Raw genomic sequence first — 105,607 nt, 5'->3', positions numbered from 1 at the left:
TTAGCAGTATCCTCTTTTGTGAAGACAGATACAAAGTACTCATTCAGTACCTCAGCCATGCCCTCTGCCTCCACAATAAGTTTTCCTTTTTGGTCCTTATTAGGCCCCACCCTTTTTTTATCATCCTTCTACTCTTTATATGTTTATAAAAGACCTTAGTGTTCCCTTTATGTTGCCCGCTAATCTTTTCTCATGCGTTCTCTTTGCTTATTATTCTCTTTTTCAGTTCTCCTCTGCACTTTCTGTTTCTACTTGATTTTCTACTGTGTTATGAACCTGACATCTATCATAAGCCTCCTTTTCTGTTTAATTTTAAACAAATCCCAATTTGTTTAGTCATCCAGGGAGCACTCATTTTGGATGCCCTACTTTTCTCCCTCATGGGAACGTGTTTAGTCTGTACCCTTAGTGTTTTACCCTTCAATCTTTGTTTCCAATCCACATGGGCCAGATCCCTTTTCAACTCTGAAATTAGCCATCATCCAGTTGGGTATCTTCACCTTGGATTGTTCTTTGTCCCTTTCCGTAAGTACTCTAAACCTGGTGATACTGTGATCACGGTTATCCAGATGCTCTGCCATTGACACACGTTCCACTTGCTCCACTTCATTCCCCAGGACTAGATCCAGCACTGCTTGTTTCCTCGTTGGGCTGGAAACATACTGATCAAGAATGTTCTCCTGTACACATTTCAGGAATTCTTCCCCCTCCTTATCCTTTAGACTGTTTTTTCCCAGTCTACGGTAGGATAATTGAAGTCCCCCATTATCACAACTCAATTGTTTTTACATCTCTGAAATTTAAAGCTTTTTTTAATTTTCCATGGAAACGTAAGAAGGTACATATCCCACTGAGAGGATATGATGAGGGAATGTATCTCCAGACAGTGGGATTGGGGGAAAAAAATCTCAGGAAAGCAGCATCACTGCCAGAAAAACCTCCACACCTGCTCAACTGTTTCTCATGCAGGAATCCCATGTACAGTAAACTCCTCGTCCCTTCTTAGCTTGTTACTACCACTTATCATCAGGCTGTTAGTATCCCGGCCACATTTATTTATTTATACATAGGCCTAACTCGCCACTCCAGATAACTCGTCACTAAGCCCTTTCCCTTAGAGTGATGAGTTATCAGGAGCTTACTGAATATCACTGCAAATCGTAACACCATGGCTCTGACTCAAAGCCCCATGTCAAGATTTGGAATCACTGATACTCCAGTGCAGCGCTGGGGACATGCTGCATTGCTAGACATGCCATCTTTGGATGAGATGTTAAACGAAGGTCCATCTGCCTGTTCAGGTGGATGTTAAAAATCCCGAGGCACTTTTCGAAAAAAGAAGGGAGTTTCTGTTGGTGTCCTGGCTAACAATACCCCCAAGTAAAATTGATTACTCACTCCTTCGCTGTTTGTGGGCTATTGCTGTGCAAATTGGCTGCTGTGTTTGTTTACAAAATATACCCAATCACTCTTTATAGTGGAGTCCTGTAACTCAGTGGTTAGAGCACTCGCCTCATAAGCAAGAGACTTGGGTTCAATTCCTGGCAGGGCAAAACTCTGGGCAAGTTTCTTTACTCCGCATGCCTGATAATAGACCCTCAAGAAAAAAAAACAATAATAAATTGGTCACTTCAATCCACGACTGTTTGTGGGACACTGCTGTGCGCAATTGGCTGCCGTGTTTCATCTACAAATATATAGTCAATTCACTTTACAGCTTATTCTGTGAAGCACTTTGAGACATCTCAAAGACATGATATTATATTTAGATTATTTATAGCAGTGCTATATAAATGTAATTTTGTTGTTGTTGGTTGTGGAGGAACTGGAGGGGCAGGGGGGTGCAGGAGAGCGCTCCCCCACAATGAAATGCAAGGGTTGGGCAGAAGTAGCTTCAACCCCCCAAACTCTGAGTTGCTGATATTATCAGAGGCTTAGGGTTTTCATTTATCCTATGTCATTTTGATTAGGTCAATGTCTGACAAGTGTGGTTACACATCACTATGCTTAAGAATATCTAGACCAGATCCAAGAGTTCCATGTATGCCACCTGCACATGGAAATTCCTGCATCTGGATTATGCTTTCTCTCCCAAAGGGATGCACCCTGTTTATCTCATTTTAGAATGTATTAGGCACAGGTTGGCAAGAACCAAGGTTTGGGGACTTCAGCATACGTGTTGAGTTACTGCTAGAGTTCCTGCTGGCTAAAACCGTATGGTTTACCATTGAGAGGATTGTCTGGCAAGCTTCCAGCTCGGACACCCTTAGCCATAGGGCTGTGGCTTGCAGGGTTAACAGGAGCTTTGTGCCCTGAGGTACACCTGGTTCAGGAACTGGATTGCCAAGGCAGCCACAAAGGATTGACTCAATCCATTGCCAAACACGTTACCTTGGAGGCCTTGCGTATTCCCCTCCCCCAAGAATAGTCATGTTATAGTTGGTCATTTGACATCTAACAAGTGCAGGTTTGAACCCTCATTCGGTGGATGGCAGGTATCAGGAACTCCTTGTGAGGTTCCTCATGGGTAGCATAGCTCTGCATGAAGTGAACCACTATCTTCCTGCCCAAGTCTCAAACACAGAAAACAAACAGCAAAGTACTGCAGATGCTGGAAATCTGGATAAACACAGAAGTCGCTGGGAACACGCAGCAGGTCAGGCAGCATCCATGGAGAGCAAAATGAGTTAACGTTTCAGGCCAATGACCTTTCGTCTGAACTCTCAGATCCATCTCACAGTTGCAGAATTTAAGTGCCATCTACTGGCGTAAGTGGAAAAACAAAGTTGAAATGAGATGATTCTTAATCAGATAAAATAATCACCCCGTCCTTTGGCAACTAAATTCTAAAAGTACAGTGTTTTAATGATCCTCCTCTTCCAAACTCACTTTGAAGTACAATCTCCCAGCTGCAGCCGGCCCTCTAATTCTTGCCAGTTTTCTTGCTGAATAATAATCCTTGATAATTTCATATAGCTTGAGCTTGTTTTTCAGTGTTTATTAATTTCATTATGTGCTGGCGCCGTGGTAGCACATTCATCTGAGTCAGAAGGTTGTGGATTCAAGCCCCACATCAGGACTTAGGAGTCTAAGCAGACACACCATGCAGTACTGGGTGGGGGGGGGGGGTGTTGCATCGATGCTGTACTTCGAATGGGGTATTGGTTAGCGCATACGCCTCGCAAGCGAGGATCTAGGTTTTGATTCCTGAGCAGGGTGAAACCTAAGGCAAGTTACCTTACTCCAAACGACTATGTTTATCTAGCAGTAAGTAGGAATCGGGTTGTTAGTCGATTAGCAGATCGCTTTCTGGGGATAATAATCCCTTCAATAAATAAATTGGTCACTCAATCCACGACTGTTTGTGGGCACTACTGTGTGCAATTGGCTGTCGAGTTTCACCCACAAAAGGGTCAATTCAGTTTACAGTGTATTCTGTGAAGTACTTTGAGATGTCTCAACAACGTATGGCGAGATCCTGTCTGCCTCTTTAGGTGGATATGAAAAATTCAATGGCAATATTTGAAGAGAAGAGTTTGAATTTGAGTTCTATGTAGATGTCCAACAACATTTTTCAGAGTTTTGCATTTTTATATACTGCAATGATTTTTGGGGGTTTACTTCTTCAAAGGTGCCTGCGCACACAGAGGAGAAGCGCCCTCACAGACATCCAGTACTGGGAGACTGGTTTAACCTCTCATTCAAAGGACTGCACCTTTAACAATGCAGCACTCTCCCAGCACTTGGACTGAAGTGCCAGGCTCAAATGTAAATACAAAATTTGAGCTCAAAGTGCAAAATGAACCTATGATATTTTTGACTCAGAGGTGAGTGTTACCAACTGGTCACCTACCTGCCCTGCCAACACATTGGCCCTGGCTTAAATCACATGCACACCAGTCCAAGAAGCAAAATAAATTGATATGGAAAATTAATAGCGGTTTTGGCAAGACATGGCACAAATATTAAAGCTGAGCATGAAATTAAAGGCCATTCACCTTACCAAGTGCATTTCTTCCACTCCATGCAAAGTCTATCCTGTTGTGGACTCATGGTTCTGTCCATGAATGGTTCAGATCATACCTCTCACAATGTCTCCACTTAATCTCCATAAACGATTTCTCCTTTAGCCTCTGGACCGTCTTGTGCAGCATTCCTCAGAGCCCTATCGTTGGTCCCCTCCTTAACATCTGTATGTTCCCTCTTGATGACATCATCCGCAGACATGGGGTCAACTTCCACATGTACGCGGATGATACCCAACTCTATCTCTCTGCCACCACCCTCGATTCCAGGACCACTGCTGTACTGACAGACATCAAGTGCTGGATGAGAGCTAACTTTCTACAGTTGAATGTCAACAAAACCAAGGCTCTCTTGATTGGCTCTTGTCAGCACCTCCATACCTCAGGCACTAACAGCATCACCATCCAAAAATGCGCACTCCACCTTACTGAGCCAGTCTGTAACCTTGGCATCTTGTTTGACCCTCAACTGTCCTTTCTACCCCACATCCGTGCCATGACCCGCTCTGCCTTCCCCCACCTCTGCAACATTGCCCAGCTCCGCCACTTCCTCATCCCACAGGTCACCAAAATCCTCATCCATACATTCAGCACATCTAGGCTCGACTACGTCAACTCCCTGCTTATCGGCCTTTCCAACTCTTCCCTCCACAAGCTGCAGATCATCCAGAATTCTGAGTTCATGTCCTCTGCCACACCAGGCTCTGTGAAGCCATCATCCCCATCCTCGCCCGGCTCCACATCCCCCAGAGGTTAGAGTTCAAAATCCTCAACCTCACCTTCAAGGCCCTCCACGGCCTTGCCCCTCCCTACCTCTGTGATCTACTGATCTCATCTCAACCTGTTTGCTCACTCTGCTCAGCAGGCTCTGGCCTCCTCCATGTCCCACACCCAGCCCGCTCCCATCGGTGACTGAACCTGCAGCCTTCCTGCCCCCACCCTATGGAACTTCAGCCCACATTCCCTTCGTCTCACTTCCTCCCTTGCCTCCTTCAAGGCATGTCTCAAACCCTCCTCTTCGACCAAGCCTTCAGCCACCCTCCTACCCATCCTACCCTTCGCAAACCCGACCCCCAGCTCGGGTCCAAACCCCTGACTGTCCAGCACCTTGGGAGGTCCTCCTAATATGAAAGGCGCTAAACAATGGAATTTGTATGGTATTGGATCCTCTCCACCGTATTTCCTGGGAGAAAGCTCTGTAGATATGCCAATGAAGCCCAATGAAGCACTGTGAGCCGCTACCTGTGTTGAAGGATGTTATACAAATGAAATTTGTTTTTGTTGATCATGAAGGAAAAAATACAGAATATTTATTCAATAAATAAATTCAATCCTGCTCTGCTGGCCTCCGTTACGCCAATCCAGGCGTAAGAAAACAATCATTGCCTGTGGATTGTTTCTTCATTTCAAGCTGCATCTATTCTTGTAATCACCAATATCACCGAGAAATAAACACATTTTTTTCTTCAGTTGTGACCAAACTTTCAGCCAATATTATTCTTACACTCTGGAGTGATGCATTGAGAATAAAAAAGGGTAAAAGATGGCTTGACGTGAATAATTCAGTCAAAGTTGTGAAGAAAGGTTGTTTTCACATTTCTAGTGCCAACTACATGAAACAATCAAAGAATGTCAATTGATTTACAATTGTGGCCTCGCCATCAATGCTAAAAAGAAATCTTAGCTTCCACTTCAAGTCCCTATTTGGTAGGCTATGAAGGAACCGTAAGAGTGAGCTCCTAGTAACAGCTATGGCATCAAGACCATACCAACCCTGTTAAAGCTCATTTGAAAACCATGCAATATTTAAAGGGTTGTTTAATGTCTTTAAATGTAATTAAAGGAAAATATTCAAACTGGTTTCAATAGAATAGTTGCACCCAATTAAAAAACTCATCCTACAAGAATGACGGAAAAAATAACTAAGTAATCAAAGATAATCTAATTTCCATTGATAGGAAGGAAAACAAGGTAAATGGGACTGAATGGATTGCTCTTTCAGAGTCAGTACATACACCATGGTCTTTAATGCTGCAAATTTCTATGGTACTATTTCTAATTGCAATTCTCATTAGGTAGCACTGTGGAGTCCTGTAGCTCAGCGATTAGAGCACTTGCCTTGCAAGTGAAAGACCTGGGTTCGATTCCCAGCAGGGCGAAACCTTGGGCAAGTTTCCTTACTCCACACGCCTAATAATAATCCCTCCAAAAACCCAAACCAATAATAAATTGGTCATTTTCAATCCATGACTGTTTGTGGGACATTGCTGTGCGCAATTGGCTGCCGCGTTCGCCCACAAATATACAGTCAATTCACTTTACAGTAAATTCTGTGAAGTGCTTTGGGACGTCCTCCCGACGTGAAAAGCACTATATCAAATGCAAGGATTATTATTATTATCATTACTCCACACGCCTGATAATAATCCCGCAAAAAAATAATAAATTGGTCACTTCAATCCACGACTGTTTGTGGGACACTGCTGTGCGCAATTGGCTGCCGCATTTCATCCACAAATATACAGTCAATTCACTTTAGAGTCTATTATGTGAAGCGCTCTGAGACGTCGAGAGGACGTGAAAAGTGCGATATCAAATGCAAGGATTATTATTATCACTCTCACCACAGAATCAAAAGACTGGGGGAAAACCCCACAACAAATCTTTGAGCTTACTCTCTAGGCTGATACGCCAATATTCTGTCAGAGATGTATAGTTGGAGATGCCATCTATTTTAAAACCATTTATTCCCGCCTGCCCATTTAGGTGGATGTCAATGATATTATTCAAAAAGAAACAGGTGTTTCTCCTGATACCCTGAGTAACAAATTATTTGACACAAAACACAAATATGGTGAAACCTTAACAATTTCCCTTTAAATATAGACCAGCTGCCTTCAATATTAAACTATGCAATATCAATAAGAACAATATTATACCATTTAGCACATGACAGCATCTAAGTTAGCATAGCATCTAAAAGCTGGTTCCCTACAACCAAAGCTATTTTGGTCCAGTGGATAGCATAAAAGGTGCTCAATTAATAGTTTGGTCATTTTGTTGAAACCATTCCAATAGTGATCTAGTATCCATGGAATTGCATAAAATGTTGCAAATGTTGCAACATTTTAAAGAGATCAAATTATTAGCATATGACCAAACGATCATCTGTATAGCAAGCCATAGTACCAAACCAAGGATTGAATGAAATTCTGGTGATAAAGCAATCTATTTGTGACTTAGGTTATACTAAGTATGTGACAAATTGAGTTTGTTCTGAAAAATTATGCTCAGGTTAAAAATAGAACAAGGAAAGTAGCAGGTGTTTAACATTAGTAATGAATGCTTTATTAAACCCACAGATGAAACCCGTTAAGGTTTTAAAAATTAATACAATAAGTAGATCCGGAAACTGGTATTGACTGGTAAGAATGCATCAGATTTAGAAATCTGGAGTGAAGACACTTCACTCTGTGCATTACTCATTTGATTCTACAGCACACAAAAATATTTTAGTGGGGAACTGATAAGTACTCGTTTTACCTTCGGAGCAGAGCAGGTGGGGTTTTGGAATCATTTCAGAATGCAAGCAATGATTACAGCAAACAAATGTAGAAATATTGTGGAAAGCAATTAAACTTGGCCCTGGCTCAATTGAACACAAAATGAAGAAAAATAGGAATTACAAAACTGCAAACAATTCTGAATGCTGCAGACATCAGTAGTTTATTGTATGTTTAGTCCAACACATTCAAAGTAAAAACCAAAAAATGAAGACTCGCCATCTGCAACACTTAACTACTATGCTCTAACATATCAGCATTTTAAGATGGCAAACCATTAAATTACCTATAATACCCATTAAAGCCAAGATGGTAAACTTGAAAGCCCATTCCATTGAAATTTGGAATAATATTGCTCCAATACAGTAACATATGCTAGCATCTAGTGCCACCTAGCAAATATTTGCAGTGTAAACATTTACTAACTTTGCTTTACGGGTATTAGCTACTTCTATTCTAAGGAGGGAGAAACAGGACTACAGCACACAATCAAGTTCAGTGAACAACCAGCAGGAAGCTACCATATTCTGATGTTACCAGATTTATTTCAATATTTAGAGCGAGAAGCCAGCTAGATTGCCAAAAAGGATGGCCTTCAGCTTTTCTCTGGGTTAATTATCCGGTAATGCAACACTTTCTCGAAATGATCTTCAGTTCCAGAAACGATTTGAAAGAAAACTGAAGAATAATGCTGGTGAGGTGTAGCAATTAGCACAGCAGAAAATGAAATTCTGGTAAACTACTTGGCAATTAATTTGTGCAAGTGATACTGAAACCATGTTCTATGTCTAGGGCAAAGGTCTTTCAAGTAAGATGGGAGAAATAATAAACTTGTCTACCCTTCCTTGCCGATGGAAAGTACAATACTTCCAGGCCACATTAATAGATCCAAAATAGAGATCAGTCGAAAAATAGTTTAAACAAGATTGAAAAAAAAACACTAACTACCAATGCATCCCAGATTTTGAGAAATAGTGCAAGACTACCATCAAACAAGGAAGACCTCAGAAAAGTTCTAAACAAAAACAAAACCAACAGACACAATTACCTTTCAAAGTCAAAGCTAACAACTTCACTGTGCGTCTGCCAGTTTTGTTGGAACCGTCAAAAAGTAACAGCCTCGAGCCGTGCATGTAAACAAATTACTGCTTCAAAAATTGCTGCTCTACTGATAATGTGCATTGCTGCTAGAAGCTGTGACTTAATGACTTATCTAATCACAATCAGCAGCTTTAAACTGTGCCGAGCTTCTATGGATCACCTTACCAACAATTTTTTAAGCTGTGTTGCAGGTAGTGCCAATTATTGGTACATTATTAAGATGTCCACAAAAGGGAGGAAAAAAGCTGCTGATTCTGGGTTTAAAGCTGCAGTATCCTTTATGTTGGCCTTTTAAAACACCAACATTTTCCCCCCGCCCTATCCCTCGTCTCCATCAGTTTCACCCTTTGCATAATGCAGCCTTTCCCTCAGTTACACTTAATTGAAACAAAATCAATAGATTTAGAAACCTGAATTAACAGGAGTGTTTACTCAGATAAGATATATGCATAACTGTATCTTTGCATATATAAAAACGTAGCGATAACGAACTTCAAATTGACAGACCTAATTTTCCAATGTAAAACAAACCAGCATCAACCATGAGGTTGTATATATTGTACAGAAACTCAAAAACAACTATTAGTCAGTGAATTGGGATACTGTGCATTTTGAAATCTCTTCTTTAAAGCAAGGATGCTGCAGCTTTTCTTTTATCTCTGCATTACATCAACACACTAGTGATTCCGTAGTTTTATAGCTGTTTGGCTTTATACAACACAGCAGTTAGTACATCAATTTGTACAAAGCTGCCAGCAAGACTGGAATGATGTATCAATAGAAGGCACCATCATGCTCTTTACATATTGAAAGAACTAAAACAGTAACATTTAGCTATGATTTTTCGCTGCATTTATAACTGCACAGATCGAAGGGGAGGAAAAGTGTTGAGCAGCCAGCCATCCCTGTTTTGCAGTGGGCAGATAGAAAAATGAGGATAAGCCACCAAACTCTTCTGCGTTTAGGGCTCTATTACAAGTTCACGATTGTTTTCATATTTTAAATTTTTTTAGTTCAAGAAAAATTCATCACCATCTGAAACGGTTTCAGCATCGTCTATTTAGGTTTGCAGATGTGGAAATTTGTTGGTCACAGCAAGTAAGATTCAATGCCCGCATCTGGTCACCAGTCATCCTTCCCGGTCGAAGCAGACAGCAGTCGGATTTTCGCCTGCCTTCTCCTGCAGTTGTCATGGTAAATGACATTCTAAGAGTACCCATTAGTGCATTATGATGAGTGCATGAACGCAAGTTCTTGAGCCAAGTGTTCCTAAAAGAAATATCAAGGCAAGCTTCTCTAATTGCACCAATTTTTTTTTCCAATAGAATTGGGCAGAAACTTAACACTTTCAGAAAATAAAGCAGCCAAGTTGCACCAAAAGGCCCTAGATTTTATGTGAATGAATCCTTAGGCCTTTACAATTTGTTCCAATTAAATCAAGGCCTCTTTCAGTTCTTACACATTAGTTTAAATCCTGTTCCAAAATAGGGAAATGTTCACCTTGACGTAACTGGTAAAAGGCTGTTTTCACATCAAAGAAATGAAAAACAGGCTGTCACATTCCAAAGCCAAACTTAACAAGAACGCAAAAACGAAGAGTATGGTACCACCAGCAAGATATCAGAACAGTGGCACTTTAGCGACGGGGTCCAGCAAAGCGACCTTCACCTGGTCCACCACCTCTTCCAGATCCCGGTCCTGGCTTTTGTGCCAGACCGCCCCTAGGTGGAGGACCTCGGCCTTCACGATCACGCATCATTCCACCACCAATCATTCCACGGGGACCAGGGCCTCGGTCATTGCGACGGTTATCTCTGCGATCATCTCCTCTGCGCTCTCCTTCACGGACGGCTCGAGTTTTCTTTTCTTCCACATTTAAACGGACCTCACCCCGGAACATAACTGGCTGTAACAGATTTAAGTTTACTATGTTGCTTACATGTTGCTAAACAAGATCAAACATGGTTAAAACAGAAATGAGATAATGGGATTATTTAGCGGTTTTATTTAGTTACCTTGGCATTCAGGATCCTCTGGACAGGATCCGGATCATCAAACACCACAAATCCAAAGTTGGGCAATTTTCCTCCACTGCTCTTGGTGTTAATACGGAGTTCAACCACATTGCCAAAACCTATGCAGACATAAGAGAATTACTCTCAAATTTTCAAACAGTACAGGAGCTCACCAAACTGGTTAATTTAAAAGACCTAAACAACAGATGTGGCAGTCCAAATTCTTTTTAAATATTTTGTAACATTGGCCACATTAAGGATATTTTCAGAGAACATAAACAACTTGGATACAAAATAATTACTGCCACCCAAGTAGCGAGCAACTTGACCCTGCAAAAGCATGCTTTGTATTCTTTAGAAATAAGGATTCACGACTTTTGTGAGACACTGCTGTCTGCAATTGGCTGCTGCGTTTCACCCACAAAATATAGTCAATTCATTTTACAGTATATTCCGTGAAGCACTTTGAGATGCCTCAAAGACATGATAATGCACTATATCAAATGCAAGTATTATTATCTTGTAAACGTACTGATATCAATTAACTGTTTGTATTCCTGACAAGAGCACTTGGACTTACCAACAAAATGAAAAAGGTCAAGATGCTGCGCAGGAATTTATAGGTTCAATTTGTTTTATGTCTACACACATTCACAGTTCAATTGCAAAAATTTCCACAATGTACACAGCACAACAAAATCTCCAATGATTTCAAAATAAAAATTTTAATTAAATTAGTGTTTAATCTACAAGCCACATGAAGTAGAATCCTGTTTCAATGTGATAAAGGGATAAAATCCCAACCAGATTTAGAATAGCACTTCCACATTGCAACTTCAATGGTGACACCACGAAGCAATCGGCAGAAAGCTGGCCGACTCCATCGGACTTCATAACACACCATTGCATGATAACACACTTTGAAGCTCAACATTGCGATTCGAAGGGCGATGCAGGGGAAACGAAAACCATGTAAAAGAAGACTGCATACGATAACCCTACTGTGTATTAAACAGTACTTTCAGATTTCCAAACCAGAGTTGGAACAAGTCATTTAAAAATTCTTTTTTACGACTTTCAAACTAGAAACAGTCCTCTAGCTTGAAACTTAAACTACTCACTCATGAAGAAGTCTTTCAGTTCATTTTCATCAATATCATGGGGTAGATTGCCAACAAAAAGCTGGTGACTATCTGGGTAACGGATTATTCGACGATTCTCAACTTCATTTTGTTCATTTTCTCCACGACCTTAAGAAAAGAAGTCACTTGATATGACACAATGCTATAAAACTCATCTGTAACCCATAATCACACAAGCATAATTATGAATTCCTAAGATCACAAATTGGTATACAATACAAATTAATATTTATATAGCACCTTTCACATTGGGCCCTAGCTTGGGGGTGGAGATGGGTAGAAGAGCGATCAAACCAAAAGAGTGGTCAAACAGCAAACAGAAGGGCCTCGGAGAAGGCTGGGAAGGGAACTAAGAATTAGGGTTGAAGGGGCTCCGGGCCTCGAGTACCAGAGATGGAGACAAACAGGGCCAATGTTGAGGTGGGTGGAGAAGGGATGCTTAGCAGGTCGGTGTTAACTGAGTGGAGGGAGTGGCCAAGTTGGTAGGGTTTGAGGAGGACACAGGTAGGATGGGCATGATATTGGGAGAGATTTAAAGATTAGGATAAGGATCTGAACTCGATCCACTGATGGGACGGTGGGCTTGTGGAGCTGGGTGAGATCAGGGCGATTGCTTAGGGAACCTATTGAGGGAAAGGACACAAGCTGCGGAGTTCTGAATAATATGCAGCTTATGAAGGGAAGAGGCGGGTAGTATGGATAGAACAGAATTGGTGTAATCTCGCCTGGACATGACGAATGCGAAATAGGATCTCAGGGGCCCAAGGAGTCACAGAAGTTACCAAACTAGCTCCACAAAGTGGAAAGTGCATCAAAGTGCATTCAACTGGAGAAAATTAGAGATCAGCCAAGACTTGTATGTTTAACAGACAATCAGTCAGAACAGCAGTGATAAGAGCTGGATGTCATCTGCATACAACTGGAAGTTAACCTCATGCCTGTGGATGAAATGGCAAGTGGGAATGTGTGGCAGATGACATGCCACACGCGACAATGCAAGGCAGAAGGAGAAGCCATTCGAGGAGACCTTGGGATAAGTAAGAATGGCAATGATAGTGGAGCAGAGAGAGGCTGTGGAGAAGGATAGCATGATCAACAGTGTCAAAGGCCACAGAGACGGCAAGAAAAACGAGGCAGAGAGGTCACAGATCGATGTTGCTGGTGACTTTCACCAGGACAGTCCCAGTACTGTGGACAGGACAGATTGGATAGTTCTGTACAGGGAGTGCCAGGAAAGGTAAGAGCAAAGTTGGGAAGCAACGACTTGATCCAATACCCTTGACGGGAAAAACAGAAGTAGTTAGTGGAAAGTATGGGTCAAGGAAAGGTTTATGAACTAGGATTGCGACGTCAATTGATTTGAAAGGGATGGAGACTGTGCAGAGACAAAGAGAGATTTATGATGTCTGTTGATAGGGGGGTTAAGGAGGTGGAGTTGGGGGTTGTGGGAATAACCAGGTCATGGGAGCACTTGGTGGGTATCATGAGGGAGAAGAGGGATGGGTCGAAAATGTGGAGGAATGGATGGCAGGAGGCTGTGCTTTTGCCACAAACCCGAAAAGCTAGATTCAAACCAAATTTGTTTTGAGAAGTTACATTCATCCAAAAACAGGGTGTGTGTGATGAGCCCTATGTTGTTTAAGTTGGTGTAAACAGATAAGAAAAAATTGCTAGAGTTAATTACAGTTCTGTAAATTTACACTGCATGTACAAAGTTATGGCAAGTCAGTCTCCCTAATCTATACAAACCACATGAAGGAATTTAGAAAGGCCTGTAACTTAGGTGCATCTTAAGTGTCAGCCTGGCTCACTTGATAGCACTTTTGCAACCGAGTGAGAAGGTAGAGTTCAAGCCCTATGTCGGGACTTTGAACTCATGTAGTCTAGGGTAACACTCCAGAAGCGCCGCATTGTCGAAGACATGTGTGTTCATGTGGGCATTAAAGATCCCTTGGCCCTACTTGAAAAGAGAAATTAGTTTCTCCTGGCTAACAATCCACCAGATAAAATTGGTCATTCACTTCTTGTGTGTGGCATATTACTCTGTGTAAATTAGATGCTGGGTTTGCATACAAAATACTGTCACTTCACAGGTAATCCTAAGAAGCCCTTTGAAATGTTCCTGCGAAAGGTGCTATATGAAATGCAGGGATTATTATGTTACATCATTTACAAGGGAAAATAACCAGAAGATTCATACCAGCTACAAAAATTAGTGAAAACACAAAAACGGTGAAAACGTGACATCATTCATGCAATGTGTTGCTTCCCATTTTACCACTATATTATTGACAACGTTTATCAAACATAGCTCACCTGTTCTAGGCCCTCTGGGTACTAATCCTATCCTCTCTCGAGGCCGCTGGTCTCGTGGCCGTGGGGGTTGTGCCTGGGGTTCAGTTTTACATTCAGCCCTAGGCTGAAATTGTACAGAAAAAAAATCAGTGAATTGCTGCAATAATTAAATATACAAATTACCAATGTCACATATTTTAATATTTTACTTCAGTGACAAACAGTTTTTAATTTCTGCCTAGTAACAGCAGAATTCCTCTTAACGTTTTGGTAATATGGAAATTATTATCGTTATCATGGATACTATCAATAACTAATGCAGAATATCCACAGTAAGATTTTTTTTAAATTACCTATTCTGATTGAAAAATAACCCGAGCAGGAATATCTAAGCTTTTGTTTTCAAGTAAAGCAATTTGAGCATCTTAATAATTACAAAAGCAAGTCCATTCACAGATTACCTGTGAGGCTGGTGCTTTAACAACATGGGGAGGAATTCCAGAGGAGGAAACAGTACCACTAGGAGGCAGATTTTTACTGGTCACTGAGGCCCAGGAGAAAGCCTGCAGAGAATGCAACACACACCTATGCTACTATTAAGAAGAAACCAATTCCCTCAAATACAATAAAGAGTTTTTTTTATTAAAGTCAAGAATCAGGGCAAGTTTACAATTTGGTAGCTTACTGGTGTTAATTGCCCACATAGTTACATTTAACATGTATATTTCATAGATATTACAACTTACCATTGATAGCTAACTTTCAACTAACTACTCAAAATTTACCATTCCATATAATTTAACATGCACATTGTGCATTATTTCTAAGTTAAAAAAATTACATTTTGCTTGAAATGAAGGTTTTCATTTAGCATATTGTAAATAGAAAATGATTTTAAAAATATTAAGTACACCTGAAACTAACTGAAGTCTATGCAGTGGAAAAGATCAGTTACTAACCTTCGGTGGTTCCTGTGGTTGAGAAACCGGCTCAACTGGAGCTGGAGATGGAGCCTTTTCCTCCAACTCTTCAACACTCTTCTCTACCAATTCTGGTTCAGATTTTATTTCTTCAGTTTTTGGTTCAGGATCTGGTTCTAGTTCAGGAGCTGTCTCCTCCAGGGCTTCCTCCACTCCATTACTTTTTTAAAAAAAAATTCACACAGCAACATTAGCTTAAAGCCAATTAAATATGTACTTGTAACCTAACTTTCAGATTTTATAAAAACTACACACTATGAATTAAGACAGGTTAAAGACACTGACATAGGCAGGGGGTGCACAGAAGAGTACATAGTACAGTAAGGAACTCATCGAAAACATAAATGAGTGCATGATGGATGGGAGAACAGGGAATGCAAAACCAATAAACTCATTGTCCAGTCGGAAATCTGATGTAGGCAATATATTGGAGGCATTCTGAAGAGCATAAAACAACCAGAAAAATGTGGAAATATAAGAGACTCAGCATGGCTTTATAATAATAATAAAAATCCTTGCATTTGATATAGCGCTTTTCACGTCCTCTAGACGTCTCAAAGCGCTTCACAGAATAGACTAAAGTGAATTGACTGTATATTTGTGGGCGAAATGCAGCAGCCAATTGTGCACAGCAGTGTTTCACAAACAGTCATGGATCGAAATGACCAATTTATTAGTTTTTTTTTCTTGCGGGATTATTATCAGGTGTGTGGAGTAAGGAAACTTGCCCAAGGTTTCACCCTGCGGAAATCAAAATTATGAGGGATAAGACGTTTACTGGAGTTAGTTGAGGAAATAACTTGGGGACAAAAGTAAATCAGTGAATAATACATTAAGATGTCAAAGGTTGCGACACAGCGCTACACTATAGTCAACTCACTTTACAGTATATTCTGTGAAGCGCTTTTGAGCACCTTGAAAACCTGATAAGGCACTGTATCAAATGGAAGGATTACTACTATCAATAGATTAAAAACATTCAGCAATTAAGAAGCAAATCACCCAAGGACAAGTTTGACTTACCAACCCTAGTCATCTTTCTATACACAAAATATTTACCTAACAGAATGAGATTCATAGTATGCATTGCTCGCATTTTCCTGAACTGGCTCAGGAGATGGTTGACGTTCTTCTGGTTCTTCTTCTACTTCCTCTTCTGATTCTGAAAAGTACAAGTTAATGTTAAGCTGCAAGAAAATTGAATCAGGCATTTGAACGTTAATGCCATGATTGAAGAACCACCATTAAAAGATTTTAAAATTTTAATCTAAATATTACCAGAATGTTCATCTGCCTGCTCAAATAATTAAATAGTGAAGCGCAGTGATTGTGCATTTTGTATGCAAACTGCTACAAAATAGAGATGCCAAAGTGACATATAATTGCTCAAATTTCATACCTTCTTCCAATTCTGCATCAGAGTCAAACACCTCATCTTGGTAACGGAATATATCATTATGCACGTAGAACTTGTTTGGAACAGAACCCTATTTTTAAAAATAAAAAAGAATTATATGAATGTATGCAATTCTTGCCTCTAATATGACATTTGAATAAATATAAAGGAAAGCCCATAAAAACACATCATGATCAGTTACTAAATCCTTGAAGCATACATAGACGCAGCTAAAAGTAATTTGTTTACTTTTCCTAAATCAACATGGTTAAACCATATAAACTTACTTGTGTTAATGTCAATAAATAAATAACTAAATAATGTCTCATGGTATATTATATCAGTAATGCTTAAAAATGTGAAATCACAAGATTAGGAGAATTTCTCTGACAAAGTTTTCAACAAGCTAAGAGATGTACGTAGACTTACATCCAAGCTAAAACAGTTAGGGTCACACACACATAAGGTTCAAAAGTACTATTTCAAACCTTTGACCATATTTATATACTGGAATACAATTCAGAAGCCTCCTAAATTTAGCCCTCGAGCTATGGGTCAGATTCTATAGAACCAGCGACTAAGAAACCACAGTTTGCAAGTGACAACTTGTTTGCCACCCACATAATATTTTTCAGTCCCTACCCCCCAAAAATTAAGTAGCATCAATTTCTGAGCATTGTATTATTGAACATCAAATATCACAACTCTAATATTCAAACAACATGGAAACTCACTTGTTCGGTTTAGTAAACTCAGTTCTTACTCAAATCAACTTGTTTCTATTTAAATACATATACAGTTCAATTTAACTTGCAAGTGGTGCTTTACAATCTTAGCCAATTTGAAGCAAACCAAATTATTTTAAAAACAAGTCTTACCTCTGGTGCCAGGACAAATGTTTGCATGAACTTCCTCATTGGTTGACCATTATTTGACAGTTCACCCATCACTTGCACAACTACCCCATCGCTAAGTGTGGCATGTGCATCCACGTGACGAATCTTAGTATGGCAATCACTAAACTGAAGGGACATGACCTTTTTGTGGATCTCCTACATTAGAAAAAGTAATGTAAGCAGAACATAGAATCATTATTCAATTTTAAATTGATAAAATTAAAAATACTGTTAACCCTGCTCGATTAACCAGGAATCTATTGTCATATCATGTTGTGAAATAGAAGGGAAATCTATTCTTATGAGTTTTTTAAAATGTTAAACTAAATGTACACATTGTCATAGTTTTCTACTGTATTACCGTGTATGTTATATATCATGTTACCATTTTCTACACAAACCGAGTTATATTTCTGATGAATAAGCTCATTGCATATCATTCTAATGCTGTCTTTATTCTGCAAACCTGAATTTAGTGGATGATAATTGCACTGGGTCATTGGCAGTTCTTGGGACTGCTCATTCTTTTTATTGTAGTTTTATCTGGTTACAGGTGGCCTTCAGTGCAATAGGTCATATTGAAGTGGTTGCAGAGTCATTACTGATTCAGATCTGCTGGTCTTTGATAATTTGAGGGACTGGACAACAGTAATAATAAGGGTGTGTCCAAAACAGTGTTTTTGATTCAGCTTGGCAAACTGGGTTATGTCACTGAATTATAATTACCTTGGCTTCTCGATTCAGCCTGATAAACTATATTGAAATACAGTATTTCTATTTGGGATAGTGTGTTATTGGTTTAATTGGGGGGGAGGCAATTCAGGAACTTTGAATGAACTCATGGGTTAATGAGACACACTCCTCTAATGCCAGGATATCCGACTCTTATGATGGTCTCATGAACATATCTTGGTCCACCCATTGTCCAAACCTCAATACAACAATTCATAACATACAACTGTATGCTTGTTCTATCCTTCCAGATGCAAAATGCAAATATGTATGAGCAGGATAGAGAAGTAAATCTCTTAGATCAACAATGCACACAGAGAAAAGATGTTCGATTTTCTTTCTAAATATGTTGCCAAAGGCCAATCATTTAAGCATACAAACAGGAAATTCCCTTCCAGAACATACAGTAGTATACAATATTGAATAGAAGGTGCGGTCAAAGATGAGGGTACTGAGACTGCCCGATGCCTATAATTGGGTGGGCCAGACAGAGGAACGACAATGAGGATTTTTATCTCCATTATCTGGGGGATGGGGAATCAATGGAGCCAGGTGAGCTTGTGGAAGAGTTGGGAAGGCCAATAAGCAGTCGAGCCTATATGTAATGAAAGCAGGATGAGGGTCTCGGCAGCATAAGGGAAGAGGCAGGGGTGGAGCCGGGGCGATGTTATGGAGGTGGGAAAACAGTTTAGTAAAGTACTTGTAACTAGCACTATTGTACTGAATGTTTCTACAAGGACATACTTTTAAAACTAAGGCTAGTTAAAATTAAATCCAAAAAACATTTCAACACACAGAATGTGTATGAACAGCCCAACAAAGTGATTAATTAAATGTGTTCATATTGTGGTTACCTGGCAAAGGCATTAAGGAATACTGATGTAAGATAGAGAAATAAGATGAGAAAGTTAAAGAACTGCAACAAACAGATAAATTGTCAGAAGAGCCTCAATACGTTGAATGGCTGAACCCTATTCCAAATATTCCAACAAATGGTGTCAGTTCAAGAATTACGTTTCTCACTCCCAACTAGATCCTCTAAACAAAACAGAAGTCACTGGGAACACTCATCTAGTCAGGAGGTATCTATGGAGAGGAAACGAGTTAACGTTAACGACTGACGAAAGGTCATCGACCTGAAACATTAACTCACTTTCCTCTCTCCATAGATGCTGTATGACCTGTTTTTAGTTCAGATTTCCAGCATCTGCAGTATTTTGCCTTTCGCTGGATCCTACAACAAATACTGGACTCAAATGAAAGTGCATCCTCCAATAACACTTGAGAAGGAAAGTGGAGGATAGACGATACAGCTTCTGATTTCCTGGTGAGCAATACTAGGATTTTCAAGTGTGTAAATTCCCAAGTGACCAATGTTATAATATAGAAGGCACATCTCCAGTTGAGGGTCTAAAGACTTTAATTTATAATAATAATATGCAAACAACGGTGATATACAGCTGTACTTACTGCTTGGCCATAAACAGCATCTGCGGGCTTCCCATTGGCATTCAATCCACCATGAACATAAGAAGAGGTTCTACCATAAAACCTGAAAAGACAATTCATTTTGCTTACTTCAACAACAACACAACTTCAATCAGGTAAGTAACATTGCACCTTAAAGGATCATCACACTGAACATTAGTCTAAAGTACCTAATATTATTTCACAACTACAATCCATCAATTCTGCAAATAAACTATACTTGTTTTATAGAATGCTCTAATGCAGTCATCATTTATTTACTGGAACAGAAAACAATAATAATCCTTAGTAACCATTGCATTTGATATAGAGCCTTATCACGTATTCGAGAAGTCTCAAAGTGCTTTACAGAATATACTGTACAGGGTAGTGACTGTATATTTTGCAGATGAAACGCGGCAGCCAATTGCCCACAGTGGTGTCCCACAAACGGTTGTGGATTGAGTGACCAAATTATGATTAATCAATAATTATTATTTAAGATCAGAAAATTGTGGAAAATTCTTAAATTCCAAAGGCATTTTTGTATGAACTGTGGAAAAACGACTTCCAAACCAAGACTGAATCAAAGAATATTCCACCTATGTTCAACACCGTGATTTGAATCATTTGAAAAAAGATCATTTAAATCGGGTAATTTTCAAAAGATTTTGATACTGGAATATATGTGTGGTTTCTGCTTGGCAATTAAACAGGATATGTGTTGAGATGTAACCAAAACATGTCCCAAAAATGTCAAAGTATGGATTTAGAAATCTGCCCAGGGAATTAAAGGCATTAATGCTGGGTTAATAGCGAGCTTCCCTCCTTTGCTTGCAGCACTGGATCTTTTGAATACATCTAAAGTATATGCAGATATGCACTGTTACACCGCATTCTGCTGAAATGATTACCTCCTGTTACTTACAGGAATTAACCTGCTTCTTGTCCATTTTAGTCTGTAATGCATTCTTAAGACTGTAAATGACAAAGTACGACATGATCAAGAAAGGGAAGTAGATTGAATAAATAACACTTGTGAAAGATGCCAACATTTGTAAGAGTCAGATACAGTAATAAGCATGCCCAGCATCTTGATTATGTGGGTTAATGTGGATATTGGCAAAACAAACTGAAGAAATCCCTAAGAAAGATTCACCAAATGTGGAGTAGCAGGCCTACCATTTAGTTACAATGGGTTTCTTATGAGATCGAAAGGTGAACAACTGGAAGTTAAAATATTCAAAGCTAACATTATAAGACAAGCAAAGGCTGTTGAAGCCAGGATTGTGAAGGTCAGGTGCTCATCAATTTTACTATAGTTTGCACATTATTTTAGCTCTGAGAACAAGACTCGAGTAGTATCACCCATCAAAGTATATACAGGATAGTACAGAAGTTATAAATAAGCAACTGAAGAATTAACAATAGCATGCGATTTCCAAGCCCTTCTGCACTTCAATTAAAAGACAACAGTTGCAGCTTAAAGTAAGCAATTTGGGAATAGCTGTTGGTTGTAAAGTCTGCAATGTGAGACTGCAGTTAGTAAGACAAACAAGATTGTCACACAAGCTTAATACAAACCTCAGTGAGGGGCTTGTCTTCATGTAATGCATAACAAATCATGGCACAGCACCAACAACAAAATTATATTTATAGAGTGTCTTTCATGTCAGGAGGACATCCCAAGGCGCTGGACAATCAGGGGTCAGGACCCGAGCATGGGGGAGGAGTGGGGTTGGAGTGAGGGAAGGCAGAGAGGTGGGAGGGTGACTGAAGGCACAATTGAAGAGGAGGGAGACATGGTGCAGGCCGGAGCCCGCTGAACGGAGGGAGCGGGCAGGTTGGTAGGGAGTCAGCTGGTCAGAGGTAGGAGGGAGCAAGGCCACGGATGGCCTTGAAAGTGAGGACGAGGATTTTGCAGCAATATAAAAGCTGCGAAGCTTTATTTGCTGGAAATAGACTCCATGTGCAGAACACATAAACATAAAATCAAAAACAGCTTTCATATTCACGAGACTGTGTTGGTCTAACGATGGGCAAGGGGATAATGGACAACATAGAAAAATCCGCTTCCTAGCTTCAGAGTCCAGACAACCACTGCTTCTATTTTAAAGATCCTACATTCAAAAGCTTACACCCTTCCCAACCAAGGGCAGCTTCACCTTTACCTAATAATATAAAAGCATCAATTTTACTTTGAATTACTTCTGAACTAGGGGCTGACACAATATTATAAACCAAGTTTTGAAATGTTAAATTAAGAACATAAGAAATGCTAGGCGAAAAGACCAAGATTTATGGAATTCACTACCCCAGAAGGCTGTAGATGCTCAGTCCTTGAATATCTTCAAGGCTGAGGCTGATAGATTTTTAAAAAACAGAAGGGATTAGGGGATAGGGCAGGTAATTAGAGTTAGGTCTGAAGATCAGCCATGAGCTTATCGAATGGCGGGGCAGGCTCGAGGGGCCGAATGGCCTACTCCTGCTCCTAATTCTTATGTTCTAAGATCCATCTAGATCGCCTTCCACCTTTTTCCAGCATGAACATCCCCAATTTACTTAATCGCTCCTCAATAGTCCAGTCCCTCAATCATTTTGGTTGCCCTCTGTATCTGATCTTCTCAATGTCCCCAGTATCCTCTTTGTACTTTAAGTAACACCAATGATTTATACGGTGGCAGGATTACCCCACTATTTTGGCTTGCTATTGATCTTTTGATACATCCCAACATCTGGTTTGCTTTACTGACTGCCACAAATCACTGTTGAGAGAGCTTCAATTTATTGTCAATCAAAGCCCCCAGGTCCTTTTCATTTCCCATACACATTATTTTCCTTCCGTTCTAATAATAATCCCTTACAGGATTTTTTTGTCCCAGTGTGAAGTAATTTACATTTCTCCACATTGAATTTTATCTGCCACCGATCTGACCAATTCCCAAGTATTTTCAAATCTTGTTCAGCTTTGCAATCTACTACCTTCATTAATTGAAATGATTCAACCCAGAACAATTCAAATTTATTTGACCTGTTTGTAGGCACTGGCTGTCAGAAAGTGATTGTTTACATAATATTCTATGTTAAATAAAAGTTTATTATTTACTTCTTTTTTTAATATAGCATTTTTAATTTAAGTTCCATCAACCTGGTGTTTCAGATGGATAAACTCCTTGCCTCCATCACAATTTCAAAGAAGTGGATTTTTTTTCCAGTTAATCCTTTTCCCACAAAATATACAGTCAATTCAGTTTACAGTATATTCTGTGAAGTGCTTTGAAGCGTCTTGAAGATGTGACAAGGCGCTACATCAAATGCAAGGATTATTATTATTGTATATTCTCATCCTCATTCAAATGTACTCGCAAATTATTAGCAACATCTCCGTGTTGCTAATGGATTGTTGTTGTGCTATTTGCCTCTTTAATATTTAAGCAAACAGGTAAATTCATTTCACAACCTCAATTTCCATTTAATAAAATTCCACTTTTATTTAAAATATTAATTGTACGACAATCTGAAAAACTACAATTTTAGATGGTAAATTAATGGCTAAAAGCAACAAATACCTGTGCAAGAAGTCTGGTGCCTTGTTTAGTAGAGTATAATACTGTCTCACAAACTCCCGCCCTACAAGCAGGGGACTTGGCTTCTCCATCACCATTTCTTTGGTACACAATAAAACTTGCTGTAAAAAAAAGAAAAATTATTATTTCTGCAGTGATCAATAACAGTAGTCTGTAGTCTGTTTTACAAAACTGCTAGGCTTGATGAAATGTGGAGCACTTTTAAATCCATTGTTTAAAATCATTACATTTGCAGCAACGTAGTAAAATCCATTCTAATCGAGTAATAGAACCTCATAATATAATCCTTGCATTTAAAATAGCACCTTTTTACGTCTTTGAGACGTCTCAAAGCGCTTCACAGAATATACTGTAAAGTGAATTGACGTATATTTTGTGGGCAAAATGCGGCAGCCAATTGCACACAGAAGTGTCCAACAAACAGTCGTGAATTAAGTGACCAACTCATCATTATTATTAATGATTGTTTTGAAGGAGAAGCGATCCACCAAGCAACTAATAACCGGGTTCCTATTTACTGGTAGGTGATCAAAGGTGTGTGGAGTAAGGAAACTTGCCCTGTCAGGAATCAAACCCAGGTTCTCTCACTTGCGAGGCGAGTGCTCTAACCACTAAGCTACAGGACTCGTATAATATATACAAGATAAATTTAGATTGCACAGCACGGAAACAGGCCATTCAACCCATGCCAGTATTCATATTTCACAAGCCTCCACTCATTCCTTTCTCCCTCCCATATCCTTCTATTCCTTTCTCGCTCATTATTGCCTTTAATATCCCAGAAAAATATTTCACCTACATCAGCATACTTCATCCACCCCCCTTAAACATCGTATCTTCCTTGTATCTGATTCGTCTTAAAACTTTCACATTCCACTGCTGATCATTTGATCACTGAAATGTGTGAGGAAGAATGCTCTTGATGCTTGGACGAATGAAACTCAGGCTACATCTAAATCATTTACATACTATTAGTTATTCCATTCACAAAAATTGAACATTGTTCCACATAATAATAAACTACTCTAGTGTTTATAACAACAACTTGCATTTATATAGCACCCTCCAAGCCAGGAGGCATCCAATGGTGGAGCCCATTGCCGAGCCAGGAGGGGGAAGGTGACCATGGGCATGATCTTCAGGCACAGCCTGAAAATGGGGAGGGGGGACAAGGCTCTCTCTTGTGGGAGGGAGTTCCACAGCTTCGGGACATAGTGGCTAACGGAATGGAACCTAACTGAGTGTACCCTTCAATACCACCTGGTCACCACCATTTAGTTTTGTTAAACCTATAATTAAGCATGCATCATCTCTAAGCAATGAATTTAATTTCCATTGGATCAATTATTTTTAAATATTAATCTTCAATTAGTAAAGTTAGTATGATCTCTTCCTATCTCACCAATTCACTTCCCCTGTCAACTTCCCACACCCTGGAGGGTGATCAATGATTATGGTTTCCAAATATACATTATATTACATTATAATATTATTATATTACATTATGGTTGTAAACCTTGACAAGTTTTGACAATTAAACTGTATGGAGGGACCACAGAAGGGCATAATGACTCTATGTCCTCACACCTCTCCAGAAAAAGGTTATTTAAAAAGAGCCGAATAGGATCACTTGGGTGATTCCCCTTTTCTCACCGTAAGGCACTGAGGCCAAATATAATACACCTAATCCGTGATGATGAAGATCAAAACTAACAGTTTGTATTGGTGTTTGGGGGGAAGGTATATTGCACCCAAATTTATATGCGTTTAAACTTCAAATTACGCGCTACGCGGTCACCTGAGAAAGTCTCTCAGGCGAGATGCTAATGAAATCCTAACAGAAACACCAGCTATGTATTGTTTTACGCCAGTTTCCGGACTCCTAGAGGAGCAGCATTACTTTCCCGGAAAAAAAACACACCACACACAAAACAAATCAAGATCTTGGGAGCAACGTTTCCCTTTGGCTTCAAAGGTCCTCTGCCCTTGCAGAAATCTGAAGGTTGGGGTTTAGTTGCCCCGTGTGCGAGCGTGTGCGGTGGGATCTGCTGTGTGTGCGGGCCTCTCTGTACCTGCCTTAAACAACCACACCGACTGCGCCCCCCCCCCCCACCCCTCGCTCCGCACGATGCGGCGGCCTAGCCCCGCGGTGCCATCGCTCCGAGCTCATGGCGGCCGAGCCCCCGACAAGGAGAAGGGTAAGCTTTAGCCCTCCGCCTCGCCCCCTCCCTTGGCCTCCTTCAAGAACCATCTCAGGACCCTCCTCTTCGACCGTGATTTCGATCTCCCCGCTCCCCCCCCGCATCCTCCCCGAACCCCAACAGCTCGGGTCGGAAACTCTCGTCTGCCCGGCGCCTCGGGATGTCCCCCCGACATGAAAGGCCATGCAATTGTGTTGCTGCTGTAGCCGAGGATGAAGCCAAGACGCCGCCGACCTGAGCCTCGCCGCTCTCTGCGGCCTCTCCCGCGCGTCCGGCCGCCGACAGCGGCGTTCAGCAGCAGCTCAAAGCCGCCTCTAATGGTGTCGATGGGAGCGAAGAGGAGTCGCACGAGGGCTCGAGCGGTCACCTCCCGCCGCTCTCCCTCCCTCCCCCCAAGAGCCGCTACCTCGCTGGATCCTCAGCCACGGGAAAATACGAGACGACCGGCCGCACCACCCCGGAAATACAGCCCTGCGCTCACCTACACCGCCGAGCCGCCATCTGAACCCCTTCCCCTTCCCCTCCCGGGGGGGGGGGGTTAGCCGCCCGCACACCCCGCGCGCCTTTACCTGAGACGGTCCCGTTCAAACGGCGGCGGCGGTTGGTGAGGAGCTCGCGAGCTGCGCTTCTCTTTGTGTATCGCGCACACTTGTGTCTTGCGCGTGCGTCGGTCCGTCGGTCCGTCCGTCCGCGTGCCTCACTCTGCAGCTCCGGTCCGTCTGCGAGCAGCTCGGCCTCGGGTGTCACCCTGTAATGGGTCCGCGCCGAGCAGGCATTGTGTTACGTACTTTCCCGGTGCGCCGCGTGCTGACCCCCTGCGCTTCGGTCCAGGGAGTCCCCGTCTCGCCGGCACCAGCCAATCAGCGAGCGGCTCCTGACGTCACTCATGTGACGTGCGCGCGGCGCTGGCTTTCTTTCAGTCTGACTGGTCCTCGCGCAGCACCAGCATCTTGTCTGCACTTCCTGCTCCAGTTGGTAGGCAGTCAGGCTCCTCTGGCATCTCAGTACCTTTTTGTTGTATATCAGCAAGTTTATCGTTGCTAATATGCAACAAAAAGACCAAGAACGAAATCCTTTTTTTTTGCTCTGTATCCAGTTTCCGGCATGACAACTTTCTTTTAAACCGACCATGGAGATGTTCTATAATGATAATAATAATTTTTATTATTATTATTGCATTTGGTATGACGCCTTTGGATCACGTCATCGAGCTGTCTCAAATCATTTCACGGGTGTTTACCGTGTTTGTAGGGAATTTGCACATAGGTATTATCGCACGAACAAAATTTATAGAATTATACAGCACGGAAGGAGGCCATTCGGCCCATCGTGTCGGTGCCGCATCTTTGGAAAGAGCTATCCAAATCAATCCCATTCCCCCGTTCTCTCCCCATGGCCCTGCAAACTTGACCTCCCCAAACGCGTCCTCATGAAGTGAACGACCAACTTTATTTGGCGGGTCAATAGCCAGAACATCAGGGCATAGTTAATTCTGTTTTTAAATAGAATCATATTAATTATCAAATAGAATCAGTATCTTGAATGTCCATCCGAACAGTTGGAAACTTGGTTTAACGTCTCATCCAAAGGACAACAATCAGCATGCTTTGGAGTGCTAGCCTAGTCTGTTGAGTTCCAAGTCCCGAGGTGGGGCTATCACCCCACAACTTTCTGACTGGGAAGCAAGAATGCAACAAACTGAGCTAGGCTAACACTTAAGACCATGCATGGAGCAAGAAAAAAAACTGCATCCTCTACAAACCACTTTTTTGACAGTAGTCTTCACCAAATGTACCTGCTCCGGAAAAATAATAATAATAAATAATAATCCTTGCATTTGATACAGCGATTTTCATGTCTTCTAGACGTTTCAAAGCCCATCACAGAATATACTGTAAGGTGAATTGACTATATTAGTTGATAAAGCAGGGCAGCCAATTGCACACAGCAGTATCCCACAAACAGTCGTGGATTGAAGTGACCAATTTATTTTTATTTTTCTTGAGGGATTATTATCAGGCGTGTGGAATAAGGAAATTTTCCCAAAGATTCGACCTATCGGGAGTCAACAATAACAACAACAAGATTACGTTTGTATAGCGCCTTTCATGTCAGGAGAACGTCCCAAGGCACTGGACAGTGTACAGCATTTCAGACCCGAGCTGGGGTCATGGAGGGAGAAGGGAGGGCAGGGAAGGGGGGTGACTGATGGCATGGTCGAAGAGGAGGGTTTTGAGGCGGGACTTGAAGGAGGCTAAAGAGGGGGCGAGGCGGAGTGATTGGGGGATGGAATTCTAGAGGTTGGGGGCAGAGTGGCTGAAGGCTCTCCTGCCAATGGTGGGGCGGGTGGAGCGGGTGGGTCAAGGGACGTGGAGCAGGCCGGAGTTGGCTGAGTGGAGGGAGCGAGCAGGTTGGTAGGGGTTTAGGAGATCGCAGAGGTAGGGTGGGGTGAGGCCATGGAGGGCTTTGTTGGTGAGGACCAGGATCTTGAACTGGATCCTCTGAAGGATAGGGAGCCAATGGAGTCGGGCGCGAATGGGGCAGATGTGGTCGCGGAGTTTGGTGCAGGAGAGGACACGGGCTGCAGAGTTCTGGATTATCTACTGCCTGCGGAGGGAGGAGTTGGGAAGGCCGACAAGCAGGGCATTTGCATAGTCGAGCCTGGAGGTGATGAAGGCATGAACAAGAGTTTCAGCGGCCTGAGGGGTGAGGTAGTGGCGGAGCTGGGCGATGTTACGGAGGTGAGGGAAGGCAGAGCGGGTCAGTGGAGGGGAGACCGGCGAGGAGGGCATTTGAATAATCCAGCCGAGATGTGACAAAGGCATGGACCAGGGTTTCAGCGGCTTTTGGAGTGAGGTATTGGCGGAGACGGGCAATGCGACAGAGGTGGAAGAAAGCGGTGCTGGTGAGGGACCGGATGTGGGGAGGAAGGATAATTGGGGATTGAACCTGACGCCTAGGTTGTGTACGGGTTCGTAGAGTTTTAGGGGGAGGTCAGGGAGGTGGAGGAGGTGAGAGCCATGGGATTTGAGACGTTGACGAGAGCTGAAGAGTATGGCTTCCGTCTTGTCGGCGTTCAGTTGAAGGAAATTTGCGCTCATCCATCCCCTGAGATCTGAGAGGCAGGCTGACAGAACATCAGGGGACTGGGGGTTGCAAAGTTAGATGGAAAAATAGAGTTGGGAGCATCCGCGTACATGTGGAAATGTACCCCATGTCTGCGGATGACATCCCCAAGAGGAGTATATAGATCAGAAAGAGGAGGGGGCCAAGGATTGATCCTTGGGGTACCCCGCAGGTAACCGGGTGAGAGCGGGAGGAGAAACCGTTTGTGCAGATGTACTGCTGATGGTTTGTGAGGTAGTACTCGAACCAGGCGAGTGCGGTCCCACTGAGGTGGATGACAGAAGAAAGGCGGTGGTGGAGGATGGCATAGTCGACTGTGTCGAACGCGGCGGAGAGGTCCAGGAGGACAAGGAGGCGGAGGGAGCCCTGGTCACAGACAGAGAGGATGTTGTTTGTGACTTTCACAAGCGCAGTCTCTGTACTGTGGGCAGGGTGGAAACCGGACTGGAGGGGTTCGAAGAGGAAGTGTTACTGTGAAGCCCTCTGAGACGCCGTCCGGCGTGGAGGGCGCTAAATAAATCCAAGTTGTTGTTGTTGGTGTTGAGTGGGAAGAGAGGTGCGCGCGAAGTTGATTGGCAACAACGCATTCTAAGACTTTAGTGAGGATCAAGCAAGGTGGCACAATATTAACCACATCTGATTCCATTGTGTTCTCAACATCTTATATTGGGTGGATTCACATAACTCATCCTATTTATTAAATGTACATACTGCATCTACCTGTTTATATAATAATAAGAATCCTTCCATTTGGTATTAACACCAAATTAATACTGTTGTCCCAATTTTCTGAATACCAAGCAGTAAGTAGGAACCCGATTAGCGGACTGCTTTTCTGGGGGTAATAATTCCTTCAAAATAAATAAATAATAATAAATTGGTCACTCAATCCATTACTGTTTGTGTGACACTGCTGTGTGCAATTGGCTGCCAGTTTTCGCTCACAAAATATCCAGTCAATTCACTTTACAGTATATTCTGTGAAGCGCTTTGAGACGTCTTGAAGATGTGATAAGGCGCTATATTAAATGCAGGGATTATTATTATCGTATTTTCCTGCATAATAAATTCATTCCCATCATCCGAAATTAAGCTATGGGTTCTTAATTGTAGTCTTAAAACGTTTTTGTTATCCTGATTAACTTTTTTGAATACAGTACATTTACTTTACCTGAATTAACACCTCTTTAACCTATCATGCCCTATACTCTATCTCATTTTCTCCTTTTTACTTTCTTGCCCTGCCTTCCCCATCTCTGTTAGCCCTTAAAAGCCTCTCCCTCCCAACATGCCCCAGTTCTGACAAAGGGTTGTGGACCTGAAACGTTGACTTTCTCCATAGCTGCTGCCTGACCTGCTGAGTGTTCCCAGCGACTTCTGTTTTTGAAAAGAAAGATTAGCAGGTAAAACAGATCATGAGCAATGGGAAGCCTTCAAGGAGGAGATATTTTGGGGACAGAACAAATACATTCCCACAAAGGCATCCAAACCTCCCTAGATGAATAAGGAAATTGGGATTAAACTAAAGCAGAAAAAGGATGCTTATGATAAATGTCAGGTCCAAAATACAGAAGATAATCAAATAGAATATAGAAAATACAGTGAACTGAAAAAGGAAATAAAAAGGGCAAAGAAATTGTATGAGAAAAGGTTAGCAAGTAGCGTAAAAGGGAAGCCTAAAGTATTTTATAAGCATATAAAGAATAAAAGGTTAGTCAAAGTTATAGTGGGTCCAATTCGGGACCAAAGAGGAAACCTTCTTGTGGAGGCAGAGGGCATGACTGACATAGTGAATGAATACTTTGCATCTGAGGATGCAGCCAATGCCACAGTATCGGAGGAGAAGGTAGATAAATTGGATAGTTTAAGAATAGACAGAGGGGAGGTACTAAAAAGGTTGACAGTGCTCAAGGTAGATAAGTCACCTGGTCCTGACAGGTTAATAATCCTTGCATTTTGATATAGCGCTTTTCACATCTTGTAGACGTCTCAAAGCGCTTCACAGAATAGACTGTAAAGTGAATTGACTGTATATTTGTGGGTGAAATGCGGCAGCCAATTGTGCACAGTCGTGGATTGAAATGTCCAATTTATTACTGTTTTTTTCTGAGGGATTATTATCAGGCGTGTGGAGTAAGGAAACTTGCCCAAGGTTTCACCCTACCGGGAATCAAACTCAGGTCTTTCGCTTGCAAAGTGAATGCTCTAACCACTGGGCTACAGGACTCCACAGGGATGCATCCTAGGTTACTGAGGGAAGTAAGGGTGGAAGCAGCAGAGGCTCTGGCCACAGTCTTTCAATCCCCCTTGGACACCGGGGGTGGTGCCAGAGGACTGGAGGGTTGCAAATGTTATTCCCCTGTACAAAAAGCTGCAGAAGGATAAACCTGAGAACTACAGGTTAGTCAGCCTAACATCAGTAGTGGGGAAACATCTAGAGACTATAATCAGGAACAAAATACATTTTCACTTAGAAAAATATGGGTTAATAAAGGACAGCCAATACGGATTTGTGAAAGACAAATTGTGTCTAATAAACCTGAGTTTAAAAATGAGTTTTGTGCTGAAGTAAAGGAGAGGGTGGATGAAAGTAGTGCAGTTGATGTAGTTTATATGGATTTTCAAAAGGTGTTTGATAAAGTGCCACATAAGAGACTTGTAACTAAAATAGAAGCCCACGGCATTAAAGGGACAGTGGCAGCGGATACAGAACTGACTCAGAGACAGAAAGCAGAGAGTGGTGGTGAACGGTTGTTTATCTGACTGGAGGAAAGTATGCAGCGGTGTCTCCCAGGGGTTGGTTTTTGATCTATATAAATGACCTGGATTTGGGTATAGGGAGTACAATTTCCAAGTTTGCAGATGATACTAAACTAGGAAAAGTAGTAAACAGTGAGGAGTATAGTAGCAGACTGCAAGAGGACATAGACAGGCTGGTAAAATGGGCAGACACATGGCAGATGAAGTTTAATGTGGAGAAATGCAAAATGATGTATTTTGGGAGGAAGAATGAGGAGAGGCAATACAAGCTGATGGTACAATCTTAAAGGGGGTGAAGGAACAATGAGACCTGGGGGTTCATATAGGTAAACCTTTGAAGGTGGCAGGACAGGCAAATAAAGCTGTTAAAAAAGCTTACGGGATATTAGACTTTATTGGGGCATTGAATACAAAAGTCAGGAAGTTATGATGAACCTTTATAAAACACTGTTAGGCCTCAGCTAGAGTACTGTTTTCAGTTCTGGGCACTACACTTTAGGAAGGATGTCAAGGCATTGGAGAGGGTGCAAAGGAGATTTACCAGGATGGTACCAGGAATGAGGGACTTCAGTTATCAGGAGAGACTAGAGAAGCTGGGATTATTCTCCTTGGAGCAGAGAAGGTTAAGAGGAGACTTAATAGAAGTTTTCAAAATGATGAGGGGATTCGATAGGGTAAACAAGGAGAAACTATTTCCACTGATGGGTGGGTCGGTAACCCGAGGGCACCAATTTAAAATAGTTATTAAAAGAAACAGAGAGGAAGTGAGAAGACATTTTTTCACATAGCGAGTTGTTCGGATCTGGAATGCATTGCCTGAAAGGGTGGCGGAAGCCGATTCGATAAGAACTTCTATGAGAGTAAATAATTATTTGGGGAGGACAAGTTTGCAGGACTATGGGGAGAGAGCGGGGAAGTGGGATTGATTTGGATAGCTCTTTTCAAAGAGCCGGCACAGACACGATGGGCCGAATGGCCTCCTTCTGTGCTGAATAATTCTATGATTCTATGATTCAATTCTGAATGCTGCATGAATCTTACTTTCATACAAGAATGTCTCAAAGTGGTTTACAGAGAATGTGTGGGAGCCTGAGCGAGTTGGGGAAGGCAGATTTGCCCAAAGGCACAATCATTAATTAGGTTTTTAGGCCGGTTTTACTCAGCAAATATTATCAATAACTGAAAAGATACATTATAGAATAATAAATTAAAACTACTTTATTAACTAAGGCTAAGCATATAGGGTTAAAATCATTTAACCACAACCACAAATACAATATCATTGCATTTAATGGTTTCAACTTTAATTAGAATGATGAGAGATGAACAGAAGATCCATTGTTTATTTAAGTTGAAAAGTTCAGGTAAAACACGTGAAATCTATCTTTAGCTTTTGTAATGTGCATACTAGTTCTATTCATCACTAACCTTGTAAGGATGTGAGCACTACTATACAACTTTTAATTCACTGAACAGAAGCTTGTTGTCTCTGTAATATTGACTGGCATTGCATAGTCCAATTCTTTTGTTTCTTATGATCTCTTCTTTCATTACTTTTCATACATACATTGAAATAATTTAACTTTCAATACTAAAACTTGCTAGAATTTTCCTGTCTCAACTTCTGTTGCTTTAAAGACATTTCTTTAAACTCTACTGAGCTAAAAATCTATATGTGTTTTTAGCCAGAAACTACTAAAAATAACTTGCATTTATATCATGCCCTTCACACAGGGCAGGGTTTTGGAGCTGTGCACATTGATGGGCTATGTTAGCATTATGTGCTGACTCTTTGTTTAGACCAAGAATATATTCCAAGTCATTGATCTTTATGGTGTGAAGATAATCAAATGCCATTCACTGTACCATCTTTATCTCCTGAGGAAAATAGGGGTTTGCTTGACATTAACGTTATTTAATTAGCAGGCTTGTTCCTTATGTTTTCTCAGTGGCATTAAACCCAAGATCCTTTGCTCTTCTCTTGGGCCTTGACTTTAATCCTATATATTTATTTATATGAAGTATGATATTTTGTGACCTATTTTCTAGTTCTAACATTATGAACTGTTTAAGTGACAGCCGTGTGATTTATGTTATTGTGTGAGCTCAGAACCAGAGAAATTAGACTGGGAGCAAAGTTGTCTTATATTCACTCACATCTCCTGACCTCTGTAGATTTTCCAGGGCTTTCCAATGCGACAAATAAACCCCCATGATTTTCAAATTGTTAAGCAGCAAGGACTATCTGCACTAAGTGTCTTCACCACCGCTTGATCATTGTCATAGTGTGGCAGTCAGCACTGAATATGTAAAATGCTTTTGCAGGATTATCTATTGATACTCTGTTCTCATTTTATCATTCTCAAACATTGAAGGGCTGAATACCCACAACTGGATTCAAACTCAGAAGAAAGAAGAGAACTTGTGTTGTTATATTGGTGTTGTAACAGCACAGGAAGCTTTGAATTACAGTTTCATTAGGGTGATGCTAAGAGGATCTGGGACGAAGTGGGATTTAAAGAAATCTTAACACTACGATGTCTATAACCAGGTGGAATTCGATGTCCCGATAGGAAGTAAAGGAGACTGTTATAATTGCTATGTGTGTTGGGTGAAGAAGATGAGGCAGAGATTGAGGATTGTGCTTCAGGCCCTGAATAAAACGCCTGAGGGAGAAATCAAAGTCGATGATGCCAAAATCTCTCCTCCTAAGAGAAGCGAGATGAAGATGTCAATGGAAGCCTTAATCCATCATTTTAAGTTATATATGGAAGGATAGCAACAACAACTTGCACTTATATAGTGCCCTCCACACAGGGTAGCGTGTCGGAACACTTAACAATGGCGGAGCTTGACTTGGGGCCATGGTGGTGAGGTGACTGTAATAACAATCGAAAAGGAAGGTTTTCAGGCAGGACTTGAAAAAGGGGCGAGAGGGGGCAAAGCGGAGGGATTAACGGGGAGCGTTCCAGAGTTTCAGAGCGTAGTGGCTGAATGCGCAACCTCCAATGGTGAAGGAGGTGGGTAGTGGGGGGCGCGAGGTACATGCAGGAGGCCGGTGCTAGTTGAGCGGATGTGCCAGGCGCTGGATCAAGTACCGCCCGGAGCCACTTACACAATGATTGAAGTTACAAAGCGTGAATTTGGAGACTATTTTGTGTTGGACCGAACAAGTCGTCCCTATCACTATAAGATTAAAGTCCCTGGTTTCGCTCATTTGGCTGGACTAGACAAAATGTCTCCAAGACACATGTTAGCTGATGTGGTCACGATTATCTAAACACAAGATATTGCGGTTGGTGACTTGGACCGTTAAACAACACTGGAAATAATCTAAATATTACAATATAATAATAATTCGGTCACTCAATCCACAGATGTTTGTTGGACACTGCTGTATGCAATTGGCCTATGAGTTTCGCCCACAAAACACACATTTACTGCACTTTACAGTGTATCCTGTGAATCATTTTGAGATGTCTCGAAGATGTAATAAAATGTGATAAAGTAGTAATAATAATAATCCTTGCATTTTTCACGTCTTCTAGACATCTCAAAACGCTTCACAGAATATACTGTAAAGTGAATTGATTGTATATACATGGGCAAAATGTGGCAGCCAATTGCGCCCAGCAGTGTCCCACAAACAGTCATGGATTGAGTGACCAATTTATTATTGTTTTTTTTCTTGAGGCTTTATTATTTTTTATATTTTTTATTGAGGTACTATATCAAATGCAAGGATTATTATTATTATAAGTCTTATAATATCTAAATAACTCAAAATACAGTCTCTATGGTCATTTCTGCAGTAACCCCTCTTAAACACTGCGTTTTTTTTATTTTCAGGAAGGTCGCACAAACAGTGATGAAGTGAATAACCAATTAATATGGGGGTTTGTTAATAATAATAATAAATAATCCTTGCATTTGATATAGTGCCTTTATCATGTCATAGAGATGACTCAAAGCACTTCACGGGATCTACTGTGAAGTGTTTATTTTGTGGGTGAAATCTGGCAGCCAGTTTGCGTACAGCAATATTCCAAACACAGTCATGGAGTGAGTGACCAATTTTATTTGGGGGATTTGTTGACCAGGACATCAGGAGAAACTCTCCTCTGTTTTTGAGTAGTGTCGTAACATCTCTAACATCCACCTGAACAGGCAGACGTGACCTTGGTTTAACAGCACCTCCAACAATTTAACACACCCTCAGCATTGCAAGGAGGATCATCTTAGACTATGTGATTCCTAGTCCCACCATGGGGCTTGAACCCACAATTTTCTGATTCAGAGGTGATAGTGCAACCAATGAGCCACCTTGACACTTGGCCAGGACACCTGGAGAAAGTTGCATATGTTTGCCATCTACACATAGACATTTCCCTGTTTCTGTACTGGAATATACACTCTCTCACTGGAGGGACACATCTTGCTCATGTAATCCTGAAAAGTATCAGACACAGATTGGCAAAAGCCAAAGTCTGGGGACCCTGGCATGTATCTGCACACATGGGGTACACTTCCACATGTGTGCGAATGACACCCAACTCCATTTTTCCACCTCACTTTGCAACCCCTAGTCCCCTGATGTTCTGTCAGCCTGCCTGTCAAACATCAGGAGCTGGATGAGCGCGAATTTCCTTCAGCTAAATGTTGACAAGACGGAAGCCATACTCTTTGGCTCTCGTCAACGTCTAATATCACATGGTTCTCACCTGCTCCACCTACCTGACCTCCCCCTAAAACTCTCCGAACGCATACACAACCTATGCTTCAGGTTCAATCCCCAATTATCCTTCCTCCCCACATCCGGTCCCTCACCAGCACCGCTTTCTTCCACCTCCGACGCATCGCCCGTCTCCGCCAATACCTCACTCCAAAAGCCGCTGAAACAACAACAACAACAACAAGATTCCATTTATAGAGCGCCTTTCACGTCAGGAGGAGAAACCCTGGTTCATGCCTTTATCACATCTCGGCTGGATTATTCAAATGCCCTCCTCGCCGGTCTCCCCTCCACTGACCCGCTCTGCCTTCCCTCACCTCCGTAACATCGCCCAGCTCCGCCACTACCTCACCCCTCAGGCCGCTGAAACTCTTGTTCATGCCTTCATCATCTCCAGGCTCGACTATGCAAATGCCCTGCTTGTCGACCTTCCCAACTCCTCCCTCCACAGACTGCAGATAATCCAGAACTCTGCAGCCCATGTCCTCTCCCGCACCAAACTCCATGACCCCATCTCCCCCACTCTCGCCCGACTCCATTGGCTCCCTATCCTTCAGAGCCCTCAATGGTCTCGCCCCACCCTACCTCTGTGACATCCTAACCCCCTACCAACCCGCCCGCTCCCCCCACTCAGCCGGCTCCGGCCTGCTCCACGTCTCCGACCCACCCGCCCCACCATTGGCGGGAGAGCCTTCAGCCACTCTGCCCCCAACCTCTGGAATTCCATCCTCCAGTCACTCCGCCTCGCCCCCTTCTTAGCCTCTTTCAAGTCCTGCCTCAAGATCCTCCTCTTCGACCATGCCATTGGCCACCCCCCCTTTCCCTCCCCTCCCCTCTCCCCCCCTGACCCCAGCTCAAAATGCTGTACACTGTCCAGCACCTTGGGACATCCACCCGACGTGAATGGCGCTTTACAAATGTAATCTTGTTGTTGTTGTTCATAAAATCCAGGTCATCCAAAACTCTGCCGCCTGCATTCTTATCTGCACTAAACTCCGCTCCCCGATTACCCCAGTCCTTGCCAGACTGCACTGGCTGCCTGTCCCAGAGAGGATCGACTTCAAGATCCTCACTCTTGTCTTCAAATACCTCCACTTCTCTGAACCCCCCCTACCTCCTGACCTCTCTCCTCAAAACAGTGCCTGTTGCCTTCGCTCCACCGGGTCAGGCCTCCTCCTTGTCCCCGAATCCTCCGCTCCACTCTCGGCGGCCGTGCCTTCAGCCACTACGCCCCGAGGCTCTGGAACTCCCTTCCTCACTCCCTTCCTCACTCCCTTCGCCTCGCCCCCTCTCTTCCTATTTTCAGGCCTTGGCTGAAGACCTTTCTTTTCAACCGCGCCTTTGGTCACTTTCCTCCCCCTCCCCCTGGCTCGGTCCCAGGATCCGTTACTGTGAAGCGCTCTGAGACACCGTCCGGCGTGGAGGGCGCTCTATAAATCCAAGTTGTTGTTGTTGTTGCTTGTATATCCAACGCTTGGAACCCACTTGAATGGTTTGCAGAGAGGTAAGCAGCCACTGTTTAAGATCTGTGCCTTCAACTGGTGTAAGCATTGTTCAATAGAAATGGATATGTGTCTGAGCCGTGGGGAGGAATTTGGTGACAATGCTCTCACGCATTTCATGCTGAGCTGTGATGGCCACCAGGAAGCTTGCAGGTACCTACCTAGTTAGGGCTCAAACTCACGCCCGTCAGGTATCAAGTGACCAGCTAGTGATTATACTCCTTGGGGGAGGTAAGAGGGGTCTCCTTGGAGCTGAACTGGCTCCAAGGTGACAAGTTTGGCAACAAAATCAGAATTGAGCCTATGTTGCGGTATCGGTAGTCCAGTTCCTGAGCCAGGCAGGTCTGCTGGACTCCAGGGCACTGCTAATGGCAGCACAGGACTTGGCTCATCAGCAGGACTTGGAAGGGCAAACCAGTACCAAGAGCAGGGAATCCACCCACTCAGCTTGTTAAATGTGCAAGTCAAAGCCCTAATGGGTGGGGTTGTCCTAGCTGGACAAGCAGTGGGAAAGCTTGCCAGACAATGATATCAATGGCAATCTATGAGGGTTTAGCTGTTTTAGACTCCAGCAGTTACCCCAATGAACACTCTGGGATTCTCAAGCCTTGGCTCTTGCCAACCTGTGCCTAATATTTTCTGGAATTAGGTAAGCAGGTAAGCAGGATGCATCCCTCCAGTGTGCATTCCATTCTAATAAACACCTTTGGAATTTCCTTGTGTAGGCGGGAGCATGGAACTCTCAGTTTGGTTTGGATACTCTTAAGCATGATGATGGGTTTCTCCATGTGTCAGACCATGGATAAAGGCTGACCAAAAAAAAGTGTACTGCTGGATGTTAATTAGTTAGAACCACAGAGCTTTCCCACTGCTTGTCCAGCTAGGATAACCCTACACGTTCGGCCTTTGGCTTGCAGGGATAATAGGACCCGAGTCTGAAGAATCCATGCCTCCCAGTGTTCAAGGGACAATCTTGTGATTTATGTCATTATGTAAGCTGAAAACCAGAGAAATTAAACTGGGTGGAAAGCTGTTTTATATTCAGACACATTTCATAGTTTGCCCCTCCAAGTCCTTCACAAAATGAAAGTAACTTCAGTTTGGGCTAAGGAATATCAAAGCCATGAAGATCAGAAGCAGGGAGGGAGGTTGGTATGGAAGGGGTAAATACAACTACAGGTATTGAAAAGACAGTAACAGGAGAGAAAAATGCTGCAAGCTGTAGCAATTATAAAGATGATCGAAATCGGTTACGTCTTGGATTACTTATATAACCATTCTGCCTGGGTGCATAGAATCTCATTAAAGACCCCCAAACCCCTCCTCCTTCCAAATATACAGTCTTATTTATTATATAACATTTCCATTTTTGATATTCATACAAGCTTACTTGCTTTTGTCCGCCCCTGGAGTGAAATTTAGCTTCGATAAAAAGGTGAGAATAAAATCGGTGCAGATAATCTACTGTGAATACTGACTTCTCACCCACTAAGAGGAGGTGTACAATTAATTGGGAGAGAGAGTGGGTGATTTTGGAATTCCACAAAACAGTGCCTCTGAGCATTAGTAGCATAACTACACTTATTGAGCTACAAATAATTGTAAATACTTGCAAAGCACTCTTTCTTTGCCTTACGGTTGCCATCCATAAACCTCTTTGCTACTTATATATCTATATGTATCTGTCAGACATCAAGTCCTGGATGAGAGCTAATTTTCTTCAGTTCAATGTCAACAAGATCGAGGCCCTCCTGATTGGCTCCCGTCAGCGCCTCCACACCTCAGACGCTGCCAGCATAACCATCCAAGGATGCACACTTCACCTTGCTAAGCCAATCTGGAACCTTGACATATTGTTTGACCCTCAACTATCCTTTCTACCCCACATCCATGCCATGACCCTCTCTGCCTTCCCCCACCTCCACACATCGCCCAGCTCCGCCACTATCTCACACTGCAGGCCATCAAAACCCTCATACATGCATTCATAAAATCGAGGCTTGACTATGCAAGCTCACTGCTTGTCAGCCTCCCCATCTCCCTTCATAGGCAGCAGATCATCCAGAACTCTGCAGCCCATGTCCAGGCTCCGTGACCCTATCAACCTCATCCTCACCCGACTCCATTGGCTTCCCATCACACAGAGGATACAGTTCAAGACCATGGTCCTCACCTTCAAAGCCCTCCATTGTCTTACTCCCTCCTACCTCTGCAAACCTTCTAACCCCCTACCAACCTGCCCACTCCCTCCACTCAGCAGGCTCCAGCCTGCTTCATGCCCCCCCGCCTCGCCCATCCCACCGTTGGCAGGTGGGCCTTCTGCCAATCTGCCCTCACCCTCTGGAACTCCAATCCTCAGTCCCTACGCCTCGCCCCCCTCCCTTACCTCCTTCAAGATCCTCCTCTTCGACTGTGCTTTTGATCATCCCGCTTCCCCCCTCCCCAATCCCGACCCCCAGCTCAGGTTCAAAACACTGACTGTCCAGCACCTTGGGACATCCTACTGACCACTCTGACCTACTATCCTCCTATCTACCTGCCCGTACCCTCCGTTCCTCTGGCTCCGGTCTGCTCCACATCTCCCGCCCTAACCGACCTACCATCGGTGGCCGGGCTTTCAGCCTCTCAGCCCCTAGGCTCTGGAATTCCAGCCCCCAGTGCCTTTGCCTTGCTTCCTCCCTTTCCTCCTTCAAGGCCGATCTCAAGACCTTTCTCTTCAACCGTGCCTTCAGATCCCCTCTCGACTCTCTACTCCCTCCTCGCTCCCTCCCTCCCTTCCCTCCCCTCACCTTGACCATTTCCCCCCTGCTCGGGTCCCGACCCAACTGTCCAGCACCTTGAGACATCCTCCCGACGTGAAAGGCGCTCTATAAATGCAATCATGTTGTTGTTGTTGTTGTTAAAGGCGCTATACAAATGTAATTTTGCTGTTGTTGTATCGTCCGAGAGAACTACATCAAAGTATTGATCATATTTATGCAGTATCTGCAAGTGGAGAATAAGGCCCAGATCTAATTTAAATAAATATTGTATTTGCCAGAGCATCTACTATATAAAAATATTTGAAGTGCCTCACGGGTAATCATTCTCAAATGTAGTGACTGTGTATTTGTAGGCAGTCACAGCAACTGCTCATACACAGCAGGACCCCACACACAGCAAGACTGCACACAGTGAATAACTAATTTATCATTCACTAGTCCCTGACTCAGACTGGTATTCTGTACCCCTTGCACAATGCTCACTTGCATCCCTTGCACCCCAGTGCTGCCAAAATCCCTCAATCACACATTCATCATCTCCAAAATCAACTCTTTAAATGCCTTCTTTGTCAGTCTCCAGCTCATCTAAACCTCCACCAGCCACACCCTACCCACAAAAAATTTACATCACCGTCACCCCAACCTCACCAGGTTCCACTGACTCCCCCTTAGGATTGGCTTCAAGATTCCCATGCTCACTTACAAATCTCATGACTCGTTTGCAACTCCCTATCTTTGTGATTTTCTCCAAAATCACTCTTCTGCTCGCCTCCTCCATTCAGCACACTCGAGCCTGCTATGCGTTCCCCGCCGTCATCGTCCATCATCAGTGTCCAAGCTTTCAGCCACTGTGCCCTCTGGAAATCTTTGTCAACCCCTTCACCTCATTTTCTCTCTATCTGTCTTCAAACGTATGCACAAAATACATAGTGACATCACTTTACAGTATAACCTGTGAAATGCTTTGAGATGCATTGACAAAGTGATAAGGCACCATATCTGATGTAACGATTATTATCATTATAAATTTACAATTTGACTGCACCCCCTCCCTGCATTGTCTTGGCGTCCAGCAGTGTTTCTGTGAAGCACTCTGAGCCGGTATTTTATGTGAAGGAAGGTTTTCTTCACAACAACTTGCATGTATATAGCTTTCTCAAAGAGGAAGGTCTTCGGGTACAAAACCGAAAACGGGGAAAGAAGGGGCAAGGCGAAGGGATTGAGAGACGGAGTTCCGTAGCTTCGGGGTGTGGTGGCTGAAGGCTATGGTGGAGCAGAGGATTCGAGGGACAAGGACCACATTAATGGTCATTCACTTCACTGGATCCCTGAGCCAGGCTGCCAGTGCTGAAACAGTCACTGGTTGCACCTCCTCCATCTGGAGGAGGCGGTGACACATTTTTGCCAAACTCAGACACTGTACGGTCAGCGCACTTCCCCTTTAAAGGCAGCGGTGACACTGCCCCTTTAAGTGACGAACACGGTTGTTGAGTCGCCACGTGTTGCCACGTCTCGGCGCAGGCGCAGTGCCGCCTGTGGCCCGCTGTGGGGATCGGCTCGAGCCGCCGCCTCCAGTCACCATGAACTTCTTCCGAGGAGTGATGGGCGGTCCGACCGCTGGGCCGCAGCCCACCGGCGCCGAGACCGTGAGTAGCTCACAGCGCCCCCGGGGGGGAGAGGCCTGACACCGGGCGGGGGCGAGAGGCCTGACACCGGGCGGGGGCGAGAGCGAGAGCGAGGCCTGGGCTGGGCCTGGCCTGGCCGGGCCGGGCCGGAGCCGCGGGGCTCAGGTTGTCTGTGTCGCTCTCTGCCGCCGCCCGGGTCGCAGGGCCTGGAGGCGCGGAGGCAATGCTGTGCAGTGTCGCGGCTCCTGAAGGCCGGTGTCAGCTCCCCGGGGGGCGGCCACACCGCCCGCGGGGGCTCTGTCTGCCCACTGCCCCGAGGGTCCGAGACACTAACATCTCTGTCGCTGTGTTGGTTGGGGTTTCCTGGACTGATCACAGCTGTTAACGTGAACTTCGCCCTCACTTCACTTCACTGTGTCACTGGTGTAAACAGTGGTGTTAACTGCAGACCTTCCATTCCAGGTCTCTGATAATGACAACGCTTAATTACTATAACACTGAATATTGATCACGTTTCTTTACTATATCACTGTACACGATGCAAACCCATTTAGACTAATGCGGAATAAGCGAAGGTCACCACGAAGTGATTGAGATCAGCTCTGATGTGGCGTGAACTGATAGCAAAAGACAGGATCCACATTGTTTTATTGCAGTGAAACACACCAGAGTTTTCACCAAGTGTGAAATTGACTGGTTTTGTTGCTGATTAGTGGATCACATTAACTGATTGCACTCCAATCAAATTCAACAATAATCATTTGAAATATGATGTAAATACTTACATCAACATAATTCTGTATTTAGGGTTTACTCACTTTAAGAAAATCAGTAAGGCTACTTGTAGTTGTACAAGTTGCTACATGAAATGTGTTTCCACAACAATGGTGAAGATATATTTGTATTGTATGTGTTCATGTGTGTATTTGTTCATAAGTGTTTGCACAACATCTCACAGTACCTGTGATCCACACCATATGGAATGTTGTCAAGTACTTGTTACATTCAGTATACTGTGTAACAACAGTAATAACCCTCCTCCCTGCCCGTCCCCCTCCTCCCTGCCCGTCCCCCTCCTCCCTGCCCGTCCCCCTCCTCCCTGCCCGTCCCCCTCCTCCCTGCCCGTCCCCCTCCTCCCTGCCCGTCCCCCTCCTCCCTGCCCGTCCCCCTCCTCCCTGCCCGTCCCCCTCCTCCCTGCCCGTCCCCCCCCCCCCCCCCCCCCCCCTCCTCCCTGCCCGTCCCCCTCCTCCCTGCCCGTCCCCCTCCTCCCTGCCCGTCCCCCCTCCTCCCTGCCCGTCCCCCTCCTCCCTGCCCGTCCCCCTCCTCCCTGCCCGTCCCCCTCCTCCCTGCCCGTCCCCCTCCTCCCTGCCCGTCCCCCTCCTCCCTGCCCGTCCCCCTCCTCCCTGCCCGTCCCCTCCGTTCCTCTGGCTCCGGTCTGCTCCACATTCCCCGCCCCAACCGCCCTACCATTGGTGGTCGGGCCTTCAGCCTCTCCGCCCCGAGGCTCTGGAACTCTATCCCCCAGTGCCTTCGCCGCCTCCTCCCTTTCCTCCTTCAAGGCCGGTCTCAAGACCTTTCTCTTTGACCGTGGCTTCAGCTCCCCTCTCGACTCTCTACCCACTCCTCGCTCCCTCCCTTCCCTCCCCTCACCATTTCCCTCCCAATGCTCGGGTCCTGACCCAACTGCCCAGCGCCTTGGGACGTCCTCCCAACGTGAAAGGCGCTCTATAAATGGAATCTTGTTGTTGTTGTTGTAAAGTTAACTGATGGGAATGCAATGAGCTTATGTTAAAAATGTGCTGCTGATTTATGGTATGTGGGTTTTCACCCTCTGTGTTCCTCATAAGAGAAGTTCCTGATTGTTGGTGGACTGCTTGAAGTATTCGTGTCATTTTAAAAACTTCATCCTCATTGGTGGTGGTTGGGTGGAGAGGGAGTGGAACTAATATCATGGTCTTGTCCAAGGAATGTTACAGATTGGTCAAGGGAAGAAAGCAGATTATCAATCCTTAATGGGATGGGAGAGGTGACCTACTTTGAGGAGCAGATTTTTTTTAAATGCCAAACTGAAATAATAAAAGTTAATGTAAGATGGGTGGTTTGGGATTCTCTGCTGTAATTTTTCATTTCCAGTAAAATAGGTCACCGAATGCTCTGGATTTATTGAAAGAACATTGTGGATAACACAAACTCACGCTTGTGTTCAAATCCCTTCACTCTCTGGCACCTCCCTACCTCTCCGACCTCCTCACATCCCAATCCACCACGCGGCGCCTCCGTTCGACTGGCACCGGTCTCCTGCTCATCCCGTGCCTTGTCCATCGGATGTTGCGCTTTCAGCCACTATGCCCCGAAACTCTGGAAAACTCTCCCTCAATCTCTCTGCTTTGCCTCCATTTTCAAGTCCCGCATGAAAACCTTCCTCTTCGACCGTATTTACGGCCACCTAAACCCCCACCCCATGTGCGGAGTCAGGCCCATCACTGTTACAACAACAGAATTACATTTATATAGCGCCTTTCATGTCGGGAGGATGTCCCAAGGTGCTGGATAGACAGAGTTGGATCTGAGCTGGGGGGGTGGGGAGGGCAGGGGGATCGAAAACACGATCGAAGAGGAGGGTCTTTGGGTCTTGAAGGTGGCGAGGCGGAGGACTGCGGGATGGAGTTCCAGAGGGCGGGTGCAGAGTGGCGGAAGGCCCGCCGAGAGTGCGGCGAGCAAGACGGGGATGTGAAGCAGGCCAGAACCGGCTGAGCAGATGGGGCGAATAGGATGGTAGGGACTTTAGGAGGTCGCAGAGGTAGGGGGGAGCAAGACCATGGAGAGCTTTGAAGGTGAGAACCAGGATATTGAACTGTATCCTCTGTGTGATGGGAAGCCAGTGGAGTTGGGCAAGGATGGGGGTGATAGGGTCACGGACCCTGGTGTGGGAGAGGACACAGGCTGCAAAATTCTGGATGATCTGCAGCCTGTGGAGGCAGGAGTTGGGGAGGCCGACAAGCAGGGAGTTTGCATAGTCGAGCCTCAAAGTAATGAAGGCGTGTATGAAGGTTTTGGTGGCCTGCGGTGTGAGACAGTGTCGGAGCCGGGCGATGTTGTGCAGGTGGGGGAAGCAGAGTGGGTCATGGTGAAAATGTTGGGTAGAAAGGATAGTTGAGGGTCAAACAAGATCCCAAGGTTCCGGACTGGCTCAGTGAGGTGGAGGTCTGTATCCATGGATGGCGATGCTGTCAGCGCCTGAGGTGACGAGCCGCTGACGGAAGCCAATCAGGAGAGCCTCGGTCTTGTTGACGTTCAATGGAAGAAAGTTAGCTCTCATCCAGGACTTGATGTCTGACAGACATTCTGACAGCACAGCAGTGGTACCGGAATCAAGGGTGGAGCAGAGAGGTAGAGTTGGGTGTCATCGTATACATGTGGAAGTTGACGCCATGTCTGCGGATGATGTCACCAAGAGGGAGCAGATAGATATTGAAGAGGAGGGACCAAGGACAGAGCCCTGAGGAACGCAGCACAAGACGGTTCATGGGCTAGAGAAGAAACCATTGGAGGAGATGAAGTGCAGGCGGTGTGAGAGGTACGATCTGAACCAATCAAGGACAGCGCTGTTGAGGTGAGAGGAGAAGCGGTGGATGAGGATAGAGTGGTCAACAGTGTCAAAGGCAGCAGAAAGGTCAAGGAGGATGAGGAGGCAGAGGGAGCCCTGGTCACAGATGGACAGAATGTCATTTGTCACTTTGACCACAGCGGTTTCTGTGCTGTGGGTGACACGGAAACCCAATTGGAGAAGTTCGAGAAGGGAGTGGTGGGAGAGGAAGGAGCGAAGCTGGGAAGCAACAACTCGTTCTAGGACCTCGGAGAGGAAGGGAAGGTTGGAGATGGAGCGTTGGTTAGAGAGTAGAGAAGGGTCCAGGGAGGGTTTTTTCAGGATAGGAATGATGACAGTGTTTTTTAAAGGGGTGGGAACAGTACCAGAGGACAGGGAGAGGTTAACAATGTCAGTGAGTAGAGGGGCAAGGAGGTGGAGCTGGGCGGTGAGGAGGGGGGTAGGGATGGGATCCAGAAAGCAGGGGGTGGGTTTCATACGGGTTATGGTGGTGATGAGAGAGGAGGGCGAGACGGGTTCAAAGGTGTGGAGAGGGGGGTGGGCAGAGGCTGGGGTGGGAGGAGGGGATAGTAGTTGCAGTGGTAGAGGCAGCTGAGCGGATTCCCTCAATTTTGGATTCGAGGAGGTCCAACATTGTCTTGCAGTTGGCATTTGAGGTGAGGATGGGTGAGGCGTGAGAGGGTGGGCGGAGGAGTCGGTTCATGATGGAGAAAAGTGTTCTGAGACGCTACCCTGCTTTGAGGGTGCATATAAGTGCAAGTTGTTGTTGTCCAGTGTGTGGTGATTTCTAGCTGAATTGTAGAGTCCTGTAGCTCAGTGATTAGAGCACTTGCCTCTCAAGCGAGAGACCTCTCAGCAGGCAAAACCTTAGGCAAGTTTCCTTACTCTACATATCTGATAATAATCCCTCAAGAAAAAAAATAATAAAAAAATGGTCACTTCAATCCACGACTGCTTGTGGGACACTGCTGTGTGCAATTGGGCTGCTGTATTTCGCCCACAGAAATGTACAGTTGATTCACTTTACAGTATATTCTGTGAAGTGCATTGAGATGTCTAGAAGATGTGAAAAGCGCTATATGAAATTCAAGAATAATTATTATTTATTTAAAATTCCTTAATTAAGGGAGTACATTATATATGATGCATTAATAATTACCAGATTCAGTCCATACTCTGATTGCCTAAAGTAGTGTAAGTCAGGCTGACTCAGTTGGTAGCTCTCTCGTTTCTGAGTCAGAAGATTGTGGGTTCAAGTCCCAGATGGAGACCTGTAGCTCAGTGGTTAGAGCACTCGCCTTGCAAGTGAGAGACCTGTGTTTAATTCCTGGCAGGGCGAAACGTTGAACAAGTTTCTTTACTCCTAACAGTAACTGAGAACCCAGTTGTCAGTTGATTGACAGATCGCTTTTCCGGAGATAATAATTCCTTCAAAAAAATACTAATAATAAATTGGTCACTCAATCCACGACTGTTTGTAAGACACTGCTGTGTGTAATTGGCTGCCACGTTTTCTTCCACAAAATATACAGTCAATTCACTTTACAGTATGTTCTGTGAAGCTTTGAGACGTCTCGAAGTTGCACAATATCGAATGAACGAATTATTACTATTATTATTATCTGGACTTGGAACTTATGTTGTCTAAACCTGACATTCCAATGTAGTGATGGGGTGTGCTGCATTATTGGAGGTGCCATTCTGCTGCTGAAATGTTAAACTGAGGTCCCACCTGGCTATATACACTCTTAGGACAACTTGGATGATTGTTATACAATCCTGCCACTTTACAATGGAAGTTCCAGATGGGCATGTAGGGAAATGATCGCACATTTATCATCAACACTTAGAATCGTTGCATAGAGAGAGTTTACCTTCAGTACTGATTTTGCTTGATGAACACCTTCTTGCTTTCGTCAAAATTACTTGTAAAAGAATCTCTTGTCGGGTTTTTAAATGAGCCTTTGCTAACTCTGGATAGATAGGAATAGCTGCAATTAAATTTGGTGTTTTATAATATAATATTTACATTTGATATAACACCTTATCACATCATCAACAACAGATTGCATTTTTATAGCTCCTTTCATGTCAGGAGGACATCCCAAGGCTCCGGACAGAGGGGTTTGCTCCGATTGAGGGTTGAGATCAGAGAGGGGTGGGCTGGGGATGATGGAGGAGGGAAGATGACCGAATATGGTTAAAAGGAAGATCTTGAGGACTGACCCAGGAGAAGTCAAGGGAGGGGGTGAGGCGGAGGGGTTCCTAGATGGGGAATGCTGCAGTGTGTCAGGAAGTCCCTCCTGAGCTGAGGGGAAGACAAATGGTTCTCCTTATCAACTGCGTCCTCCCACCCGCCGGCCCCTGGCACTAGCAGATAGTGAGCCATCCTACACGTGTGGTGGGAGAGCAGCCGTTCTCGCTGCCAGATAGTGAGCTGATCGAGAGAAAGTGGGGCGGGGGGTGAGAGTGTGTGTGAGAGTGCATGAGTGTGTGTATGTGAGAGAGAGAGGAGAGAGAAATTGACAGAGAGGGTGATCTTGCTGCCTTGCTCCTTCCTTCCCCATCTTCAGGTCAAGCCTGAAGACCTTCCTATTCGACTGTGCCCATGATCACTTTCCCCAGCTCAGCATTGTGCTCTGCCTCCGTCAAGCACTCTGGGATGCTATCCTGCATGAGGGGCACTACATAAATCCAAGTTGTTGTGGGTGTTTCTCAAATAGGGCATCCAGCCATCGACTACCAAAAGGTTGGACCATCCTGATCTAGATTGTGAGTTCAGAGTCCCAACATGGGGCTTGAACCCTCAACCTTCTGCCTTAGAAGCAAGAATGCTATCCGGTTGAGTCAGGCTCAGCACGTTGGGTGTTTCAACCTTGCATAAATAGAGCAATAAAAAGAACAATAGAGTACACTTGGATTATAAATTGGATTTAGATCATAAACTCCGTATCCCCATCACAGGTTGGCCACCATTGCCCTAGAGGCCTAGACTCTACCTCAACTCATTTAATGGCAGTCTCAGCAATATACTCCGCAATGTGTACTGTAGACTGGAGATGCATCCCCACAACTGCCCTATTTCTATCTCGTTGTTCTGCGTAGAGTTATGTACTGACTCCTGAGTTGAAGCTCCTACAGGTCTATAGGAGTAGAGATAAAATTAAAAACAGTGTATGTTGGAAATCTGAAACATTGGAAATACAAACAACAACAAGATTACATTTGTATACAGCAAGTCAGTCACAGTTTGAAAGGGAAAGCTAAGCTGATGGAACTGATTTTCAGAAAACCCTGTCCCCATCAACCACCGGGTGTGCAGTTGTACATGTGCAGCAATGTTTTATGTTTGTCACTTTAATGACCTGTAGTGTCAGAAGATTCAGGGGCAGAAATACTCTTCACTGAAATTTAGGTTCTGTCCTCTGCAGAATTAGAGCTCAGCCTATTTGGATGTATGGCTTAAAAAAAATGTGGAATGGTTTTCAGTAAAGAGCAAAGAAGAGAGACGACTGCTGTGTCAAAAGAAAACCTTGGTTCATATCTGAAAGTAATTGTGACGCATAATCTAAATGCCTTCTGGAAAACCATTCCCTCTTTCATAACCCATTTTAGCACTATGAGTAAACCAGAATCAAAACCATCTCTCCCTTACTGGAATATACAGGAGTTTAGTGTTTTAGTGACACCAGTGCACAAAATAATGCATCAAACTACAGTAATTTCTACATAACAATGATTGGGTCTGAGAACTAGATATGATCTGAGAAGAGTTTGTTTGTTGGCGATGGCTGCCATGTTCACCTACAAAATTACACATTCCTGTTAAATATTTTGAGAAGTCTTGTCTATTATAATATGCAAGAATTATCATTTAATCATAGAAAGATAAGGAAACTTTAGCAATTAACATGCTTTTCCATAATGACCAGGTATAATATGTGTTTCTATTCCACAGAATCACAGATCGGTTATCCAGTAGACCCAATCTGGGGAGATTTCCCTATATTCTGTTATAAACATTAACCTTGTTTAAGACCTTTAACAATTCTACAATAACTGGATAATGAAATAATCCAGTCCTCTAAAACTGCCCAAGGAAGAAACAAGTTTATATAAATTGGATGATCTCTGAAGTATAGTGGATGAGCCATTTTTGCAGCATGTATGAAAAGTTAATTGGAGAGCAGTAAGGCAAATTGTCAGTTACTTTTAAAATGGGTGAATCTGGGGAAGGCTGAAGTTGAAATTGGTACGGTGAAGATTTTGTTTGCAACAGAAGTCCAGAGCAACCAGTCTTCCAAATATTAGTGAAAGATTTGTGACTTTCATCCAAGATGGGAAGGGTAAGAGGGGTATCCTTGGAGCTATGCTGGCTTCAAGGTGATGTGCTTGACATGTCCAAATTTATTCAACTCTCTGTGGCAGTCTTGGTAGTTCAGGTTCCTGAGCCAGGCAGGTCTGCAGTACTGCAGGGCACTGCTATGTCTGATCAGCTAGTCTGTCGTTGGCGAGACTTGGAGGGGTAGACCAGTCATAGTACTTCCTGCTCAGCTCCTGATAATCCTTAACGGGTAGAATGGTCCAACAACAATAACTTTTATTTATGTAGTGCTCTTTACGCCACACGGTGTCTCGGAATGCTTAACAGTGGCAGAGCCTGATGCCGAGCCAGAGGGATTGAAGAGGAAGATCTTCAAGCGCGACCTGAAAATGGAGAGAGGGGGGGGCAAGGCAAAGGGATTGAGGGAGAAAGCTCCACAGCTTCAGGGCCTAGAGGCTGAAAGCACGCCTGCCGATGGTGGGGTGGAGGGTCCGAGAGACGAGGAGGTCGGAGCCAGTCGAGTGGAGTCAGCTGGTAGTACTGTAAGGAAAGAGAGCAGGTTGGAGAGAAAAGGGGGGTGCCAGAGCATGAAGGGATTTAAAAAGAAGAGTGAGAATCTTGAAATCGACCCGCTCTGTGACAGGGAGCCAACGGAGTTTGATAAGGACCGGGGTAACGGAGGTATGGCGTTTAGTGCGGGTGAGTATGCAGGCGATGGAATTTTAAATGATTTGAATTTTGTGAATAGTGGAGCAGGGGAGACCAGCGAGGAGGAGGGCGTTTGACTAGTCGAGAGGTGATGAAGGCATGGATGAGGGTTTCAGCAGCTTTTGGAGTGAGGTACAGACGAAGGCTGGACAAGCAGTGGAGGCACTGCTTTCAATGGGAAGCTGTGCTGGTTAAACTCCAGCAGTACTACAATGCATGTTCTGCGATTTCCCCAAGCCTTGGCTCTTGCCGGCCTACAACTAATATTCTTGTGAAACGAGAAAGGAAAGATCAATGGAGTCAAATAAACCATTCATGAATTTTGTAAGTAGAGATAATAATAGTAGTAAAATCAAGAAATTGAATAATGAGTACAGCATATCCTTTTTGGGTGGCTATATTTTGGAAGCACTGGAAAATAGCTGTGTTATATTTTGCCTCTTGGTGAGAAAGCTGAAAACAAGATGTGCTAAAGTGTTACAGAAGAGTTTGTGCAGTGAAATTGCTAGTAGGATTTAGTTCTTGCAGTTTCTGTGTAGCACTAAAGCAATCACGAATGGCTTATATCCATTTTATTCTGCTAAAGCAAAACTAAATATATTCCAGCTGAGTAATGTAGAATGACCTCCCTGATTTATACTTCACTGCTAACCTACATTTTTTCACTTTATTGATAAAAACCAAACATGAAGACATAAACACATCATAAAATGTTGCAAAAAACCCAAAATATATTAATGCTTTCTTTAACAAAAAGTGGGTGGCCCACTTGGGGGGAAGAAACACCACTGAAGGACCAAATAGTTCTTTTCCACCTCACATTATATTTGAAGGCCTGGAGATCTGCCGAACACCAGCATTGCTCACCATGCTTGCCAGTGTCCTGATGGCGGGGCTCCAGGAGGTCGCAGCCTCCTGTCTCTCGGGGGCCATGACCGCACACAGATGGATACACCCAGAGGGAGAGAGACACACACTCACACACAGGGAGAATACTCTATAATCTATCAGTACCTATTGTGCTAAATATGTCTGGTGACAACATTGCTTAACTATCCTAAAATAACTTAAATTATGGAATGAGAAAATATTATTCGACTATTAAGTTCACTCCTGCTTATAACTTAAAAACTACCATGGGCTTCACTTACCTGCTGTATTCCTGGGGAACATATTTTGTAGGTTTGCTTTTGTTCAACCAGGTGTCTGATGTATGTGAAAACCTATCACCACGCTTAAGAGTATACAAACCAAACTGAAAGTTCCATGCATCCCACCTATACATGGAAACTCCCATATAGGAATGCATCCTGCTTACCTAATTCTGGAGAGTATTAGGTACAGGCTGGCAAGAGCTAGGCTTGGAGAGCCCTGAGGGGTGCATTAGAGTACTGCTGGAGTTTAACTAGTTAAAATCACAAAGTGTGACATTGAAAGCATTGTCTGACAAACTTTCCAACTGCTTGTTCATCTAAGACCACTCTACCTGTTAGGGCTTTGGCTTGCATGGTTAACAGGAGCTGAGTGGGAAGAATCCCTCTCTCCAGTGACTGGTCTACCCTTCCAGGTCCCTCCGGCTGATCTGCTATCAACGGTGCCCTAGAGTACTGCAGACCTGCCTGGCTCAGGAACCAGACTGCCAAGATCGCATAGAGGGTTGATTCAGTTCTGATATTCCATTGCCAAACATGTCTCCTTGGAGCCAGCTCAGCTTCAAGGAGATCCGGCTTGGGAGCAGGTTCATTTCTTTGGTGGTGCGTGTAGAGATAAATGTAGTCAAATGAACAGGAATTCTTATGTTCGTCTTTTTAGTTTTCAACCTATTCTTGTAAACATTTTACAATGTTTTATCAGTGTACTTTATGTGGATTGTACATGTAGCCAAAGTTTAGTAATAAAAAAAAGTTCATAACTAGCTTTACTTATGAGCACTTTTGAATATTTTCATTTGTAAGTTTAAAATTTAGCTGCAGGCTCGGCTACATTCCATGTTCAACGTTTAATTTTCATTTCCCACAACAGATTCAAAAGCTGTGTGACCGAGTTGCCTCTTCCACTTTGCTCGATGACCGTAGAGATGCTGTGCGTGCACTCAAAGCACTATCTAAGGTACACTCTTAGAGGCATTTATTTCAAAATAACTTAAGCATGGAGGACATTGTTTTGTGTGCAATAACATTTAATGGTTGACTAATGACTTGATGGCATGGTAACTCAAGTGGTTGAGTGCTTATTCTTAACAAATGAAGATAATTGTGCTTTTTATTATTTGAACTAAGGTTTTTCAGTTGTTGAGCATTATCAACTTTGAGCTCAATTTTAGTGCAGGGTAGGATTTTCATTTAGAGAACATGTTGCAAAGAGGTACTCTCCAAACTGCTGCTGTATATGTGTGTCTCTCCCAATTACTACAGTTTATAAATAAACTAGTTTCCCAATGCATTTTGTTATTTAAATTTTAATAACTGTATATGAAGCCCATTTTTACAAATCTTTGTACCAGATTCAATTTAACTAACACAGAATTATTTAACAGGAAAGTAGTTTAACTTGGAAAACATTCTGCTATTTCTATGTTATTGTTTTTGTACATATTTTTCCGATGAGTTTCACTGCAATTACTACTCCATTAATGCCTAGTAGTACTGAAATAATAAGATGTGAGAGAGATTATTTGTTCTATTCGCAAACTTAGGGAGAAGTACAGAAACTTATGCTGCCTGTCACGGGAAGAATCGTTTTGCTTTTTTTGTGTGTGCTTCTTCTGCTGCATATCACTCAACCGATCAACTTCTTGTTTCCCTCCAATGCTGCAAACTACTTGCTCTGCAATTTTTAGTCTGTTTTAGTACTTTTATCAGATTCTAATAGTTCAACAAAAGGGTTGCATTTAATGCTTTCTCCATTCAATTGTAAAAATATGTAAATAGAAAAATACCTTACAGTGGGATTCTGTTTTCTTTTAAATACTTGGTGCTTTTACCAAGTTCACTGCCAAATAGCATGCACAAATTATATAGTTCAATATGTGTCAATGTTTGGAAAAAATAGGCCCCTTTGCTTTTTATTCGGGGGTGAGGGGAGAGAGGGGGGAAGGGGTAGACAGTAAGAGGGGATAGATTTTTCAGTGTACACATTTCTAATTGTGTGTAATATATTTCCAATCTTTAAAATTAAACACCAGACTACAAATTGGCCTTTAGCTAGTTACCCTAGGAACTGTGGAACAAATGAAAATGTTTACGTTGATTCAAGCATTCTAAACCTTTTGTGCATTTAAGCACAATAAAACCTAATGTACTACTCTGAATATACCATGAACTCCAAAATCATATGCATGTTCACAGATTTCTTCATAAATGGAACCAGATAAAATACAATCAAGCCCTTTATAATAATCCTTGTATTTGATATAGCGCTTTTCACGTCTTCTAGACGTTTCAAAGCGCTTCACAGAATATGCTGTAAAGTGAATTGACTGTATATTTGTGGGCGAAACGCAGCAGCCATTTACGCCATTATAGCCTAAAGATACACATTGGACCCCATTCCAAGAAAAGTATTTACAAATAATAATAATAATAATCCTTGCATTTGATATAGCATTTTTCACGTCGGGAGGACGTCCCAAAGCGCTTCACCGAACACACTGTAAAGTGAATTGACTGTATATTTGTGGGCGAACGCGGCAGCCAATTGCGCACAGCAATGTCCCACAAACAGTCGTAGATTGAAAATGACCAATTTATTATTTTTTTTTATTTTGGAGGGATTATTATTAGGCTCTGTGTGGAGTAAGGAAACTTGCCCAAGGTTTCACTCTGCCTGGAATTGAACTCAGGTCTTTTGCTTGCAAAGCGAGTGCTCTAATCACTGAGCTGCAGTGGAATCCGCCTTAGCTGGACGGATCTGGGCAGGGAGTTTTGTCCGATTTACCCAGCACCCAGAAACCAAAGTTCTTACCTTTCTCTTCTCTTCCCGTTCTTTGCTGAGCAGCTCTTCCCTCCCATTGCTGTTCCCATTGGATGGGAAGGGGCAATTAGCGGTGGCTACAAGAGGTGCAATCACCTTGGAGCTGCCACTAATGGGTCCACTCCCCTTCCACCGGATGCAGTCACTGGTCCCCAGAGCCGCTTGTGAATGGCTGGTGACCACTCAATCAATCACAATTTGACTCCTCTCATCTCCATTTCCCTCCCTTGTTTCTTCCCCGACCCTCCACCCCCTCAATGATATTGATAGTCAGTAACTGTATTATGAATGGTTGGAGTCCATTGTCAATCACAGTGTGAATCCTCCCATCTCCATCCCGGAGTCGCTTGTGGCTGATTGGAGCCACTTGAGATGCAAAGGTGACCAACGCGACATTTTGCCTGTATTAATCGGATTTTTGTTGAATTAACAGGCATATTTAAAACGGGTAAGAATAGCAATGAATTGAGGCTGGGTATTATATCAGATTTACCTGCCATCCAGGGTTAACCAGGAGCTAAAGAGGATTCCACTGTACTCATAATTAAACTCACTTAAAGTGTGTTTGTTTGAAACAAACTGGCATGGTTAATATCTATTCATTTATATTTTGAATGTAATGCATAAATTTCAGGAACATCAATTTTGTAATACTGTCAATACATAAGGATCCAGGGATGATTCTTGGATAATTTTAGTTATAAGGTTGTGCATTTGCTGGGTCCAAAGCTGAAAATTATATTGTCTAGAGTGAGATTACTATCACCAAGAGGCCCCTACCAGTGTTGAATGGGGTAAGTGCTGCATTTACCTCACATTCCAAATGTTGATGTCCTAGTTAGTGAGTTGCACAAAGGAGCAGTAAATCTTTAGCTTAGCATTANTTTTTAAAAGTCTTTGTGAAAATGTTTTAATATTTTTAATTTTTTTTGTGTAGAAATATCGCCTTGAAGTGGGCAGTCAGGCTATGGAACACCTCATTGGTGTATTACAGACAGATCGGTAAGTGCCCAGTTCTTTAAGACACTTAAAGTGAAAACATTTTCCCTGTCATATAAAAGTGCATTTCAAATCTGTTTATACTGGAGAAATTATAATCATCAGCTATAGCTGCTGCATATGATAAATCCAAGACAATAAAACATTCTGACATGGTAACATCCATTGTATGTTCTTTGGAAAGTACGTTTTGGAAAATGGAGTCCTGTAGCTTAGAGGTTAGAGCACTTGCCTCGCAGGCGAGAGCATCTGGGTTTGATTCCAGATAGGGTGAAACATTAGGCAAGTTTCCTTATTCCACACGCCTCTGTTTACCTAGTAATAAGTCAGAACCCAGTTGTTAGTCGATTGGCGGATCGCTTTTCCTGGGGTAGTAATCCCACCAAAAAATAACAACTAATAATAATTTGGTCACTCAAACTACAACTGTTTGTATATCGAAGATGTGATAAAGCCCTATATCAAATGCAACGATTATTATTTATTATTACATTTAGTTTTGCTTGAATCAACTTTGATGCAATAAAAACACAAATAAGGTCAGAAGGTTGTAAAGATTTACTGTAGTTTGAAACAACAATACTCCCAACAACTTGCATTTTTATAGCACCCTTCACGTAGCGTAGTGTCTCGGGTGAGAACTTACACAAATAATAATTTGTATACCACTGACCTAATTCCATTAGGATTTCAAACAGGTAAGATGAGACAATTTTCTGAATATACACCATCACAAGTTATTTATACCCCTCTATCTTATTGATACTAATTGAAGTTTACTATTTGTGGTAATTAATGGTTTATCATCTAAATAGAACTTTAGGATGCTATTAAATTTAGTTTCATATCTATTTGAAGCATGAATCAGGAATACAATTTTCCTTTCCATTTGCTTTGCAGTGCAGACACTGAAATTATTGGTTATGCATTGGACACACTTTACAATGTGATATCTAATGATGTGGAAGAAGAAGAACCAGGTACAGAAAAGTATTTCAACTCTTATCAACTTTCAGATAAATGTTGGTTACGGTTTCCAGCTCTGAAAGATGAGAATTAAACGTGTCAATGAATTCTGTACAGATACTTCCTTGTGTGTTTTGTACTTTTTAGTACAAGTAGCTCAGCTTAGTGAACCCAGAAGTGAGCTTAAAACAGCTGTTTTACAGTTTAGTTGCAAAAGCTGTACATCTATGAAAATGGTTTTCAGCCAATGAATAATACTTGTTTTTAGGTGGGCGGGGGGAGGGAAACAAATCCTCCAAGTTTGACTGTTGGAGCTGGAAGATTTATCATTAGAATAGGGTAGAAACAAAATATATTTTAATAAAAATACTGAATAGAAAGCAAGGGAAGGAACAAAGAAATGACAATTAGGCAAGATCACTTATTATCTTTTAACTTTTTAAAAGATAATAAGTGATCTTGCCTAATTGTATTAGTGCATGTTATATTGTTATATTGATGCTGCCAAAAATTGAAGTTGCTTTGCCCCCTGCAGGATATTGTTGAGAAGCAAAAAGCTGCAAAACAGTGATAAAAATTAGAGCAAATTGCTGCCAACATGTAGAATATATGTAGGATTAGTAGTTTAGGGTTTATAATATAGTAATAAAGGTATTCATAATGCTTGAGTAAGGTTATAATTGTAACTTTAGTTTTCTTCAGTATTGGTGTGTGAGCTGAAAATGTGCAGAACTGATCAGCCAACTGAGCAGGAGTCTCCATAGACAAATAAGTAGGGTTTCCTTGGAGTTGAACTGGCTCCAAGGTGACATACCTGGCAACAGAATGTCGGAATCGAGCCAGGCCTCTGTGACGGTCTCTAGTCCGGTTCCTGACCAGACGGGTCCGCAGTATTCCAGGGCACTGCTGATGACAGCCCAGCCAGCCTGGCTCATCGGCAGAACTTGGAAGGGCGGAGCAGTCTCTGGGGGCAGGGAATCATCCCACTCAGCCTCTGTTAACCCTGCAACCAAGGCCCTAATAAGTAGGGTGGTTCTAGCTGGACAAGCAGCGGGAAAGCTTGCCAGACAGCAATATCAATGGCAAGATATGCAGTTAGACTCCAGCAGGCAAACCCAGCAAACATTCCTTTCAGCAAAATTACAACAACCACATTCAACCCATGGTGAATGACTGATTAACCTGAAGAATAGTTGGCCAAGATACTGGTAGAAAATAACCCAAACTAATAATTAGAGGACTTGGCACCAAAGGAGCTTAGAATACCAAAGTCCTAAAATTAACATTAAACTTGAATTGAATCTTAAACATATTGCAATCTGTATTTGTTCATTGAGGTGATCTTGCTGAGCTGGCTTTGTTTGGGATCTCTCGCAAATCTCAGCTTGACTGCTCTTAAGTGTTTTCTCAAGAGTGCAAGTCTATAGCCTGTAGTCTGAAGTCCTGGTTGGCCGTGGACCAATCTTAACAATTGCATGGCTATTGATCCTGCCATATTGGTTTTTCTCATTGTTTTAAAATGATCTGCATATTACTTTTATCAAAAATAAAACTATCCGCTATTGTGAATTAGCAGATCCTTAGATGGAGAATGTATTGCAAACAAATTCTAATAAAATACTTAATTTACTTCCATTGCTTTAAGCTGTTTCATTTATGTTTGTCTAAAGCATGTGACAATGCTTAGTCAGTCTTCTATTTTGAGTTCGAATCCTTCAGCATGTGTCTGCTGCATGCAGAATGTTGTATTTATGACAAACCATGGCTGACCTGTTTTTTCTTTTCTTTCATGTATAATTTGGCAGATGGATCTGAAGGTAACATTTGCCTTATTTTTGCATGACCCTGTTTTAAATGAGTTTCGTAATGAAAATGGCCTCTTAAAAAAAATGAAATGCATGTTTTAAGTTTTCATCAAATTCATAATAGTCATGTGTAACATTGATTCTTGTTTTAGCAGGCTCATTACTTTTTTGTAATCAGCGGAGCATTTCTACTATAAAAGATCGATTGTTAGAACATTTGTGCGTTTGTTTCATATAACTCTTCCACAATTTTTCAGAAACTAGAAAGAATTCTTCCTATTAAAGCATTAATATGTTATAAGTTGTATCCTTTTGGAAGCTGTTCAGCGTTACTTGCTTAATGTAGATTATATAAGGCTGCTTTGAGAGTTTAATCCTTGGCTTGGATTGAAACTGGAGGTACACTGAGGCTGATGACTGATAACTCCTTAGAGCATTCTACAAGTAATTAAAAATGTAACATACGACTATTTTCCTGGGCAAAGCAAAGGTGTCCAGCAATGCAAAAGCCACTTCTATGTGCTGCCACTTCACCCCTCCCCCACCTTCCACCACCAATAAGCCCAGAAAAACAGGCATGTCTTTTCATTGTAAAGTGTTTGCAATTCAAGAATGTGGGACTCGCTCTAAATATTGCAATATAATGCGAGGACTTGTTTTTTATGCCCAGAATGAAAATACAGTGAGGCTTATGACAAATTGTTTAATGTAGCAGTGATTCAATTCGCACCTATGGTAGCATTTTTAATGTAATGCCAGTCTGCCATTGTTTCTAAGTGTTTATTTCACAAACCATTGGAAAGCAATTTCATATCATCTTAATTGATTGTATTATGGATTATGAGGTTTGAGGACATCCTGGTTCCAGTCTTCATTCATACTGCTGTGAAAATGTTGACCTGTAAAAAGCATAAAGTTGGATGTAGGTTAGAAATACCCACCCAAATGCAATAACAAAGATTAGAATCCTGTAGTGCATTTGGTACTCCACCCACTGACTCATCATTGCATTTTTTTGACCTGACTTAGAATTTTTTTGCATGGTTCTAAATATTAAATATAGGGTACTCTTTTGTCATTGCATCATTACTTTTTTACATTGTAATCATCCCCTGTTTATTATGATTTTGCAAACAGAATCTTTTTGCTGCTACTTTATCTGTGGAACATGAAGCTGGCCCTCAAAAGGCACAGGTTTATTACATCTGTTTAAATTTACACTTTGAGATGCCCTCCTGATATGAAAGGTGCCAGATCAAATGCAAGTATTATTATTTGTAATCCCTTTTGTTTTCATCTCTCTCTGCAGATGAAAATACTCAAAAGCAAAGTTCTGAAGATTTGGCTGGCCAGTTCACAGAGATTTTTATTAAGCATCATGAAAATCTAACCCTACTACTATCCCTCTTGGAGGTAAGTTCTGTATAAACAAAAATCAAATGAAACCCCTCTATTTCCAGCAAATTAATCTGACTCTCAATTGATACATTGTGCAAAGATTACTATCTACTTTCAACCATTATAAATCTGGTTAAGAAGGATAAGGAGGCATACTTCTTTGGGGCTGAGTTGGCTCCAAGGTGATGTGCCTGATAATACAATATTGGATTTGAGTTGACCCTCTGTAGTGGTATTGGGAATCGAGTTCCTGGGGTCCACAAAATTCGGGGCACTGTTGATGGATTCCAGAAAAAGGGAAATTTCCATGGACATTGGAACTCAGAAGTTTAGTTTGAATACTTTTAAGCATGGCAATGGGATTCCAGGCGCAGGTTTCAGACACCCAGCTGACCAAAAAAATTCTCCTTGAAGAAACGAGATGGAATATAATATGCTTTAAAAAATCTGTTAAATGAATCTAACTTTCTTTTTAAATCTGTAGTGAAGAAACACAATAGTATTGCCCCAACTTTTCAGATTAAAAATCATTTCTATAAACGTAGAGAATCTCTTTCCTGTTTTGTTTAATTTCTTACTTGGACTAAATGCCAGGTTACTACTGAGCATAATTATCCAACTCCTTAGGGGAGGACATAAATCGTATAGAAACACATTATCTTTAGACCATTTGTGACTGTTTAATCCCGGCTCATATTCCCTATTAATGATCTCTATAAAAGCTTGGCCACTACAAGCCAGCTATCCCTATGATAACTTTACTGACACCTCCTCCTTAAAAAAAAAATCCAGAAGGAACAAGAGGCCCTGCTTTCACGGTTTGTATTCGTACAGAAAATCAAGATTAAGTGAGCTTTTGTCCTCCTGTATTAGGAGAAAATCCTTTCAAAATATAAATTGCCATTCTTTGTTCGATCAGAAGATGCACAAAAGTACATTTCTGTACTCATTGTTTGCTCACTATCTGCAACAGGAATTTGATTTTCACGTGCGTTGGCCTGGAGTGAAGCTCCTAACTGCTCTTCTAAAGAACCAAGGGCCGCAGGTTCAGCAGATCATCCTTGTCAGCCCAATGGGTAAGAATGTGATTTACCTCCAATATAACATAATGGAAACTTGAACAATCAGCAGAAAATAAACACACTCTTGCAGCAAATTTTATAAAAACTTCAGAAGCACAGTGCAGCTCTTCTCCCTGCTTCTCACTCTCTTCTTACTTGCCTCTCTTCCCTCTTTGCTTTCCCCCCTCTCTCACTTTCTATGACTCACCCCTCTGCGCGTGCGAGTGTGTGTCTCTTTGCTTCTCTAGCATTCTTACTCTTCTCACTGGCTCTCTCTCTCTCTTTGACACTCTCTTTGCCTCTGGGTAATTACAATTAAAATGGAGGATATTGCATGTAACAAATTGCTGTTGCGTCAATTACTGAATGGTTGTCATATAAACTGAGTCAATTTGGCACCAGATGTCTAATATGTACACAATCTTGATATCCGGTTTAATGCACAGTTATCCTTCCTACTCCACCTCTGGTCCCTGACCATGACTACATTCCTTCAACTTCGCCACATCACCTGCCTTCTCCTTTATCTTACTTCAAACATTCCTCATTCATGCTTTCAACACCTCCTGTCTCAATTTTTCCAATGCACTCCAGTCTCTCCAGCTGCACTATTTACAAGATACAAATGATTCAAAACTCTGGCACCTCTCTCCTTGCCTGTACCAGGCTCAATACCACCATCACCCCGTTTCTTGTCAGGCATCACTGGCTCCCTGTTGCAGAACGGATTGATTTCAAGATTCTCGCTAAATTTTAAAATCACTTCAGGCCCTGGCACCTCCCTCTCCAATCTGCTCACACCCCACTCCAATCTGCTCACACCCCACTCCAATCTGCTCATGCCTTCACTCAGCTGGCTCGGATCTTTTGCACATCCCCTGTGCCTTCTGCTACACCATCGGCGGCCGTGCTCACAGCCACTGTGCCCTGAATCTCTGAAACTCCTTGGCTTAATCCCTCAGTTTTGCACTCTATTTGCCTGTCTTCAAATCACACCTGAAGACTTTCCTCTTTGACCATGCCTTCGGTCACATCCTCTCCCTTTCCAGCTCGTTGTATAAAAGGGTTTCAGACCTTGCGAGTGGAGGGTTTCCATCTGCACAGTCTAAATGTGATGAGTGAGATTTACACTGGACTTTCAGTACTGACATCTGTGTGAATCTCACAGGCTACCCAGGTATTCCCCAGAAATTTGGACAGAGCATTTTTAATCCTGTAGCTCAGTGGTTAGAGCACTCGCTTTGCAAGTGAGAGACCTGAGTTCAATTTCAGGCAGAGGGCGAAACCTTGGGCAAGTTTCCTTACTCCACACACCTTATAATAATCCCTCCAAAAAACAAAACAATAATACTTGGTCATTTTCCAATCCATGACTGTTTGTGGGACATTGATGTGCGCAATTGGCTGCCGTGTTTGCCCACAAAAATACAGTCAATTCACTTTACAGTATATTCTGTGAAGCACTTTGGGATGTCTAGAAGACGTGAAAAGCGCTATATCAAATGCAAGGATTATTATTAATGTTAAAATCCCAACTTTGTTATGTTAAGATAAAATGGAGGTTTGTGCAGCAAAATGTAGGCAATTGTTTTTGTGGACAGATTGAAATCATTGTGGAGCAGGTGATATAAACCAGGTTCCCACCACGTTTGTTGGTGAAGCAGTAATAAGATACTTCTGATCACTGCTCCAGCCTGGTTCCATTGGCAGCAATTGGCTTGGCTCATTTGATAGCACTCACATATGAGTCAGAAAATTGAGGGTTCAAGCCCCACTTCGGGACTTTGAATCTGTATTCCAATGCAGTGCTGGGGGTGTACTTCTTTATCGCAGTTGTGGTCCTTCAGATGAGTCGTTAAAAACCAAGGTCCAATCTGCAGTTCATCTGTTCAGGTGAATCTCAAAGATCCCATGGGACTATTTAAAAAGAGAACGGAGTTTCTCCCTGTTTCCTAGCCAACAATTCTCTAAATAAAATTGGTCATACTCTTCATGCCTGTTTGCGGGATATTGTTGTGTGCAATTTGGCACAAAACTAACTCCAGCTTTTTTGTGCTGACTTCTTTTAAAAGCACAAGGTGTATTTATGTTGCGAGTATAATAAGAATATTTGCATTTGATTAAGCATTTTTCATGGCAGGAGGATGTCCACTGTGCAGGATACAGTGTAATGTTTGTCCACAAAACACACAGTTGCTCAACATTACACTGTATCCTGCAAATTGGACGTTCTTCTGCCGTGAAAGATGCTTAACCAAATGTAAGTATTCTTATTATAATCACAACATAAATTCTCCTTGTGCTTTTAAAAGAATAGTTAGCACAAAAAAGCTGTAGTTAGTTCTGTAGTGACTACATCACTAAAGTTGGTGCAGTCTCTAAAATGGGACGATAGGTAATCTCTCGGCTCTGTAAATTTTGTGAAGTACTAATATGATTATTTCTCTTTCAAAAAGCTTTTTTAACCAATGTGATTGTAAAACTGAACAGGTGTGTCCAGGATGATGGATTTACTTGCAGACTCCAGAGAAGTGATTCGGAACGATGTAAGTAACTTTCAGGGTACTGAAACTTCTAATATGTACATTTCAGTGGATTGTCAGAAAATAGTTGTTATTGGGATTATATTATAGTACAGTGGAAGCCAGTTAAGCCAGACAGACATTTTGTCTGACTTAAGAGGCGTCCGAGGTTAACCAAAATACCATGCCTGACCAGAGGAGCACCACCGATGCCGTATAATATGCAATAATTGTTTCACTTTAAGCAGTGTTAACTGATCAGTTAAAGTTAAAATATTCTCACAGAATTCAGTAAAATAGATTTACTTTTGTTTGGCTGCAAAATACAGCACTTTCCCGCCCAGCAGAGGAGTAGCGGCCCTTCCTCCCTCCCATTGCCGTTCCCATTGGATCGACCGCTCTATAAATTTTGTGAAGTACTAAAATGATTATTCCTCTTTCAAAAAGCTTGTTTTAACCAATGTGATTGTAAAAACGAACAGGGTGTCAGTGGCATCGCTGAGGTGATTGACAACCTGAAGCCACTTGTGAATGTTTGGGCTCCATTCATTCACAAGCGGCTCAGCTGTCATCAATCATGATATTCCCTCTCCTGTTCTTCTCTGTTCCTTTGCCTCCTCACTGGTTAACAGCCCAACTCCAGCTGCTTGTGAATGGCTGGAGTCCGCTGTCAATCGCAAGTTGACTCCTCCCATCTCTCTCCCAGAGCCCCTCGTGGCTGAATGGACACACAAAAGGCCTGAGTGAGTACATTCAATGGCAACCAGTGTGACATTTTGTCCAGATTAACAGAATTTTCATCTGAGTTAACAGGCATATATAAAACATATTTAAGAAGACAAATGAATTAGGGCCAGGAGTTTTGTTCAATTTACCCCAAATCAGGGGATAACCGACATCAGGCAAAAGCGGATTCCACTGTATTTAGTCTAAAAACAGTTTTATACAGTTTCCTTCCAAGTGAACAACAAAATTACATTTGTATAGCACCTTTCACGTCGATAGGACATCCCAAGGCGCTGGACAATCAGTATTTCGGGGAAAAAAAAGGGAGTTTATCTTTTTTTAAGACAACAATCCCCCAAACTAAATTATAATACTTCTATTTGTGGAACCTTTCTGTGCAAAGGTTGACTACCATGTTAATATACAAATGTGCAGTGACTACACTTCACAGTAATCCCCCAAATAAATAAGTCATTCACTTCATGGATGTTTGTGGGACATTACAATGTGCAAATTGGCTGCTGCATTCACCCAGGAAATTGTTTTAGGGTATACGCTGTGAAGCACTTTGAGACTCAATGTGAAAGGTGCAATATTATTACCCATGAAGAGCTTCAAAAATTACTATATTAAAAGCACTATTATCAAATACAAGAATTTCATTTGACTATTTTTAGTGTAATCATAGTTTCAGTACTTATTTTTTTATTTTGTTAGCTTTAAGTGCATTGAAATTTGATGTAGTGATATATAGAGAGATAAATATGTAGAAATTTCTCATTGGATTCCGTAATAAGGAAATGTCATGAAGTGCTTAGCTTTGACATTAATTCTTTTACTGTGTGATCATAACCTTTGCTACAAAAATGATGGCTCTGCCCTAAAGATTTATGTGTTATCCAAAGAATGAATAGAACAACAAAATAGGTCATCTTGATTTTTCAATTACACCATACTTTTTTTTTAGAGCTTCTCCTCTGCACCCCTGTATTGCTTTGACGTCTTTCCTTAAGTGGGGTGACCAAAACTTGACATGATATTCAATCTGTGGTCTAATTAATGGTTTATATAAGTTTAGCATTATCTCTTAGGTTTGATATTCTATACACCTATTTATAAAACGTAGGATCCCATTTTTCTTGACAGCTTTGTCTACCTCCCTTTCCACCTTTAAAGATTTACGTACATTAACCCCTAGGTCCCTCTGCTCTTCCACTTGTTTCTATATTTTACCACCTAAATTACGCACTTACTCTCCATATTCCTCCCAAAAAGTATTAGGTCACTGGTCCGCATTAAATTTCATTTGCCATTTCTACCAAAATCAACTAATCTGCCCCCTGAAGTTGCTTACAAACTTCACTGTTAACTACACGCCCTATTTTTCTGTCATCTGTAAACTTAGACATTGTGCCCCTTATACCGAAATCCAGATCATTTAGATAAATGGAGAAAACAGCGGTCCTCACAGACTCCTCGGGTACACTATAGTTTACTACTGTTGTTTGTTGTTACTACTACTTCCATTAGTAAAAGGCTCTGTCTTCCCTCACCTCCGTAACATCGCCCGACTCCGCCACTACCTCACCCTTCAGGCCGCTGAAACTCTCGTTCATGCCTTCATCACCTCCTGGCTCGACTATGCAAACGCCCTGCTTGTCGGCCTTCCCAACTCCTCCCTCCACAGGCTGCAGATAATCCAGAACTCTGCAGCCCATGTCCTCTCCCGCACCAAACTCCGTGACCCCATCTCCCCCACTCTCACCCGACTCCATTGGCTCCCTATCCTTCAGAGGATCCAGTTCAAGATCCTGGTTCTCACCTACAAAGCCCTCCATGGCCTCGCCTCACCCTACCTCTGCGACCTCCTAACCCCCTACCAACCCGCCTGTTTCCTCCGCTCAACCGACTCTGGCCTGCTTCAAGTCCCCAACTCACCCGCCCCACCATTGGTGAGAGAGCCTTCAGCCACTCTGCCCCCAACCTCTGGAATTCCATTCCTCAATCACTCCACTTTGCCCCTCCTTAACCTCCTTGAAGTCCCGCCTCAAGACCCTCCTCTTCGACCATGTCATCAGCCACCACCCCTTCCCCTCCCCTCTTCTCCTCCACTGACCCCAGCTCAGGTCTGAAATGCTGTACACTGTCCAGCGCTTTGGGATGTCCTCCTGACATAAAAGGTGCTATACAAATGTAATCTTGTTGTTGTATTACAATTGTTTCCATTGCTCAAACATAAACTCAACTCTACAATTTCAACACAGTGCTTTGATGTAATCTAACCCTATGAGGCAGGCCAGTCCAGTACACTGAAATTTAATTGTAGGTGTATCTCGTTCATTGATCCCTGATGGCTTTTATGGCATCATTGATGGCATTTTTCTCTCTTTCGAACCTGTAAAATAGATTTTATTGGTTCAAACTATAAGATCAAAATAATAATAAACTTTGGGCGATTGGAGGGAATTGATAACTGTAGCAAAACGAAAAGCTAATGAAGTCCTTTGTTTTCTTTTCTCCAGGGGCTACTGCTGTTGCAACAATTATCAAGAGGCAATGCAGCCATTCAGAAGATTGTAGCTTTTGAAAATGCATTTGAACGACTGCTGGATATTGTCACAGAGGAAGGCAACAGTGATGGAGGTAATCTGAAGTTGGCTTAATGAGCATTCTTGTGTTTTTCTCAAAAAACACAGTAAATTTTTGCTCTTGCTTACTTGTATAGCTGGGAACATCATGTCACAGTAGCTCTGTGATGTTGTCGTACAAGTGTTCACTTTCTAGCTCAAAAAAATTAACATATAACACAATAAGGCAACCTGGCATTGAATTGTCCCCAACCAGTGACTTTTTTTTGGCACTGTAAAACAAAGCCTCAATTGCAGGGTGATCTTAGTTGGGCATGTACTGTGCTCTTAGGTTAACTATTTTGATTCACTTAAATTCTGGACCAGTAAATTATCCAGCAGATGCTAAAATGTTCCAGATGTTTGCTTTGTGTCATTTCTGATCCAAACTGTCTTTGACCTGTAGTAGCCAATTCTGATAACAATTCTGCAAAGACTATCTTTGATGATTCTTCTCCTGACATTATTGCATTTCTCTATAATTCCAAAGCTTCTTGCCATTGCTCACCATTCCAAACTTTTAGATTTCTCTCTCTGCTAGTCGCTATCTTATATTTACAGACTCCCCTACATATGGAAACAAACCCCTTTATAATGTAGCATATTGGTTGGAGCACTCGCCTCGCAAGCGAGAGGATCTTGGTTCGATTCCCGGCAGGGCGAAACTTTGGGCAAGTTTCCTTACTCCACACGCCTCTGTTTAGCTAGCAATAAGTAGGAACCCGGTTGTTAGTTGATTGGCGTCTAACAACCGGGTTCCTACTTGCTCGGTACAAAATAAATATAAGACTTCTTGTAAAAAGACAGAGAGTAGCTGAGATGGAGGGTAAAAATTAGCAATAGTTCTCTACTCGTCACTGACATGATACAGCTCCGTTGAGGCTCTCAGTAAACCAGCCAGTGTTAAGCTATAGGCATCATGTGCGCTGGCAGGTGTTTGAAAACGCGGGGTGGATTTTTAGTGTACGGAATCACAGAATTTATTTGCAGACCTGGTCCCGCTGATTCTAAATGCTAGATACATGGTGTCTGGATAGCCAGGGGGTTACTGTACATTGATGCGTTTTGCTTCAACCACAGCTTTTGACAGGGAGATCTATATTCTCACCACATAAAACCCTATTTTATCTACCATTAATGGTTTTTAAATGTCTTCCAGGCATTGTGGTTGAAGATTGTCTCCTTCTTCTGCTTAACTTACTGAAGAACAATAGTTCAAATCAAAATTTCTTCAAGGAGGGTTCGTACATTCAACGCATGAAACCTTGGTTTGAAGTTGCCGAAGACAATTCAGGGTGGTCTGCACAGAAGGTCACTAACCTTCATCTGATGCTCCAGGTATTGTATCTTAAGGAACAATTAAAATATACCAGTAAGCCTCAACCCATGTTTTTTCTCAGTATACATTTTTCCTTCTTTGATTAGAAATAAGTATGCAATTTTTGGTAAAACATTTGCCTGGGCTCTTGTTAACATCTCTCCCAACTCCACTAAAAGGTAACTAACCCAAACGTGAATGCCGTTGGCTGAGTTTTGACTGCTTTTCAGCAGAGACTGTAACTTTTTATGGCAAGAGACATCCAAGAAATAATTTGAACTACTTAGCTTAATAGGCGTAACCTGATAGGACTGGGGTTGAGTTCTTTGGTGAAATTCGGTTTGTTAAAACTAGAGTGAGGCTGGCCATGTATTGAGAAATTTCTAAATATTTAAAGCCAGTGCTGTCGAATGGAGAAAGCGAGCGGGTTGGTAGGTTTTTAGAAAGTCGCATAGGTAGGGGTGGGGGGTAAGACAATGGAGGGATTTAAAAGGGCAAGGATCTTGAACTCGATCCACTGGGTGATGGGGGAGCCAATGAAGCCAGGTGATGAAGAGGGTGATAGGCTCGCGGAGCCTGGTGCTGGAGAGGGCACAAGTTGCAGAGTTCTGGATGGTCTGTAGCCTGTGGAGAGAAGAGTGGGGAAATCTGTGATCGTATATGCAACTTGACAACTTGAGTTGGGACCACAATATCTTTCTATACCAGTAGATTTTATTAGATATTAGATGTACCAACATTATCCAATTTATTGAAATCTCCGTCTGTTGTACCCTCACCCAAACCAAACTCTGTACCCCCGCCATCCAGGCCTTGACAGGCTCCACAGCTCCCATCACAGATTGGATCGATTTCAGGATTCTCACGTTGACTCTGAGATACTTTATTTGTTTGAGATCTAGATGTGAATCTTCCAGGGATTATTGATGTTGCCAATCAAAAGCAAACATTCTAAGTGTTGTAAACGAAAACAGAAGTGGCCGGAAACACTCAGGAGGTCAGGCAGCATCTATGGAGAAAGGAAAGCCAGTCAAAGTTTCGGGTCCACGACCCTCCGTCATATCCCGAAACGTTGACTCGCTTTCCTTTCTCCATAGATACTGCCTGACCTGCTGAGTGTTCCCAGTGACTTCTGTTTTTGTTTCAGATTTCTAGCTTTGCAGTATTTTGCTTTTAGTCTAAATGTTGCGTTATTTTTCTGGCAAGTGAAGCATCATTTCATTATGTGTCCATTTGTAATGTGATTGAACTTTCCAGTTGGTGAGAGTGCTGGTATCTCCTGTGAACCCCCCTGGGGCCACTAGCAGCTGTCAGAAATCAGCATTCCAGTGTGGCCTGTTGCAGCAGCTGTGCACCATCCTGATGGCAACCGGGGTTCCTGCAGACATTCTCACCGAGGTAAGTGATTAACATTATGATTGTGACACCAATGCAAAATAAATCGCTGTTAGTATCAAAACAGCCCAAATCTCTCAAATCTTTATCTGAAATTCCCCAGGAATTAATTTTTTTTCCCCTTTTGAAGGGTGACCTGGTAACAGTGAGAAATTGTCGCCAGTCAGCATCATTCTGCAGAGGAAGAGGAGTGTGGTGAACAATTAAAGCTCAAAATGTGTACTTAGCAGTGCCAGATAATAGTGATAAAAATAATAATCCTGGCATTTGATACAGCATCTTATCATGTCTTAGAGACATCTCAAAAGTGATAGGCTCACAGGTATCGCTATCACTGGATTTGATTTGAAGCTAGCAGAGATGGATGAACCTAGCTGGGGGAAGGAAATGCTGGATTAGCTCTCAGAATACTTGAAGGGTGTCTAGTAATGGGATGAAGAGGTTTAGCAATGATGAGAGGCTGAGTAGAGTGGGGTTATATTAATTAGAGCACAGGAGATTGAGGTGATTTGATTGAGATGTTTAAAATAATAAGAGGTACTGACAGATTAGATAGTAGACAACTCTTCCCTGTGGTAGAGGGATTCATCACAAGGGGGCAAAGCCTTCAACTCAGAACTAAGAAACTTGGCACTGAGGTCAGGAAGCATTTCTTCATCTTGTGAAGATGTGGAATGTTCCATTTCAAAACACTGTAGAGATGGAATCAATAGAGATTTTTTTTAAAAAAAGACAGATACTTGGCTAATAGAGGTATAAATGGATTGGTGAAAGAATTGGGCAGTTGGATTAAAAGATCTGGAAAGGTCTAATAAACTGGGAATCTATCTTCTCATATTCCGAAATCATTTAACAGCGCAACCTCAGGGAAAACTTGATCCCATTTATCAAGAGATTCATTCCAAATATAACCGTGAATTTCATTACGTCAATACTCTGATTATTGTTGTGCATATAGTTTCTGAAATTTTGATTATCATATACTAATTTTTTATGTAGACGATTAACACCGTATCTGAAGTGATCAGAGGCTCCCAAATAAACCAGGATTATTTTGCTTCTGTGAATGCACCTTCTAATCCACCGAGGTAAGATCAGAAACAATATGGTTTTACAAAAAGATTTGTTTTTCATGTCGATTTTGAATTCTTGCTTTCAGTGGTTCGCTGAAGTGAAGATTCTGAGCTAATAAATGTTGGTTCTATTTTATCTGCTGAGCTCTTTTTCCTGAATTTTACTCATAAGGATAGTCACCTAAACCAAAATGCAACAAAATGATGGCTCCCTACATTTGTCTGTATGCTTTATGTTGTATAGTTCTAGGCTGGAGCAGCTATAGAAAGTTTTTTTTGAAAAATATCTGCAGCAAAGAATAAATTGTTACTGTCCAATACTCTAGTACCATTTATTTTAGGAGGAGTTGGAGAAGTCCTGATAAAATAATAATCCTTGCATTTGATATAGTGCTTTTCAAGTATTCTAGACATCTTAAAACGTCTCAAAGCGCTTCACAGAATATACAACTCTGTATATTTGTGGACGAAACGCGGCAGTCAATTGCGCACAGCAATGTATCGCAAACAGTCGTATATTGAGTGATCAAATTATTATTTTGTTGAAGGATTATTATCCCCAGAAAAGCGATCTGCAATTGACTAACAACCAAATTCCTATTTGCTGCTAGGTAAACAGAGGAGTCTGGAGTAAGGAAACTTGTCCAACAGTTTGTCCTGCTGGGAACCAATCCCAGGACTCTTGCTTGCAAGACAAGTACTCTAACACCTGAGCTACAGGACTCCCCAAAACTGATGTGGAGCTTCATTTAGTTTGAATCATTGAAAGTTTACAGCAACTTATATAGTGCCCTCACGCAGAGTAGTGTCTCAGAGCTCTTGAATTTATGACCTTTTGTTAGTGACTCATCAAATAGCGGAAATCTTTTTCTGTTTACTCTAAAATCATTCATAATTTAATACGATCCCAAAATTAAAGTTGGAACACAGTAATTTTAATGGTTTCCCACAATTCACATTTCTCAACATAGACCTGCAATCGTCGTGCTTCTAATGTCCATGGTGAATGAAAGACAACCGTTTGTGCTGCGTTGTGCTGTGCTGTACTGCTTTGAGTGCTTTTTGTACAAGAATCAGAAAGGACAAGGAGAAATTGTTGCCACGCTTCTTCCAGCAACTATAGATGGTAAGCTTTCCTGCTGTTCAGTGGGCATTTTCCAGATGTTAGCAATTGTCCTGTTGCCTAGAAAAAGTTCTGATGTGTTTGTGGAGATTAGAGTCATAAAGTGGTAATGGAGCTCAAAGGTAGTACATCCTACATGATATTCTTGGGCTAGGGAACAAACTGTAATCAGAGTTATGACTGGTACAGGATGGTTTTTTAATGTTCCTTGGTTTCCAAATCCTTATTGTAATGTGTAAATACCATTCATGAAACTGTGTGGAACATTTCCATCAGCCTGCTTTGTACTTGTGGTATTTGAAGGTGACTGTTCTTAATGTGACTAGATTTTGAAAATAAGCTTGAGGTGGTGAAAATTGAAGATTATGTTAAGATTTTGTACATTTCCCTGATGATATTTATTTATTGAATTTTAACAATATCGCTTTGTTTCTTTAGCCAACTCCATTTCAGCAGGCCAGCTGCTCTGTGGTGGTCTCTTCTCCACTGACTCTCTGTCTAACTGGTGTGCTGCTGTAGCTCTAGCACATGCTCTGCAGGACAACTCCATCCAGAAGGAACAGCTGCTGAGGGTACAACTGGCAACAAGCCTTGGAAACCCACCAGTCTCCCTACTGCAACAATGCACCAACATCCTCTCCCAGGTACGAAGGTGTAGAGGTTGCTATGTGTATGTCACCCCAAGTCAACGTCACCAAAAGTCAACCTTCTTTCAAAACTAACACACAGTATTGACGGATGCTTGGGAATAGTTCTCGCCTGTTCTCAGCTTGGGACTATCCTCCTTGGAGGGAGGTAAATGGGGTTTCTTTGGCTTGGAAATTCCTTTCTGCAGAGGTCTCAGTGGTCCAGTTTCTGAGCCAGGCAGGTATACGGTGCTCCAGGTTACTGCTGATGGTTCATCAGTGGGCCTTAGAGGGCCAGACTATTCACTGGTGGCAGGGATTCTTCCTTGTCGGCTTCTGTTAACCTTATAAGCCCAAATCCTAAAGGATAGGTTGGTTCTAGCTGGGCAAGCAGCAGGAAGCGAGCCAGGAAGCTTACTGGTTAATCTCCAGCTGTAACCCAGTGTACAGCCTAGAGTTCTGAAGTCTACGTTTCAGCATGTGTCAAACACCAGACCAGAAAACAGCATCAGCCAGGGAATATACCCTGTTGTTTAAGAAGTGGTAAAGGTCAGAACTAACCTTTTAAAATGTGGCCTTTATTTTGGCCAGGGGAGATTGCATCAAGATAAAGTAATGCAAGCTGTAAAATTACTTATTAATTAATTTCCCATCAACCAAACTTTGTCACTTGGCAGAATTTTAAAATTCTCCAAATGTTTAATTTTAAAAATCTCTTGTCTGGAAAAGTGCTGCTGTGCAGGGATAGATGCTGTTTGTATCGACCAGAGTAAAAGTACTTTGTGCCCTATTAATAAATGGGAGTTCTGTATTCTCATAACACTGGCCATTGTTTATCAATTATTATGGCTTCTCAGATTTGTTCCAATAATTTCAGTTATAGTGCTTCAGTATAAGGTCATTGTTTGTCAATAGAAAGCAGATACTGACAGTCCCAGCCATAAAGATGTCTGATGTGGTGAGTGGAAAAGTTGTACCAGTGCAAGAGGGAATGCTCTTGAGGCTGGGAATAACTGGAACTAAACAGCACATTGTTGGCATAGACAAGAGCGGTGGTAGACAACCTTTATGGTCAGTCAACAAAATAAATTTTCTTGATAAAATATTTCTTGATTTATGCCTTAAATTGATCAAAGACAAAATTACCTGGATTTGTGCGAATTATTCAGAGAGCCGCTTCTTGAATGCGGCCTGTGGGCCACAGGTTGGCCACCACTGCAATATAGTGAGCTTTTCTCTGCATTTAATTTGTCCTGTGTCTGGTTGGTGAGTTCTTGATAACAGTAGATGTTCAAAATTAACAGTTTTATTTTCCCAGCATTGTCACTCCTCACCTTGATCAACTCCCAAAAAACAGAATTAATGATCTGATTGTTCTATTTTTGCTTGGATGCCATGTTGATGGCTAGGCATTATTTGAACTTTTGCATTAATCAGCTGAGAGCAAATTCTAGCCAACTGGCTATAACGTTTAAAAGGTTTCTTAATTCTTGTGCATATTTTCAAATATATAATGCGTTGTCATGTGTCCTTAAAAATCCAACTAATCAGATAGTGTCATGTCAGTGACATTTCAGATTGCAGTTAAGTTTACTGATCTGTACATCAATGGAGTTAGGATTCCAGTTATGCCAATCCTATTATCCAGTCATCCTGTCAGCATCTCCTGTTCTGTATAGGTCAATGTTTCTCTGATGTCACGGCAAATGTTGTTTCACATCCTCCAAGAAAAGTTCTGAAGAATGAAGATTCTTCCTGAATAATCACTGTGTAGATCAGGGTTGTCCAACCTTTTGGCTGCCGCGGGCCACATTCCCTATTTGAGAAAGGTCCGTGGGCCACATCCAGCGTGGCCCACAGGCCGGATCCGGCTCAAGACTAATTCCAGCATTCCACCCCCCTTCCTCCCAGGTGAATGTCCTCCCAGGGCAACGTAAGCCAGTGGTTGGGATGACCCAGCGCACAGTGCCTTTACTGCAGACTATCAGGAAGCTAAGTACATCTCTTTATTAGGGGCTTATTCATAAGGATCCTAGGTAGTATTAGATGTTCACCAGGGAGGGAGTGGAAGTTGGAATAGTGGAAATGGTTGCGGGCCGCATAAAATCAACCGTGTGCCGCCTGTTGGACCACACTGGTGTTGATAATGTAACACAATATGATTTGATGAAATGTTTATTAATAAGAATGTATATTTAAAAAGGTAACTTCATTTAGATCAGAAGTTTTCTGTAGCTTTCAATACTACTTAGGATCCTAATAAATAACCCCCTAATAACGTTTTCTTAAAGCAACATTTTACAAGTCCTTGAATACAATTGTTGTGCTAAGTATATCTTTTACATTGTCCATTTTTTACTATATGATTTACAGGGAGATAAGATCGACAGACGGGTAAGTTATTTGGTACAGAAACCATTTGCTTGCCAAATAGCAGGGTACTTTCTTTCTTGCCTCGGGTTAAGCTGTTGTTTTCCTTAACTGCATCCAGTGCTACAACCACTGTTTGGGGGGGTTTTAATAGTTTGCTTGGACAGTTTCAGCTTTAACATGGTTGGCTGTTTGAGTTCACATTGAGGGGTGGTTTTAGTTCAATACTTGACAGTGTGCACTGATTGTGAGGAAGCTGACATGGAGCCGTCACTGATCATGTTTTCCTCCAGGGGGCACTATGCAATAAGAAACTCAATTGTTAGCTTTGTATCAAATTCACCCCTAGGTGTTTAGCCTGTAAATGGTATTGTAACAGTTACTGAGTGATAAAAGGGCTTATCTATTACTTCAATTCCTCCTTTTTTTTCCCCCCCTCCCAAAATAAGACAGTGACCCAGCTCCTTGGCTTCCCTATATGGCCATATGAACTTGCACAGAGAATGTCAGCACATTGTTTATTATTGGGCTAACATAGTTGAACCTGATTCTGTCCTCACCGATGTCAGCACGTGCACATTTCCAGCAGGGACCCCACAATGGTGATTGGGCGAGGGACTTCGCTGATTATTTGTTCATTCTTCTTTTTCTGTTCTTCCTCCCCTCTCCTATACAAGGATGCCAAGAACAAATGTAGCATATTTACATTGATCAAGTCACTAGCTCTGGCACATTTCAATCAGCGTGTGGTGCCATGGCATACCATTCATTTCTGTGTGACCAATGGTGTTGGGGGAGGGAGGGGGAGAAGCTTGGTCCTGTAAATTTTAACAGAGCCATACCATTAACTGCTTACCTATTTATACAATACCTAAGTACTTTGAATAGGTCATATATGGTCATAAACAAAATTATACTTTTTTTATGTTTCTAAATATTTCCGCTGCTTCATGTACAATGTGTGTGTATACAATATACAGTGAACTCCTGATAAGACCTGTCTTATATCATTGCATGACTATTATCCCAGCCACTTCAGTTGTGAAATGTGAATAAGGGACCCACCCGCCCGCATGCCCCCCCACCCCCCCCCCTTTATTTCATCACTTGTTTATAACATACAAAGTTGCATTCCACACATCCCAGTAAAGTATTGGATATATCATCAGATAGAACATACCTGATACCTGAGCCAACCCAGGGCTGCTCAGTGAACACCCACAATGACCGACCTGGTACTGTGGGTAAACACTAACAACAAGATTACATTTGTATAGCGCCTTTCACGTCAGGAGGACGGGTAAAGGTTGCCCTCAGCCACCCACTGTTTTGACTGTTATGGCAACATCTCTGAGTAAAAAAAAATTAACACCTTGCCTTCTGTGAGGTTCTGCCTGATTGATAATGTCTGAGCGATTCAGGATGTTAAAATGAGCAAAATGATTTTTTAATATAGACACATAAATAAATCTTAAACTTAAAAGGTATGTAATGTTTATGTATCTTAAAGTTTAAGATACTTATACTGTACTTAACCTAAATTAGTTTTAACAAATAAAGTGACAGCTGCTCGCTCTGTGCAGGCACAGAGTGTGTTGGGGTAGGTACTCCCAGCCACAGCACCCCTAGTGGCCACGGAGGACTCATGCCTACATAGTTACCCTGAATATAGAGTCACTGAGCTCTTTTCCCTTGGAGTGACGATATATCAGGCGTTTACTGTATATATTGTGGTTAATTGTGCCAGTTTCAGGTAAAGACCACGAGGTTAACTAATATGAAAATATCTCACTGATGCTTAACTGCAAATAAATTTAAACTTTGTTGGGCTGTATGAAGGAGGCCTTCTATCTAATGTAGCATATACCTGACCTCAAACTGCTTATTTCAGATACCCTAGCACCGTTTCACTGAAATAAAAAAAATCCATCCCTTTCCTGCATCCTTTTGGCTAAGCATGCAATTACCCTTGCAATATTTAACGTGATAAGTAAGGTTTTAATGTGTGTGTGTGTGTGTGTGTATGTGTGTGTGTATATGCTTGCTGCATAACAACCTTGTGGTGGCTGGCCATCTATTATTCACCATGTGTTGCATGTGGAACAGCATTAGTGCAGCACTTGCTCATTAGGAATGGTAACTTGCAGATTTCTTCTTGATTGTAGCTGAAGTTGACATAATCTCTCCAAACACAATTGTCCTATTTTGAAAATATTCAATTTCTGAAAACACCATTTAATAAAATTGTCGTGGAAAATGTTTGTCGTTGAGATGAAACTGCAATAAATTGTTTGATTTGTGCAGCAGTAAATGTTGTAGCAACGTGACCCTTTTCTTGCCACTTTAGAAATCTGCAAATACTTTAAATAACAGCAAAGAATGTAGATAATTGACTTTTATCCATTATAGTTAATGAAAACATTTAGAAATGTGAGTGGATGAATACATTTAAGTGTCTTGGTATAACAGGAATGCTATTTTTATTTAATTTCTTTAAAATACTTAGCAAAAATGATTAGTTAACTTCCCAATGGCTCAGTGAGAAAATCACTGCCTGATTATAGCATTAGGCCATAGATCACAGGTAAGGACTATTAAAGTCATTTTTATCCACAAAATAAAAAAACAGTGTTTTTCCAGTTATTTGGGACTTAATTTTTGTGTTAAGCTCTATTTTGAGTGCTCTGAATGAAGGGGGCTTTTCACCTGGCACACTGTTGTCTCTGAGGCAGAAGGTTGTGGGTTCAAGCCGCACGTCGGGACTTGAACTCGCATAGTTCAGCTGACATTCCAATGCAGTACTGGGGGGTGGTGGGGAGTTGCATTATCGGAGGTACATCTACCTGCTCAGGTGGACGTTAAAGATCCCATGGCATTACTTGAAAAGAGAAGGCAGTTTCTCCTGGTGTCCTGGCTAACCATCCCCCAAATAAAAAATGTCATGGCTGTTTGTGGGACATTGGATTTGTGGGCGAATGCGGCAGCCAATTTTCACATAAGAGTCACTATGTGAGTCACATAAGAGTAAATCCTGTGAAATGCTTTGTGACGTACTCCGGACATGAAAGACGCTATACCAAATGCAGATTATTATTATAAATGCAAGTTTTTTAAAAATAGAAAATGGGGGGTGGGGGGACATCTAAACAGGTACATTTGGTCATAATTGAGATTTATTTTGTAACTTCCAGAGCTCAAGAAAACAAGCCAGATGCAGATTTTACAAAACAGTTGCTTTTTGATGAGTGCAATTATTGAGAGCTAATTATCAGCACTAATTGGAAACTGCTGCATTACAGATGAACAATAAAATTCTGTGAAACTTCAAAGTGATAAACCACTATATCAAATGCAAGGATTATTATTAATGTAGTAGTACCACACAGTTCTTTTCTTAACCTGTTGTGTGTCTGTCTCTCTCTCTCTGACTGTCTCTCTCTGACTGTCTCTTTCTCTCCCTCTGAGTCTCTAATTTTCTAACTCTACACTGTAATCATTAATATTCAAGACTTACTGACCAAAAAATCCATTTGCACATATGAGTTGGACGTTGTCATGGACACTCAAAACTCTGTTAGCAACCCCAAGCATGCAAACAACTGGGTAACAAAAACACAACTCTAATGACCCATAATTGCAGGTTTGAGTCCCAGTTGTATCAGTTTGTTTACAAAGGTGTGTTGAATTAGCTCATCTCACCTTGGCAGTATTCTGTGAAGCGCTTTGAGATGTCTAGAAGACGTGAAAAGCGCTATATCAAATACAAGGATTATTATTATTATAATTGACACCGAGACTCCTTGGTTAGTGAGGGTTCACAAAGGGTTTCTGTTCTTGAACAATATCCAGAGGCTTCCCTGCTGGAGGTGTGCATGTGTGAATGTCAAGTAAGGTCACAAGTGGCATTTGACCGTGATGCCCCATGGTCAAAATGCTTGCCAATACCCAAGGTTTACACATGAATAATAATCATGTGTGCTAGTTCCTGGAGTATGAGCACTATCCATACTGCAAAGTCAAAACTCTTTAAGGAAAGGGAAGAATTTAGGACGAGAAAAATTAGCTGACAGAAATCAAAAGCGATGAAGCAGTTGATCAGATTCTTAACAAATCTGATATAAGATCTGAAATGAGTACTTTGAAATGTCCTGCCGATGTGAAAAGTGCTGTGTAAATTGTATAAATGCAGTGCTAAAGTTATATCAGAAAGCTTGAAATTTGTCCATTGTAATAAAACTACCATCTACCACCAGATAAACATTGGTTATATTCACACTAGTATTTCACCCTGAAACTCTGGAAATTTCCCTCAAACCCTCCACCTTGCCTCCTTCTTCCCTATTTTCAGATCACGCCTGAAGACCTTCCTCTTTGACCGTGCTTATGGTCACTTCCCTCCAACTCAACGTCAGGCTCCTGACTCCGACATGCTATCCTGCCTAAAGGGCAATGTATAAATGCAAGCTGTTGTAATATGGGCAAGCTGAATTTCTTATAATAACATCGGCTCACATAGTGAGACACATACAGTAAGGCTGTGCTTGGAGAGTCAGCATGGAGTGTTTTGGCATACACTCAGTTTATCAAAATATTCAGTTTTTATTACTTTTTTTAACTGGTCATTTCACCGTGGTCCTATATTGCAACGTAGCATTGTAATAAATGTCCATTGTATGTCCAATAAATGGCCAACGCTTTGGGACGTCCTCCTGACGTGAAAGGCGCTCAATAAATGTAATTTTGTTATTGTTGCAGCATGGGCTTGAAGGAGTCGTGTGCATAATAAATAATAGGAAATTCTGGACATGCATTGCAGGTTGCTCACCAACCTTCCCTGTGGGGTTTTTGGGTGGCATCCTTAATTAAAATCCGATTAACTTATCCTCATGAATTAGTTATGAGCTTGCAGCAATTTCTGTTTTTCTTTCAGATGGTCAACATTTTGTTGAAGCTGACACTCCAAGGTAGTGCTGGGAGTGTTTTGCATTATGGAGATGCCATCCTTCAGATGAGATGTAAAACTGAGGTCTTGTCTACCTGGTCAGGTGGACATTAAAGATCTCGTGGCACTATTCGAAAAGAAAGGGAGTCTCTTCCGGTGTCCTGGCCAACAATCCCTTAAATAAAAAATTGGTCCCTCACTCCATGGCTGTTTATTGGACAATACTGTGTGCAAATTGGGAATCACGTTTGCCCACAAAATACACATTCACTCCATTTTATAGTAAATCCTGTGAAGCGCTTTGAGATGTCCTTCCGACATGATAAAGTGCTGTATCAAATGCAAGGATTATTATTTGTTCTTTTTATATCTCACCAGATGTTTGATAGTGATCTGAGAGGACTCGATTACATTTGTTTGTATCTGCTTCCAGTATTTAACTACTGAAATATTTTAGTTGTGTAATTTTGACTGGAACAGAAAGAGTTACAATATTAATGAAAGGGTTTGTGATTTCTAATATTTCAAATAGTACTTAGAGTTGAGAACCCAGTGTATGTGATCGTCTGTGGTTCCTTGGATTGAGACGACTGGGAAAGCATTCTATGAGTTGAAGCCGATGGATTTCTATGTGTGGAAATCTGAAAAGTTTCCATAGTTCAGATTTGTGGTCCAATTCAACATAGTCAATGCAACCTTTAGCAGATTCAGTGCTGCTTTGATAATTAAGAGTAGTGTTCACTGTGTAATTCAAGATATTAGCATAATCCAGTTTTTGCATGTACTAAACATTGTGGCTACTTCTCATTTTTGAAATTTAGATGTTAGAATTACCTTATTTCAGAGTTTTCATGAACACAATATTTCACTAGAATAGTTGGTACATTTTAAATTAATTTAATGGTGGTTTATTTCACTCATTTGAATCTGAGTTGGCTCCAAGGAAACACCCCTGGCAAATCCAACTAGATCTGTAGTAATACAAGCAGACATAAAGAAATAGACATGTTCTTAGCCCTGGAAACCAATTGATTCAACACTGGAAATTGACAGGAGAATATAGTCGGAAAGATAGCTCAGCATTTTGGGTAAGATCCTACATCAGCATAATTAAAGTACCAATTCCAGCATTAGGATATCATTACTGTAATATGGACCCCTGAACTGTGCAAACTTCTCTAATGTTTGATACAATGCCTGGAATCATCCTAATGTTTGGTAAAACCCAGTAATACATGCTGTAACTACACTCTGTGTACCCTAAAATCTTATTTATGCTGTTGCACATTGTCCTGAAAGTTTTAACTATCTGTCAGCCAATAACCCCTTCTCCCAGTGCTGTTTCTGGGTTGTGTGCTGTATCCATGTAGTATTTAATTTATATTCCACTTTGTACCCCCAAACCTGTCTCATGATCAATGCTTCTTTTCAGCCCAAATTCCCAATCAATCAAGATCCCTCTAAATATCATCAACCTGAGTATTGACCATTGGTGGAAACATGCTTCTTAGTTAATTTCATGCCAATGCAGCTTCATGTGTTTATTTTGATCTAGCTGATTTATGAACTCTTCCCTACCTCATTGAGTATCTTATAGGGAGAAACTATTTCCACTGGTAGATCAGTCTTCGATTTAAGATTGCCACAAGAAGAGCTTTGTAAAAACTTGTTGGGGTGTAGAATGCCCTCCAAGTAAGATAGTAAAGGCAGAATCCACTGTGGGTTTCAATGGGGAAGTAGACAGGAATATGCATGTTGGAGGCTTGAAAGGGCATGTAAGGGTAGAGAAGTGGAATTGAAAATACAGCTGGCTCTGAGAACCCTTGCAGACTTGATAAGAACATAAGAATTAGGAGCAGGAGTAGGCCATTCGGCCCCTCGAGCCTGCCCTGCCATTCGATAAGATCATGGCTGATCTTCAGACCTAACTCTGATTACCTGCCCTATCCCCATATCCCCTAATCCCTCTATTTTTAAAAAATATATCAGTCTCAGCCTTGTTGGGCTGAATAGCCTGCTTCTTTGTTGTAATTTTCTATGATTCTAACTGCTATTCCAGCATTTCTGTTATTTCAAATTTCCAGTTGTAACCCCGAATGTTGTTTAGAGTCAGTGCTAACTGGATGGCTGAATCTTGAGATATGTAAGCTCTTTAATGAAAATGTAATTGAAGTAAATCTGCAATTAATTTTACTGCAATTTATCTGAGCCATTTAATTTAGTTCATTGTTGAATTTTTTTTTGCACGTTTGTGAAATGACTCTATCTAGTGACAATTACCATTGATTTAATTTGGTACGAGTCATGTCCTACACATAGTGGGGCATCACTGGTGATCCATCACATGTCTAAGCCGATTCTCTTTCATGGTTTATTGGGGTGAGGTAATTGTATAATAAACGTCACTCCATCTAGCCAGTGTTTGATCAAAAACAGTTTTAGTTCAGAACTCTTCTTTTTACCCTGATAGCAATGCTGTTCAGATGTAACAATCAGATCATTGCTTAGTTTCTCCTGAGCAATTAGGAGTTTAGATGACAATTTATTATGAAAGATTTTTATTTAATTTGGTTGCAATTAAGTGTTGGTTACTCATTTGCTTTGTCTTTAGATTTTACTTAGAACTTGCTTCAACATATACCAGTGTCTGTTCTAACCCTGAATGTGGTTTAGAGTCGCAGTATTAACTGGGTGGCTAAATCTGAGAGGTGTAAGATTTTAATGAAAATGTCATTGAATTAAATCTGCAATTTACTCTGATTACACAGTACTAATGCTTTACTTACATTTAGGGAAGCAAGGTGCAGACAAGAGTTGGCCTGCTGATGTTGCTGTCTACATGGATGACTAGTTGTCCTATAGCTGTCTCTAACTTTCTGCATAACCAGACCAATGTCCCTTTTGTATCCTTTTATATGGTGTTACAAAAAACAAGCATTTATTTTAGTGGTACATTGCCAGATCTTCCCAGAAGTCTTAAATTAAATATGCCAGTATCCTAATCACCGGTACACAATGGAAGAGTCTGCTTCAGTTTTATAAAGACTTATCATTCCACTTAGTTATCAGTGTTTCTTGTTCTTGAACTTTTAGATTAGATCTTACTTGTTTTATCTGCTTGATCACACTTCTCATTACCATGCTTGTTGTGGTTTTCCCATTACAGTACTTAAAACAAATGTTACCTTGTGATGTTAAAAATCTTGCTAATGATGGCCAACTTACAGTAACGTTGCAGATAAATGCTGGTTAGGTTCATGTTGTGTTCTGCATTAACAGAATTCAGCTGGTGATGTGGTTGGATCACTACAGTTACATTCAGCGCCCCGGTTTAGTGTGGGGAACAATGAGGCAGGGTTCCTGTTAACTGTACCAATACTCGTATGTGAATAATGGCCACTTGAGCAAAGTGCCTGTAACCCATGAAACTGTACTCAAGTGGAAGGGGGAAAAAGAGATTCAAATGCCCTCAGTAAAGAAGGGAAACCCTTTCTTAATAATTAAACTATCAAATCTACTATAAAATGGAACCTCATATGTGGATTAACGGCCTTCTGTCCATTTATACTAAAGGGAGAAGTTTCATGAATAAAAGTGTTTATTTTCTATTTCCAAGTAGTTGATTTCCCTTGACAGTATCCTACAGTTAACTGGACAGATCTCTGAGAATCTTGGAGAAGAGGAGCAACTAGTACAAGGTCTCTGTGCGCTATTATTGGGTATCTGCATTTATTACAATGAAAACACGCTGGAGAACTACACCAAGTAAGTAATTTTGCGTTGCATACTGGCATACCTTTAACATTAAAAAGCACAATTAGCTTCACGTGGGATAGAATCGAGTTTCTGGGTAATAAATCAATAAATCTTTACTTTTGTAACTTTTTCAGTTTTCGTTTCCCCATGTTTTTGCCACAGGTTGTTTTTATTGAGAAAAAGGTTGATTTGTACCAGAAAGTCCATTTTAAACAATTGGATTTTTGTAGTTGATGGGACTGGGTCAGAAGATTATGGGTTCAAGCTACACGTTAGGACTTTGAGATCATAGTCTGGTCTGACACTAATGGTGTCCAGAGCAGTACTGGGAAAACATTGCATTGTTAAGAGATGCCATCGTTCAATTGAGACCTTAAAACAAGTTCCTGTCTGTCTATTCAATTGATATTAAAGGATAGGACAATATTTAATATGTGAAATAGTGGGTTGACTGAGGCAGAGCAGCTGAGTGAATCCAAATGCTGCAGGTTAATAGTAATTTAAATTATCCAAGCACGTTTTGTAATTGTGGTAAAATGATCTTGCTTGTTCAGAGGGTGTATTTCAAACATCTACTCAACACACCTATTGTTCTTACTGATGGGAGCAAGTATTGACTTGATACACTGTTACTTTTCTTCAGTTTTCCCAGCTATACTGTACTGTTTCTTCCCCCTGAAATTACAGATACCTTATGATCAAGCGAACAATAGGCCCTTGTGCCTAGTTTTACATAAGTCAAATCCAGTAGAGAGTTCAATATCCGTACGAAGTGGAACCACCCTCATTGTACATATGAAAATATTGTGGATATTTTAATAAATAATCCTTGCATTTCATGTAGTGCTTTATTGCACAGTTAAAATGTCTCAATGATTTTCACAGGATTTAGCTAACCAGTATTTTGCACTAAAATGCCAACATCTGGTTCATTAGGTAGCCATTAACATCACTTGTTGCTTTATTGATCTTATCTGATCATTCATTAAGTTAGTTTTTTGTTTTCCACCATCTGTGATGTTTTGATGTCACAATGAAAACTCCAAACTAACGTTAAAAATGGTACTAAAATTACTTAGAAATCTGAAAGTCACCAGTGGAGAATATTCAGAATCTTAAAGCGCTGAATCAGTAAGAATGTGTAAGGAAACTTCTGAATTTTAAGAGTATTGTACTTACAAGTATGGACTAATACATGGGTAAAATAACAAGGAAAACATATTGTGAATTAGGTTTTTTATTTGTGATCACTATTTAATAATCAAATTTTTTTTTCTATGAATAGGGAAAAACTAAAACAACTCATAGAGAAGAGGATTGGAAAGGAAAATTTCATTGAGAAACTGGGTTACATCAGTAAGCATGAGTTGTATTCTCGAGCTGGTCAGAAGCCGCAGCCCAGCTACTCCACTCCAGAGCAAATGTTGTTTGACCATGAGTTCACCAAATTAGTTAAAGAATTGGAAGGTAACTATCCTAGAAACTGCGCTCAGAATTAACTAAGGCTTTAAAAACGTTACACAACTTGCAGTTCCTTGTTGTCCAGGACGTAGCCATCACCATGTGCTGTAGATGTCACTATGTGTCGAAAACATTTAATGTCACTTCCTGCACCATGTACAGGATGAACCTCCGAAATTTTGCAAAGGAGGTCAACGGCACTTCTTGCGCATCTTTACTTTGTTTAGTCAGGTGTCCGACACATGCTTAAGAGTATCCAAACCAAACTGAGTTCTAAGCATCCCAACTACACGTAAAATTCCCATGTATCTGAATGGGTACTCCTTCTCTGGAAGGATGCACCCTGCTTACCTAATTCCGGAGAGTATAAATCTCAGGCTGGTAAGAACCAACACTTGGGAACCCCGGAATGTGTGTTGGGGTACTACCAATTGAGCCAAGTGATGGAGTTTACCCAGCTAAAACCGCATAGCTTGCCATTAAGAGCACTGTCTGCTAAGAGTAGTCTTGTAATCTAAATATCTCTAATTGCCTTGTATCTCATTTGACATATACTTTAATCCTATTATAAGTTGACATCATTACAAACACTTTGAATGAATCTGATTCAGCTGCAGCATTGAGTGATCTTATTTTGAGGCTCGTTTAGTGGATTTTGCTTAAAGGTGCTTGCTTTACCCACAGACATTCAATGCAAATGGTGATTTCAATAATGGTACTTCAAATTAATTATTCCAGCAGGTAAAATAGAAATGTTTTGCTGCACAAATATTAATTTAATTATATTAGAACGAGGAAAGTAATGTCTATTTTCAATCCAGTTCTTATAATAAAGGCTGTCCAAAAATCCAGTGAAGATGAGAAAAAAGAAGAGGAGGTGAAGAAGTCATTGGAACAGCATGACAGTATAGTTAACCAATACAAGGAACTCATCCGGGAACAGGTAACCTCTACATTTCAGTAAAAAATACCTAATTATTACAAATAACCTTGTTTTAAGATTTTTCTCTTGCACCCAAAGCTTGCAAAAAGGGTGAAGATCTATATTTTGAAGTTTAAAAGTTCTCTTTCTCCATCCCAAGATAGTTTTACTATGAGATAGGTATGAAGCCATCAAGAAGGCAGTGCAATTGACAATCTCCTAATCTAACTCCAGCTAATACCATAACCCCGCCTTATCCCCATATCCCTTAATCCCTTTTGCAATAAGAAATATATCTATCTCAGTCTTGAATATGTTCAAGGAATGATTAAGTTAATTTCAATGACTAGTCTGCTTCATCTCCCCGCTCTATCCACTGCAACATCAGAAGAAAGCATTTCTCCTCTGTTCCTAGAACTCCCTTTGACTTACCCTCCTGACTTTCAAATCCCACTTCAAGACATTGTCTGAATACATTGTGATGTATGAATACACATGAATACATAAAAAGTGCTATATCAAATGTAAGGATTATTATTATTATAGATCGATAGACATCAACATTTTTAAGTTTTGTTTTCCGTAAATCTCCTGATGGTCTGACGTCTCTCTCTAAAATTCAGGATATGCAACTGAATGATTTGAAGAAACAAGTATCTGCCCTGAGCAGCGAGAATGAATTGAGCCAAGCAACCATAACACAGCAAACTTCACAGGTTCAGCAATTAAGGGACCAGTACAACCTCCTCAAAATACAGCAAGGTACTACAGCACTTGATACTATTAAACCAGTTCTTTCAAATTATTTTATCTAATTTTTAGTATCCCGAAAATACAATAATGGAAAATTATTTCCCAATCTCTTTTCTCGCTTTCTTTTCTCAAGAAAATTGTTCAACCGATTGTTTTAAAATGGTTAAATGTTACTGCTCACCCATCCTATTTTTTTAATTCTGTGCTGACTTTCAGTGGTGTATGGGTCAAATTAGGAACATAGATCAAACTGAGAACTTTAGCAAGTGATTCCAAATGTTCTCAATTTCTCACACAATAACAAACGGCTCCTTTTTGTCTATAAATAAATCAATAAAACCTCTTTGTCTCTAGACTGCCACAGAGAGGTGGTTTGTCTTTTCCATGGCTTTATTGCAATAGCAGTTTGGGTTGGTTACCTTACCAAATTTTTTATTTTGCAATTTAAACGTGAAAGCAGGCTATGCAATGTCTCCGAAATAAAAATAAATCACAGGAAACAAGCAGAACAAAGGCAGACTGCACCGGTCCAGGCCCTCAAAGCTGTGTAGATGAGAGCAGAGCTATGAGCAACGATTGGATTCTTCAGTCTTGACACGGGGGGACCTTATAGAGAAGTGTATACAATTTTAAATGGAATTGAAAAGGTAAACCCAGAACAAACCTTTAGGAGGTATGAAGAAGGTTGAGCAAGAATCTTAAGTTTAGAGTTGCAAAAGACAATTTCAGATAGATACCAGGAAGTTTTTCTTTACACAGAGGGTAATTAATGACTAGAATAGTTTGCCAAGAAGGTTGATTACTCCAGGACGCTGGAGTCATTTAAAAAGCAGTTTGATGCTGTGATGGGAAGTTGGTAAGGTGAGTATTCTGAAGGGATGAGATCAGATGGACCTTCTTCATCCAAACCAATCTTGTGATTGGGGATCAGGGTAGATTTGATTGAGTATCTGGGTAGATTAGGTTAGTGGTGCCTGTCGTTTAGGAGGTTTCAAAAAGAAACTTAATGAGCCTTCTCTGCACCATCTGTGGTTGCCAAAACAAAGTGACCTTCAGTCTTTTTCTCACCATAGTTTTTTTTAATTTACCTCTGACCTATTGGAAAGGAAGCCTATGAAGAGATTTTATGAAGAGAGGGTACATTTTAATGAATTTTCATACAATTAAAGTTAGATTAGTTAGATTTGTACCCCGATTACTCCAGTCCTTGCCAAACTCCACTGGCTCCCTGTCACAGAGCGGATCGACTTCAAGATCCTGACTCTTGTGTTTAAATCCCTCCATTCCTTGGCATCCCCCTATCTCTCTAACCTCCTCTCTCCCCACAGCAGTACCCGCTGCCTCTGCTCTATTCAGTCCGGCCTCCTCCGCATCCCCTGAATCCTCTGCTCCACCATCAGCGGTCGTGCTTCCAACCACTACGCCCTGAAACTTTGGAATTCCCTCCCTCAACCCCTTCGCCTCACCCCCTCCTTCCCCATCTTCAGGTCGCGCCTGAAGACCTTCCTTTTCGACCGCGCCTACAGTCACCTTCCCCTCCCCCTGGCTCGGCCTTAGGCTCCACCATTGTTAAGCGCTCTGAGACGCCGCCCAGCATGGAGAGTGCTATATCAATGCAAATTGTTTTTGTTGTAGATGTTTGTACATAATAATAATACTTGCATTTAATATAGTGCCTTAATGTCAAATGTCTGAAAGGGTTTCACAAAGTTTCTATCAAGTGTAGTTACTGTGTACTAGCACTGTACTGGAGTGTCAGCCTAGACTGTGAGCACAAAGTCACCACATCTTAAAGATCCCATGGTACTGTTAAAAAAAAGTGATCAGTCACTTCATAGTTGTTTAAGGGACATTGTTGTGAGCAAATTGCTTGCTAATTTCACCAATACAAACAGCAAATCCTTTGAAGCATTTTGAGACATTTCATCGGTGTGATGTATCAATCACGACCCAATGTCAAATGCAAGGATTATTATTTGTAACTAAATATGGGCAGCCAATTTGTTCACAACAATCTCACAAATGGTTATGAAGTGAATGAGCTATTTTTATCTGTCCTACAAGAAAGACACTGGCAGAAATTTCCTTCTTTTGAAATAGTGCAATGGGATATATTTCCTTCATCTGAACAGGTAAATACGGCATATTTTGTTTCAGCTTTTTGTGCTGCAGTATTTTGTCTTAATCACTAAATGCTGCTAGATTTCATATTGTTCAACCATTTTCCATCACCGATTCATATATTGCGTCTGATGTTGTCAACCTTAATCATTTTGTAACATCTGTTTTCTCAATTTATGATTTTAAGCTACCTGTGGAGTCCTGTAGCTCAGTGGTTAGAGCACTCGCTTTGCAAGCGAGAGACCTGAGTTCAATTCCAGGCAGGGCGAAACCTTGGGCAAGTTTCCTTACTCCACACACCTAATAATAATCCCTCCAAAACCAAAAACAATAATAAATTGGTCATTTTCAATCTATGATTGTTTGTGGGACACTGCTGTGCGCAATTGGCTGCCGTGTTCGCCCACAAATATACAGTCAGTTCACTTTACAGTGAAGGGAGGGAGTGAGGAGGGGGGAAATGGTCAGGGTGAGGGGAGGGAAGGGAGGGAGCGAGGAGGGGGAAGAGAGTCGAGAGGGGAGCTGAAGGCTCGGTCAAAGAGAAAGGTTTTGAGACCAAATGCAATATCAAATGCAAGGATTATTATTATTATTATGGAGTGAATAATGAGGTATTTTTGAATACTGAGAAAAGTTTCAAAATCACAAAAAATTTATATAGTGACTTCATGGCAGGAGGGCGTCTCAAAGTGCTTCGCAGGATATCTGTGTATTTTGTAGGGGAGCACAGCAACCAGTTTGCACACAGCAATTTTCTACAAATAACCATGAAGTGAATGACCAATTAATTTGGGCAATTTGCCAAGACACCGTGAGGAACTTCCTTCTCTCTTCAAATAGTGCCGTGGGGTTTAGGTGAACAAGCAAACTGGACCTTGGGTCAACGTCTCATCCAAAGGAAGGCACCTCCGACAATGCAGCTCACCCACTAGAACTGCATGGAGTATCAGTCTGGACTTTGAGTTCCAAGTCCTGATGTGGGGCTTCAACAACCTTCTGACTCGGAGGCATGAGTATTACCAACTTAGCCAGGCTGACACAAAGTTGAAACAATTGACATGGCTCAACTTTAATGAAATTTTGTAGTACATCTGTACTGAGAGGTTGGATAACAAATGTGCAACTTTCTGTACCTTAGGTAAGGACAGCCAACAACATAATATTCACAACAGTGAGGCAGCACAAATCAATGGGATCCAGCCGAAAGCTGACTTGGAAGAAATGGGAAGGTTGCGAGAAGAGGTTGAACAACTGAAACAGCGGCATGACTTACTACAGGGGCAGCTGGCGGAAAAGGAATCTTTAATTGAAAAACTGGTAAAAATTGATTTATGTATTTCTGTCTGTGTTATGTTTACTAGGTTAGTCTATGGTTGGCCCATGAAATAATCCGACCCATGGGAATAGATCAGGGTCTCACAATATCCGCGTAGGACTCTGACTATTCTATTTTTAGTGGAGATTGGCAATCTGTGAATCGTCCATTCGTATTCAAAGCAAATTATTTATTCTGTGAGCCTTCAGAAATTGGAAACCAATTAAGTAATGTATATTTTTGTGGTTTCTATGTTTCCTCTATTCTGAAGGTAGTAGGTTCAGAGCAAAAGGGCTCGGCAACAACCCGGTTCCTCACCTAAGTGACTAAGTTTGAGCCTCGGCACTGGGTATCAGCGGCTGTTTTAGTTTGGAATGTAACCTAATCATTCAGAACTCTGTGACCTGCTCACACCGTATTGACCTGTCCGCTCCCTCTGCTCCGCCGGCTCCTGGTTGCTCCATGTCCCCTGTCTGGCTCGCCCAACCATTGGCGGACGGGCCTTCAGCCTCTCTGCCCTCACCCTATGGAAATCCATCCCATAGTCTCATTGTCTTGCTCCCTCCCTTGCCTTCTTCAAGGCACGTCTAAAACTCTCCTCTTCAACTGTGCCTTCGATCACCCTCCTACTACTACAATCACTGCCCTCCACCCCTCTTGATCCCAACCCCCTGCTCGGGACCAAATCCCTGACTGTCCAAACTCCTTAGGATGTCCTCCTGACGTGAAAGGCGCTTTACAAATGTAATTTGTTGTTGTTTTTCCCTCAGTTCATCGCTGAGTATTGATTAGAATCTGAAACCTTTCTAACTCCTCCCCATTCTCTTTTCTTTGCCTTTGGGTGCTAAGGCAAATTGCAATGCCTAGATTTCCACCCAACTGAGGACAGCTAATTTAGCAGAGATCAAATTTTATAATGTTTATGGCTTGGTCCACACAGCACATGGCTCATTCACCCACTAAGCCATTAGGAGGAGCTCAGTGCAGTGTTATATATGCTTGTTATATAATCAAAGCTGGACGGTTTTCTACACACATGAACGGTGACGTCAAATACCCGAAGGCACTGTTTTGATTTTTAACCTGGGTAGAAATTTGCTGAACCAAGCAAACATCCACGTTATAGAAGGGTTCCCCTGTGTTTGCAATTGTCATCAGTGTTTAGAGCTCGTGAAGATTTAATGATCTGCAAAGCTTTAATGTGTGCATGTAAATTGTTAGACTGTAGATACAGCTAAATGTTTTTTGTAATATGTGTGTTCTGGTGTTTTGTTTGTGTTCAGGTTCATGCATTCATGCAGCACTGATCTATTTGTGCCAACCTTTGCAAAGCATTCCTAGTTCCACTATAGCCTGGTCAGATGCAGCAAACTTTTGCTGTGTTGCAATAATCCCACCTGCACAGGGGCATGTCAGCGTGAATTTTTTCCATTTTCTACACTAGTGATCTCTGCCAATTCATTGCCATTTTATGTGTGGTTTGTGCTGAGCATGTGGGTTCATACCCACAAAGGTATTAGTTAATGCATTTGACATAGGACCTCTGTAACTCAAGGATATAAGACCTGCAACTTGTTTACCTGGGCTGGACTTGATACTATTTCATCACCGTTCCTGAATCCAATTCTCACTTTTTCAGTCTTCAACTTCCAAAATGGAGGCTCCATTATATTGTATCAGCACATTCAAAAAGGAGGAAACTAGATATGTATTTGCTGAAAGTTATTTGCTCATAACTTCAGGATATGAGAGACAGTACGGCAGTATTCTTTTTACTTTGGGACCTTTCTGGTTCTACCTACAGTCTCTTTTGTGAACCATTGAATCTAAATGTGTGATTGCTGCTGTTGCTTTCACGCTGAGCAGTATATCTGAACATGGGGTCTGTTTTATACAGAAGACAAATCAGACAATGAGCAGCAGGGATGGAGAAGGTGGTACCGATCACAGTGGATCCCAGGATGAAGAGAGATCAGAACTGCACAAGGTAGTGCTTGTTTTATGTTTATGTACAAATTTGCATTTTGTGGTTTTGAACAGGATAGTGAAAGTACATTATGGGGGCTTTCAATTTCCTGCCGAATTTCATACTGTAGTAATTTGAAAACATTTGAAATAGGTTTACCGTGTGATCAGTAATAGAATCCTCAGCCCTATCGGGCAAGATCAATGGCGATCTCTGCTGAATGTCAGTATAATATATGTTATACCAATTTTATTTGGGGGTTGTTGACACTGGGATAAACTCCATTCTGTTTTCAAATAGTATAATCTTTAAACATCCACCTGAACAGGCATATATTATGTATATAATATGGTATATAATATTCAAATAATAAAATAATAATCACTACTTTTGGTGTAGCGTTGTTCATATCAGGACAATGTCCCAAAGTGCTTCACAGATTATACTGTGAAGTAACTTGTGTGTTTGTGGGCAAACACGGCAGCCAATTTGTACATCACAATGTCTCAGAAACAGCCATGACCAATTTTATTTGGTGGGTTATTGGCCAGGACACTGGGAGAAAACACCATTCTCAAATGCAAGGATTATTATTAGAATGTGGGTGAAAACCTCTGGATGATCTGGAGCTTGTGGAGGGTAGAACTTTGTAAAATTGGAAGTTACTTAAGGAAACTATTGCAATGTTTCCCGATATAGCTGGGATTAATATTTTTGAATCTTTGGAACAAGCACTTGTGTGATTACGATGTCAGTTTGCCAGTATAATATTTATCAGTAGTTGTCTGCATAAAGTGATTGGTGTGAAAGACGTGGTTTGCTTAGATGTGCTCTGAAATATACAACTATCACAAATGATCAGCAAAGCCAGTTTTCAAGGTTGTTTTAGGTTAAATTTATTTAGCGGTTTCTTGGAAGCCACAAATTACGATACATGTCCCCTTCAAAGTCTGAAGATCTTTGTGAATTGTACTAGTCTAGAAAAAATACTGTCTGTCACACTAGTAACATTGTTTGCAATTTCTTCTCTCATTGAAGCTACTAGACAAATTAAGAACCCAAGTACAGACACAGGCTGCAGAGATTAGCCAGCTTCAGGCTGAGAAGCAGGCGTTATCACAGAAACTAAAGAACTTGGTAAGAGATCGTTGCATTGACTTTTGTTAAAGAGACATGAAGGTGGAAAATATGACTGGATTGTGTTTGTAGTTGACATTTTAATTTTCTGTGTTTTTCAACCAAGAAAAGACCTGAAAAGCCAGACAAAATTGCCATTGCCAGCTTTCAAGATTTTATCCTTTTTTTAAAAAAGATGTATTGTACAGTGAATTTCCCAATTTTATACCTAACAGAAGCCATTATTAATACAATGAGTTCCAATTTGTGATTGCCACATTTTTGTTCCATCACCTTCTATTACAATGTATTCCATAAACTCCACTGAAACAAGGCATTGAACAGCACAATGATAGTTTCTATAATGTGGATTAATGTTTAGAAATATTCGCTTGATTCAGTTTATTTGCAGTGTTTGAAAATATTGTAAGAGTCCTACAAGAAATTACTGTGGTAGTCTAACCCTTTACAGATGCAATGTCCAGTAATTGCTTTGTTTTCTTTAATGAACTTCGATGCACCAAAGAAGAAACCAAATTTTCCATTTTAGGAATGACAGTGGTCATTTAGTTTTGTTTTAGAAATGACTAAAAGCATCTTGGTAGCGATGCTGTCACATTCTTGCTTTTTACCTGCTGAGACACGTACACAGTATTGGATAGCTGTCTGCTTATACAAGCCACTCTCGGTCTTTTACAATATATTTGAATTGGTAAGAGCTTAAGATTCTATATTTTTGAAAGTGTAGAAAACAGCACAACAGTAGATGTGAGGTTACTCAGAAACATAATCTGGGTTGACTATGACGTGATTCAGCTGAAAGTCAAATCAGTTAAACAATATACTCAGACTTGTTCTTTCAGTTGCTAGTCTACATAGCCCCACTATTTTTCAGACATCTTTTGTGAAAAGCCATATGACTACTATTTTGTGAGAAAAAGAAGGTCTTGACGCTGTTGATTTCCCTGGTTTGAGATCGCTCCTCACCATACCCTTTTTCCAGCCCTACGTCCCATCTCTGCTGCCCCTCCCATGCTTGATCTCTGATCTTTGTCTAAATTTCTGAAAACCTATCTTTGTCTGTGACTTTGGTCTCTAGCTTTTAATCACCCTGTTCCTTGCTTGGCAAAGAAGGAACTATATTTACCAAGTGGTTTTATATGTTCTTCAATAAGATGCTTTATAAATGCAACTTGTTAATTTGCGATGATCTACATTTCTAAATATTAGACTGATCAAGGAAAGAACAATTTTAAGATTAAAATTCTTATATTAAGTTTAATGTAACCAAATCAGTGGGCTGACTTCCCTGAATCATTTCTTTTCACTTTGAAGCCGGAGGCTGCACAAGGAGACGGTGATAGCAACATCGCACAGCTGGAAAGCAGACTATCAGCATTGATGGATGAAAATCGAAAGTTAAAGGTTTTAAAATTCGCCATTTCATCAAGTGATCTCTGCAGCTTTATGCCTGCATTAATTCATAGAATTGTAGCGCGCAGAAGAAGACCATTCGGCCCATCACGCCCGTGCTGACTCTTGAAAGAACTATCCAAATGAATCCCACTTCCTGCTTTCTCCCCATAGCTTTGCAAATTTGTCCTCCCCAAATATCTATCCACTTCCCTCTTGAAAGTTGTTATCGAATTTGCTTCCCCCACCGTTTTAGGCAGTGCATTCCAGATTCAAACAACTCACTGTGTGAAAACATTTCTTCTCACCTCCCCTCTGGTTCTTTTGACAACTATCTTAATCTATGGCCTCTGGTTACTGACCCACCCACCAGTGGAAACAGTTTCTCTCTGTTTTGAACATCTCTATTAAATCTCCCGTTAACCTTCTCTGTTCCAAGGAGAACAATCCCAATTGTACTGTGTATATACAGTATATTGCACCCTTACTGTGTGATTGCTCAGTGTGAGCTCTGATTTGCTAAACAGGGCAGGATATAGGCAGTCCGGGCACCAGGGCGGATGGACGATTGCAGCCTTTGCCTGTAGTAATCTACAGAGGTATAATGTTATTTTCACAAATGCTGCTCAACTGACATTTGTCAATATGTGGTATGAACATGGTCCAGAATGGACTGTTTGTGGAAATTAAACCCCAGTTAATTGGACAGCCATTACTCAAGCTTGGGTTACACACCCACGTAGCTCTGTGGTTCATTTTTCAGTAAACTGAGTCTTGTTGTCTCAATACATGCTGCACGATCTGCCTTCTGTTTTAATGGTATATTACACATCAGTTTATCAATTAATTCCCTTGTCTGAAGTTGTTTGCGTGATCAAATGCTTTCTAAAATGTTAGCAGTCTGTATCAGTTTGGGCAAATACGGTGGAGTTATAATAAATATATTTGGGCATGATATTCGACTGCAATAATTAGTATTAATAAGCAAATCTTTAATTTGTTGTTGAAAGACATCATTCCAATCGAGTTTTCACCCATTTCTTTGCTATGAGTTTAATGAGGCTGTTGCAAATGCAGACTTTTTGTTCTGGGTACAAGCCTCACTTCAAGACTTGTCTAGATTGACAGTCTAGGTTAGGATAGGGTTAGATGCTGCATTGTTGGAGCTTGCATATTTTGGATGAGAAGTTAAACAATGATCTGTGAGTTCATTATATTATTTTGAGAAGGGAGTTTCTTCCTGTGCCCTTTTCAACATTCCCTCAAATCAACTGGTCATTCACTTCATGTTATTTGGGGATCTTGCTGATGCAGATAGAATTTGAGAGGAATTACTGTGAGGCATTTTGAGACATTTTGAAGTAAATAAGGTGCTATAATATTGTATGTTGTTTCTTGTATGTAAATACAGGACCAAACGAAGGCCATGACTGAAGAGAAGAGTGCCCTGGATCAACAGCTTGCGTCAACAAACAGTACAGTTGCCATCCTTCAAACTGAAAACAGCAAGCTGCAGCAAGATGTCATAGACTCAAAGAAAGAGCAGGATGATCTGCTTGTGCTTCTGGCTGACCAAGACCAGAAAATCTTTGGACTGAAAAACAAACTCAAAGAACTTGGAGAACAGGTATGATACCAGCCAAAAAGAGGAAAATCTGCATATCTATAGCAGGTCCATCCGCATCTGAAAAGAAGAGGTTAACATTTCCAGCCAGTTGGTCAGACATTGTCTATGAATTCTTATACTTATACTTGACTGTTTGGATGCAGATTGATCTGTCTTATAATGAAAGCTAAATTTAATAATAATAATAATACTTGCATTTGTCTTCTGGACTCCTCAAAGCGCTTCACAGAATATATTGTAAAATGAATTGACTGTGTATTTGTGAGTGAAAGGCAGCAGCCAATTGCGCACAGCAGTGTCCCACAAACAGTCATGGACTGAAGTGACCAATTTATTATTGGGTTTTTTTCTTGAGGGATTATTATCAGGTGTGTGGCGTAAGGAAGCTTGCCCAAGGTTTCGCCCTGCTGGGAATCAAACCCAGGTCTCTCGCTTGCGAGGCAAGTGCTCTAACCACTGAGCTACAGGACTCCACCCAAATTTTTTGTCAGACTGCACCACATTCACACTAATGAGCCCAGTACAGGCTATATGTTGGGTTAATTGACTGAAACATGAACATAATTCAAGTTCAGGCTGATTCCATATCATCTCATAAACTATATGCTATCTTATGAGACACACTTAATGTGAGCTTCTTTCAAAATACATTAGTTTGTTATTTATGATTTCAGTGATGTACGTTAATTAGTGGGGTGCTATTCACTCTTCAATGAATAGCTGAAATATGTAGTGACTGAACTAATAATAATCCTCACGTTTGGTGTAGCACATTTCCCATTGGGAGAACGTCTCAAAGAATTTTCTATAAAGTATGATGACTTTGTATTTTTCTCACTCTTCGTTTTTTCTCTCTAATTCTGGTCCCCTTTCATTAATCCCTACTTTTGAGGTACTTGTCTAAAAAAAAAAAATCCAGTTCCGAACATGATTGAGGGTTGAGAAATTGCTGAGCCATGATTGACCTGTACAGTGTGGGGAGTAACTCACCCCGTGTGTAATTTCACAACTTTTAAGTATATATACAATGAGATCTTGTTGCTATCTTGCAGCTCGGTTTTGTTAGTCTGAGTATGAGAATGGTAGCAGTTTTGAACTGAATTTAGAGGAAGAAGATCTCACCTTGTATTTAGAACAATATGTTACAAAGCTGTTACCAACTTTGCTACTGACAGTGTTCGATTATATTGCTGGCTGTCTAATGTGTACAGAAATTTTTAGTGCTAAAGCCTCTCTGCTGAATTTGCTGAGAACTCACATAATTTTAAATTGTTAGATCTGTAATTTGCAATCGCTCAGTTGGGTGGAGAGCAGAAAGAAATATCTTGATTGTCTGTAGCTGGAGAACAAAATTGCAGTTTGTCTGAAGCTAGACATTAGAGACTCCTAAATGCACACTTCAACCAGGTAAAACATTGTGTCTGTACCTAAAAGTTGTGAAATTGTACCATTACTCGTACATGGCACTGGTGATCTTCCCATTGCATGTACAGCTATAAATAAGTGCAAGTTACGTCAGCCTCATGCATTTTAAATACAGTGACAAAAGAATATCTTTCCTTTATACAGGTTGAAGACGAAGATGACTTGGATTCCGTTGACCAAGATGACGATGAAGAAGATGATGATGAGGATGACCTCAACTAATTGTAATGCAGTTGCGCCACAAGCAGAATAGATAAATAGTGATCGTGTTGTGGAAAAAGGATCAATGCTACTTTTATTGCAAAATGCATAATCTACAAGCACATTACGATAACTGGGAATGTTTATTTTGAAAGGAGAATTTGAAATATTTGTTATGTTTTACCCATTTCATTTTTCTTACCAGGAATACTTACTTTTTAATGGATTCAATTTTTAACAAGCCAAAGTTAGTTTATTCAGTTCAATAGGTAAACAAAAAGTTGGAATCATTCCCCTTGGTACATTGAGCAGACAGGAGATGTCTGAATTGAAAAGCAGTTCTCAGTTGTGCTGATGTAATTTAAGTTCTAAGAAGTATCCAATCATAATGTTTTTTGTTGCTTTAATGGAAGATTGGATGCATTTTGTAGGAGGTTATTATGACTGTTTCTGTCAAGCCTCCCTATGGTAAACTGTTTTACATAAGTTTCTTGCTGGAGAATGACTTGTGAACTCTTGGAAGGTGGATAGATTTCAGACCCAGAATAAATGTCATCATCTAGACATTTCTAGACTGCATTCATATAGGCTAGTTTTAGACTGGTACAAATTATCAATGCAGCAAACTATTATAACCCATATGTGTTTCCCTAGTTCTGATATTGGTTAGATAACCTAGCATATCTATAATGTAAGATCGGGTTAAACCAGCACAAAGTGCAGCACATTTCTCCTATTGAAGCCTATATCATCAATATTGGGCAGTGGTGCCTTTGGTTTGGAACCGTGGGCACAAAGCACCTCAATAGATTTGGAATTACATGCTGACTTATGTGCTGACTGTCTGTGCCAGCCTTTATTCATATTTATACCAGTCTATCACTAGTAGAGGAATTAGTGTGCCTTTACTTTATTTAAAAGCTATGTTGCATCTCTCAGAAATTCAACAAAAGACAGTGTTGCAAAGTTAATAACTACACAATATTTGAAAAGTTTAGGATGATGGGTATTTCAACCTAATTTAGTGTGAATTATTAATCTCGCGCAATACTTCAAGCAAAGAATTGCTACTCTTGGCTGTATTGATGATGATAGATCCTGTATGATTTATGTAATTTATTGGCTTTTATGCCAAATTGGAATAAAATGAGAAAGTACACTAAATGTTATTTTTTCTATAAAGTGAATGTTTAATTGTGTTGAAAATAAAGTTCATAATCAGGAAATTTAAGATGTAAACATTTGAACTATCTAGAATCGATATTCTGCATAGACACAACCTGCCTCAATAGGTTTGGAATATAACACTTGTGTCCTGACCAACTGTGCTAGCCTTATTTATATTTATACCACTCTTATTACTCATGAAGCAATGAAATTCAGAATAAATGAACCAGTTAGACTAGGTTGTAATTGGTACCAAGTTAAACTAATGCAATGTGCTGAATATCTCTGCTCTGCAAAATATTTTTCTATTTCCCTTTAGATAATGAGAACTTAATGTTCTCAACCCATTGAACCTAACATGTAGGATGGTCCTAAGTAGAAAAATCAGTCAACAGTTTTTTTGGGGGAAGGTAATTTGCTGGTTAAAAGTTTGAAATACTGTTGTGCTACAAATGAAAGCAGAAAATTGAATAACATGCTTGAATAGTTGAGCCCAAAATTGCCACTAATTATAATGCAAACAGTAAATCCATCATTAGATGCAGTAAATGATTTTCCAATGCTGGCATTGAGGAAAATTTGGAGTAATCTGCAGTGCACTGTGGTCTTTAGAAATCAGTTATGATGAATGGGTCATTGGCTGAGGGCATAAGGACACCCACCTGTTACTGAGTCGAACTTGCTCTTTGCTCTTATTAACATTCTCAGTTATCTGATGTCAGCCTGGCCAGTAATAACAAGGATACTTAAATGGTTTCAGCACTTATGGAATGAGAAAGAAAACATTTGCCAGTTAGTCTTCCTGATTCCATCTTAAATTCATCAGATTTTGTGCGATGGGTAAGGATGGAATCAGACTTACCTGTAATACTCTGCAGATTTAGATAAAAGGACATAAAAATGAATGACATGTTGAAACATATTCCACTATTATTAGTGTCTGGACTGGGAGGAGATGCAGCGTAATTTCTGTGGAAACGCATCTGATTGTAGTTTTCCATAACTTGCAACAATTCGGAAATCACTGACTTTCAAATTATATTGAGGGAATACTCTTTAGGGCAGGTAAGGTATAGACTAATTTTTTCAAGTTTACAAGTGCTATTTGACTGGCCTGGTAGACTGAAGTGGATTGTTTCAAAATAGATCTATTGTTGATTCCAAATGCAATTTTGTATTTTGATGTTCAATATGACAACGTGTAACCTAACACAAACTTTGTAATAGTATTCTGTCAGATAGTTGTTCTTAGAAACATCGAGTTAACTACCTACATGCAACCAACAATTCAACATTTGTGGTGCCTTTTGAACTTAAACTTTGTTAAATGTTTTGTTGATGTAAACTAGGAAACTTTGTTATACGTATAAATTTGGTTGTGGTTTGAGCTTGACTTCGATCTTACAGTATTTGATTGGGTCAGTTTGCATGTCTATTGAAAATGAAGAACTAATTTGTCAGCAAGTTACAATACAATTATATAGCGCCTTTCACATCAGGAGGATGTGACAATCTATCCAATATTTTTTCTGTAGAAACTTTCAGTAAATCAGTTTCTGTCTTTGAACACTGTGCATCTGGGTGAGCTGGGCTGTATTCCAAATGTTTGTTTTTGGATTGGGATCAATGTTTTGTTCTCCCCAATACCATGTAGCTGATCATGCAAATTGAGCAAGGCTTTTGATTCCCTGTTAATTTGTGATATTTGTTGTGGATTTATTGTTAATTGGCCTCTGCAAATGGTTTTGTTTGTTCTGATTTTAATTTGAAATTTAAAAAAATCCATCTGAAAGCCAGATAATCACAGGATTTGGATCTGGCTGATATGTAACTAATCCAAAGGTTTTGTCCTTTTCAATGTTTGCCCGGTTGCTGGTAACCTAATGTGCATTAGGTTATCACATTTGTGGTTCACTGCTGTGCGCAATTGGCTGCTGCGTTTCGCCCACAAAAGGTACAGTCAATTCACTTTACAATATTCTGTGAAGCGCTTGGCAACGTCTCAATGATGTGATAAGGTGCTATATCAAATGTAAAGATTATTATTATACTATTATGTAAGTTAGATTGGATAAATGCTGTGACTATTTGATGTAGGTTCCCCTGTTAATGGAGGGTTTAATGACTTGATGTTGTTTACTAATCTGTACTTTTGAGAGTGGAATGTTATGATGAAGTTCTCATTTACAGTATTTTAGTGATATGTAGAAGAAATCTTGGTGAAGAGTATAGTATAGGACACAATCAAAGTTGAAAAGGGCAGGGGTTAATGAGATCAATTAAAATATAGTGGCTAGTGAAGAGATTGTATCATTGAAGAGTTGAAAGCAGCCACATCAAAGAGCACTGCTGAGATTAACATTTAATTAATTAGTTAATTAGTTCAGGATTGCATTATGCAAGGAATGGTTTGTGTGCATTAAAGCTGTGTGATCTGAGGAAATAAAAATATGAATTTATCAGTAAGATAATAAATGTAATCTTAACATGAAGAGAGAAAAGTGTCAGAAAGATCAGCCCTCAGGTAATGGAAAATGAGTGGATGAACAATCAAATCCGCAATGGGGCTTTGAGGGGAAGTTAAATAGCCATGAACATAGTTCTGGTTGAAGACCTAAGATGGGAACTCATTTAGAAGTGCATAGTGCAAAATCCCAAAGTCTTCAGATATGTCAATAAATGTATTAAAGTGTTCCAAGTAGAACCCTGAGGTGTGTCGCTTAATGGACAAGCCTTTTTGAAATTGTGCTGCTGAATGCGGGTAAGGCCAGAACTTTCAAGTTCAAATAATTTGAGACTGGTGTTCTTCAGTGGTACTTTACTATTATGATACTATCAATGTTTAAACAATCATTTATTCTAATAGCCAAATGCAGAAGCAACAAGACTGAATCCCATTTAAGAGATTAAACATTTGAACAATTTAAAATAGTAAATTCTCACAGAGCCACTGACTTGGCAAAAAAAATCAGAATTAGAATATGAAAATAAATCTTGTTATTTCTATAATTTAAGAAACTATACAAATGATCAATTTACTTCTTATAATTAAAATAACGTGCCCGAATTAACATGTAACACTATGAAAGCCACCTTTTAAGGGTAGATCTAGTCCATTTTACCCTTTTGCTATAGTGTTTTCTTACAGTGACCTTACAATTAGATTGGTTGACTATGCATGGTACAGCATTTGCAATATAATTTTCCAAACTTTGTTCCCTTTGAAGAGAACACATTTTTATTTGAGTAAAACAAACATTGAAATGGGTATTGAATGTTTTTTGCAAATGTTTCAGAAGACACGACTCATGTTCCAGTCTAAATATACAGCTGATAAATCTACTTAACAGTTTGCGCTGTCTCTTCCAAATTCTGTTTTACACCACAATTGGAAACGCTGAATGCCTCGTAAATGTAATTAAGGCGATGGCAACAAATCCTAGCAAACTTGCTTTATGGTCCAAAGCCGTCCCAGTTTCCCCATGAGATTTGACCCTTTGACACATGTTGCTGGTATTCCTGTTGTGGAAAATCTCAGTTGGGAAGATGATAAATTAACAGTCTAGGTATTTGTCGGAACAAAAATCATGAGGAAATTGGTGGTTGAACTGAGGAGGTGATATGGGGCAGAAGTCCTTAAGTGGGGAACATAACAGTGGATGCAAGAGTACTTTGGGAGTTGTATACCACACCAGCTTACATGCAGTGACACGTTATGGATGTATGAGATTACTGTTGGGTTCAGTGTTACCTGGTATACCAATGCAAGTTTTTTTTGATCAGTTGGATGTCTGACATCTGCAAAAACCCATTATCATGCTCAAGAGTATCAAACTGAACTGAGAGCTCTATAAATGTATGGAAATTTCCTTTTGTCTGCAATAGAATGCACACTCTCACATTGAAGAGACGAAACATGCTTACCTAATCCTGGAGAGTTTGGTGCAGATTGGCAACAGCTAAGTCTCGGGAACTACTGTGTATTTACTTGGATACTGTTGGGAGTTCAACCAGCTAAATCCTCACAGCTTGCCATTGGGAACACTGGCAAGCTTCCTACTGTTAGTCCAGCTAGGATCACCCTACCTGTTAGGCTTTTGCTTGATGGGTTACCAACAAGGAAGAATTTCAGCCCCATTGACTGGTCTGCTGCTCCCAAGTCCTCCTGCGTGGTCTGTCATCAACATTACCTGGTTCAGGTACCAGACTGCTGAAACCACCACAAAGGATTGACTCAATTTCATTAGTCCAGTAACCAGGCATGTTACTTTTCAACCTGCTCAGCCCCAAACAGAACTTGCTTGCTTCCTCCCCAGGCAGAGAAGTAACCACCCAGCATGGATAGAACAGTCCTTCCTCAACAAGTATTCTGATTCAGACAGGCTTTACAGAGGGAGGAAAGTTGTCGAGAATGGCCCAACTTTAATTAAATTCTGCTAATGAGAAAGACAAACAAACAAAGGGACTGGACTGTCTACCTCCATAACCAGAAAAAAATTACTGTGCAAGCTTTGTTTGATTTTTAAGGAAAAAAAGTTAATTTTATAGACTTTTTCTGATGTATTGTGGTTTATTCTATCAGTTAATTTATTATGTGATTATCCTGTGTAGTGCAAGGGTGATCAGTTCAAACGTTCAATGCACAAAGGGTTAACATACGATCTGATGAGGTTCAATTTGCCACTAAAACATCTTCTCACATCAACATGTTTGTAGGCTTTAGACAGCTGCTGGCTGAGCATCTGTCTGAGCCACACAAATACCTGTCCATGCTAGAGTAACCACAGGAATGAGATTCCAAAGCTTGTTTTATAGTACAGTGCCATAACAAACACTTTTAGTCTAGATACAAAAGTGTGTATGCATCTTGGGACTGAGTTGGAATATTTCAGAGGCTGTATATTTCAAGAGTTTAAAACTCATTATTTACATGCAGTGCAGCCATCATTAAGTAGAGTCCTGTAGCTCAGTAGTTAGAGCACTTGTCTCAGAAGCGAGTGACCTGGGTTTGATTCCTGGCGGGTCAAAATGTTGGACAAATTTCCTTATTCCACACAATCCCTCAAGAAAAAAAACAATAATAAATTGGTCACTTCAATCTACGACTGTTTGTGGGACACTGCTGTGTGCAATTGTCTGCCGCGTTTTGCCACAAATATACAGTCAATTCACTTTACAGTATATTCTGTGAAGCTTTGAGACGTCTCGAAGAGGTGCAAAGCGCTATGTTAAATGCAAGGATTATTATTATTTATATTATGATGCCACATGCTGCAGCCTACATTCATGGCCATTCCATCAATAACATGTGGTCTTTCAGGGCTGAGGGACTATAACCAATACTATTTTTAGCTGAAAATGAGTTATGAGTTAGTACGATATCCATAAGTATATCATTAATTTTCTACATGAATAGTGTTTTAATTGTACAAATAATCACACAGAAGTAGATTAAACACATAATTTTAAATGCACAGAGGCAGAAAAATCGGGTTAAAGTACATTAAATAGGAAAGTGAAACATCATGATGTGAGTAGGCATTGTTAGCTTGAACTTTGCTACGGCTTGCCTAATACAGCATTAGTTGTTGGGAGAAGATTGGCTATAACCAACAATGTTTTCGTTGTGCACAGTGAAAGCATTCTCTGTATCTCATCAAATGTGCTGATCTTTTTTCCACAGTTAAATCAAAAATTGCAAGAAACCAAAACATTTGGGCACATTTAGGTCGCAAGAAAGATGGGCCAAAGTAAACCATCTCTTTTTAACTCCCTATTAGAATAATATCTGCTTCAATATTTGGTACATTGTGATTCCTCAACCTCCCTGGGCTCTCCTCAGCCTCACTGAATCAGTGCGCAAACTAGGCGTCCGATTCGACCCCCAGCTGACCTTCTTCCCCCACATCTGGTCCCTGACTAGGACCGGCTTCTACCACCTCCAACTACTTTACCCCAAAGCAGCCGAAACCCTTCTTCATGTGTTTGTCACCTCCCGCCTGGATTACTCAAACGCTCTACTCGCCAGTCTCCCCAGCTCCACTATTCAAACAATCCAACTCATTCAAAGCTCTGCCGCCCGCATACTGACCCGGACCAAACTCCGTACCCACATCTCACCAGTTCTGGCCAGGCTTCACTGGTTCCCCATCACCGAACGGATCGACTTGAAGATCCTCACACTCTGTTCAAATCCATTCACTCTCTGGCACCTCCCTACTTCTCTGACCTCCTCACTCCCCAATCCATCACCCGGTGCCTCCGCTCGATTGGCACCAGCCTCCTGCTTGACCCTCGCATCCTCTGACCCACCATTGGAGGTCGCGCTTTCAGCCACTACGTCCCAAAACTTTGGAACACTCTCCCTTTGGAACACAGTCCCTCTGCCTTTCCCCCTTCCCCTTGTCAAGCCCCGCCTGAAAACCTTTTTGACTTGTTTACTGTCACCTCCCTCTCCCCCCCCGGCTCGGAGTCCTGCTCCATCACTGTTAAGTGCTCTGAGACACTCCCTGCATGGAGGGTGCTATGTCAATGCTAGTTGCTGTGATGAGCACAAATCTCTGGTGCCATTATTTCTACCTTGCTAGATTGAGCAGTAATGTTCATTATTATTATCAATCAGTGTGTTGTGTCCTCATGTAATCAATACTACCAAATGTTCTTCCTGTTCACACAATTAAAGAATACGGATAGTGGGAGAATCATAAATGACAAAACCGTTTCTGAATAGAAATGAAAGGAAAGCACCTTGGGACACCGCCCGACATAAAAGGCACAACATAAAAGCAACGGTTGTTGGAAGAAGCTCCTGTGCAAAGCATTGCTTTGTAAAATGGTATAGTGGTTGATCTCCAGTGTACGAACAACAACAAAAACAAAATTACATTTCTATAGC

The 105,607-nt window shown here is 41.3% G+C and overlaps 2 protein-coding genes and 1 pseudogene across 7 annotated transcripts; 2 read left to right on the top strand and 1 right to left on the bottom strand.

Annotated features, from left to right (window-relative positions):
- Nucleotides 1-7,346: 7,346 nt before the first annotated feature.
- On the bottom strand, nt 7,347-26,211 carry g3bp2a (G3BP stress granule assembly factor 2a). Of its 4 annotated transcripts, none has more exons than XM_007891909.2 (12): nt 25,970-26,211; nt 23,182-23,300; nt 19,616-19,697; nt 17,396-17,569; nt 16,521-16,608; nt 16,181-16,283; nt 15,101-15,281; nt 14,603-14,704; nt 14,163-14,265; nt 11,826-11,954; nt 10,705-10,823; nt 7,347-10,595 (listed from the first exon to the last, which is right to left on the bottom strand). In XM_007891909.2, the coding sequence occupies exons 2-12, from the start codon at nt 23,274-23,276 to the stop codon at nt 10,326-10,328; spliced, it is 1,446 nt and encodes a 481-aa protein (XP_007890100.1). In that variant the 5' UTR covers nt 23,277-23,300; nt 25,970-26,211; the 3' UTR covers nt 7,347-10,325. The 4 variants fall into 4 exon arrangements, with proteins under 4 accessions (XP_007890100.1, XP_042197734.1, XP_007890101.1 ...); XM_042341800.1 differs by lacking the exon at nt 25,970-26,211 and adding an exon at nt 25,882-25,928; XM_007891910.2 differs by lacking the exon at nt 25,970-26,211 and adding an exon at nt 25,807-25,828.
- Nucleotides 25,328-34,602, top strand: LOC103177729 (annotated as a pseudogene).
- Nucleotides 34,603-41,807: 7,205 nt separating this feature from the next.
- Nucleotides 41,808-98,709, top strand: uso1 (USO1 vesicle transport factor). 3 transcript variants are annotated; one of them, XM_007891907.2, is made up of 26 exons: nt 41,808-41,928; nt 52,569-52,655; nt 55,456-55,520; nt 56,418-56,497; nt 58,289-58,300; nt 59,598-59,701; nt 60,660-60,762; nt 63,238-63,293; nt 66,518-66,638; nt 67,782-67,960; nt 69,198-69,338; nt 70,335-70,423; nt 71,380-71,534; nt 71,970-72,175; nt 74,531-74,551; nt 82,262-82,372; nt 83,116-83,234; nt 84,511-84,692; nt 85,508-85,629; nt 86,232-86,370; nt 89,621-89,799; nt 91,695-91,784; nt 92,802-92,900; nt 94,215-94,304; nt 95,704-95,919; nt 97,489-98,709. In XM_007891907.2, the coding sequence occupies exons 1-26, from the start codon at nt 41,863-41,865 to the stop codon at nt 97,564-97,566; spliced, it is 2,910 nt and encodes a 969-aa protein (XP_007890098.1). In that variant the 5' UTR covers nt 41,808-41,862; the 3' UTR covers nt 97,567-98,709. The 3 variants fall into 3 exon arrangements, with proteins under 3 accessions (XP_007890098.1, XP_007890099.1, XP_042197226.1); XM_007891908.2 differs by lacking the exon at nt 74,531-74,551; XM_042341292.1 differs by lacking the exon at nt 82,262-82,372 and having other exon boundaries at nt 83,089-83,234.
- Nucleotides 98,710-105,607: the final 6,898 nt, after the last annotated feature.

Source organism: Callorhinchus milii, unplaced genomic scaffold, assembly GCF_018977255.1.
Source record: "Callorhinchus milii isolate IMCB2004 unplaced genomic scaffold, IMCB_Cmil_1.0 Scaffold1, whole genome shotgun sequence".
In the NCBI taxonomy this organism is placed as follows: Eukaryota; Metazoa; Chordata; class Chondrichthyes; order Chimaeriformes; family Callorhinchidae; genus Callorhinchus; species Callorhinchus milii.
Note: the sequence above shows the minus strand (reverse complement) of the source record. Positions and strands in the feature narration are given on the sequence as shown.

Coding starts and splice junctions, on each gene's coding strand:
- g3bp2a (XM_007891909.2), bottom strand. CDS start 23,276: ATGGTGATGGAGAAGCCAAGTCCCCTGCTTGTAGGGCGGGAGTTTGTG. Junction 19,698..23,181: donor GCACCAGACTTCTTGCACAG/GTATTTGTTGCT, acceptor TTGTCTTTTCAG/GTTTTATGGTAGAACCTCTT. Junction 17,570..19,615: donor ATGCTGTTTATGGCCAAGCA/GTAAGTACAGCT, acceptor TTTCTAATGTAG/GAGATCCACAAAAAGGTCAT.
- uso1 (XM_007891907.2), top strand. CDS start 41,863: ATGAACTTCTTCCGAGGAGTGATGGGCGGTCCGACCGCTGGGCCGCAG. Junction 69,339..70,334: donor CTGCAGACATTCTCACCGAG/GTAAGTGATTAA, acceptor TTTTTTATGTAG/ACGATTAACACCGTATCTGA. Junction 89,800..91,694: donor AATCTTTAATTGAAAAACTG/GTAAAAATTGAT, acceptor TGTTTTATACAG/AAGACAAATCAGACAATGAG.